This window comes from Phascolarctos cinereus, unplaced genomic scaffold (genome assembly GCF_003287225.1).
Source record: "Phascolarctos cinereus isolate Bilbo 61053 unplaced genomic scaffold, phaCin_HiC Scaffold_4;HRSCAF=312, whole genome shotgun sequence".
NCBI classification, from domain to species: Eukaryota; Metazoa; Chordata; class Mammalia; order Diprotodontia; family Phascolarctidae; genus Phascolarctos; species Phascolarctos cinereus.
In genome coordinates, this window is record NW_027555847.1 from 311,922,435 (window position 1) to 312,066,613 (window position 144,179).

Consider the following 144,179-nt stretch of genomic DNA (forward strand, 5'->3'; position numbering starts at 1 on the left):
ATTTTTGCATGATTGCACATGTATAACTTATCAGACTGCTTACTGTCTCATGGAGTAGGGAGAAGAGGTAGGGAGAAAGAGAATTTGGAACTCAAAATGTTTTTAAATGAATGTTAAAAATTTTTACATGCAATTGGGAAAATATTATTTTAAAATTTTCTTTTAAAAAATTTAAATGTTTTTAATATTTCAATATTTCCTTTACATCCTTGCCACCTCTATGCTCCAGAGAAAATCAGGAAGGAACCTTCAACATAAAAGCAATGGCTCACTTTGGACCACACTCTCCTGGATGGTCTCTCCTTATTGGGTTTTCATGACACTGTTCTCTGTCATCTAGCTATCTTTCTGGCCAGTTTTAATCTCAGCAAGTAGCACAGTATAAGAGAAAGAGTATTGCCTCTGGACTGAGGGAATCCAGGGTCAAATCCTCCTCTCATGCTTGTTACCCACTTCCATGTGTTTGGGCAAGTTGCTTCATATTCGACGACCACAGGTTCTATATCTGTAAAATGGGCTGGACTCAATGGACAAACTCTTTCTATCTATTCTTATATATCTGTGTTTCTAGGACCCTTTGCTGGATCATTATCCAGTTTAAGCTTCCCACTGTGAGTGTACCAAAGTTCTCTGGTGGACCTTCTTCTCTTTCTGTGTCCTCTCCCAGGGTTCTTATCAGTTGCCATGGGTTCAGAGGTCAACTTTCTGCAGACAGCTGCCAGACCTATTCATTCAGCTTGTCTCTCTCCTGAACTTCAATCTCACATCACCAACTGCTTATTCAATATCTCCCACTGACAGACATTTCAAACTCCAAGTGTAAAAACAAAAACAGATTATATTCCCCCCCCCAAAGCACCCCATCCCTCTTCTTAACTTCCTTAGTTTTGTTGAATGTACCATCATCTTTCCAGTCTCCCAGGTTTGCAACTTTGGAGTCGTAATCTGTTCTTCTCTCTCCCTTACTCTCTATCTACAATCAAGCCTCATCAATTCTACCTCTCCATCCCTTCTCTCAACTCATACGCAACCACCTTAGTTCAGATCATCATCTTTTGTTTATTTATTTGTCCTTCTTTCTTTTTTTTTTTTGGTTGGGCAATGAGGTTAAGTGACTTGCCCAGGGTCACACAGCTAGTAAGTGTTATGTGTCTGAGGCCGGATTTGAACTCAGGTGCTCCTGACTCCAGGGCCAGAGTTCTATCCACTGTGCCACCTACCTGCCCCCTTCATCTTTTGTTTAAATTATAGTAATAACCTCCTGGTTGGTCTCCCTTCCTCAAATCTCTTTCCTTTCCTCAACAAAGCTGGCACAAGTCCAGCCCTAAAGCAGAGGTATAAGTGTTACTCCACCATTGAAAAAGCTCTTGGGTTCCCTCTTGTCTCTAAAATAAAACAAAAACCTCACTTTGGGCATTTAAAGCCATTTACACTATGGATCCAGCTTACCATTCCAGGCTAATTATACATTACTCCTTTTTGCTAGGTTTACCTTCTAGCCAAAGTGACCCACTGGCTGTTTTTCATCTAGAAAGAACAATTGACTTGCTTTTATTACACGTCTCCTTCATGGTTGGCACTGTGCCAGGCACTAGGGTGACAAATTTTAAAAATGACAGTCCCTGCCCTCAGGGTGCTAACATTCTATCAGGGGAAACAACATATACTGGGCAGTGATGGCAAGGAGAGGGAGCTTTGGTCCAAACAGTGGATCTCACTGCTCTAAGAGAGAAATAGAATCACACCCTTTCCAGCAACAACAGTAATGCTGATTTGAATTTATTTGATTATTTTTCCTTGAGTAAGAGGTGGAAATTGGGGGAGGAGGAATGAGGGAGTAGGGGATGGGAATTTTGTGCAGGAAGGCAAAATGCCTGTGCTGGTTAGGTCCTGGTGCATAGCTAAACTGGAAGGCCCCCATCCCTTGTCTCAAGCCCTTTACACAAGCTTTCTTCTGTGGCTGCCTTGAATGGACACCACTCTTCACCTCCTAGCCTTAGAATTCCTTGTTTTGAACTCTGAGGTACCACATCACACCTATCATATTGGCCAACATGACAAAACAGGAAAATGATAAATGTTGGGGAAGATGTGGGAAAATTGGAACACTAATACATTGTTGGTAGAGTTGTGAAATGATCCAACTTTTTTGGAGAACAATTTGGAACTATGCCCAAAGGGCTACAAAAATGTGCATACTTTTGACCCAGCAATAGCACTTCTAGGGCTATATCCCAAAGAGATCAAACAAATGGGAAAAGGACCCACATGTACAAAAATATTCATAGCAGCTCTTTTTGTGGCGGCAAAGAATTGGAAATTGAGAGGATGCCCATCAACTGGGGAATGGCTGAGCAAGTTGTGGTATATGAATGTAATGGCATACTATAGTGCTATAAGAAATGATGAACAGGCTGGCTTCAGAAACACCTGGAAAGACTTATATGGTCTGATGCTAAGTGAAGTGAGCAGAACCAAGAAGACTTTGTACACAATTACAGCCAAATCATGCAATGACTAAGATTGTTAAACTGAACCCTTCTCAGCATTACAAGGATCTAAGACATCTCCAAAGGCCACAGGATGGAAAATGCTGTCCACATCCAAAGAAAGAACTATGGTAGTCAAATCACTGTCACTTATTTTTACCTTCTGTTGAGTTTTGTTTCATCTTTCTGATGGTTCCTCCTATTGGTTTTAATTTTTACTTACAACTTCACTAATGTGAAAATATGTTTCATGGGTATGTAAATGTAAAGTCTATATCAGATTGCGTGCTGTCTTGGGGAGGGTGGGGGGAGGAAGGGGGAGAAAAATTTTCAACTCAAAAGCATATGGAAGTGATTGTTGATAAATCAAAATAAATTAATAAAATTTTTTTAAAAAAAGAATTCCTTGTTTTGTTCAAGACTCAGCCCAAACACCACCTTCCTGAAACCCTCAGCTGTTGGTGCTTTCTTTCCTGTGACAAATTCTGTTCTATCTACCTCGAATATATTTTGTATTTAATAATATGTGTACATTTAGTATCTCCCAACAGAATATAAGCTCCCTGAAAGTAGGGGTTCGCGTGGATGTGTTTGTATCCCAGGCATCTAACACACATCATAGGCATTTAATAAAAGCTTGTTGATTAATTGATCAGTCATTCTAATGTCAGGCTATAGCAGAATATTTTAAAATAGTGCTTTACAGGTAGGACTCCATAGAGCAGGGGTGGGGAACCTTGGGCCTCAAGGCCACATGTGGCCCTCTAGGGTCCTTTCACTGAATCCCAACTTCACTGAATAAATCCTCTTCATAAAAAGATTTGTTCATAAAAGGATTAAGTAGTCAAAAGGCCACACCCAAGGACCTAGAAGCCTACATGTGGCCTCCAGGCCACAGGTTCCACACTCCTGCCATTAAAAAATCAAAGGTTTCTCTTCTTTCTGGCAGAGCTTTTGCTTGCAGTGGGACCTGGTTTAATTAGGGGACCCCTCCCATTCCCCCATGCAAGATTTAGTGGGATGAGACTCTAGAGGTGGCTTCTGACCTCAGCACCTCTGCAGTCAGCCTATTAAGACATGGTCCAGAAACATATGACTGAATTACTAGCCAGCAGCAAGATGGCATTGAGCTGATTTCCTCCTTTCCCCACTGCAGTACTGGACAGTAATTTTCTAAAATGGCATCCTCATGGGTCTGGGGAACATTGGGTGAGAAAGAGGGGGTGCTGACTTGGCTTGTAACATCTCAGTGTTGCTTGAGAGTTTAAAAATTGGCATTGTTCCTTTCATTTTCACTTTAGTATGAGCTTGAGCCAGCTGAGATGGCAGATTCTGTCTAGGAGTATACCTAATGCTCTGGACTTCTAGAGTCTGCTTTAGTAATATAGTATGTTTAGAAGTATCCTCATTGATATTCCCTTTTTCCTTTCATTTTGTTTTATTTTGGCTAGGCAATGGGGTTAAGTGACTTGCCCAGGGTCACACAGCTAGTAAGTGTTATGTGTCTGAGGCTGGATTTGCACTCGGGTCCTCCCGAATCCAGGGCCGGTTGCTCTATCCACTGCACCACCATCTAGCTGCCCCGGATATTCTCTTTTTTTAAAAAAAAATTAATTTTCTTTTCAGATGCGCATTCTCTAGCTCCTACTTCCCCACCCCCCTCCATTGAGAAAGCAAGAAAAACAAAACCTCTTACAGACAGGTATAGTTAAACAAAACAAATTGCCATACTGGTCTCTCTCTCTCTCTCTCTCTATATATATATATGACTCAATCTGCATTGTGATTCCCTCACCTCCCTAACTAAAGGTGGGTAGCATGCTTCATCCTAAGTCCAGCGGAACTGTGGCCAGTCATTGTGTTAGTCAGTGTTCCCAAGTCTTCAAAGTTGTTAGTCTTTACTATATTGTTGTTATCAGAAAAATTGTTCCCCTAGTTCTGCTCACTTCACTCTGCATCAGTTCCTACAAGTCTTTCCAGGTTTCTCTGAAACTGTCCCTTTCGTCATTTCTGATAGCACAATCTTATTACTATGTACACATATCATAACTTGTTCAGCTATTCTCCAACTGATGGGCACTTCTCAGTTTCTAGTTCTTTGCCACAAAAAGAGTATCTATACATATTTTTGTAAAAATGGGTCCTTTTCCTCTTTCTTTGCGGTACAGACCTAGCAGTAACATCAAGGGTCAAAGAGTATGAATAGTTTAATGACTTTTTAAGCGTATTTCTTTTGGATACTTCCTTATAAGTGCCAATTTGGGAAAAGATTAGAATCTAATGTTGTTGTTCACTCCTGTCTGACTCTTTGTGACTCCATTTGTAGTTTTCTTGGCACAGATACTAGCTTGCCATTTCTTTCTCCAATGTGTGCTCATTTTACGGATGAATAAACTGAGGCAAATAAGGTTAAATGACTTGCCCAGGGCCACATAGAGAATATGTCTAAGGCCAGATTTGAACTCAGGATGATGAGTCTTCCTGACTTAAGGCCCAGCACTCTATCCACTAGCTACTTCAGAATCTCAATGAGTTGGGTACAAACATGAGCCATAAAAAGTAAGGCTTGTTGTCAGAAATGTATTTATATCCTTAGAGTAGACTGTATCCCAGTCTGAGACATTGGGAGTCATAGTATTGAGGTTCAGGGCACCCCAAAATGTTGGGGTACAAGGTCATCTTGAAAGAATTGGCCCAGGCTGTCTCCACATCAAGTAAAGGCATTTATTGCCCATAACACAGCTCACCAAGCAGGCTCCTCCACTCTATAAGGAAGAAACAGCTGAAGGGAAATCTCAGCTTAAGGGGAGGTGGCAATCCCCTAAGGTAGGCAACCCCCCCAAGAAAGAGGAGCCCCCCCAACGGAGACAGACCCTTAAAAGGAAGACACCCACTAGCCAGAGGAGGCTAGGGATTCCTCTAGAAGAAAACCTGCCATGGGCAGGGAGATGAGGTAATCAGGAACAGAAAAATGGACAGGAAGGTGAGGTAATCAGGGACACACAGGCAAGGGGGCAAGGCTAATTTACAGTTTTTCAAATATCTAGGCAAAACATTATTCCATGGTTCAGCCCATCTGCCTGGGATAGGGGCTCCTGTCAGTTTTAGTATTTTACTGACCAGACTACTAATCTCATTGTCTCCTAAAGTGCCTTTCAGTGGTACTTGAGAAAATGGGCTTCTTATAGATCAGTTCATTTGAATTTCATCAACAAGACTCAGATAAATCCTAGCTATTATCTGTACAGAGAACCTGAAAGGGGACTTGGGGCTTAGAGAGGTTATTTTTTGCAGCTGGATGGCTCAGTGATAGAACATTGGGCCTGGAATCAGGAAGACCTGAGTTCAAATGTGACCTCGCTTACGTAAAGCTGAGTGATCCTGGGCAAGTCACTTAACCTCTGCTTGCTTTCATCCAATGAAAAAGGAAATAGCAAACCATTCCGGTATCTTTGCCAAGAAAATCCCATGCACAGTATTGGCATGCTATGATCCATGGGGTCACAAAGAAACAGACACAACTAGACAACACACAGAGAAAGGTAGCTGGAGGAGCTCAAGCTTGTGGGACTATTACGTCAAGATCACTTGACTGGTGCTCACTGAAATAAAGGAAATCAAAGAAGGAAGTGTGTGTGTGTGTGTGTGTGTGTGTGTGTGTGTGTGTGTGTGTGTGTGTGTGTGTGTGTGTGTGTGGTTTTTTTCCCCCCATCAGGTAGAGGCTCAAAAGCTAAGTTTTAAACAGGTAGGTCCACACATTCACACATCCTTTAACAATGAGTTCGCACCTGGATAGATAGAGCACTGGCCCTGGAGTCAGGAGGACCTGAGTTCAAATATGGCCTCAGACACTTGACATTAGCTGTGTGACCTTGGGCAAATCACTTAACTCCATTGCCTACCCCCAAAAAAAAGGAAAAGAAAAGAAAAAAAAAATAAGTTGGCACCATCTGCTAGAGAGAGGTGAGGTGCTGAAGGTGGCTGTCTCAGAATCATTGAAAGCATGGCATTTAGTACTTCTGATTTAGTGGGCACATGCAAACCTCCAGGGTGGATTTGGGATTAGTGTAACTCCTGAGGCAAATACTTGATAGTCAAACCCACTCAGTGAGATTCATGAATACACAAGAGATTAGCCTAACAACAAATGAAAGAAAAATGTAGTTTGTTTGGTTTACGACTGGGCAGTTGGAAGGCCATTAAATTAGCATATCAATACAAATCTCAAGGGAAGAGCATTCAGGGTTTGGGGGACAACTCAATAAAATGCCTAGAAGCCAGAGATGGAATGACTTTCCAGGAAGCCAGAGTCATAGCTTGGAGAGTGAGGTGAGGAATAAGGTACAGGAAGACTAGAAAGGTGGGGGTGAAAAACTTTGAAAGCTAAGCAGAACATTTTGTATTTGATACTAGAGGCAATAGGGAGCCCCTGGAGCTTACTGAGTAGGGGGAGTGACTTGATCAGACCTATGCTTTAGGAAAATCACTTTACTGGCTAAAGTAAGGAAAGATCTTTGTGGGAGGGATTTGAGGCAGGTAGACCAGGTTAGCAGGTTATTACAATAGTGAGGTAATAAGGGTCTGAACTAAATTAATGGTAGTTTCAGAGCAAAGAATGGAGTATATTAAAAAGATGGTGCAGGGCAGCTAGGTGGCTCAGTGGATAGAGCACTAGCCCTGGAGTCAGGAGGACTTGAGTTCAAATTTGAACTCAGACACTTAATACTTTCTAGCTATGTGACTCTGGGCAAGTCATTTAACCCCAATTGCCTCAAAAAAAATGGCGCAATGATAAAATGGTATTGTCTTCCATAGTAACACTTAAGTCTAAACAATCAAGCCCTAATTTAGTTTTGTTGTTGTTTAGGCATGTCCTCTTTGTGACTCCATTTGGCATTTTCTTGGCAAAGACACTGGAGTGATTTGTCATATGAGGAAACTGAGGTAAACAGGGTGAAGTGCCTAGGGTCACACAGCTGGTAAGTATCTGAGGTAGGTTTTCAACTCAGAAAGATGAGTCTTCCTGATTCCAAGCCCAATTCCCAAGGTAAAAATGCTCATACTTAATATTTAACAATCGCCTCTCACAAACTGCCATGAGCTAGCCATAGCAGTACAAACCTGCAGGCCCTGGTCTCAGGGTAAGTTGCCTGTTTTACAGGAAATTTTTGTAAGGTGGAATAGAAATCAAACTACTTAACCAGGTTCTGGAGACCATAATCATACTTTTAATCCTCATCTCATTCCCTAAACTCAAAAGGCATAGTATTATTGATGGAAAATAACTTAGTGATCAACTTTTAAACTGCTAGCTGGCAACTTCCTGGTTGCTCTAGGTCCAGCTGAACTAAATGCCTATTGAATACCCCCATTCTACTTTTACCCAGTACAGGTAAACATTCCAAGTCCTTATCCTACGAACACCTCAAGCTCAAAGAATCACCTTTTTTTTCCCTCTAATTTTTCTTTTTATTTCCAGTTCCAAATTCTTTCCCTCTCTCCAGTCCCTCTCCCACCCGTGGAGAAGACAAGAAATACAATACCCATTACACAAGTGAAGAGGTCTAGGGGTTTTGGGGTGCTGGGACCCCAAGATCACGGTACCGGGCCCTGTCTGAAAGAATTCAACTCAAATCTTCTTCAGCCAGAGGAAAAGTTTATTGGTGGTAAAACATATAGGCCGGGTGACGCCCGTAAAGACGAGCGGGCATGAGAGGTTCTCAGCCTTTTGAGCGTGAGATTCTCAGCATCTGAATGAGGGTCAAGGTGGATCCTAAATACTAAAGTAACTTTGGGTGGCCAGAGAAGGGGGTTGGGTAAAGGGTGTAGGTAACAATTCTAATTGGGGAGATCGGCGAGATTGAATAGACAATGGGAATAGATAATGGAGGAACAGGAAGGCAGAAGTTTGAAAGGCATCTGCACAAAATCAAGGTGGGCTAGGACTTTCAAAAGGAGATAAAGGAAGGCCTTTCTGGGGCCTATAGACCAGAGGGAGCCTAAGGCTTTTAGGGCGCATCTGAATAAATATTAAAAGGTAAAGCTAAGGCTTTCAAAGGGAGATGAGGGTCTGGGGCCTGAGAGTCAGATTCCCTTTGAGGCAAAGGGTGAAGATCTTGGCTTGGGCCCCGCCCTCATCACAAGTGGTGTCATGCCAAATTTATTTCCACATTAGCCATTGCAAAAAGAAAAAGCAAGAAAAATAAAGAAAGTGAAAAAAAATACAGTCCAATCTACACTCAGTTCATCACTTTTCTCTCTGGAGGTAGATAGCAGAATCTCAGCTTTTTTTTTGACTGATAAGAGGAATTACTGGTAGCACTTCAGATGACTCTGCCCAGTTGTGCTGAAAGGAATAAATATTTATAGTATTCCTCTCCATTATATTTGGTAAAGTAGTTTCCTGTTATTTTTTCCTCCATTTTTACAGAGAGGGAAGTTAAGGAAATGTTCTAAGTTAACTTACTATCATAAGCAACATGTTTAAAGGATATGTTTATAGTAATAGGGAAAAAGTTATGTTGCAGAGGAACTGCAATTAAGAATAGTCGTTCTGCTCTGAATGCTGAGGAACCCTGTAGGAATTTGTAGATGCACAGTATTTAATGCTATAGGCAAACTATATTATTCTGCCCCTTCTTGTTGTGCTGGCCAAGGATAAGAGTAAGGGACTATCTCAGGATGAAATCCATAGAATGCACATTTGGAGCTCAGAAAGTAAATATTTCTCCTTACAGTATGAAATTTTTGGAATGTAGACCTTGGCACAGAATGCCCCTCTCTTAGGGTCGTTCCCAAGGAGACTTGATGGCTCAGAACTGTTGGACAGTTCTGACTGGTGGTCAGGCATTATCCTGAGTCCTCAAGTTACCAAGGCTTTTGACCTTAAAGGAACTTCTGTAGTGAAGTGTCTTCCTGAGTTCCAAATATGCTCTCTATGGATTTCATCCGGAGACAGCCCCTTATTCATGTCCTCAGCCATCATAACAAGAAGGAGCAGATCAATTTAATTTACTCACAAAATTAAATGCTGTGCTTCTACAAATTCCTGAAGGCTAGCTTGGCACTCAGACAGAACAAATATTCCAAAATGCCCCAAAAGCCTAGGTGGCAGACAGACTGATGAAAGAAATGGAGGGCTGTTTGGAAAGTCCCTAGGTTGGGATCCATGGTGGATCAGATCTTCCCTGTTTGCCTGTATGCACAAGGAGATAGGAACACAGAAGAGTGGGGGAAGGGAGCAGGCCAAGACTAGACCAGAGGTCGTGACCAGGTGAGAGCAAGACTTGATCAGAGCCAAGGCAACAATCTGATGGGAGTGTGGGGAAAAGCAGACAGAATTACCCAAGAATGGAGTCAGCGAGTGTCCAAACTCAGTCCTCGGTATCTTTCTTCTCCACACTTTCCTCAGAGAGGAAGTTGCTTTCCATTCACCCAATGGGAGTAAGAGAAAGGGTGTGTGATGGATGGGAAAAGTTATACTCCGCTGCTCCTTGTCCCTCCCCCTATTCAGCTACAACCAAAGCTGCTGCAGGGCAAGACAAGTGTTTACTGAGTGCCAGGTACTACACCAAGTACTGGGAATACAAACAGAAACAGAAGGAAAGTTCCTGCCTTCAAGGAAATTACATTCTAATGGGGGAAAACAATATATTAAAGGAAGCATGGGGTGTGGGTGGAGAGAAAGAAGGTACCCACTGGGGGCGTGATGATATAGTTTGGTGAATGGAATGCTGAAATAGTGAAGCCCCCTCAGTGTAGCTGACCCCTCCCTTCATTTCTCAGAAGCTGCCTCACTGACAAAGCGGAGTGTCACAGTAAGATCAGGTGACAAAGCCACATCCTGTTCACCTGGATTCTATCCCTCCTCAATCTCCCTCCCTAGTTATTGAAGCAAACCATTCCCTGTTTCTCTCCCTTTTTGCCCTTGGTCATGGAGAGAAGTTTCCACACTTAGACTGTGAGCTCCGAAGCCCAGCCAATGGGAAGAAGAGCCAATGGGAAGAAGAGCCAGTGGGTGGGTGGGTGGGGGATTGTGGTTAGGATCTATATAATCTGCTAAACTGAACACACTTTCACACTCTTTGGTCTGCACCATCATTTGGGTCCTCTGAGGGAGCCCTTTCTTGAGAAAGCCAATAAACGAACTATTCTTCTTTGCTAATATCTCTGAGTCTCCGATTTTTTGGTAAGGGTCTTCGTACCCCACACACTGGAGAGTTAAAAGCATGACTTGAGCACAATGACACAGAGCCAACAAGGGCCTGCTCTCAAAATGGAGGTCCCCTGAAAAGAACTCACCAATAGGAGAAGGGAGCCAGCATACTGGGGGGATAATCTGGGGTGAGAAGGCCCTAGGTGTTGAGGGAGTTCTACCTAATATTTGGAAGTTGTGTTCATTTAATTTCTCATTCTTATTTATCTGTAATTTTTTTAAAGGTCTACATGGCCATCTAGCATAAGTAAGTATGACTGAACACAGAGTAGGATACAGAAAAGGAAACAAAAACCATTGAAGAGAGATTTTTTCCAGAGTGTGCTGCTGGAGGGGAAGGGGAAGGAGGATGGAGGAAAGGGCAAAGAAAGCATTTGTCATTTTTTCCGTAATTTTTGAATTAACAATATGCAGAATGGTCAAGCAAAAACAAATGTACACGTTGACCATGTTTGAAAACCTATGTCCCATTCTGTATCTTGAGTCTATTACCTCTCTGTCAAGAAGTAAGTAGGATGCTTCATCACGGGTCCTCTGGAATTGTGGTTGGGAATTGCATTGATCAGAGTTTTTATTTGACATTCTTAATAACAATCCAGAATGCTTATATAAATCAGATCACACCCCTGTTATTGTAGTTGTTGTTTTTCCTTTTTGAACCTGGAGAGATAAAGAGACATAAAGAAACAAACCAAATGTTTTGTGGTGAGAAGGGTTGGTGTGGTTTTGCTTGAGAAAATCTTGACAATAAAGTGCCTGAGGGCTGCTGCTAGAATCACTCGGCACTAAACACCACTGGCACAAAAACCCAAAGGATATTTCTATCTCCCTCACCCCACTTGGAACATTTCCTCTCCCTGCCCTGCCCCCATCTCCCAGGCACTGACCAAGGAATGGTATTTTGATTTGTAGCTAGGGATATTTACCATTGGAGTTTGAGACAAACAGTTTCAATTGGAAGGTTACAAAGTTTGAGACATTCAGTAAGAAAGACAGCTTGATTAGCAGACGGACTTCAGAAAAACGTGGAAAGACTTGTATGGACTGATGCTGAGTGAAGTGAGCAGAACCAGAAGAATATTGTACACAGTAACAGCCACATTGTGTGATGACTGACTTTGATAGACTTAGTCCTTCTCAGCAATGCAAGGATCTAAGATATCTCCAAAAGTCTCATGATAGAAAATGCTATCCACATCTAAAGAAAAAACTAGGAAGTTTGAATGCAGATTGAAACATACTATTTGCTCTTTTTTTTCCTTGTTTTGTTTTGTTTTCTCTTTCTTGTGGTTCCTCCTATTGGTTCTAATTCTTCCTTACAACATCACTAATGTGAAAATTTGTTTAATAGGAATGTATATGTATAGCCTATGTCAGATTGTGTACCATCTTGGGGAGGAAGGTGGGAAGGGAGGGGGAGAAAAATTTAAAACTCAAAAGCTTATGGAAATGATTGTTGATAACTCAAAATAAATTAATAAAAAAACCCCAAATTTTAAAAAAAGACAGCATAGAATTTGTCTAAGAGAATTTAGCCACAGAGCTATCAGAATTGGGGGAAGGCCACCCCTTGAGCTGGCTCATTTCTTGCCTCCCCAAAAAAGTTCTGCCTTCACTCTTCTTCTTCAGAGTTAGGGGACCACAGCCCTTTTAGTTCTTGAGTTGGAGTATAATGGTTATTTCTGTCCTAACCAACGAGTATCCATCTCCAATGTCTACTCCAACTGTTGGTTTTATTTTTTTGTTGTTGTTTTAGGCAATGGGGTTAAGTGACTTGCCCAGGGTTACACAGCTAGCTAGTAAGTGTTATGTGTCTGAGGCCGGATTTGAACTCAGGTCCTCCTGAATCCAGGGCTGGTGCTCTATCCACTGCGCCACCTAGCTGCCCCTACTCCAACTCCTTAAAAAAAAAAAGTGGGCATTTTGTTACTCTGTTCTCTATACCCACTACATTAGGTTCAAACCTCTTGCTTCTGCCACTTTCTTTGAACTCTTATACCCATCCAATTTGTTCCTATCCCATACTTCTCTCTTCCCTAATTCCCTTGCTCCTACCTTCTCCTATGTCACATTGAACCCATATTTTGTGGATAATTTCCACTTTGTTTTTTCTCTAAATCCCATTCCTGACAGACAAGGAATACTAGCATATCTAGCGCTGCCCTTTGCTAGTGTGACTTCATCTTTTTTCTCTTCCCTTAACCTAGCAGACAAGGAGGAGGGACTGATTTGCTCCTTGTTTCCCAGTGCAACTTCAAGACTACTAATCTACTCATTCCATTAGAAGGACATGGCATTCACTGCTACCCCAATGCCACGTCTTTCCTGCTATAAACTACCACTCTCTGGGGCCCATTCCCATCTTCCTCAATGACTTCAGCATCTGATTGACTTTTCCTCTCCAACCCATCTCCACTCTGAGAACCCACTTGCCTCTCCTTGGACATTACCTTTACCTTATTTACACCATTAACATGGTCATTATAGAGCATGAAAAAAGGCTAGATTTGGAGTCAAATCAATCTAGGTTTCAATCTTGACTCTTCTTCTTACTTTCCATGTAACCTTGGAAAAGTCATTTCCCATCTCTGGGCTTCAATTGTCTCATCTTTAAAATGAGGGGGTTAAACCAAGTGACCTCACAGGGTTGTTATGAGCATTGAATGAGATGACATATGAAAAGAGCTTTGCAAACCTCTAAGGGTTATGTAAATGACAGTTGTTAAATTCCATATGGCAGACAAAAGATAGAACTGAACTCTCTGGCTAAAGATAAAGACTTGTGCCAAACAGACATAAAAGTGATCATTGAAGCCATGGGAACAAGGAGGATCAAAAAATTAGAAATAGGGGGAAATAAGGGGAAATAATTAAATTTGCCTATGGATTCATAGACCCTAGCAGCTCATTCAGAGAATGTAGAGAAAGAAGAAAAATAATATACAGAATCTTTAGAGATGTGATTTTGGAAAAAAAAGAGAAGAAATTGAAGGAGACAGAGAAATAATAGTTAAATAGGAAGAGAACCTGAAAAGCACAATGTCTATGTGTGGAGGAGAAGGTAATAGATAAATAACAAGGCCAAGTGTTGTAGAGAAGTGGAGGTGAGGCCTGAGAAAAGACCAACAGGCTTGGTAAGTAGGTGAACTGCTAATTCATTTATGGAATTATGAAATAGGGGCAGGTACACCTGGTTCTTTGGGTACTCCTTGGGAAAGACCAAGATGGCATTGGGAAGTGAGGCTGCAATTATACTCTAATAAGGTACAAAGGGTGCAGGGGCAAGTAGCAGAGAAAGTCTAGAGGCAAGCGGCAAAAAAGGGGGAGCTACAGTGGGAGAAGGCATGGGGGCATGGATAGGGTGGTGGAAGAAGGCAAGCAGTGTAGGGAAGAGGATGGGAGGGGGAAAGTCACAGAAAGTCACTCACATAACCATGGGCTGGGAGCACTCAGCTGCAGGCCTGGTGGAGATGAAAGAGGGCTGGCTGGTAGGGCAGGAGTTTGAGGACTCATTTATAGGGTCTTGATGGGGACAGACTAACTCTTATCTGTGCTACCATGGGGTTAGTTAATTAACATATCCAAATCATTTCAAAGTTGTCAGTAAATCTTTAAAGTGAATATATCCATATCATATTAAAATCATCAGCAACATTTGATGTTCTGCTGGTCTTACTACAGATATCTAGAGCTCATCTGAGGTCTACAGATCATCGGACCAAAAGGTTCTGACAACATGACCTAGAAGGCTTCCCTTGATTTAGGACATGTTCTCAGGATGTGAATTTTGGTTAAAACATGATACAATTTGCAAATTATACTTCTTTGAACTTTGTATGTGACTTCTGGGTTTCCTTTTGCAATTTTACTTCCTTCTATTGTTATTTAATACTGGCTAATTATAAACTTACTATGCTGATTTGAAGGGGAGAGGGCATTCAGGGGAACCAGAGTAAGACACAATTTTAACACATTAGGCCATTGACAACTTTATAAAAAACAGCTTTAGTACAATGGTAGGCATGGAAGGCAGAATGCAAGGGGCCACAACCAGGGGCCAGAGTCCATGGGTCATGGATGATGGAAGAGTCAACAAAGTGGAGATAAATAAAGGAAAACAAATGTTTAGGGAAGCTCATCATAGATTACCGATTATTAACATAGTTTTAAAAAAAATGTCTTTAGTTCAGTATCCTACCTCTCCAATTTAATTGTCAGCTCCTTAAAGGGAGTCACAAATATTCTCTATATCTTTTTTTTTCTTTTTTGAGACAAATGGAGTTAAGTGACTTGCCCAGGGTCACACAGCTAATAAGTATCTGAGGCCAGATTTGAACTCAGGTGTTCCTGACTCTAGGGCTAGTATTTTATCCACTGTGCTACCTAGCTGCCCCTTATATTCTCTATATCTTCTATAGCCTTAGCCCAGTACCACCCACTTAGTAGATGCTCAATAAATTCTTGTGGATTAATCAATTCAATTCAAAAAGCACTTATTAAGCATCTACTATGTGGCATGCACTGTGCTAGATACTAGGGATAAAAGGAGAAAAATGAAAACAGTCCTTTCCCTTAAAGAGCTTATAGACTACCGAAAGTATAAAACATTCCAACATTTAAATAAATGCACGATAATGTGAGAGTGAGAGAGCAGTAATCAAAAGGAATGTGGAGAGACCTATCACAGGAGTTCAGCTTGGAAGGAAGCAAAGGGATTCTAAGAGGCGTAGTAGTGAGTATTTAAGGCATACAAGATGGCCTATGCATGTTGGGAGGAAATCTAATGCTGGGAGACAAAAGTCACCAATATTCTACAGAGATTAAAAACATGACTATTTCTACATAGAATGGAAAGACTAGACAATGAAGATCCTTAAATGATGCTATGATTTGCCCTTTCTGGTGGGTTACGCAGGGCATGCAGCTTTCCTGTCTGGTTTCCATCTAACAAGAAGGCTTGGTGAGGCTTCTTCCAATCATAATGATTTAAGGGACTAGTACCATGCAGTGACAAAAAGTTTTCTGGTTGGCTGAAGAGCCTGAAGAACTGATAAGGTATATTCATCCACTCCTTCCATCCCACCAATATATCTGAGAAAGCAAGTTGCCTATTTCTTTTGTTTTTATTCTTTCCTGATCAACAATGAATGAATGTGGAGGATGGAATTGACCAGGCTATGAACTAATGAGCTTGGCCAGGTTGGAGGAGCTAGAGCTCCCTTAAGCAAGAAGAGTCAATAGCACAGATCACAATAGCCATCATAGCAGGTGAGGGACCTGCTTGATCACAGCACATCCTAGAAAGAGTCACCTCAGCTAAGCAAGGGAGCAACTCATCTAATGTACTGCCATACCCCAAAATGAACTTGGTGGAGACTCTGTGGAGGAAGAACAGGGCTTCCAGAACCAAGAGGTTTTTTGTTTTTGAGGCAATCAGGGTTAAGTGACTTGCCCAGGGTCACACAGCTAGTGTCTGAAGCAGGATTTGATCTCAGGTCCTCCTGACTCCAAGGCTCATGCTCTATCCATCTAGCAGCTCCTCCGGGCCAAGAGTTCTGAGCTGCCCGCCCCCTTATTCCCCACTCCTGTTCCCTATTTTCTCTACACACATGCTTCACTACATTTGTATTACCTGTTTTAAGCTTGTGCCCACTCTCCCCAAAGACTATGTATATACAAGGGGAGAAGGTGCCCTCGGTTTGGGGAACTTTTCGTAATATCTGGCCTTGCCATCCCTTCTCAGTAAATATCTTTTTGTAAAAACTAATTAATGTCAACTGGTTGATTAATATTGGGGGAAACAGACCAGATGGGGCAAATGTGTGATAGCATTAGAAGATATAGCCCCTCAGGATTAGCACTAGAATCTTGATGAAAAAAACAGTTACTCTCTGAGGACCCAAGCTGCCAGTGTGGGTTGTGGGTGGGGGGTGGGGGGAGTTAGGAGAGTGAGCTAAAGGTGACAGGGAATTTCTAATATCAAAGCAGGAATTAGAATACTACCTTTTCTTTTTTCTTCCCCTGTTACTTCTCCCCTACTTCCCCCAACAGATGGCTAGTAAAGTAGCTCTTTCTAGTTCATATCCTATAGGGATAAATAGGGGGTAATTTGCACTTCTCAGGCTCTTATCTGTTCGGTTTCAGGTGACCCCTGTTCCAGTTCTTCAGGTTGCCTTTTTTTTTTAATCTGAGTCTATTTTAAAATAAATGCTAGTTGTTGCAAAATAGTCCAAAGGAACAGAGGACCTCTACATGTGACAAAACCATAGAAATCTACAATCTTCAACAAACTCTGCAGTATAAAATTATATATATATATTTTACTACCCTCTTTTTCATCCTAAACCTTCTTCAGCTAGTCAGTCACGATTTAATTGCCCTGCAACAAAGCCTAAAACTTTCCAAATAGGTCACTTACTGAGTGCACATATTAATAAATAAAACAATTAAGGCTGTACAATGTGTTTACCTCTGTATGCACAGTTGAACAATCTGAAAATAAAATATACTTACAAGTTCATTTTGTGTATTTGTAACTAATATGAAGGAAATTTACCTTCCAAAAAACTGAAAATAGAGATGCTTTTACAATATGCTTAAAGTGTATCAGTTTCAGCCAACCCAGCTCAAATGCATTGATGGCATCGGGATTCTCAATGATAAGGGATAAGAGACTTTAGTCCTTTTTCAGTGTGGGGCTATGGGGTAAACTATCAGAGTTAAAATTAGATCAGACAATAAATGATGTTGACATTTTGGTCAGCTTTGCTTTTTCCCTTCTCATCATAATAGCTACCATTTATATATTACTTTAATGTTCACAAAGCATTTTATGTTACCTCGTCAATCAATGAACAAGTATTTTTGTGCTAAGTGCTGTGCTAAGCATTGAGTATATAAAGAAAAAGCAAAAGCAGTCCCTGCCCTCAAGGAGCTTATGGGAGAGACAACATAAATATAAATTAGTACATACAACGTAAATACAGAGTGGATGGAAGGTAACCTTGTGGGGAAGGCACTAGTGTCTAGGAAAGAAAGGGGCCTGGGAAAAGATCCCTGACGAAGGTATTGCTTGAGTTTAGGCTTGAAGGAATCCAAGGATTCTAAGAGGCAGAAGTTAGGAGGAAGAATTCCACACATGAGGGGCAACCAGTGAAAAAGCAAAGATGGGAGACGGAGCATCATGGGTAAAGAACCGCAAACAGGTCTGTATGGCTGGATCAAAGAGTGTGTGGAAGGGAAAAACATGTCAAGAGACTAGAAAAATAAGAACGGGTCAAGTTATGAAGTGCTTTAAATGACAAACAGCAGTATTTATATTTGATCCTCAAGTTAAAAGGAAGCCACTGGAGTGTATTTAGAGTGTGGAGGGGAGTGGCAGTGGAGTCAGGGGTGAAACAGTCAGCCCTACACTTTTGGGTGATCATTTCAGTAGCATAGTGGAGGATGGATGAGCATGGGGAGAAAGTCTTCCCTTTCTCCACCTGAGGAGTATTCAAGAAGGTCCAGAGCTGTAGCTAGGAATTTTTGCATGCAGGGAAAGTACCATAAACTTTATCTGGGGCAAGCAATAGGAAATGTGTCTTCAGCTGACAAGGCATATGGGGAACCACCCTATTTTGATAGAAAAGGTAGAGACAGAAATCCTAGCATAGTGGTGCAAGGTTGTTGCTGAGGAGGCTGTTGCATGTAGACAGGGAGGAAATCATTTCAGTGGGCTAGATGATAGTTTTTTATTAATTATTCTTGCTATTTAGGTGCTCTTTGTATTCTGCAGGTGCTTTCAGCACACTTTAAATTTTAGCTCACTAAGCCATAGCTCTAGATATCTCACCTTAGTTACTCTTCCACAGTCAGCTATCTAATACTAAAGTAAAATGGATAATTGAGTCAAATAACTAGATAATTCAAGCAAATATCCTTTTCATGTAGATTAACGCCCTAAGTAAGAAAAATGTGGGGGGGGTTTCCTATAATAGAATTTTCCAAATAACTGTCTCCATCTTTTGCTTTTGCAGTGTAGATGTGAGGTGGCTCAGTGGATAGAGTGCTGGGCCAGGAGTCAGAAAGACCTGAATTCAAAACTGATCTCAGACATTTACTAGCTATGTGACCCTGGGCAAGTCACTTTACTCTGTTTCACTCAGTTTCCTCATCTGGAAAATGACCTGGAGAAAGAAATGGCAAACCACTCTAGTATCTTTGCCAAGAAAACACCAAATGGGGTCATGAAGGGTCAGACATGTCTGAAATGACTGAACAACAAAAAGTGGAGATTATCTACCTGTATTTAGGAAGGCACCAAAATACTTAAACATAAGGTCTCCAATCATCTTGTTAATTGTTAGTCTCTTAAGACCCACTTCTTATTTTCAAATGACTATGATCTAAAGGTTGCTGATGTCTAAGCCTGATATATTCTAATAGTTTTTCTATTAGTACAGTAGCAGGTATAGCTGAGGTGGGGAACAGACTGTGTTTTCCAGAATACCTGGGCCCTAAGAGAAGTTCCTTCCTCATCAGAGAAATAGTCAAAGTACATGAACAGCCATTTTTCAAAAGAATGCTATAAATTACTGACAATAAGAGAAATTCAAATGAAAAGATTCTGAGGATTCACCTCACTCCCAAAAAACTGGCACTGATGACAAGATAAAAATAGTCTATCTAGGAAGAGCTGTGGAAAGACTGAGACATTAATGTATTGTTGGGGGAACTGTGAATTGGTACTATCATTCTGGGAAGCATTTTGGGATTATGCAAATTAAGTGTCCATAATGTTTGACCCAGATATTCCACAGCTAGATATATATCACCAGGCGGCCATTCACAAAAAAGAATGGCTTCATATAAGCCAAAATATTTACGGCAGCACTTTACATAGTAGCAAACAACTGGAAACAAAGTAGATGCCCATCATTGGGGAATGGCTAGACAAACTGTGGTACATGAATATAATATTACTGTGTTCTAAGAAATGTCAAACAGTGAATATAGAGTCATGCAATGACTTACATGGCCCGATACAAAGTAGAGTCAGGAAAATAATACATACAATGACTACATCATTGTAAATGGAAAGAATAACTATCACAAAACAACTGAAACTGAACATTGTGAAATTATAAAGAACAGACTTGATCAAAAGAAGAGATATGCAAAGCTAACTCCTCACACCAGTTTGCAGAGATCAAGAACCATTCATTGTGTGGAACACTGCAAATAAAGTCAGATTTTTTTTAATGTATTGGTTGGTTTCAGTGAACTTTTTTAAAAAAAATTTGTCGGCGCAGCTAGGTGGCACAGTGGGTAGAGCACTGGCCCTGAAGTCAGGAGGACCTCAGTTCAAATCTGGCCTCAGACCAAGCACTTGACACTTACTAGCTGTGTGATCCTGGACAAGTCACTTAACCCCAATTGCCTAAAGATAAAAAAGTTTTGTTATAAAGAAAGGCTCTCTAAGAGGAGGGAGGAAAAGATATATAAAAAAAATCTGGGTGATACAAAATCAAAAGATATTAATAAAAATTTATTTAAAAAAAAAGATAAAAATCCCAAGGACTCCTTTTCCCATTAAACTGTGTGCCTGAAGTATTGAGTGATTGTCATAGGATGAGAAAGTGAAGGACTCATAGAACAGAAAAACTAGTGCACAGGACCTGTGTGAGGAGGTTTCTTAAACTGCAATGCCAAAATCCTAGAATCAGGAGGCCTGGGCATGTTCCTGAGATCACAGGGATCAAGGAAAACCAGCTATTGGGACCAGAGTATTAAGTAAGAGTATGATCCAGGCACATGCACTCTTCAAAGTCTCATGTCTCAACTCCCATTGTAAACCATTCCAAGAAGCATTTCCTTTTATGAAGGGGAATTTATTTCATTACATGTGTCTTCTGTGGCTCTATTTGTTTAACTTTCTTGTATTTCTTTTGTCTGGGGAGTTTGCAAAGCAAATAATTTGCTCAGGTATGATTTTCTTTGGAGGAATTCTTCAAATGCCTTTTTTTAATTAACCATCAATTTTCTTTTTCATTGAGGCTCAAGTTCACAAGGTTATGTCACTCTTGAGCTCCTTTGGAACACATTATTCCATTCCTTCCTTTGGTTTCTAGTGGGTGTAACACAGTCTTGTGCTATGTGGATATCCTTTTCTTTATATTTTAATGTCTTTCTCCCGGCCATCCGGCAGAACTTGTCAATGGAACTATTATGGTTTTTTTTAGAGTTGCTTCTCTTCTTCCATATTGTCCTTCACTTCTGTGTATTTTGTATTCCCACTCAGTTGTTTCTCTTTTGTTTCTTTGGTGAGGTTTAACAACATGGATTCAATTTTTTCTAATCTGCGGATTATTTCTGCTTGCTCAACACATAAATTCTGAGTTCACTATCCTTGTTTAATGAACCATTCAGCAACTTCCTGCTGTGGTATCATGCTCTTTTGGGAATCCACAGGGGCCTCTGCCTCCTCAGGGGTCAATTCATTTTTTTCCCTCCCGACAACTGGAGTTAATTGACTTGCCCTGGGTCACACAGCTAATAAGTGTCAAAGGTCTGAGTATGAATTTGAACTCAAGTCCTCCTGACTCTAGGGCCAGTGCTCTATCTACTGCACCACCTAGCTGCCCCCAATTCATTTTCTTTTGTCTTGCAATATTTATTCACAGATGTCTGGATTCATTGAAATGATCTGGAGGTCATATTCCCTTCTGTTACTAATATCTTCTCTGTTCATCTTTTTACCCTGTAAGGTTTTTTTTTTTAAAGTATGCTTCATTCTGTAGTCAGACCCTATCAGTTCTTTCTCTGGTAATAGATAGCATTTTTCATCATAAGTCCTTCAGAGTTGTCTTGGATTATTGTATTGCTGAGAACATCTAAGTCATCCATAGCTGATCATTTTACAATATTGCTGTTACTGTGTACAATGTTCTCTTGGTTCTACTCATTTTACTTTGCCTCAGTTCACGTAAGTCTTTCCAGGTTTTTCTAAGGCATCCTGCTCATTTCTTTCTTTCTTTTTTTTTTTTGGTTGGAAAGTTGGAAATGTATTTATTTTTAAATAATATTTTATTCTTTCCCAATTACACATAAAGACAATTTGTTAAGTTTTCAACATTCACTTCTTTTTTCTCCCTCCCTCCTTCCCCCTTCTACCTCCCCACACCAAGCCAGCAAGCAATGTGATATAGATTATATGTGTATGATCATATTTCCACATTAGTCATGTTGTGAAAAAAAGAATCAGAACAAAAGGGGATACCACAAGAAAGAAAAAAAAACCCAAAAGTGAAAATAGTATGCTTTAATCTGCATTCAGACTCCACAGTTCTTTCTCTGGATGTGGATAGTATTCTCTATCATGAATCTTTTGGAATTGTCTTGGATCATTGTATTGCTGAGGAGAGCTAAGTCTATCATGGCTGATCATCACACAGTATTGCTGTTACTGTGTACAATGTTCTCCTGGTTCCGCTCACTTCACTCAATATCAATTCATGTAAGTCTTTCCAGGTTTTTCTGAAATCTGCCTGCTCATCATTTCTTATAGCACAATAGTATTCCATTACATGCATATACCACAACTTGTTCAACCATTCCCCAACTGATGAGCACCCCCCTCAATTTCTAATTCTTTGCCACCAGAAAAGAGCTGCTATAAATATGCATGGTTTTATAGGACTTTGGGCATAGTTCCAAATTGTTCTCCAAAATGGTTGAATTAGTTCACAACTCCATCAATGGTGCATTAGTGTCTCAATTTTCCCTCATCCCCTCCAACATTTATCGTTTTCCTTTTCTGTCCTATAAGTCTTAAACTAAGTTTTCTTTCTTCTTAGAATTTTTGGTAACTTTGTCTTTTTCCTTATATTTACCTACTGTTCAATTTCTGACTCCTCCCTTTGACGGTAGACCTCCAGAGACAAGACCTCAAAGCTACCACAGCCTCCTCCCACAGTGGATAATTCACTTTTCATCAGTCTCAGTCTCTTCCACAAGTGACTTTGGGGGGGGGGGCGGGGAGGAGCAGAACTAGTCTCAATTGGATGCCAGAACCATTTGTTTAGGTTGATGGAGCCTCCCACATATGCTGGTACCTGCCCCTACTCCCTCTGTTTCTTAGTTCTCTACCTCAGCACTTTTTTTTTGACCGCCTACCTTCTTATCTCCTCTGAAAATGGGAACTTTTGATCCTCCCCACTCTCCCTAATTTTTGGTCTTCCTTAGCTATATACCGGCTCCATCTCCATTGCCTAAAAAACACATCTAGATTGCTCCCATCTGTACAAGCCCTAAAACTGGTCCTTCCATTTTACACTGTTGGCTTTTCCCTCAGTCTGGATATTCTCTCCTCCCTGGGTTTTCATCATACTCCTCTCTTGTGATTCTTCTCCTACCTTTCTGGCCAATCCTTTTCAGTTTCCTTTGCAAGACAGTTAGGTGACACAGTGGGCAGTGTTGGGCCTGGAGTCAAAAAAGACCTGAGTTCCAATCTGTCCTCAGATACTTACTAGCTCTGTGACCTTAGGCAAGACATATAACTCCTGTTTGTCTCAGTTTCCTTTACTGTAAAAATGGGGAAAATAATAGTACCTACCTCTCAGGATAGTTGTGAGATCAAATCTCAAATGAGATCATATTTGTGAAATGCTTGGCACATAGTAGGTGCTATATAAATGCTAGCTATATTACCATCTGTGGCTGTCCGCATGAGTGGATGTACCGCAGGGCTCTGTCCTAAATTTGCTGCTCCTCCTCTCTACTTTGCCCTTTGCCTCTCTGGAAAAGGACTATTGCATTTCTATCTTTGTATCCCCTGCACCTAGCATAGATTCTGGCCCACAGTAGGTGCTTAATAAATGCTTGTTGATTAATATTTAGCTCTCATACCTTAGATGACTCCTAATTCTATACCTCCAGCCTTCATCTTTCTGCTAAGCTCTAGTCTCACATCACCACGAACCTGCTAGCCTGGCATCTGCATCTGGACATCTTGTGGGAAGCTCAGACTCAATATGTCCAAAGCAGAACTCATCCTCTTTCCCTTTAAACTCACTCACCCTGATATCTGCCTTCCTTATTTCTGCCAAAGGCACAACCATTCTGTCAGTCATCCAAGTTCACAACTAATGTAAGAGCGATCACCCACTTTTCATTCTCATTCTTCTTCCTTCTGTCCCCTCAATCAGTTGCCAAGTCTTGTTGATTCTACCTCTGCAAAAGCTACTTGATGAGGTCTAGAGGTTTAGGGGTTCTGGGACCCCAAAATCACAACACGTGGGTCCTGTCCAAAACAATGAGACCCAAGCCTTCTTTCAGCCACAGACAAGTTTTATTTTTTTTCAGAGACAAGGTTTATTAAAGATCTGTCACGTTAGCCAAACTGTTAAGGAAACTGAGCATCTGTGAGCTATTGGCTAGATTGTAAGAATCTGAGCGGTGGCTAGATTTTATGAATCTGTGCTGCCTCAGCACTCTTGCAGCAAATGTGCTGCTCTGTTGACATCACAGGTGGATAAAGCATCTGGCCTTTGGCTTTCCATGTTACAGGGAGGGAAAACAGAATTGGGTTTTGTTGCAAAGAGGTGATTTGGCTTGTACAGCCCTTCCAGAGCTAGCTGGTTCTCAGCAATCAGTATTAAGAGAGTACTTTAGGAATTAAGGGTCATTAACTCCTTATGTTTTTTTTTTTAGGCAATTAGGGTTAAGTGACTCACTTGCCCAGGGTCACACAGCTAGTGCATTTGAACTCAGGTCCTCCTGATTTCAGGGCTGGTGCTCTATCCACTGCACCACCTACCTGCCCCAACTCCTTATGTTTTTGGTTGTCTTAGACTGTGTGGACAGGTGTAATTCCTTTATTTCTTGTGCATAACTCCTATTTTGGAGAGGTTTGAGAGGTCATAAGGATCAGAAAAAATATATAGTTCTCCATGTTGTTGGTCACATAACTCAGAAGCTGAATAAGCTTTTATTAAAAACCTACATGTAGGGGATAAGAGGGAGGAGAGAGATAGAAAGGAGGGCAGATTAGAAGAAGGGGTATTCAGAATGCATGCCATCTTGGGGTAGGGGGAGAGATGAGAAGGGGAGAAAATTTGGAACTCAATATCTTTTAGAAGTGAATGTTTAAAACTAAAGATAAATAAATTATTTAAAAAAAATAAAAACTTACATGTAAAGCACTTGTGCTGGGAGCTTGGTATACAAAGATGACATGAACACTTGGGAGAAAACATTAAAAAGTAAAGGAATCAGTAGAAGTTTTCTACAGGAGGTACCACATGAAGTAGAGACCTGAAGGAAGGTAAGAATTCTAAGAGGCAGAAGTGAAGAGCCTGTGCATTCCAAGAATAGGGAAAATATGTACAAAAGTACCAGGGTAGGGTATAGAAAGCTGAGTTTGAGAAACAATAAATAGGTCAGTCTGGTTAGAGTGTAAAGTTCTACTAGTAATATTGAGCAATGAGTCCAGGAAAGAAGCCTGGGGCCAGACTTGTGAAGGACTTTAAGTGAAAAGTTGAGGAATTTTTATCTTCAGGGAGCCAGGGAGTGATATGGTCAGGCATGCTTTAGAGTGATTATTTTGGTAGCCATATGTGAATGGCAGATGGAAGAGATAAGAAACTTGGGGTCCAGTTAGGTTTGTCAAATTGGAACTAGGTGAGAGATGATGAGCTAGAAATATGAGCAGAGAGAAACAGATGGATGGAAAAGGCATCACAGAAGTAGAACAGATCAAATGTGGCAACTGCTTGGATATGTGGGAGGGGGAGCACTGAAGAGGAAAAAGAGAGGGATGACTCCTAGGTTGTAAAGCCTGGGAGGTTGGTGTTATATTTGGTAGAAAATAGGGAAATTCTTAGAAGCAGTTTATACCACCACCTTAATATTAACAATAACAGCTGACATTTAAAGGGTGAGCTGAGATTTTCAAAGCAATTTACTAGCATGATTTCATTTAGTTCTTGTAATAATTCTATAAGATATTATTATCCTCTCTTTGCAGATAAGGAAATAGATTCTCAGAGAAGTTCAGGTTGAACAGCACAATTTTATAAGCTCAGGCTTCTCATTATTTTGAGTCCAACACTCTTTCCACTTTCCATGATGCCTCAAGTCCACGTAGTTCAGGCATTACTAACCTGGAGTTCATGGTACTTCAAGAGGTCTGTGAATACATTTTTAAGGGGACTATGAACTTGGATAAGGGAAAAATTATATCTTTACTTTCACTGACCTCTAACTAAAATTTATACCATTTCCTTCAATTACTTAAAAACATCATTCTGAGAAAGGGTCTACTGTCTATATCTATGTCTACATTGTCAAAGGAGTCCATCACACACACACACACACACACACACACACACACACACACACACACACACACACACTCATTCACTCACTCCCACACAGAATTAAGATCCCTTTATCTAATCTAATCTGTCTCTGAAAAAGAATATTTAGCATCCCCAGGAAGCATTCATTCAGCCTTCTTTTGAAGACCTCAAAGCAAAGCTCACTGCCTCCCAAGGCAGGCCACTGCAATTTACTTTTAACAATATTTAATTAAAATGTTTTATTGCTGTCTTTCATCCACACATCACAGTTATTTCTGGAGTAATAAAAAAAATACCAATAGAAGAACCTTATTCCACAACAAAGAAAAACAATGAAACAGGCATTTGATGTAGTTAACCAAGTTTAACAATGTATATAACACTCCAACCAAGTAGTCTCTCCTTGACTAAGTCATAAGAAAGGAGGCAGTTCTTGAAGATGTTGAGGAAGAAACAGGAGGCAGAGTGGCTAGATGAGTCCAACCATTGCCTGCATCTGCACCTGCCCTTAGACCCTGAAGAAAACAGTCCTGGACCCTGAGCCCAAGAAACCTAGAAAGGGTAGTACCCACATCACCAGCCCTGCTTCCAGCCCCAATAACCGTGATGGAGGGGAAGATGCGATGCGACACCTGGTATCTGCTTTTGCTATAGCCCCTGCCTCCTCAGCAGTCACAGCTACTAAAGACCTGGAAAAGAATTTTCTCTAGACAAAAGTCCTTGGCACTGCCAAATGGCCCATCATCAGAAACAGATAGAGTTTTATCATTGGAAATGAAATTAAAGAATATGCTTTGCTGCTGCCTGTTACAGATCTTGAGGACTTTCCCTTGGACTTGAAACTGAAAATCGATTCGTGTATTGTCTCCCCCTATTAAAATGATGTGACTCCTTAAGAGCTCTTTATTGTATTGTCTCATTTTCTATTTGTATTCCTAGCACTTTGCATAGTGTATTTCCCATAGTGTTTTCCTCTAATAAATGCTTTAATCATTCATTCACTCGCTCAGTAATGTTTTTTCATTTGCTTAGAGCTCCACTTCCTTTTCATGATCTTTTTTCATTTATATTGTAGTCACTCTATACAATTTCTTTTGATTCTGCTTATTTTACTTTGCATCAATTTACATACATCTTACTGTGTTTCTACGAATTCTTCATGCTAGTCATTTTTCAGTACATGACATATCCGGATGATCTCATCCTATCTGAAAAGATGTTGGAAGGATATGAGAAGAGATTACTGAAGGAATCTGAAAGGCTAGGAGACACTGACCCCAGATTGCCTATTGAAAGTACCAATTTGAGGGGATGCCCATCAATTGGGGAATAGCTGAACAAGTTGTGGTATATGAATGTAATGGATTACTATTGTGCTATATGAAATGATGAGCAGGTGGACTTCAGAAAAACCTGAAAAGACTTATATGAACTGATGCTGAGTGAAGTGAGCAGAACCAGGAGAACATTGTACATAGTAACAGCCACACTGTGTGATGACTGACTTTGACAGACTTAGATCTTCTCAGAAATGCAAGGATCTAAGACCATTCCAAAAGATTCATGATGGAAAATGCTGCCCACATCCAGAGAAAGAACTATGAAATCTGAATACAGATGGAAGCACACAATTTGCTCTCCTTTTCTTTTTTTTTTATTTCTTCTTTCTCATGGTTCTTCCCATCAGTTCTAATTCTTCTATACATCATGACTAATGTGGAAAAAAAGTAGTACAATTCTATAGCAACTCGGTAAAGTATATGGGTGAGAATGGACCCTGAAGAAGCAGGGTCACTCACTCCCTGGCCATAATCACTGAGAACTAGAAGTATTTCTAGGGCACATTACTACTCCTGGAAATTTGTGAAGAACTGTGAAGCCACCCTTTAAAAGGCTCTCGAAAATCCTACCTGTAGGCATGTGCTTGAGAACCAAAAGCAGACAGGAGTTATAAGACTGAACTGTCTGGTACTTTTTGGGGATTGCTTTGCACAAGAAATGTGAGCAGGCCTTCACAGACTCTTACTAATGGAGATTATACAATGGTTAGTTTGTATAAAATCCCAACATGTGATGTTATATACTACATAATAGCATATGACCTTAATTTGGTCTATCGCTTTGTGATGCTACGTACAAAATACTTACACATGACGTATAAGTTTACAACATTATATGCACATTAATTAATGTTTTAAGATGTGTGCCTCAAGTTGTACAAGTATATCCAGTGTAATTTGCTGGGACAGCAAATTTTCTTTTAGACAGAGGAGGACATTTAACAAGTTTGCCCACGGTGACAAATAGACTTAATTCCCAAACTACCTAGACTTAAAGAGTGATTTGAGAAAAGTCCCTACGGCCCTGTTTCACATGAGTGTGCCCATGGTGCCAGGTAACTATATCATAGGAAGAAACTGAAAGAAAGGCTCTGGAAAGAAGAAAAGCCAATTCTCAGGATCTGAAATGAGGGAGCTTCCAAGACTGAAATGGTGAGGTCCAAGAACCTGGGAGTCCTAACATATTCCTGGGACCCCCATGATAGGAGAAATGAGCCAGAAAAGTATAATAACTGGCAAATGCAGTTTTCAAGAAGTAATATCAAAGACACCTATATTCAAGTGTGCTACCTGCCTTACTCTAGTTCCTAAGAAAGACAGAGAGAAGAAACAGAAAAAGAGACAGAAAGAGCAAGAGAAGGAAAAAGAGGAGGATCAGAAGGAGGAGGGGAAGAGAGGAGGAAGGAAAAGGAGGAGAAGAAATGAGAGGGAAAGGCAAAGAAAGATGGATATAGAAAGAGACAGAGGCACCTCTCCCTATTGCATTTCAAAGCTGTGAGTCTCAGAAAGGTCCTTTTCCCAGGCTACTCTTCCCAGGTGGGAACTGGTGAAGAAATTGCACTCACACAGGAAGGAGTGATTTTTTTTCAGTTGCTTTACAAGTCAGTCCTAATCAAATAAAAATTTTTTAAAATTTCAATGTATGGTTCATTTCTGATCTTTTAATAAAAGGTAACCTGAATTTATATGACCTCTAAATGTTTTCAGGAAATCAGGTAAAAATTTATAATTATCTAAAACCAAATGATATAATTACTGTCTTGAACTGAACCCTAATCTATGTGAATCCAGAGTTGAATGGGAAACAGGCTATACTTGCATCCTAATCCTTATACATTTACTGTATGTCATGAACTTCTGGTTACTCCCAGGAATAAGAATAACTAAGTTTATTCATCACATTTCATCACCTTTTCTTAGAAATTATTTCCTCCTGGCTTCCTCATATATAGGTACACAAAATTGTGACAATTTCAGGAAGACTCCCTACTAATTATTATATGTGACTTCCAAAGATATGCATGAACTGAGATGCAATTACCAGTCATTCTATTCACAATGGGAGATGGGATAGTGGGGAGCTGTTCCTCTTTCTCATCTCCCTGACTTTACACCATAACAGTGTGGAGGAAAATACTACTTATTAACACATTTCTATTTTCCCCTGAGAATCTTCTGCTTTCCTCAATTAAAAAGTTACAAAGAGATTCACTGACAGAAAAGCCTTAAAATTTTTAAAATTATTTTTGTTAATGTCTTTTGATTTTTCTATTTATTACACATCCTTAGATCCTCTCTTGTAAGCCACTGCATGCATCAAAGAATTTAAAAAAGAAAAAAAGAGGCTAATTCACCAAAACCAAAAAACAGCAAACATCTTGATGTATATACACAGTATTCCACATGAAGTATCTCTCACCTGTACAAAGAAGGGAAGATATATATTTTTTTCCACTCTTCTCTAGGGCCAAGCTTGGTCATTACAATTATAGAATATTCAGTTGACATTTTCATTCATTTCATTTACACTGTTTTAGTCATTGTATATATAGTTTTTCTGGTTCTTCTTACTTCATTGAGATCATAAGATACAGATCGCACAGTGTAAGGAATATTTAATTTGGAGTCCGAGAACTTGGGTTCAGATCCTGGCTTGGTCACTTACTACACTGGAAAAGTCACTTCATCTCTCTGTGACTCAATTTCCTTAACTGTAAAAGGAAGGGTGACCTGGATGACCCCAAGGGCTCTTCCAGCTCTAAATCTATTATCCTACATGTTTTCTTTGGATTCATATGTCTTACAGTGCCATACTAAATATTCCACCACATTCATGTAACATGAGTTGTTTAGCCATTTCCAATTGATGGGCATCTACTTTATTTCCACATCTATATTACCACAAAAGTGCAACTATGAGTATTTTGGTACATTTGAAAGCTGGTTGCACTTCACTGTACATGCTATTCCTTGTTAAAATACTTCTTAAAATATGGTACCCAGAATTGAACACAACACTCCAAAAATACTGAAGCAACTATTACCTCTATGGCTCAGATAACAGTGCTTTTTAAATGTAACCTAGATCTAATTAATATTTTTGGCTGCTGGCACATAGCTGATTGCATTTAAGTTTCAAATCTGCTAATCTCTCCATGCCCATTTTTTTTTCATATGAAGTATTTTTCCTTTTCTTTTTCTTTCTTTTTTTTTTTAAGGTAATTGGGGTTAAGTGACTTGCCCAGGGTCACACAGCTAGTAAGTGTGAAGTGTTTGGTCTGAGTCGGATTTGAACTCAGGTCCTCCTGATTTCAAGGCCGGTGCTCTATCCACTGCACCACCTAACTGCCCCCCATATGAAGTATTTTTAACTACAGCTTCTTTATGAGGTTGATTTTTTGAACCCAAACAAGACCTTATATTTAACTCTATTAAATTTTATCTTATTAGATTCAGTTTCTCATTCTTAGCCTAACATATTTTTGTATCGTAATTCTATTTTCCAACATCCTTCCAAGTTTGATAAGGATGTCATCTAATACCTATACTTCTAAGTCACTTATAAAAAATTTTAAAACAACAGGAACAATGACAGGTGTGTGGGTGTGTGTGTGGGTATCTTTCTAGAGATCTCTCTCTAAGCTGACATAATTCAATTCAGTTTTGGCTGTTTAATTATTATATTATTAGAACATGTTAGCAGAAGAGCTAAATTAATTAACAAACTATTAACAAACTATTCTTTTGTTCCTAAAATGATATAAAGTTTATAAAAACCAATTTAGTTCCTCAAGTTCTTCTCTATGCAGCATATGTATTTACAATATTAAAGTTCAAGATTTTTAAAAGACAGGCGATAAATCTGAGACAGTTGCTTAATTATACAAGCTGAGTGGAATGTTGGGAGATGATTAAGGTAATCTTAAGGCTACCATTTAAAGGATTAATTTGATAGTTTCCAGCTTTATAATAACAATTAAACCTGCATTATCTGGAAAAATGCATACCTGCATTAAAAATATAATTGCAGTAATGACTTTAATGCAAAAGATTTCCAATGAAATTAATTACTCAGTAACACTGTCATCATTAAAGTTCCTCATACATATCTTATATAATGTGGTACTTCCTGAAAGATCACAACATGCCATAAAGATTTACAGCAGAAGAGAGCTTCCTCTCTAAGCCCTGAAGTGTGGATACTTCTGGATGGTATTAGGATGAGACAATAATTGGCAATACAAGCCTTAAAGTTTGAAGCATGAAGTGAAGCCCAATTTATGAAATTTAAGTTCCAGACTCAATGTAAGCAGGCAAAACACCAAGAATTATAATGAACTAAGTTTTGTTGGCTTTTTTTTCCCCCACAGAAAGGGCTACTGAACATGCTAAGTCATATAGGATAAGAAATAGGATCTCAGGGGCAGCTAGGTGGCTCAGTGGCTAGAGTGCTGTCCCTGAAGTCAGAAGGATCTGAGTTCAAATTCAGCCTCAGACTAAACACTTGACACTGGCTAGCTGTGTGACCCGGGGCAAGTCACTTAACCCCAATTACCTAGCAAAAAAACCAAACCAAACCAAACCAAAACGAAACAAGACTCAGACCTTTCAGTTACATCAGTGAATACTGGTAATGCAAACAAAATGCATCAAATCTTTTTTTGAAGGGAGGTGGGCTTAAAGTAATTCACTGCAATTCCACTGCCTTTATTAAATCCAACAAACATTTATTAAGTGACATTTTCTCTTAGACTGTTTCAGATGCATGAACCAGTGAGCCCATCACAGTAAGAGGTCTGATACAAAGATGCAAAAAACAACCTAGTCCTTGTTGTTTAGAAGTGTATAATCTAGTAGGAGTGATATGATTATGTACAGGGAGAAGAATAACATAAGCTACACTATAATAGGAGCAAAGGGCAGATAGACAAATCACTTTCATTTGGGGAGAGGTTTGAGCAAAGAAGGTGGTACCTTAGTTGAGCCCTGATCAAAGCAACTTCAGGTAGTCCAATCCCCTTATTTTACAGATGAGTACCCTGAGCTCCAGAGAAGTTAAGTGACTTCCAAGGTCACATACATAGTAAGTTGCAGTGTGAGGATTTAAATTCTGGGCCTATGACTTGAAGTTTTTCCACTCCATATTTCAACAAGCACATGGCAAGTCAGAGTGAATTGGGGCCAGGTGGGGCAAGGAAAAATTTAAAGAAAAAATTGATGTGAAAGACTGCAGGAAAGAGTCAAGAGTGTATGAATAGGGAGTAAGTGAAATAATGTTGGAAGAGTAGGTTGCAGCCAGACTGAAAAGTGCCTTCAAAGCCAGACAGAGGGATGGGTAATAGGGAAGCTACTGAAGAATTTTGAGCCAAGGGAATATCAAAAGCAGACCTCTAATCAGAAGATAAATTTGATAGCAGAGTGAAGGATTTGGTGGAGGAATGAGGAAGGAAAGCAGCATCCAAAACTGGAAAGAAAAATACAGCAAAAAGTTCCCTGGATTTAGGGTCGAATTCTGGCTCCCTTTCTATACTACCTGTGTGGGATGGGGCAGGTCACTCTGGGACTGTTTCTTCATGTATATAAAATGAGCTGGTTGGTCAGTAGATGATTTCTAAGGTCTCTTCCGGTTCTAAATCCTAGGAGTTCAGGAGGCTATCAGAAAGTCTAGAAGCAGTAAAGAGAGGCCTGAGGCATCGTGGAAGCTGAGTGCGAAAGAGAGGACAGATGGGAAGGACATCGTGGAAGTAGAAATCTACAACACTTGACTAGTCACTGCATGGGGAAGGAACAATCAATTACTAGGTTTCCAGCCTAGGAAGAAATATGTTGTCATCAACAAAAACTGGGGAGATAGGAGGAAGGACTTAGTTCACTTTTGTATTAGCAATAGCCTACGATCGTACCTTTTTTTTTCTAGTCCTTAAAACAACTGTATCACTTGACAAATTAAATCGTTTTTATTTTGAGTACCCACAACCCTCCACCTCCAATTCAGTAGAAGGTAATATCAAACGCTACAAGGTTTCAGACTTAAAAAAGAGACCCTGAGAATATTTGGTTCAAGCTTAGAGATTATTAAACCGAGTCACAAATAGATGAAGTGACTTGCCTAAAGTCGTACAGTAAATGGCAGAAAAGGGGAACGTCACCACGACGATCACGTCTTTATTTTTAAGAATAATAATCTCCCTTCAAAATTCTTCTACCATTTGGTGCGTCACTTTCACACAGTTGGCCTCCAGTTCAATAGTTCTCTTTTTGCCAACAATTCTCTGACCATACTTCGGGGAAGTTTTGGGAGAGCAGCCCTTTTCCCACCAAAGCGCATACCAAGCTTGACCCAGGAGAGTTCTGGCGGGTCACACCCTTCCAGGAAAACTAGGGTTGTGGGCGATCACACCTACAACTCTCCAAGCCTCCGACCAGAGCCCGACAAAACTTCACCTTAGGTAAGGCGCTTCCTCAACCTACCCAGTCTCACCTAAATGCGCAAAGCCAGAAGGTATTCACCACTCCTCCTGGTGAAACTGAATCCTGTCTCTTTAAGCTTTCTGAACTGATGTGTAGAGAGAGCAACCTGTTTGTCCCCGCCCGCCTCCTCCTTCTCCTCCTTTTCCCCCCTCCCCCGAGTTTCAGGTGAATGGGTCACGGGAGGCGGCAGCGCCACACCTGCTCTTTCTCGCCCCCTCCCCTTCCCTTCCCTTCCTTCTTCCTTTTGCAGTATTAGCAAGCGAAGGTCCCCGCAGCCTCGCGCGCTTCTGGAGAAGACTGGGTTGCAGGTGAGAATTACGCTGTGGATGAAAGGGGCTGACTGGGCTACAGCCCGGGGGAACCCCAGTTTAGGAACTGGTGCTGCGCATGCCCGGGGGCAGGGTGAGGGGAGTAGGAGGCTGAGGCTGCAGCAAAGCCCATTCTCCCGCCGCCTGCTCGCGTGAAGAGGATCCAGGACGAGCCAGAGTCAGGTGCGCAGGAGGCTAGTGAGCTCGCTCTCCGGCTCGGGGACAGTAAGTAGGGGATGGGAAGGGATCTTCCATGCGCTTCTCCCTCTCGGGGGCTGGAAGGACTGAACCTGCTTCCCTGGGGGAGCTCTGTCGGAGGATAAAAGGAGGGGGTGGCCTTCGGCGCCCAGGTTTCAGTCCTGAACTAAGACTCCACGGAGGAGAAGATCCGGGTCGGGGATTGGAGTTGCTGAAGAGGCTGGGGGCTTGAAAAGGAGAGGGGCGGGGAAGGCGGGAGAGTCTCTGGGAGGAGGAGGAGGGCGGGGGAGCGGGAACCCCCCCTTCCACCGGGAGCTAACTTGGCCCCCTGCAGTGGAGAGAGAGAGCGAGAGAGAGAGAGAGAGAGAGAGAGAGAGAGAGAGAGAGAGAGAGAGAGAGAGAGAGAGAGAGAGAGAGAGAGAGAGAGAGAGAGAGAGAGAGAGAGTGTGTGTGTGTGTGTGTGTGTGTGTGTGTGTGTGTGTGTGTATGTAACCTACTGCCTGCTCTCTTAGGCTGAAGTATTTAAAGCCACTCCCAGTTTTTCAGCGAAAACTTTTCACTTTTTCTGGGTTATTGTGCTTTTCTTGCAACAATAAATCTCGTTTGGGAGCCCTCGCAGGAAGAGGAAACCCGAGCTGCGCTCTTTCGGGGCGGCAGTGCCAAGGGTCTGCTATTCAACGGGGTGCGGTGTAGAACTTTTGAGGAACAGGGGTAAGTTGCGGGGGGGAGGCGTCCAGTTCTCTCTCTCCAGCCCTTATTGGGACTCAGACGAAACCTGAGGAAAGGAGACCGGGAGGGTTTGCAGAACTTGAATAAGGTCCTGGACGCTTGGTCTGGTTTTTGTTTTAGGGAAGCGCAGTCCCTGGGCTCTCAGCTGTAGTAAGTGGAGGTGGTGGCGCGCTCGAGTACAACTACACCCAGAATAGCTTCGCCCCCAGTTCAATATCAGGAAAACATTGAATTAGGATATTGATTAGTAATTGAATGTTTGGGATCGTTGCAGTTCCTAGCTACTGAAGCCCAGCGTGGTTATAGTTTGGTTTTAATTTGTGTGAAAGGAGATTTACTGCATGTTTTCATACAGTTAGTTGATCACTTGGGTGTAGATACTGTGTACTCAGTACCTGACTCATAATAAACGCTTAATAAATGTCTGATTGCTTGGGGAGAATAGAGGGAACATGTGGATGTGACTTGGGAATCTTTAGTCTGCCACTTATTACCGAGATGGTTTTATATTAGACACCTTTTCTTTTATCTTATTTGTACAAACGGTTCAGATTACCGAGATAGAGCTTCTAAAACAGATAAAAGGATGACTAGTCTTAGAAACGTCCATATTTTGATCTTTGACCAACTTTCACAAATAGGTTGGTTAGATTAGCTAAGAAGAGCTTTTTATGCGACTTCCTAGGTCAGGGCCTTAAACCAACCGTCAGACATGTTGTCTTTCAGAGGAAGTTTGGAGAAAAGGATTGAGGGGCTAAGTACTACCCAAAATGGCCTATTCATTCCTCTTCGTTCACATAGTAATCCTTCTATTCTCAGTTAAATGGTCTTCTCTAGGTAAATGTCCTTGCATAAAATGATCTGTGAGGACAGAAAAGAAATTTTCTTTGCTAATGTGGGCTCACTCACTCATTAAGGCATAATGACCGAAATTCTTGGGAAACTAAAATATTTCTGCTTTAAGGTGATTGGAGAAGTTACCCCCTATCTTAAGACAGTCTTCAAGCATTTATTGTTTACTGTGTGTTCAGCACGGAGCAAAGTTCTGGGGATACAAAGAAAACCATTGAGACACTGTACCTACTCTCTTAGAAGCTCACATTTTAATGAAGACTATGCAAACTAGTGTACTTACAAGATAGATAGATAGATAGATAGATAGATAGAAATGAGTGTTAGTATCAGAGGATCTGCATTAGGAGTGGAGGAATCAGGAAAGACTTCTTGCCTAACACTTTGGGGCTTTTAAATCTCTCAAAATTGAGCTCTACCAGAAATCTGTAAATCTGAGATACTCATAAGCATGTTACTGAGATGATTCGTCTAAACTGAAATCTACATAGAAATATCTGTATTAGTAGAAACTTAGGCCTTAAATGTAGCTTGTGTAAAACTTGAGTGTTAATAACTTGACTTATGCTCTGTGTTAATTATTTCAGCATATTCACATGTATTTTTTTTTCAATTTGGAGATGTAGCCAATAATCAGTAGTGATTTATATGCATACATAGACCTCTGTGGTATATGGTGTTTCACTGTAATTTTCGCAGATTTGAATCACCATTTAAAAACACTAGACAAAAGAAAACAAAAAATAAACAAGTCCAAACCCTAAGCACTTAAAGACAGTTTATGGCAGAATCCACTCACTGATTGCTCAACAAGCATTTATTGAGCACCTACTGTGTGTCAGGAACCTGGGGATACAAAGGGAAAAAACAGTCACTCCTCTCTAGGAGCTCACAATTCTAATGGGGGAGACAAATGCAAATGACTACGTACTTGTAAGAGATAGTTAGGTTAAATCAGTATGGTATAAAAGACAATCTTGTAGGGGAAGGCACCAGTTGCTAAGGGCAAAGGAAAAGGTCTTCTGCAAAAGGTGACAGTTTTACTAAGTCTGGAAAACCAAGAGATAGAAGTGAATAGGGAGAACATTCCAGGCCTGGGAGACATTCTGTGCAAAGGTTGAAATGGGAGATAGGTGTGTTCTGTTCCTTGAACAGCTAGTCAGCCACTGTGACTGGATTGTTAGAGTATGTGGAGGGGACAGAAGTCTAAGAAGTTTGGAAAGTTAGAGAAGGGGCTAAGTAGTGAAGAGCTTTAATATAAAGCACTTTATATTTGATTCTAGAAGTAGTAGGGAGGTACTGGAGTTTACTGAGTGCCAGGGACCTACACTTTATGGAAGTCATTTTGACAACTGAGTGAAAAATGAATTGGAGTGGAGAGAGATGGGAAGCAGGAATAGCAATGGCAAGGCAATTACTGTAGTCTAGGTGGGAGGTGATGAGGGCTTGAACTAGGAGGAGTGTGGAAACTATAGGTGTGAAGGTTGAAACAAGATTGGGCAGTCAATTGGTTATGTAGGATGAGTGAGAAGTAGAAGCTGAGAATAACAAGGCTTTGAGCTGGAAGGGGATGATCAGGGAAGGCAGAAGAACTAAAGTGATCCCATAGGTTAAAACAGTTGGAAAAGTACTCATTTCAAGCAGGAATCCTTTTCCTTAAATAAACAAACAAAACAGATTTGAATAAATAAATCCTTAAATAACTTTGTACTATGTTAAATATCTTCTTAAATTCTAGCCTGACTCCATCATCTAGGGTTTTAGCTATCCCTCTTAGCTTTGTATCATCTATAAATTTGGTAAGTTTATTTATCAAATTGCCTTCAAATCATTGATAAAAATATTAGCTATCACAGAGCTGAGCAGATACTTGACAGTCCACTGGAGATGTAACATCAGACCATTCATTTACCACTCCTTGAATCCAGCTCTTCAGCCTGTTCCATCTAATTGTACTCCTGTTTTGCCTGTATCTCTCCATTTTTCTGTAAGAATAGTGTGACATGGTTTGTCAGATGCTGCAATGTAGGTAAATTCTATCAAAAGCATGCCCAGATCTACCAGTTTAGCAACTGTGTCAAAAAATGTTGGTTTAGCCCGTTCTGGACAAAGCAACACAGGCCTTTAATGAACATTGCTTCCTTTTCTAGATGGTGACTAATCAATTCTCTATTAATATGTTGTGCAATTTTCCCAGGAATTAAAATCAAACTCATTATTAACCTTTAGTTTAGAGATTCCATTCTTCCTCTCTTGTTTTGTTTTAATTGGGATCACAGTTGTGCTTCTCTGTGGTGCCTCTCCTTTTCTCTGAGTTTTCAAATATCGCTGGCAGTGATTCAGCTATTCCATAGGCCGGTTGTTTCAGAACCGAGAATGTAGTTCATCTGGACCAGATGACTTGAAATCATAAAGGGCAGCCAGATACTTTTTCTTATCTCTTTAGATCAGCTATCAAAGAGATCTTCCTAAAGCCCAGGTCTGACCATGTTAATCTTCCTCCCTATTTAGTAGACTCCTGTGGTTCTCTGTTACTTCCAGAATCAAACAAAGCAAAAAACCTGAAACCTTCCATTTCACTTCTAAAATCCTTTCACCACCTGGCCCCTTCTTACCCTTCAGGCTTCTTCCATTTTACTCTCTTCCCGCGTACTATTTGATCCAGTGACACTGGCCTCCTTGTTCAAGATTACATCTCTAAACTCCACCTGTTTTCTTTCTTTTTTTTAGATTTTTATTCTTCAGGACAAGAATAGCATCTCTACTTGTCTACCATACTGATAAAGTACAATATTCTTGACTTCTCTCCATCTGTACACATTCAGGCATTCAGAATACCCAGATTTGCGCAGTAGCTCAAATGTTAAACTGCCATTTTACTAAGCCTTGTGTACAGATTTGAGTTTTTTCATTTTAAAAAAGCTGTGTGAAATGCTCTGTCTTCTGGTGCATTTAGTCAGCTTCCTCAGTGGTGGATCCAGGAGGTGGAGCAGCTCTCTCTATATAGACTGCTCTTCCAAACCTGAGTGATAGGGGCAGCTAGATTGTGCCATAGTGCATAGAGAACTAGATCTGGAGCTAGGAAGACCTGAGTTCAAATTCAGCCTTAGACACTAGCTGTGTGACCCTGAGCAACCCTGTTTGCCTTAGTTTCTTCATCTAGAAAATGAGTTGGAGAAGGAAATGGCAAACCACTCCAATATCTTTGCCAAGAAAACCCCAAATGGGCTCATGAAGAGTCAGCCTCCTCCTCGTGGCATGCTCTCTGAACTCTAGTATAGCTTTGTTATGATAGGATTGCAGACATTGTCAAATTCTGTCTTGCTGATGCTCAAATTCTTCCTTCTCAGCATTCAGGTTCTTATTGAGCCAGTTGATTATTTCATTACAGTTGTCGCCGTTCTTCTCTTTGTCTTCATCACTAGTCATGCCTTGGAGTTTCTCACCCTCCACCATAGTCTTCATGTTGAAAGCATAAGCAATCCACTCCCTATTCAAAAAACTCCAGTGGCTCCTTATTACCTCCAGGATCAAAACCCAAAAACCCCTGAGTTTTTCTTTTTATGCTATCGGGCATGTTTCACTACTTCTCATCTTCACCCTTGTATTTCTCAGCTTTCTTGACCATATATGCTCACTGTCTTCTTTGCTCATGTGATCTTTATCATCGATGATAATGCTCATCCTTAGCAGATATATGATCTTTTTTTTTTGGGCTAGGCAATGGAGTTAAGTGACTTGCCCAGGGTCACACGGCTAGTAAGTGTTATGTGTCTGAGGCCGGATTTGAACTCAGGTCCTCCTGACTCCAGTGCCGGTGCTCTATCCGCTGCTCCATCTAGCTGCCCCCCTTAGCAGATGTATGGAGGATGCCATTTGCATGAATGTCAAAATTATTTCCATCGGAGAAATACCCTTAGGGGCAGGGAAATTCCTGTGAGCTCAGACTCACCTAGTGAGTTGGAGGATCCTTTGTCATTGCTCTCTCTGAATTAGCACACCAGGTTAGTGTAAAAGTTCATGACTGCTTAGGATTGGTTGCACAGACATACTGCAGTTATTAAAGCGGTAAATGCTACAGATTGGGGCTTGACTCATTGTTTTTGTTCGTTGCCTGGACTTAAGAGTCATCAAGGAAATGTTAATATGTAGATCAAACTTAAAAATATGTTGTGAGCGTGTTCTTTTTTTTTTTCCATGAAGAGCTAGTTGTTAATCATTTACCAGCACACCCTTGGATGGTAGTATTCTGTTTCTGCTAGCAGTTTCCAAACCAAGGAGAAGAATTACATCCAGCTACAACCAGTCCTGGACAGCTGCCCTGTAAACAACAGCCTTATCAGAATGGACATTCTCATGTAGCTCTTTGCCCTTGACGATGTTGTATAGAAGTTTCTGAATCTTGGAAGTGTGCGTGGAACCACCCAGTAACATGATGTCATAGATCTGTGACTTAGCTGCCTTGGCATCCCTTAACAGCTTTTTCCAGTGTGCCATTGAAGGATTCAGTATCTGAAAATGGGCACAGGTGATAGAAGCATAGAAGTAGATACCTTCATAGAGGGAGTCAGTCTCAATATTGGCCTTGGTAAGGGGGGAAGAGATACACTTTGCAAGTGTACAGTGTCCTCTTGTTCTCATTGATTTCGTTTTCACACTGGCACTTGGACTCAGTAATGAAGTGGTCGACCATATGGTTGTCAAAGGCCTCTCTATGCAAGTGGGTGTTCCTAACTGGGAACTTGACTTCAAAGATTTTATTTATTTATTTTTTAATTTATTTTTTAATTTTTATTTATTTTTTTTCAAAGATTTTATTTTTAATGGTAGTAATTGAGGCACTGAAAGACCTTCATAAGGCAAAGATCAACATATTTCTCTCGGCTCCAGTCTTTTTGCTCTAGATATAAGCTATAGCAGCAGCAGTTAGCTCCTGATGAATGATTCAGAAAATTTGGAGACCAGTGATAGTTCCATGTCTTTGGTGACCTGACATTGAGATCCTTGAAGTAGGCTCTGAGGCCGGAGCTCTATTTGATGCGCCACTTAGCTGCCCCCAGTTCTCATTCTTATAACTACATTGGCTCTTTCCTGTTCTTCTGCCTCCTATATTGGCTCTTCTTTCTCTAGTCCCCCAGGTTTGTTCTTTTTACACTTTTTCCATAGAAGAGCTTTATTTTCATGTTTATCCCTTATCCCTATTGCTACTCAAATCTTCCTACCTTAAGTTCATATACTCATCTGTCTTTTGGACATTTCTACTTGAATGCTTTGCTGTCACCTTAAGTTGAATGTCCAAAATTAAACTCATTTCCTCCAACCAAGCAATTTTTTCCCCCCTTCTGTTTACTTGGGTTCTGTCAATGACACTATTATTCTCCCAGTCACTTGTTGAAAGCTTCATTGTCATCTTGATTTAAACTTTTCATCCTTTGTGCCCAACTAGGCACAGAATCCTACGTTTTTTTTTCCCAAAGAGTTTTTTGTAGCTATCCCTTCCCATTGCTAGCACTTTGTTCTGCATGCACCTTGGACCTTTTAGCGCTTCAGCCTGAGTGCAGCAGCCTCTTGTCCCTGAATCGGTGCTTTCATATCAGGCTGATCTTCCTTAATCACTACTTTCCTTATGCCCTTCCCTTGCTCAAATAGCATTCATGTCTCTTTATTTCCTGTTGCATCGTATTTGACTTCCTTTTCCTGACTGTTTGGCTCTCCCTCCCCATCCAGCTTTACTCTCTATATTCCCAATATGCAGCCTTGCCACTTTCAGGTTAGTCTCTCGTTGCCCCACAAACAAATCATGCTTCCAGTTTCTCCTTCCAGGAATATTTTCGCTCCCTGAGGTCTCACTAAATCTTCCCCAATTTTTTAGGCTGAGCCACAGCTTTATTTCTTTCATTAAGCCTTCCCTAGTGACTCTAAACTTCATTTACCAGGTCTTGTTGTGATTTCCCAGAATCTTTAGAGTCTGTATCATGCCGTTCAAATATTTAATTATTTACTTAATGCTTTCTGGTTTTTCTAACAGTTCTTACTGAATCTAAGTCATCCACTCAGTGGTTTGGGTTGTTGGGTTTATTGAACATTGACTAGTCTATGGTTCAGATTCTTGCTTATCTAGACTTAGAATTCTTCAAGAAGAGACTACTCTTCTGGGCTGTTGTAGAAAGGATTCGTTGCTCTTTTTTTTTTTTAATCAGGCCATTTCATTTGCTTAGAAAAAAATTCCTCTCACTGTGGAGTATGCTGTAGAGATTTTAGGATTAAGTTAAGCAATTTTTAAAGGAGTATGTATTTTTGAAAAGAAGTGATTTTGCAGAAAAATAACATGCATAAAACTACATTTTATCTGTTGGAAGTTTTCAAAGTTTTATTGAATTTTCTTGCTCATTTTTCTTCCATTTTCTTTCACTAACAGCAGAACATAAAACAATGCTCACATTTTTAAATACAATGTGAGTTATTTGAGAGTAAGAGACCTTGGGATTTTTTGTTTCCACAGTGCCTGGCTTATTGTCACTTAATGTTTGTTGTTGGATTGAAGGTCCCACCCCTGTCCCAATCTATGGCAAAATGGAGAAGAAGAATAATACAGGGTTGTTGTGGGGAAAGTACTTTAAAATATGGTATAAATGTGTGCAGCTTTTATTATTAGTATTAGTGTGAAATCATTAACAAGTCAAGAAGTAAAACAGTTCACTTAGAATTTGCCATTTGAATCTTTAATATTAGTTGAGGAAAGGAAATGATAAATTATATTTTCAAGAAACTTAGACCTAGAATAGTTGGTTACTTGGCTCTTAATTAAGCTTCTGGCATTAACAATAGGATGAACCAATGAATTTAATACAGTTGCTTAAAAGTTGTTTATTTATTTACTTCTTTCGTTCTTTATTTTTCTTCCCAGGTTGTTAGTCTTATTTTGGAGGAGGCTAAGAAGAATTCTTCATTTTGAAATTTCCTAGACCGCTGATATCAACAATGTCATCCAGACCATTTGAGAGTCCTCCTCCATACAGACCAGATGAATTGTAAATATCCTTCTGACATTTTTCTTAATAATTTAGCTCTCCATAGGTAGTGAGGATACGTAGTTGTTTATGTAATTAACAATAGCTGGTCAACAGAGTATGGCTCTTGCACTTAGATTTTTGGCAGTTGGTACAATATAATACCTTTAATAACTTTTCTATTTAAAGGTTGATACAAATTTCCTTAATTACATTTTTGTAATTACAAATTTGTGATTTTAACTGTGGCATTATTCATTGGACGGGGTTGGATTACTATACTGTTTTCATAATGGAAACTGGAGCAATAACAGGACTGATAATGCCCTAAATTATTTCAGAAAATATATAGTTAGTGATTTGTGCTGACTGTTTAACACGTGGAATTTTCTAAGATTTCCTTGTTTCTATTAGTTTTGTTTTTCTTTTGGGTTGATTGATAAAAAGATCATAGCATCGTAGGTTTAAAGTTGGAAGAGGCATCTCAGATCATCTAGACCAACTCTCATTTTACAGATGAAGAAACTGAGGCCCAGAGATGTTAGGTGACTTCCCCTACATATTTTTCTCCTGGTTCTCTTTAATTATTTAACTATTGGCACTTGTTTGTGATAGGGATAGCTGTAGACTTAAAAGTCCAGACTTTAGATAGGCTGCTTAAACTCACTGGTTTGTGTGAAAATTAAACCTGAGAGACTATAGTAATGGGTTCTGGACTAGTCTTGAGACTTAAGTTCTAATCCTAGCTTTGCCATTTAATAGCTCTGGACCTTAGTAAGTGAGCCTTAGTTTCCTTATTTTAAAAATGGAAGTTTGAAAAAAAATTTTAATTAATGAAAATCCATTTCCTCTCTTCCTTTTTCATTGGAAAAAGAAAAATAAACTTTTTTTTTAAACAAACCCCTTTTATCATAGTCAAGTAAAACAGATTTCCTCACTGGTCACATCTAAAATTATATGTGTCAGTCTACACCCCAAATCTGTCACCTCTCTTTCAGGAGATGCATATTGTGTTACCTCATGGGTTATCCTCATGGTTGCTAATTGCACTGATCAGTTCTTAAATCTTTCAAGGTTATTTGGCTTTATAATGTTGCTATAAATTGTTCTACTGGTTCTGTTCATTTCATTCTGAATCACTTCCCACAAGTCTTCCCAGGTTTCTCTAAAACCATTCCCTTAATCATTTCTTTAAAAGATAATAGTATTCCACCACATTTGTATACCATAATTTGCTTAGCCATTCCTCCATTGATTGATACCCGCTTAGTTCTCAGTTCTTTGCCACAACAAAAAGAGTTGCAAAAAATATTTTTGTACATCTTTTGTATATATTTTTGTATTTCTTTTGTATGAAAGAAGTCCTTTTCTTCTTTCTTTAGGGTAATCTCTTTGGGGTAATATGGAACTTCTAATGCATGACCTACTTCACAGATAGGGCTATTGGGAGGACCAAATAACATAATTAACTATACAGACTGATTTATGAAGACGAAATGGTATAAAAATTTGAGTTATGATAATAGATAGGCCTCCATAGGACCATGAGCTAGTTAATCAACTGGGTTATACAGGTATAAAAATGCCCATTTATTTCTGAACACTAGAAATATTTTTTATTCTTTTGATATTTTGTATACTGCAAGCTCTTTCTGGGCAGGTTTTGTGTTCTTCAGGAGCACGATAAAAAATCTGCCTTTGATAGCTTTTTTTGTCCTGTATGATTTAACTGGGATTTTGCCATAAATATTTTAGCTAAAAAAACATTTTTTTTTCAAATGATATTTCAGCAAACCATCTCATTATGCACCAAGCAATGATTTATACCATGGAGAGATGCATGTTCGACCAATGCTTTCTCAGCCAGCCTACTCTTATTATCCAGAGGATGAACTACTTCATTTCTACAAGTGGACTTCCCCTCCAGGGGTGATTAGGATTTTGTCAGTGATCATTATTGTGATGTGTATTGGCATCTTTGCCTGTGTGGCTTCCACGCTTGCCTGGGACAGGGGCTATGGAAGCACCTATCTGGGAACTGCTCTAGGCAGCTACTACCCTTATGGAGGAAGCTATACCTATGGCTATGGAGGAGTTTATACTGACCCAAGGGCTGCAAAAGGCTTCTTACTGGCCATGGCGGCATTTTGTTTTATTGCTTCATTGGCGATATTTGTGACCAGTGTTATCAGATCGGGAATATCCAGATCAAGAACATATTTCTTAGTGGTGATCATCGTAAGCGCTATCCTAGGCATCATGGTATTCATTGCCACCATTGTCTACATCATGGGAGTCAATCCAACAGCACAAGCTTCTGGATCGATATACTCAACTCAGATATATGCTCTCTGCAACCAATATTATACACCTCTGGCAACTGGACTCTATGTGGATCAATATCTTTATCACTTCTGTGTTGTAGATCCCCAAGAGGTATGAGTACAGATGACTGTATGGTGTTTTTTTTTCCTGCATGAGTCATTAATTATTAGCTAACACAATTAACATGCATGTTTTTGGAGTGATATGTAGTGTTTCTATTTTTTTTTCCAATTAGAAATATCCCACCTTTCCTTTCACCTAAATAATTCACTCTTTTATTATTTGGGATTTTGAGGAAGGGGAGAAGTGCAAGGAAGGGACTATGAATATGTAAATTTTTGTATAGAATCAACCTGTTGTTTTCAAAAACAGAATGTGCAATATAGATTTTATTTCTGCTTATGAGACAAGAATAGCTCTGCTATAGCAGAGCAGCTGATGTCCTAGAAACATCTCAATACCGCTTCCTTCTGCCTAGGAGTTCTCATGCTTGAGCCCTCCACTTAGGTGTATCGCTCTCTGTTTGACAGATATATGGTAAAATAGAAAAGGATAGGGTCTGGACCTTTGATTTCACTGATGAGATGAATTCTCAGACCAGGAAAACTCTTCCAGTGCGGATCAACAGACCCTTTCTGTAACTTAAGGTCTAGAGAGTTGCCTAGAGTACTGACTATTTAAATAACATGTCCAGGGTGACACAGCCAGTGTGTGTCATAGATGGGACTTGAACCTAAGTTTTCGTGGCTTTTGGCCAGTTCTCTCTCCCCAATGCAACTCTGACTCTCTTTGAATCCTGGTTCTGATGCTTAACAACCTCTGTGACCTTGGGCAAGTTATTTAGCCTCTCTAGTCTTCAGTTTTCTTAATTGCAAAAAGAGGTTATTCAATTAGATAACTTCTGAGTTCCCTTCCATCTCTAAATCTTTGACCTTAATACAAATCAGACATATTATAGAAAGGCTGACTATAGCCACCCTCTTCATTCACTCATTTTTCATTCTTGTCCAACTCTTTGTGACTGCATTTGGGGTTTTCTTGGCAAAGATACTGGAGTGGTTTGCCATTTCCTTCTCCAGCTCATTTTCCAGATGAGGGAACTGAGGCAAGCAGATTTAAGTGACTTGCTCAGGGTCACACAGCTAGTAAATGCCTGGGGCCAGATTTGAACTCATGAAGTTGAGACTTCTTGACTCCAGGTCTGGCACTCTATCCACTGTGCCACCTACCTGCCCATGTCACTGAAAAACATATTTAGTGGAAACAGTGGGGCCATGACGGTGGAGTGAACTAGTGCTCTACCCAGTAAGAGGCTACCTTTTTGTGATGCTGAGTTTTGAGCTGGGAACCTAACACCCTTAACCAGTTGCTTAAATCTAAGCTGTATTCTCCATGTCTGTTGAAAAGTGAGGTGAATTTCTTTATTTTGGGAAGTAAATAGCTTATTTTAAATCTCCCAAACAACCAAACAGTTAATGTTTGATTTTCTTTTAACCCTTTTTAGGCCATTGCTATTGTGCTGGGGTTTTTGGTTATTATAGCTTTTGCTTTAATAATATTCTTTGCTGTGAGAACCCGAAATAAGATGGACAGATACGACAAATCCAACATTCTATGGGACAAGAAAAGTGTCTATGAAGAGCAGCCTCCTAATGTAGAGGAGTGGGTGAGTGTAAAAGAAAATTAACGTGTTTTTATTCTGATGACCCTATTGACTTTGGTATTCTATTTGACCCATAGTGTGGCTTTATTTTCCTTTGTTCTCAAAATTGAGATCAGTTTATCTTGCAAACATAAATTAATTTTTATCATTTGAAAAGGAAATGGTTGGTATCAGTGACAACTGCCTCATTATGATATGAAAATCCAGATTCTCATTTTCCTTTTATAAAGGAATAGATTTATAAAGTGATTAGAAAAATGCTTTCAAATGAAACAAAAATATTTATCCAGAAAATTTATCTGGACATAGTCTGGAAAACTTCATTTTTCTCTTTCCCCTTTTATTTACAAAAATGTTTGCCTACTTATAAAACATTTAATTTTGCATATTTCACACCAAACCACAACAGTGTAAAAAGTAGTGCTATAGTGCATTTGTAGTGCACGTAGTTCCTGCATGCATTTGGTTGTGATTTTGGAAGGGGGCGTTGGGGAGGATGAGTTTTGAGGGTAGGGCTTCATTATTTTCCTCTAGGGAAGGACAGCAATGCTAGTCTTACCATTTGTAGCTACCTTGTGGTATATGTGTTGACAGTGTTCCTTTCCTCCCAACCCCCATACCTTTTGATGCCTGAAATTTTACCTTTAGACAGTATTTCTTGGGACTTCAAATTTATGATTGTATTGCTCCATGCTAAGTATCAAGATGTTTGCTTTTCTGCCTGTGGAGTTTTCCTAAACCTCATTGTCTACAAAGAAGCCTGTAATCGTTTTTTTTTTTTTTTTGCTTTTAGGTAGTTGGGGTTAAGTGACTTGCCCAGGGTCACACAGCTAGTAAGTGTCAAGTGTTTGGTCTGAGGCCGGATTTGAAGTCAGGTCCTCCTGACTTCAGGGCCAGTGCTCTATCCACTGCGCCACCTAGCTGCCCCTGAAGACTGTAATCCTAAAAGAAGGAGGTGTAATTAAAAAGTTAGTGGATTGTTTTAAGAGACCGATGGCTCTACAGATTGGCAGCTGGTCTGCTTGGTTTGTGAAACATCATGGAATTTATAGTGAAAAATGTCCCGATTGCTTTGTCATATTTTGGAGATGAGGACACAAATGCACTCACAGTCTTATTGTCATCAGTTTTACATGAAGAACTAGCACCGGATTATAGTTTTGACAGAGACGTAAGAGACTGTCACAGACTTTATTGGGAAACAGAATTCAAGCCTGTGGGGCACAGCAACTTCTTTTTTTTATTTTTTAATTTTTGGTGACGCAGTTGAGGTTAAGTGACTTACTCAGGGTCACACAGCTAGTGAGTGTCAAGTGTCTGAGGCTGGATTTGAACTCAGGTCCTCCTGACTCCAAGGCCAGAGCTCTATCAACTGGGCCACCTAGCTGCCCTGGCACAGCAACTTCTTTTTTTATTTTTAATTGATTTATTTATTTTTAGTTTTCAACGTTCACTTCCACAAGATTTTGAGTTCCGAATTTTCTCCCCATCTTATCCCTCCCCCCACCCCAAAATGGCATGCATTCTGAATACCCCTAATCTGCCCTCCCTTCTATCTCTCCCTCCGTTCTCTTATCCCCTTCCCCTTCAATTTTCCTGTAGAGCAGGATAGATTACTATACCCCATTTCATGTATATTTTATTTCCCAGTTGCATGTGAAAACAAAATTTTTTTTTAACTTTTGTTTTTAAAATTTTGGGTTCCAAATTTTCTGCCTTCCTTCAGGCTACCCACCCTCATTGAGAAGGCAAGCAACTCAATACGGGTTATTCATGTGTAGTCATGCAAAACACTTCCATAGTAGTCATGTTGTGAAAAACTAAGTATATTTCCCTTCATCCTATCCCACCCCCCATTTATTCCATTCTCTCTTTTGACCCTGTCCCTCCTTAGAAGTGCTTGCTTCTGATTGTCCCCTCCCTCAGTCTGTCCTCCCCTCTATCATCCTCCTGCTCTCTTGTCCCCTTCCCCCCCTATTTTCTGTAGGGTAAGATAGATTTCCATACCTAATTTGAGTATGTTTGTTATTCTCTCCTTAAGCCAAATCCAATGAGAATAAGATTCATTCCTTCCCTCTCACCTTCCCCCTGTTTTTCTTCCACTGTAAAAGCCTTTCCTTGTCTGTTTTAGCACAGCAACTTCTTAAACATACTCAGAGCCATCACATCTTCCTTGAACCTCTGTCTGTTCCTTTGTTTTAATATGGTAAAAGTCTGTTAGATGATTAATAGTACAAAGATGAATTCAGGTCGGGTCTTTTCATAAAAAGTAATAAATTCAGACACTTTCATTATTAAAAATATAGATGTCATGAGATTAGTATGTGGAAGTGTTTTTCTCATAACTGGTTAAGACTAAGATCTTCAGGTATTCAGGATAGGTCAGTTTTGGTAGGGGTACGAAGAGGGGAAGGAAAGTTTGAAGGATGAGATACTCCCAAAGAGGATAGACCTTGGTGGAACTTTAGCACAGTGAGAAAACTGGGCATCTTGGAGAGTGCCGAGAGTTGGAAGAGTGATGATGAAAGGCAGAGTAGCAGAGGACTGTCCCAAACACTGAACGCAGGAAGGTGGCATGGAAGGAAGTTTTGAAAGTCAAGAGATTCAAGATCTTGTCCAGCCCTGCTAGTAACTCTTTTTATGACCTTGAAGAAGTTACTTTACCTCTCTGGGACTCATTTCCTCCTTTACTTAATGAGAGAGTTGGGCTTAAGTAAATATCTAGCTCGAAAAAGGTTCGATTCTTTAGATTTTTTTTTCCTAAAGGGGCACTGAATCCTAAGTGGAGACTTTGCCAGTTTGTGGTACAACATGAATGAGGAGTCTTCCTAAGGCCTATGTGTGGCCTTTCCCTTACTCTCTCCCCTGCGGCCCTTACCCCCCCCTTTTAAAAAAAAATTGTGTATCTTTTATTACAGCATTCTTCTTAGAGCACTGTGGTTTCATACCTCTGCTCAGCACTTGAAAATGGTTTTTTTCCCCCACGTTTTGATTCTTGCATTTGCTATGAAAGTTATCATGTTTTATAGAGAAACTCGTATAAGGCTACCAGGGAGTGTTTTCTTTCGACCTTTAGCTCTAGGCAAGGCCACCTGTAAGTGCAGTAGGACCAGCTCCTGTGAACAGCAGCTAGTGAGTATATGAAGTAAATGTTTCGGTGAGAGTTTCTGGGTGTGTCTTGTGTTTGTTTACTGGTGGTTGGTTTCAGGAGGTATGGGAGACCAGTTCCAGCTGATGAGCATGGAAGTCCCAGTGAACTTTGTGTTGTCATCTGGTTTTGCTGTCATGAGAGTTTAGTCATCTGTAAGTGCTTAAGGTAATGGAGTGAAAGATGGCTGTAATAAGATATAAGGTTGTGTGTGTAGTTGGATTGCTTTTAACAAATTGGTAGGCTGTTCGGTTTCCAGTGATGTTACAGAGAATGCGTTTTAAGGTATGGCTGGCTATCAGGAAATAAATCGATGTATATACGTTAAAATTCAGTTTTACAAAGCAGTATCTTCACAATGACTCTGAGACTGTTGGTGCAGACACTGATGATTCTCATTTCAAACACAAGAAATGAAGATCAGTGGCTGTCATTTTAATCCATCTTTTATACACAAGGAGAGTCATTTCTATTACTTGTTTTCTCTAGTGGGAAGTGACTATTAGGTTCACTCACAGAAGTTGCTTTGAAATAAACATTTTAGGGGGCAGATAGTTGGCATGGTGGATAAAGCACCAGCCCTGGAGCCAGGAAGACCTGAGTTCAAACCCAGCCTCACACACTTACTGGCTAGCTGTGTGACTGTGGGCAAGTCACTTAATCCCTAGTCTCCAAAAATTAAAAAAAAAAAAGAAAAAGAAAAAACAATTTAATTTCTTCTCAATTTTTGTCGGGTATCTTGACTTGCCTGAGAGGTTTACATTTTGAGAAGTTAATTTCCTCAAACTCAAGACTTTTCTTTGTTGGATTATTTTACTTATATGTAAGTTTGTTTGTCAATTTCAGATTAGTGATTGCTCCTTTTCCCTGTTAATGTGGCCTAGCTTTCATTCAGGCAACTAAGGGGCAGAGTAGGTAGAGTGCTGGGCCTCTAGTCAGGAAGACCTGAGTTTATATCTGGCCTTGGACACTTACTGACTGTGACCTTGGGCAAGTCACTTAACCCTGTTTGCCTCACTTTCCTCATCTGTAAAACAAGCTGCAGAAGGAAGTGGTAAACCACTCCAGTATTTTTGTCAAGGAAATCCCAAATGGGGTCACAAAGAGTCAGATAAGACTTCATTTAGTCCTGGTACTGCAATAGATACAGGCAACTTGTTGGTTTCTGAAGTGAAAATGATACTACATTCAGCAAATATTTACCATGTACACTATGTGCAAGGTACTCTGCTAGGCACTGGGAATATGAAAATGAATGAGACAAGGAGACCTGATAACTTCATTATTGGGAATGTAATCTGAAGATGTATCGAAAGGATAGCTATAAAATTTTTGTTGCAGCATCATTTGCAATAACAAAACAAGTAGAAGCAAACTAAATGTCCAGCGATGAGAGGAATGATTGAAGTGTGGTATTTTGGGGTAATAAAACACTATGATGCAGTTAAGATTAGCAAGTATAAGAATATAAGAAATAAGGAAAAGTTTATGAAAAGACCTTAATGAAATAAGAATATACTTTAGGATCACGCAAGAAGAAAAGTGAATGAGAATAAATGGATAAATCACACTGTTGGAAATTTAGAAAATTATTGAAAAGTTAGGAAAATTTACACGTTTAAATTTATTCATTTAAATGAAAATCATTGTATTGGTATTGAAAAGTATTTGTAATTACTAAAACAAAAATAAAGGTGGAATCCCCATGTTCACAGAGAGACAGCGTGCTATTTAGTTTAGTCAATAGTGTCCTGAACTTGGAGTCAGGATGACTTAGTTTCATATCCATCTCGGATATTTACTAGCTGTGTAACCTTGAGCCAGTCATTTCATCTTTCTGAGTCTGTTTTCTTATGTGTAAAATGGAGGCGATAATTGCACTTATCTAAAAGGGTTGTTGTGAGCATCAAATAAAGAGTTTAAATATGGTCTGGTAGAAGAGAGAACTATATGTATGTGTGTATGCATATACATACACATACACACACACACACACACACACACACACACATATATGATTTTAATACCAGAGTGTGATGATGCAATGCAAAAGTTTTAAGATGCTGTGAGAGTTTAGGGGATACTGTTTAAAGAAAGCCAGAGGGAGGAGATAGCATGAACTAAGCATTGGTTACAACAGACTGATGAATAGTTAAAGTGGGGGAAATATTCTAGACTGAAGGAACAGAGTAAGCAAAATATGGAAATGGAAAACCCTGTGGTTAGGAGACTTGGAGTAGATATGTTTTGTTTGGTCATATTACATGTGAAAGGGAGATAAAGGTGAATTGGTAAGTGGGTGTAGAATTATAAAGGATTTTGGATTTAAACGTCATTTATTGAGCATGGGGGACCCATTTTTAAAATGGGTGTTTTTTTTTGGTTGGGGGGGGATGTGAAGAAGTGTCCAATGTGACTTAAGACCTATACTTTAAAAAGAGTAATCTGTCAGTAGTATATAGATCATATTGGAAAGGAAAAAAGACTGGGGACACTGTTGAAACAATATAGTAATAGCTGACATTTAAATAGTGTTTTTAGATTTGTAAAATGTTTTGCATAAATTTTCTCACTGGAGCCTCACAGCAGTCCTGTGAGTTAATTATTACTAGTGATTTACCCATTTCACAAATGAGGGCACTGAGCCTAGAGAGAAGTGGTGAGTTATTTAAGGTTACACTATCAGGTGAGATGTGACCTTTGATTTTCCCTGCTCCAAATATAGCACTCTCTTAAATAGTTCATGCAGGTGGTAATGACTGACTGCCTTAGGGGAAGTCGAGGGAATGGAGAACAAACAACAGGTGGGAAAGGTATTAGGGAGACTAAGCTAACTCAAATTATAACTAGTTGGCTGTAGAAGTTAGGGTAAGAAGAATGAAAAGTGACTCCAGTGTTCTGAGCATGGGGTGGTAAGATAGCATCATGATTAATTTAAAAAAAATAGGTAAAATTGAAGACAACTGGTTTTGAGTAGAACCAGTCAATCAGCAAACATTTATTAAGCACTTCCTGTGTGCCAGGTACTGTGTGCTAAGTGTTAGGGATACAAAGTTAAAACAGAAACGTCTCTGCCCTCAAGGAGCTTACGTTCTATCAGGGAAGTCAACATGTACATGTTGTATAGCTGTAGGTAATATTAAGATGAATACAAAGTAGATACAAAGTAACTTTAGAGGGAATGTCACTAGCAACCGGGAGGACTACCTGCAGAAAGTGTTTCTTTCACTGATTCTTGAAGGAAGCCAGGAATCCTGAGAGGGAGACGTAAGGAGAAAGAATATTATTAGGCCAGTATGACTGGACTATAAATTTCATAAAAGAGATTAATGTACAAGAAAACTAGAAGGATTGGAAGGGTTTAGTTTGTGAACTGGTTTAAATGCCAGGGGGATTTATAAGCAATCCCCAGACATAATAGACAGTCACTGGAGTTTTTGAGGGTAGGGGTAACATGATCAGACCAACACATTAGGTCTCTTTAGTGTCTGTGTGGAGAATGGATTGGAGTAAAAAAATATTTAAGACAGGATGATAATTAAGAGGCATTTGGGGGGCAGCTAGGTGGAACAGTGGGTAGAGCGCTGGCTCTGGAGTTGAGGACTTGAGTTCAAATACAACTTCAGACATTTACTAGCTATATGACCTTGGATAAGTCACAACCTCAGTTGCCTCCAAAAAACAAAAAGGGGGGGTGCTAGGTGGTGCAGTGGATAGAACACCGGCCCTGGAATTGGGAGGACCTGAGTTTAAATTCAGCCTCAGACACTTACTAGCTGTGTGACCCTGGGCAAGTCACTTAACTTGGGTTACCTTAAAAAAAATAAATAAATAAGAAGCTATTGGTTCAGACAAGAAGTGGTGAGGACCTGATCCAGGTTGATGGCTATGTTTGCAGAGAGAAGAGAATGTCCATGAGAGTTATTGTGGAGAAAGAAAGGACAGTATTGTAACTTGGAAGGCTAGTGGTGCCCTACTGCTTTTGTTTTTGGGACATCCAAGTGGAGTTGTCAATCAAGTGGTAAGAAAAGTAAAACTGGAATCTGAGAGGGAGAGTAGGGAAAGGGAAAGAGTGGTGAAGATAATAGACTTGTATCTAAAACTGGAAGGGACCTTAGAGGTCATCTGGTCCATTTCCTGTTTTACAAAGGAAGGGACTAAGGCCCAGAGAGGGTGCACAATGACCTGTAACTGACTCCCAATTTGACATCTGTCTGGTGGATGGATCAAAGAGAAGAGGGACCAGAAGCAGGGAAATAGTTTATAGAGGTGAACACAGATTCAGTCTATAGTAAGAGTGGAAATGAGTGGACTTATGTCGGAACAATTTCCACTTCACTCCAAATGTAACGGTTTAAAAACTTAGAACCTTTTTTTTTTGGATCAGAACCCCCATCCCCCCACTCCCAAGAACATCAAATGAGCTGGCCTTCTCCAGCTCTGGGCTTCAAACATTTTTGTATGTTTTCTTTATTAGAGAGAAAATATTTCCCTCACCTTGCTAGCTCTAATTACCGAACCAGGGAACTATCAAGCACATCAGACTATCTGCTCCCTCTTTGCTAGAGATTTCTGCCCTAGCAGGTGGAAAGGGAGGGAGGAAACATAGAGTTCTCTCTTCCTGTTGCCAAACAAGGAAAGCTTCTTAGAGATCCTGGCTTTGCAGGTACCACCTGAGGGAGTTCTCTCAAATTCCTGATCATTACAGATGGCAAAAATAGCATACTGTTATTTATTGTGTATGAAATAGCTAATTTACATATCCCAGCTGGTTTTTGGCTTTGCCTCAAATCTCCTGTTAAATCCACTATACTTCCTCACCCCTCCAGAAAAACCTCATTTTGAGCAAGAGGTTTTTTTTTGCTCTGAAACAAACTTCCCAGTACATGCCGGATAAACTCTTGACAAAATATTTGATTTATCCGTGTCATTATTATGGTGGGAGGTCGGAGTGGGGGATGGGAGGGGAGATGGCTGTGTCCTTTAACTTTGGCAACATGAGCACGGTACTTTTGTTACTGACGGGTTTTGTTGTCTCTTGCTGTTGATTTATTCACATTGTTGTACTCGTTGAGTGTAGTGTGTAACACACAGTTTCTTGTTAGATTTATTCAGTAGTCTTTTTATTAGAGTTGCAAAATCTTGTTTCTTTTTTTGACCACATATCTCACATTCATAGCCACTACCCTAGTTGATCATTTCCAGCCTTTATGATTTCTGAAAATCGATCTCCCTGTCTCAAGTCTCCATTCCCCACAGAGCCAGTTAATCAGCAAGTGTTTATTAAGTGCTAACTGTGTGGTAGTCACTGCTAAAAGCTGGAGATAGAAAAATTTAAAAACATAGTCCCGGCCCCCAGGGAATTTCCAATGGGAGAGATAACATATAGAAAATTATGTACAAAGGAGATATGTAAACTGAAAATGAGAGTTGATCTTAGTAGAAAGATAATAATAGCCTGTGTGTTTTGTGGGATAAAGGATGAGGTGGTGGTACCCAATGGCTTCTTGGCAGAAGGTGGATTGGATCTGAGGCTTGAAAGAAGCGAGGAGGGCAGCTAGGTGGCAAAGTGAATAGAGCTCTGGCTTTGGAGTCAGGAGGACCGGAGTTCAAATGTGTCCTCAGACACTTGACACCTAACTGTGTGACCTTGGGCACCAAAAAAAAAAAAAGAAAAAGAAAGAAAGAAGCCAGGAGATGGAGGTGAGAAAGAAGAACATTGTAGGAAGTGGGAAGGACCATTGAAAAGCCATGGAAGTTGAATGATGAGTGTCCTTTGCAAGGAATGAAAATAAGGCCAATGTCGCCAGATTGTAGAATGTAAGAAGTGTAACCTGGTGTAAGAAGAGTAAAGAAGACTGGGAAAGTAAGAAGGAACGAGGTGATGAGGAGCTGGAAAGACCAGAGAGAATCTTATATCTGATGTGGGAGTGAATAAGGAGCTGTTGAAGTTTAATGAGTAGCTGATGACATGAACAGACTGTCAGTGTTTTTCTGCGCATGGCTCCTTTTCCTTTTTGTGTGATCACTTTGGGGCCCAAGTTGAGCAGTGGTATGCCTGGGTCAAATGGATGTGCTCAGTTTGGTGACTTTGTGGTTGTACTTCAGATTACTTTCTGGAATGGCTGGACCAGCTTAAAGCTCTGCCAAAAGTGCATCCATGTGCCTCTTTTCTCACAGCCCTTCCAGCATTTGTCATTTCCTTTCTTGTCATCTTTGCTAATACAGTGAGCTTGAGGTAGGGTCTGAGTTGTTTTAATTTGCATTTCTCTTATTTGTGACTTGCAAATTGCTAATAATAACTTTTTTTCATTTACTTGTTGATAGCTTGGCTTCTTCCCTCGAGAATTCCCTTTTCAGGATTAAGGGGTCATATCTGGAGAATAAAATTAAGGGATGAGAGAGGATTATACTCGGAGAAGAAGAAAGGGAGAGGTAGAATGGGGTAAATTATCTCACAAAAAAACCCCAGAAAAGTCTCTTACAGTGGAAGGGGAAACAGGGGAAGGTGAGAGGGAATGAGGGAATCTTATTCTCATAGGATTTGGCTTAAGGAGGGAATAACATACACATTCAATTGGGTATGGAAATCTGTCTTACCCTACAGGAAAATAGGGGGGAAAGGGGACAAGAGAGCAGGGGGATGATAGAGAGGAGGGCAGATTGGGAAAGGGGGTAATCAGAAGTAAATACTTCTGAGGAGAGACAGGGTCAAGAGAAAGAATAGAATAAATGGGAGGGCAGGATAGGATTAAGGGAAATAGAGTTTTCACAACATGTCTACTATGGACGTGTTTTGCATAACTGCACACGTACAACTTATATTGAGTTGTTTGCCTTTTCAATGAGGGTGGGTGGGGAGGGAGGAAGAGAAAATTTGAAACCTAAAGTTTTAAAAACATGTTTAAAAAAAAGTTTTCACATGCTACTGGGAAATAAATATAGGAAAGGGGGTACAGAAGTCTATCCTGCCCTACTGGAAAATAGAAGGGGAAGGGGATAAGAGAAGGGGAGAGAGATAGAAAAAAGGACAGAGTAGGGGAAGGGATATTCAGAATGCATGCCATCTTGGGGTGGGGGGAGGGGTGAGATGGGGTGAAAATTTGGAATTCAAAAACTTGTGGGAGTGAATGTTGAAAACTAAAAAATAAATTTATAAGAACAACCATAGAACAATTGAAAAAAAAAGAATTCCCTTTTCAGATCTGACGACTTATCTATTGGGGGATAGTTTTCTGTTTTATTTATTTGTATTCATTCCCTGTATATCTTGGATATCAGACTTTTATCAGAAGTATTTGTTGCTAAGGTTTTTCTCCTACTTAACTGTTCCCCTTCTACTTCTTAAATGCGTTGCTCTTGATTGTACAGTATCATGTATTTTCAAAGCAATTTTCAGTGACTTTTCTAAGACCATGCAGCTGGTAGCAGAGCCAGGGCCTTTTAAATTGATAAGTAGTATCCTGTCACCTTTCAGAAACTGCTTGCCTACTATTTCTGCCTTAGAAGAGAAAGGGACAAGTAACCAAAACTTTTTACAAAACAGTTTTCTGGAGCAGCTGGGTGGTGCAGTGGATAGAACACCGGCCCTGAAGTCAGGAAGACCTGAGTTCAAATTTTAACTCTAGCTGTGTGACCCTGGGCAAGTCGCTTAACCCCAATTGCCTTTAAAAAAAAAAACCACCCCAGTTGTCTTCTGATATTTAGTGACTCTTGCGAAAGATATGTTGGGTAATAAAGGTTGAAATTAATGAGTCATAGGCAGTGTGATCATATATGCACTATTGTGTGTGATAAGAAAATGATTGCATTGTGATTGATTAGATATATACTTTGATACTTATGCATTAACATCCATCAGAAGAGAACTGAATTTTTTCTCCATTTTGTAGTTTCTAATTTTACAAATGAAGAAATGAAAGGCCACAGAAGTGAAAAGCTTAGAAAGCACAAGTTAAAGCAGTTTGAGGAAAATTGTGAAAGGGTAAATTTAAAAATGGTAAGTTAGTTGAAATTGCTTTGAAGAATTGGAGGATGTCTGTTGATGAAATGAAATTATGTAGCTAACACTGCTGTTTATCTACTTAAGAAAAACACCATTGGGGGTGCATAAAATTCAGCTAACCTCTGGTACAGTGGAAAGAGCATTGGTTTCCAAATCAGAGAGTAACTTTGAATCTCGCTTCCATCATTTTTTTTTAGCTGTGTAACCTTTTTTTTTTTAAAGGCAATTGGGGTTAAATGACTTACCCAGGGTCACACAGCTAGTAAATATCAAGTGTTTGGTCTGAGGCTGGATTTGAACTGAGGTCCTCCTGATTTCAGGGCCCTCTATCCACTGCTCCACCTAGTTTCCCCTAGCTGTGTAACCTTGAACAAGTCACTTAAACTCAGTTTTCTCTTTGGTAAAATGAAAGGACTGAATTAGATCTAAATCTATAATCCCATGATTATTCTTGTTCACATTTTTAAAATAGTTATCTGAAGGCTTATGGAAATTCAAGCTTGTCTTCAGTACTCATGAAATCCACCTTTGGTAGAACCATTTTGAAGATGGGACACATTCATTTAAGAAGAGAAGAAAAGTTTCAGATTACATTATCCTTGAATTATGAAAACTGTATGCTGCGGATGTCTTTTTAAGAAAGGCGATATAACTAATGCCATGTTGGAGTTGTGGATGATCCAACCATTCTGGAACTTAATTTGGAACGATGCCCGAAGGTCTTTAAGACTGTGTACCCTTTGATCCAGCAATACCACTACTAAGGCGGTATCCCAAAGAAGTCGAAGAAAGGGGGAAATGACCTGTATGTTCTAGAATATTGATAGCAGCTTTCTTTTTGGTGGCAAAGAATTGGAGATGGAGGGGATGTCTATCAGTGGGGGAATGGCTGAATAAGTTGTGGTATGTGATTGTGATGAAATACTATCATGCTATAAGAAATGACAAGCAGGAAGGTTTCAGAAAAACCTGGACTTACATGAACTGATAACTGAGTGAATTGAGCAGAACCAGGAGAACACTGTGCACAGTAACAGCAATATTGTACAATGATCAGCTGTGAAAGACTTGGCTACACTAATCAATACAGTAATCCAAGTCAGTTCAAAAGGACTCATGGTGAAAAATGCTATCCACCGCCAGAGTGAGCATTGATGGACTTAGAATGCAAATTAAAGCATACCTTTTTTCATTTATTTATTCTTCCTGCTTTTTTTTCCCTTTTTTTCCAACATGGCTAATATGGAAATGTTTTGTATGCTTTCGAATATATAATTAATATCTTGTTGCCTGCCTTCTCAATGGATGGGGAAGAGATGGAAGAGAGAGGATTTGGAATTAAAAATTAAAAAAAGTTAATGTTAAGTTATATATATTTTTTAAAAGGATAGTGTGGTGGTATAATTGAAAGAGCACTGGTTTAGGTGTTAAAAGACAGATTGTAGTTCATAATGTTATGCTAGCCATGAAGCTAACCATGTGACTAGAGCAGCCATGGGTAATCATTTCCTTTTTTGCTATGTAGAATGGGAATAATTAATTGTGTCTGCTCTGCCTCCCTCCTGGCCTGTGGTTGTTGTGTTGACCAAATAAGATGATGAAGTGAATGGAAGGACTCCATTAAATTTTAATCCTCTATACATATGTTAGATACGCTCAGCAATACTATATACGTTCTGGGGAGTAGTCTGGAAAATGTGTAAACTCGGGGCAGCTAGGTGGCGCAGTGGATAGAGCACGGCCCTGGATTCAGGAGGACCTGAGTTCAGATCCAACCTCAGACCAAACACTTGACACTTACTGGCTGTGTGACCCTGGGCAAGCCACTTAACCCCATTGCCTAGCAAAAACAAAAAACAAACAAAGAAACAAAAAGAAAACGTGTAAACTCCAGTTGCAAATTTTTTTTTGATTTTGATTTTGTTTTGTTTTTCGAAACCCATCTCCATAGTATAAAGGAATCCCAGAATACCAGCATAGAAGGGAACTTAGCTGGTCTAACTCTCATTTGACAAAGGAAAAAAGCAGATTTATTGGGGCAGCAAGGTGGTACAGTGAATAGAACTCTGGCCTTGGAGTCAGGAGGACCTGAGTTCAAATGCGGTCTCAGACACTTAACACTTACCAGCTGTGTGACCCTGGGCAAGTCACTTAACCCCATTGCTAGCCAAAAAGAAAAAAAAAGCCCAGATCTAGAGAGGTCACAGATAATTTGTGATGTAGCAAAAACTAGAACAGGCTCTTTCTAGCCTCTTGATTCCAACTCCGGGACTCATTGTTCAGTCTCCTGTTTTCCCTTTCTTCTCCCTTCTTTCTTGTTACTCTTTATAGTTTATTTATTTATTTGTTTTTGGTTTTTTGGCTAGGCAGTGGCATTAAGTGACTTGCCCAGGGTCACACAGCTAGTAAGTGTTATGTCTGAGGCTGGATTTGAACTCAGGTCCTTCTGAATTTAGGGCCAGTGCTCTATCCACTGTGCCACCTAGCCGCCCCTCTTCATAGTTTATTTTAAAAAATAAAAACAAATAGCTGGCTCGGGGTGGGGAGCATGTGGCCCTCTAGGTCCTCAAAAAAGGGCTGCACTTGAGGACCTAGAGGGCCACATGTGGCCTCAAGGCCCCTGGTTCCCCACACCTGAGCTAGAGAAAGAAATAAAGAATAGCGTTTGGAGAAAAGAGCAATGACCTAACGTGGACTTCCTTGACCCGTGGATTATAAACCACATGAACAAAAGTTGTGAAACATGTTCCTCTTGTTTGCTTTTTTTTTTTAAAGTAAGTGGCAGGTGGCCAACCTGATTGCTTCTCCAGCTAAGTAATTTAATTCTAGAAAATTCAAAATCTTTTGTTATTAGGATGAAACAACATTAACGCGGTTGTTGCTTTTAGGGCTTAAAGGCCTTGGTCATGAAACTACAGGAACTCTGACCTTTGCCAAAAAAAGATATTGGTGGAAAGCAAAGCTCTGTGTGGAGCCCTGACTGTGCTTGATGTTTGAGCACAGAAAGTCTTTTAACTTCATCTGATTGTTCTCCAAGTGGCCTTGCTCTATTTTGCAACTATTTACATAATGTTTTACCTATATTATCTCATTGGAGATAATGTTTTATAACTTTGAAACTAGATGCAATTTAGATATTAGCACTGAGTGTGAATGGAGGGATGAGTGGAGCAAAATTAAAATGAGGGTATTTTTAACAACCTCTGTCTCACAAGCCTCTCTTCATCTCCCCCCTTCCCCCTCTTTGCTAGACTGATACAAACAACAGTAAAAATTGAAATCTGAGACTCTTCTCATCCCCGTACATTATCTCATCTTGAAAAGTATGCAGGAACTTAGGTTCAGCAAATTCTAGTCTAAACCCTAAAGTGGGGTAGGGTGGGCTGGGCCAGCAGCAGGGGAGGGGTGGGGTAGGTTGCTGGGTAGAGTGGAGAATGGAGACTATCTTTGAGAGACATCAGCTGGAAGTGGGGCTGGCTTTTTGTTTTGTAACCAGCACAACCCTTCCCCAGTGTGTGTTCTTTTAAAAAGTCTCCTGGGGCATGGGCTGCCACTGTATTAGCATATCACTTCTTTTAAAGAAAAAAAAAGATAGCTGGCATCTGTGTTTAGGTCCCAAATGGAAGAGATTTGTTGATCTTATTTAGTTTGTTTTGTCAGATAGCCAGTTAAAGTACATAAGACCATGTCAACTCAAACAACATTGGACTTTGAGAAAAGGGAGAGAACAGGCTGGAAGGAGCCATTGTCAGGCATTTCAGTTGTGTAAGACTCTAAGTGACCCCATTTGGGGTTTTCTTGGCAAAGGTTTCAAGAGTGGTTTACCATTTCCTTCTCCAACTCATTTTACAGAAGAGGAAACTAAGGCAAACAGGGTTAAGGGACTTGCCCAGAGTCACTAATAAGTGTCTGAGACCAGATTTGAACTTAGGGTTTTCCTGACTCCAAGCTGGGCCCTCTATCCCCACTGTACCACCAAGCTGCCAAGCATTAAAAGCCCTGGGTTCCTATCCTACCTCAGACTTGCTTTATAACCATGACTAAGTTACTTGAATTACTTGGGTACTTATTTACTTAGCTAATTACTAGTTACTTAGCCTCAGTTTACTTAGCCATAAAGTGATGATGATGTTAACCCTTTCACAAAACTGTTGTGAGGAAAGTGTTTTATAAACCTATAAGGCCTAAACAAGGAAGGGCATTAACTGTGTGCCATAGAGCTCTCTGCTATAAACAGATCAAAAGCTTGAACTCTGCCACGTTGGCTTCCTTCTTTTTAAATTACCAAACAGCTACCATGCAAATGCATGTCAAACCGGTATGTGGGATCAGGTGGCATTACAGTGATTGTCATTTTTTGCCTGATGCTCTTGATATTATCTCCTGCTGTAGGGAGGTTTCTAGACCTATGATGAGTCTTGAAGAGAAAGGTAAAATACTTAAGTAAATGGTTGTTGAATAAATGGATAAAATTCCAAGGTTTCTTATACTTAGATGTGTGATATCACTAATATAGATCTTACCTCTGTAGCTTCCCATCCTGTATTGATTCTTGCCTTTGTTTTTCTGTCATTCTCCATATACACATATTCGTATTCATTCTGATGGACTTAATGGAATCACTTCCAGACTCCCTGCTTATTACAGTCTGGACAATGTATGTTTTTCCTTTGACTGAATATGTTTTTTTGAGGAAGCCTTTGAAGAGCATTCAGACACCTTGTTACAGGAAAGCCTTGGAAGGCTGGATTTTGTTCTGCTGAGCTAAATGCTTTTTTAAAAAAAATCGAAATACATAGAACAGTATCTTGTGTTCACCACCCTTCTCAGATTCCTGGCTATGATGATGTGTTCTCCTCTAGAAAATAACTTCCAGTTTTGAAAATTGATCCTTGAGATCTTTAGTGAATATCTGTAAGAGTGAAGTGGTCACCAAAACCTAATTAAAAACAGATCATACTAGATGGTCTCGTTTTACTGTTGACAGGTTTCCTAGACTGACAAACTAGGGGAGTATTATAATTGGTGGTCCCTGGTCTAGAATTCAGTCTCCACCTCCAGCATCATGCTTATTAGTAGCTGTGCAACCATGGACAATTCACTTAACCTTTCTAACACTCAGTTTTCTAATCTGCCAAATTAGAATAATGATACCTGTAATAACCAAACAAGGTTATATAAGGATCAGATACACTATTGTATGTTTAAGAAAGAAAATCATCGATCCCTAAGTGCCATTAAAACTCTACCACTTCTAGAATGGATTTCTTCTGTATATATTTAGTCAGATCCAACCAGTCTTCCCACTTTTCGTTCTTAAGCATCGTTATGTTTTATGTGTTTTCTTGCTTTCTATATTGTGTTCATAAGCAGTTAGAGGTTAAATATGGTAGCATCATTATTATCACTGATGAGACTAGATCACTATAAAAACATTGACAGAGCAGTTTCATTTTGCCTATTTGTTATTCACCTTCCGGGTTTATCTACAAATTGATTTAGTGGATCTTTGTTAGTTGGATGTTACACAGAACTCTCTTCAGATTAATTTTTTCTCTCATTTACTCTTCATTGTTTCATAAAGCACCTTTTTTTTTTTTAAAGAAAGCATCTTGGTTGCCTAGCACAGGATTGTGGGAAGGCCCTGCTCTGGCATCTTTATCTGTTCTCATAACATCAGCACAAATGCTGCTACTTAAAGGTGTTCTAGTCTCTAGAAAAAAAATAAAGCAATACTGTGTATCTGTTATTATTCTCCTTAATGTTTTGCAAATTAGCTCGTCCTCTAACCATCATTGCCTTTGGCTGCCATGTCCTTCTGTTTGCCAGAGAGATCAGGTGTGTTTAGCTCTTTTGCCTATTCATTGTGGCTTCTATTTTGCATAGTTAAATTTCTCTAAGATATTGATAGACTCATTGTCTTTGCTTTTGCTGGTTGGCCATTTTTTCAGAGTAAAATGTTTAAATAGATTGGGTTGGATCTTACTGTGGTGGTTCCTTTGTTTTTTCAGTTGTGTCCAACTCCTCCTAACCCCATTTGGGGTTTTCTTGGCCAAGAAACTCAAGTGGTTCAACATTTCCTTCTCCAGCTCATTTTACAGATGAGGAAACTGAGGCAAACAGATTTAAGTGACTTGCCTAGGGTCACACAGCTAGGAAGTGTGTGGGACCAGATGTGAACTTAGGAACATGAGTCTTCCTGACTGCAGGCCAGCTCCTCTATCCACTTCTGTCACCTAGCTGCCTGGGTTGGAGGAGCTATAAATCAATGCAGTATCTTTCGATTTTCATCCAGATTTGGCATTGATTCTTAACTCTAGCCAATCTTCCTGCCGTTCTCCCCATAGTTTATTAATTGAAGGACTTTTTCTTAGTTCCAACCTGACTTTGATTAATTAGCAGTAACTTTGAGATGTCATGGATAGAGAGCCAGCCTCAGAGGCAGGGCAGCCTGAGTCAAGTTCTTCTTCTAACACCTCCTCTCTTTGACTCTGGATAAATCAGTTAACCTATCAATGCCCCCTAGCAATTTTCTAAGAATATTTCAAGAGAAAGTGCAGATCTTCCTTGGTGGTGAAGTTCCCTATGCCAGTGAAATTACACATCCACTCAAAAACAAACTGTTCTCTATGGAACAGCATGCAGTTAATTCTCTTACTCATACCTGCTCAGAAAGTTGGTAGTTAAACAGGTATTAGCAGACCCTAGAAGACAGCTACCTTTACAAAATAAGTAATATTAGTAATAGCTGGCGTTCGCATATTTCTTCCTTAATGTTTAAAAACCATTTTGTTATTTGACCAAAGATGGTCCTATGAAGAGAAAAATCTGAAGGAAACATTGAACAGATTTGGACTCAAGGCATCTACTGGTTGAGCATCTGTAGGTATAAAGTATCAGAAAAACTGGAAAAACTAGCTAAACGACTTACTGGTGGAGAACTTGTGCTACAGCTAGGAGGACCTGGAAGGCAGTTGGGGCGTTTAGGTCATAAAATAAGAGATGGTACTTTGAGATTAAAGTGCTCCGCCCTCTGGCGCCCCATAAGTTCAACTATTTTAATTGCCAAGCTGAGAAGCTCATCCTAGTTTCCTTTTGGCCTGCCCAGGAGATTAAACAAAGGCACATGATGTTTGAAGTAGATGTAAGTAGTAATTTTGTATGGAGAAAACTTTCCATTCAGGTGGTAGACTTGTAGGCAATAATACTTTGCTAGATGTTTCAACCTCAGCGAGAGTTTCATAGCTTGGGTGTGGTAGGGATTCATGAATACCTGTGAGCACTGGTACAGTGGCAAAGGCTGTTTGTTGAGTTTGAAAGATGAGAACCTACATTCAAATGCTACTCTTCCACTTATTACCTGTGGGACATTGGACAAATTACCCTCTCTGGGCCTCAGTTCCTCATCTGTAAAATCAGAATCTTGCACTAGATGACCTCCAATTTATTAATCTATGATCCTATGACCCAAAGCTAAGTCAATGAGAGATTACTTTTGAAAAAAGGCTGCATAGGATACCTAACAAAAAAGGTTTGCTTTGGTGTGTGTTGTTTGTTTTTCTGTTTCAGTCGTGTCTCGACTCTTAAGTGACCCCATTTAGGAGTTTTTGGCAAAGATACTCAAGTGGTTTGCCATTTCCTTCTCCACCTTATTTTACAGATGAGGAAACTGAGGCAAACAGGGTTAAGTGTCTTGCCCAGGCTCACACAGCTAGTAAGTGTTTCAGGCCATATTGAACTCAAGTGTTCCTGACTCCAGGCCTGGCACTCTTATCTACTGCACCACCTGGTTGTCCCTAGGAGGTTATTACAGCAGCATTTCAAATACATGGTGGTAATGAGGTCCTCTGTTGCGTTGGTAAAAATCAGAATAAAAAGAGGGGAATCAGGCGCAGGTAACTGATTGGACATGAGAAGTAAAAAATCAAAGATAACCCTTAGGTTCTGAAGAAGAGAAACTAACAAATAGTAGTACCATAGCCTGAAAAAAGGGAAGTTAAAAGGAGGAGCTAGTTGAGAAAGAAATCTAAATCTATTTTAGACATGTTGAGTTTGAGGCACCTGCAAGCTATCCAGGAGGAGGGAGATGTGGGTCTGGAACTTCCAACGACTGGCTAGGGATGGAGTTAGTTTGGGGAGGTGTCTGCCCAGGTGTTAAGCTGAGCTGTGGTAGTGAGTGAGACTGCCCAAGGACAGAAATCAGAGAAAGAGAAAGGCTAAGGTAGAAACCTAGGGTAATAGCTGCCTCAAAGAGGCAGGGAGAAAATTAGGAGGCAAAGAGGGAGCACATTTAGGAAAAACAGGGGTAAACCCAGGGGAATACATTATGTTTGAAGCCCAGGGAGGAAGGAATATTCAGAAAGAGACTTCAGCCTCAGGATAAAACTATGACCACAAAGACCGTATTGTTGGAACATTAATAATTCGTCGTAGTACCGAGGAATGTCTTTGTTTTTGTTTAGTCCTTTCAGTCGTGTCTGACTCTTCATGACCCTATTTGGGTTTTTTTTTTGACAAATATACTAGAGTGGTTTGCCATTTCCTTCTCTAGCTCATTTGACAGATGAGGAAACTGAAGGCAAACAGGGTTAAGTGACTTGACCAGGGTCACGAAGCTAGTAAGTGTACCTGAATTCAGATTTGAACTCAGATCTTCCTGACTCCAAGCCTCTATCCCTTCTGTACCACCTAGCTGTCCAGGAATGTCTTTACTGTGATTGAAATCAAAGATGTGGAGAAGCTGGATGTTTCTAAAATTTGCTAATATGAAAAAAAATCCAAGTAGTTGAAGACTGGTCACAGTTTGATAACAGGGGTATGGAAAGTGGATTTTGTTTATAAAAATTGTGTGTTTTCATTGAATTCTCATTTGTAGATTATCCTGTAAAAATACAACTGAAGCACCTCTGAAGATTTAGGTGAACATTTGTAAACCTCTAGAATCCTATAATGAAAACATGACATGAAACCGATATATCAGCAAACAGCCACTCATGTTAAAATGCTCCCCTAAAGTAAAATAAATGTACAGGCTCTGCGCAAGCAAAGACATCACCTGTTTTCCTCCTTAGTCTGCAAACAATCCCAATATTATAGTTATTACTTGAGTCTCCATTCACACTCCTGAACTAATCCAAAAAGTTCCTTAGAAATATACCGAAAAAGGTGACCTTGTGTAACTCACTCGTCCTCGTTGGTCTTCCATTTCCTCCTTGGTAAAAATGAAGGGTTTGTGGATAATGACTACAACAACAACGTAAATGGATGGAATGAATGACAGCAGCAAGAAAAAAAAAACCACAAGGAATGCTGAGCAATTACAGTGAGCGAGAAGCTTAGCCCTGGAAAGGAGATGAAAAAAGAGTCCTTCCTCCTTTTGGGGGGCTTGGTGGGGGTACTGGGGTATGGATTATTACATAGAATGACAGATTTCTTTTCCAGTGTGTTTATTTTACTAGACTTTTATTTTCTTTCTTTTTTAAAAAAATATTCATTACAAGAGATGGCTCTCTTGGAGGGAGGGATACATTGAGAAATAAAGTTGATATAAAAAAGATAAAACTGGGGCAGCTAGGTGGTGCAGTGGATAGAGAAGTCAGGAGGACCTGAGTTTAAATCTGGCGTCAGACCAAACACTTGACACTAGCTGTGTGACCCTGGGCAAGTCACTTAACCCCAATTGCCTTAAAAAAGAAAATTAAAAAAGATAAAATTTACTTTTTCAAAAAATCAAGGAGTTGAGGAAAACAGTATAGAAAATGACTATAATATACATGATAAAAGCAAAATACTTGAAAACTACATAAGTAGTCTGGAAGAAAAATTGAGAAAATGAGTGACTGTGTTGTTGAATGTCATAGCTACTATCAGATATCTTTGCTATATTGTTTTTTTTTTTAAGGCAGTGGGGTTAAGTGACTTGCCCAGGGTCACACAGCTAGTAAGTGTTATGTGCCTGAGGCCGGATTTGAACTCAGGTCCTCCTGAATCCAGGGCCAGTGCTTTATCCACCACACCACCTAGCTGCCCCCAATTGTTTGGTTTTTTAAATAATACAGACTTTTGCCTCTTTGGTTTTTTAAAAATTCTTTGTCTCAAGGGATGTCTTCCTGGGATATAGTAAGGGATATAATCAGAAATTAATATAATAGAAAAATATATTAATTTTTTCAACAAAGGGGCAAGACAAGAATGTTTCAGGTTCCTTTAACCATGCTTTTAAAAAACAAAAACAAAAGCCCTGTCTCTCCCTGAAACAATGCTGAGGACTACAAGGGAACATATTCTTTTTCTTAAGAAAATATGCCTGGCTTTTAGTGTGAATTTCCATTCCTTTCCCTCAAACTTTGCCTGTGATTTCTTTAGAAAGGGGAAACTCTCAGTGTGAAAACTTCCTGAGGATAGATATGTTCTAAGATTTTGTCGCAGAGAATTGCCTGGGCCCTGGGAGATGAATGGACTTTCCCAGGATCCCACAGCTACTGTGTATCCACTACAGCACTTTCCTATCTGTACTGATTATTAATAAAAGAGGAAATTTTACAGTGATAGCCAGATCCAAATTCTCTTTTGGTTTTCTCCTTCCCATCTTACCCCCCCCCGCACCCCTCACTCTTCCTTCCCATTTCCTCATAGGAACAATATATTTATTAACTTAGAGGTAATTATAAGTTATCTAGCAAGGGGCAAAAATTATTCTTTTAAAAGGCAAATGCTGAATCCAAAATGACTTGGGAATGCTTTCTCTTACCACCTGCCTAGGATGGCTGGATGGTGCAGTGCCTGGAGTGCCCAGCCAGGAGTTAGGAAGACTCGAGTTCAAATATGGCCTGAACTCTTGCTGTGTGAGCCTGGGCAAGTCACTTAACCTTGTTTGCCTCAGTTTTCTCATCTGTAAAATCATCTGGAGAATAAAATGGCAAACCACTCCAGTACCTTTGCCAAGAAAACCCTAAATGGGGTCAGGAAGAATTAGACTTGACTGAAAAACAGTGGGCAACAATGCCCTAAGCCCTGAAGGTAAAGGCAAAAGACCATCCCTGCTCTTAAGGAGCTCACTTCATTCAAGATAAGACTGGAAAGATAGGTTGGTAGAGGAATTTGATTGTGATGTACTTGTGAAGTGACAAGATTTAATCTCCAGTTTAGCTGGAGAGTTGAGATTAGAGCTCTATTCTTCTACCTTCTTGCCTGAAACTCAAAAGCTAGAATGCTTCCTTTCTTTCCAAGCATAACTCAAATGCAGTCTCCCATGATGTCTTTTCTCAGTCTCCCCAGTTTTTAGTGTTCTTCCTACTACCCAATTGCTTTGTATTTACCTTGAATACATTTTGTATTTACTTAATTGTGTGTACTTTGGGCCAATAGAATTGAAGCTCTTTGGGGGCAGGCATGTCTATGTACTCCACTGTGCTTGGCCTATAATTAGGAGCTCAATAATTGTGTTTTGGATTGAATAATATTTCATCTTTCTTATGGGAAGACTGAATCAAAGCTTGTGTTAATGCTGGAGAAGGACCGTAGTGGTCAGGAAAGCATTTAATTGTACAGACTGGCCTCCAGAAGATAAAATTCTGATTGGCAAAGAGCCAAAGTACTCCAAGCGGCATAAAGGACATTTTGCTTTCTGTCTGTGCGTTTTGACATTTGAACCATTGATTTTTAAAATTATAGGCCTACCAAAAATTCATCTGTGATAAACTTGTAAAAATGTAGCTCTGGGGGAAGTAAAAACATTTGGAGAAATATGCTTTGTGTTGTTTAACAAAGTGAGAGATCCGCCTGATCCCTGATTAGGCCTTCAGAGAAAGAGCCTTGATCCTTATCCCTGAGGAAGGAACACGTGGTCTGGGGTGTACTGAGAAATTCACTAGGAGCCAAGAATATCCCCCATTCCTCCTCCCCTGTAGCAGGGTCTAAGAACACTCCCTGGTAACCCCCACCCACTGGTTTCCCAAATACTGCCAAAAATCCACCTTCCCAGTAGAAATATTTTTCATTCCTTTCTGACTCACAAGAACAGTAGACAATCAAGGATTTCCCCTTCCCCTCTACTCCAGTGCCAAATTCAGCATTAATATCCCATGGCATATCTGTACATAATTATACATGGTATAGTGTGAATGTTGCTTTTTCACATCATGGAATGGAAAATTTAGTACTAAAATAGACACGAACTGGTACCTCTGGGTCCCAAGGAGTAATAGATTGGATAAGTGCTGGACCCAATAGCTTAGACTTAGAATAATGAAGGAAAAACTCATGAAAATTCCTTCATCCCATATGCTAATTGTCCTTTTGGAGGACCCAATTCTCCGTCCTTTTGACATGTAAATATTCTTCTTCCACTGTTTCCTGAGGTCTAAGCCAGTTTCCATAATAATGAAGAATTCTGGTCTGTGAAGGACATCTCTATTGGAGGAATTCACTCCCAGACTGTGGAGAGAGAGGAAAGAAAATTAAACAAACTGTGACCTTTTTCATATGATCGCTATAGGTAGAAACAAAGCCATTTAGAATCTGTGGTAAAGGAGAAGCCGAGCTTTTCATTTTTTCTCCAGATTCTCATTTTGTTAAATCTTTAAGAAAATATTCTTGAATTTAATTTCATATGAGTAATTAAACTGAATTATTTAACAAGGCCGATCATCCAAATAGTTCTTTAAGGTTTTCAAAAGGAGGCAGCCAGAGGGGGCAGTAGATAGAGCTCTGGATCGGGAATCAGGAAGACTCAAGTTCAGATGTGGCCTCAGACACTAGCTGTATGGCCCTGAGCAAGTCACTTAACCTGCATTTGCCTCAGTTTCTTCATCTATAAAATGGGGATAATAATAGCACCTTCCCAGAGTTGTTGTGATGATCAAGTGAGATAATAATTCTAAAGCACTTAGCACATAGGAAGTACTTTATTATTATTATTATTATTATTATTATTATTATTATTATTATTTTGTTCACAGCAGTCTAGAGGTCACTAATACAAATACATTTTACAGCTGAAGAAACTTAAACCTCTTAGGAGTTGAATGACTTACCCAAGGTGGAAATGGCTAGTGTGGTGCTGGGATGCAGAAGAGAATCATAGATTGGAAGGGACTTCTGAAGAGAGCTGCTTGAACTCCTTCATGTTATAGATGGGGAAGCTGAGGCTTTAAGTTAAGGTCCAGAAGCTTACACAATGGAGCCAGGTAGGTGGTGTAGTGAATCAAGCTCCAGCCTTGGAGTCAGGAGGACTGACACTTACTAGCTGTGGGACCCTAGGCAAGTCACTTAACCCTGATTGCCTCACCAAAAAAAAAAAAAAAGAAAGAAAAAGAAACTTACACAAGCTCACAAGGGTCAGCCGCTTTTAGAACTTGGTTTCCCTGAGTTTGACCCTAGCTCTTTAGCCTTCCCAGTCCTATATGATGTTGACAACTGAAAGAGTGGCTGTTGGTTAACAGTCACTTATTATAGCAGTGTGTATCATTTTATATATATGGGCTTACTACCATTTTCCTTGAGTATTCAAGGGTATCTTGTTAGGGAGAAAACCTTATATTACAGCATTTTCACATCTGTGGTGACTCAGTTAACGTTCTTATTTCTTGATGGGGCTATCCCCTTAGGTGAAGAATGTGTCCATAAATACACAAGAAGTCCCCCCAGCTCCATCTGACTATGTGGATAAAGTTGACGGTTCCATGGTATATTCCTCTTATGGCAGAATGAATGAAAAACGATCATATCCGGACTCTTCATACAAATCAACACCGTAAGTAACCAGCATCCCCGTCACCCAACTTTGGTTCAGTAACTTTTGTGCCATATAAATCAACATGATGTTTTGGTTAGAAATTAATTGTGGTGTGTATAATTGCTACGAAGTCTTTGTACAACTATATGGCACCCATGTTGGCTTTCATGAATGTTGATGTATTTTCAGTTGCATGGCACTGTGGAACAGAGAAAAGAGCTCTTGGATAGAGAAGACATGGATTCAAGTCCCTCACTTGCTGGTCGTGTGACTTCAGAGAAGTCATAGGACCCCATAATGAAAGAGCTAGAAGGGACTTTAGAGATCCTCTCTCTCTCATTTTACTAATGAGGGCATTGAAGTCCAGAGAGGTCAGACAGGTAGGAAGTAGCAGAGATAGCATTAGAACCCGGGTGCTTTGACACCAAGTCGGCTGTACCATGCTAGGTCCCTCTTTAAGCCCCAGTTCTTTCCTTTGTAAAACAAATATGATAATGCTTATGTTGTTCCTCACCTCATGAAGTTTTTGTGATGATTAGATCAGGTAGTTTCTGTGAAGTCCTTTATAACCATAAAGCACTAGTTAGCACCATGCTGAGTTATGAATTATTGTTGTTGGTAGTATTTCTCACTTGTTAGGTTACTTGTAATTGATAAGCTTATTGATTTATATCTTTTACAAGATTTTGAGAAGAAAAGGACTTCAGAGATCACCTATCACACTTTCATTGTACAGATGAAGAAAATGAGATTCAGAAATTTGCACATTGACTACCCTTCAGAAATATTTTTGAACATAAAATTGACTTAGGGATCATTTGTATCATATATATTGTATATATGTAAGTAGTTTCCTTTCCATTCTTCCTTTTCTTTGGAACTTTACAGGATTGATAGGATTTAGAGAAGAAGGGACCTCTTAATTTTGTGGATAAGAAAATTCAAAATATTGAGTTCTGCTTTAGCCCTGTTTATTGCATAGCATTGACACCAAATTTTATGGAATAGAGACCACTTCCCTGGCAGTCAGGAAAACTGGGTTCGAGTTCTGTCTCTGAACTGTATGTGTGAACCTTGAGCAAGTCACTTGATTTCTTGGGACTCACCTGTAAAAATAGAGGTCTCGGTTAGACAATCTTTCATCTCTATTCCAGATCTAAATCCGATGATTCTATGTTACTCCTACCCGTCTGGTCCAAGAGCTGTATTTTACCTTGGTCCTTTTTTTTTTTAAACCCATTTCTCATGTAGCACCATACTAAAGTATAAAAAGATGCTTGAGGAACTTATTACCATGTCCATAGGGATGGCAAGATGGTTGATTGCATTTGATTCTTTAGTATTACGGTCCGTAGCCACATTTCCTCCTTTTACTTTGGAAAAATCGTGTTTGACATCTTAGTTTGAATTTTCTAGCAGAACTGTTGATGAATAGATTTAGAACTGGATAAAGCCTTAGGGTTTGCCTAGTCTAGCACCATCATTTTGCAAAGAAAAAGAAGCTGGTGTTTGAAAAAGTAAAATTGGCTTTTCCAATGTCACAAGTAAATAGCGGAGGGGGGGGGACTTTGGACGTGGTACTGCCTACCCCACATTTAGCATAGAGAGGAGTCATATAAAGGACTATTCTCAGAGCACAGGAGGTGCTGAAACCATTAATCCTACACTGGCAAGCTGTTTTTAATTATGGTATCCAATTGGAGGTAATGAACTTTAATATAATGAATGGAATGGAATTTGGAAACCAGATAGACCTGCAATTGACCTTACTTAATAATTTTCTCTTTGGGTGCTCAGTAGCTACCTCTATATTGATTAAAACTAGGTATATTTTGAAAAAAGGTTTTCCTAGCAAACCACTTTTTGGCCTCACTTTCTAATACCAGGGCACTGGGGTAATTGGTCCTGTTTTTAAAGTTACAAGTTGCTATTTACATGACTTTCAAGCTTGTAAAACTTAATTTATTTTGCATCATGTGACTATTGTTGCCTCTCAGCTCTCCTGTTCAGCTTCATGGGCATTCACTATGCCATTACATTCCAAGATTTTAAGGGTAACAAGCATTTATTAAGTGCTACTGTGTTCCAGGCACTGTGCTAAGTACTGGAGATTCAAAGACAAACTATGCCCCTAAAGTGATTCTATCAAGCAAGGCAATATAGAGCTAAATAATTATATTCAATACGCATGCACGCAAACACATGCACCCAATACATATTATATATACATGCATATGTATGTGTGTGTGTGTTAGCATGCAATATTATCAACATATGAGCACTTAGTATAATGTTATATACTTATGTAGACATGCTGTGTGTGTGTGTGTGTATTATGTATAATATGGGTATATTATTAAGAGCTTATCTGCTAGGCATACAAAAAGAGGCAAAAGACAGTCCCTGCCCTCAAGGAGCTCACATGTAACATCTACTTCACAGATAGTACCTCTTTCAGTCCACAGAACAACTTTGTGAGGTAGGTACTGTTAAATTCATTTTACAGTTGGAGAAACTGAGGCAAACGGTTAAGTGACTTTGGCTAGGGTCACATTGCTCGTGATGATCTGAGGCTGGATTTGAACTCAGGTCTTCCTGACTCCAGGCCCAGCGCTCTATCCATTGTGTCACCTAGCTGCCTCTTGGGAAGGTTACCAGGTAAGGTTTTGTGTAGAAAGTGGGTATCTAGTATGTGTAAAGTATTGTGCTAATTTTTGAGGGGAATACAGAGGTGAAGAACACATTACCTCTTCCCTCAGGGATCTTCTAGTCTAGTAGCGGAGTTGTTTATGAAGAGCTAATAAGAAGTAATATGTGATAAGGACCCTAACAGAGGCACAAAGTGCTAGGAGGATTCAGAGGAGGAAGTGATATCAGATTGGGGGAATTCTGGATCTTTGTGAAATAATAGGATCAAAGATTGAGATCTGGAAGGAGCCTTAAAGGAAACTGAGACCCATGGAGGTTAAATGAAACTCCTGTGGGAACAGGTAGCTAGCATTAGGGGCAAGATTTGCATCCAGGTCCCCTGACTACAGAACCAGTGTCCTTTTAGCTGTTCACTGCTGCCCGTTTCATTTCTTCTGGTATTAGGTAGCAATAACACTTCTAGTCTTGCATATCCAGGTGCATAGAATCAGAGAAATTTAGAACTGGAAGGCTATGTGGGATTCATCTGGCGTAGTCTTCCCATTTTACAAATGGGGAAACTGAGTTCCCAAGAAGACAAGCGACCAGTCCATGATTATTTGTTGTTGTTTAGTCATTTCAGTTATGTCAGTTTCTTTGTGATCCCATTTAGAGTTTTCTTGGCAAATATACTGGAGTGGTTTGCTACTCATTTTACAGGTGAAGAAACTAAGGCAACTGTTGCCAAGTGACTTGCCCAGGGTCACACAGTCCACAGTCATAACTCTTGTTAATGTTAGAAGGAAGCAGCACTGGGAGTCAGGCACATAAGGACTCAGTGTAGTAAATAAATACCCTGTTCATGCTCTGCCAGGATTAGTAGGCAGGAAGATAGTTAGCTGAAGATGACTCCTCCACCTTTGCAAAGTGGGTCTAGGAGTATCTTAAATAGGTCTCACTCCCAGTTGTTTCCTCCACACCCAGTTTTGGATAAAGCAGGACAGGAAAATGTAAATGGTGCTGGGTTGCTTTGTAAAGTTTCCATGGTAGCAGACTGCTGGTAGTGCCTGGTCTCTTTCTCCTAGATGTTTATGAGAGATGAGATATGAACGATGGTATTGCCTTGCAGTTTTGGAAAGCTGATGTGGCAAATGTGAAATTCTATAGTGAGGGGCCATCTGACTGATCTTCCTGAATCCAGTCTTGTCCTTTTCCAGTCTGTCTTTCCTAATAAATGTACTGCTGTCATCATGGCTCTCACTGCTTTTGTCATGTCTCTGAAAAACCTTTATTGAATTTCCAGTACTTACCAAATAAAGTCAAACTTCCTTATCCTGGCATTCAAGGCTCTCCGTAGATTGGCTTCAGCTTACCTTTTCAGCCTTCTCTTATTTCCCTTCTTCATATATTCTCTTCTACCAAACTAGATCTGTAAAATGGGGACAATATTACTTATAATATCTACTTCACAAGGCTTCTGTCATATTAAATTAATGTTGCAAAGATTTCATATATATTATAACCAGACTGTGGAGGGCTTTTAGTATCATAAGTGTAATGGTTCCACTTCCCTTTTAATCAGCATCTGTCCCTTTGTATCTGTCTTTAAAAAGGCAGTGAGGAGTTCTCTTTATCAAACCCCTTCTGGAAAATATGAGTGTTTATGACAGAAGATCTACTAAAATATACCAAGAAAGTGAGAAAATATGGTAGTTTGTAAGATTGGGTACACTGAAAGAAAATTAACTTCAGTTCATTTATTTTTTTATTAAATTGATAGTGGTGGTGATATCTAGCAAATTAAGAAAGTTTTTTTTTAGTCGGTCAGCAATCCATTTGAGTAGTATGACATCTATGGTCTTGGTCAGGAACACCTAGATTCAAATCCTACTCACAAACTCTTAACTAGCTGTGTGACACTGGGCAAGTCATCTAACCTCTCTGAGCCTCAGTTTCACCATCTATAAAATGGGCACAATTCCTCCCAGAATTGTAAGGCTCAAGTATGATAATACAAATAAAGTGCATTATAAGTGCCAGCTATTGCTTTTTGCCCTGAGCCTCAGCTATTCAATGAAATAGCTTTAACTCAAATGTGATGGTACTGATAATCTTTGTACAAGGAAAAATGGGTATGAACCCAACACTTATTCTAGGTATAAGTGTCCTGGAGGGGCAAAAAAAACAAGTGTGGTGGTATTTAAAAGATGTAGGGAAGAATTCAGATGGAAAGAGTCCAAGCTGAAGTTGAATGTTAAGGTTGCTGCTGCTGTTTGTCTTTTGTTCTTGAAGAAGACCATGACATCAGGGAGGTGATGCCATGGCATGCAAGTAAATTGGACTGAAGTGAGGCCGGGCTGGGCAAAGTCACCAGCCTCCCGGTCTAGTTGCAAGATATAGATCGAGATGACTGGAAACGGCCAGCTTTCACCTCAACTTAAGCTATAATAGCAGGAATTTTTTATTTCATAAACTTTCCACGAAACTTGTAAATAGAATTCTAGCAGAATTGGGTGATTGATTCTGTTCCTTTTCTGTTGCTTTCCCCTGAAAACCAAAGCCTGTTTTGGAGGTTTTATGTTGTCATTCTTGCTGTGTCCAAAGCAGGAGCCTAGGGGTATCACATGTTACCCTAACAAAGTTTTGGACAGAGCATCTGGAAAGTTTGTTTTCTAATGACTCATGAGACAAAATCTGGCTTCTCCATCTTCCTGCAGCCAGTGATTAAAATGTGCAGGAATTCAGTTGTGGAGCAAGCTTAGGAGGTTTTCAAGCTAGGTGACAAACTAGAATGGAGGGGAACTGCCAAATCATGTCCATTCCCAACCCAAACACACCCAGAAACCCATCCTTTTTAAAAGCCTAGTTCAAAACTTCTTTTGCCTATTAAATAAGATCTTGAAGTGGAGTGGGGAGTGGTAGAGTACCGGGTAGTTTTCTTTTGTTGATCACAGTAGGAACATTCATCCAAATGCATTTATAAAAGTCTATGTAGAACTCTGGGGAGAGAGATGAAACAAGTAATGGTTATAGATCATCTGCTTCAATTCCGTCTTTATTTTTTTATTTTGCGTTTTATTTATTAAAAAAAGTTTAATTGAAGCTTTTTAGGTTTTTTAATTTCACTTTTACTGAATAATGGCGTTTCTGATGTCCCCTGTATAAATCATTTTATTAAGTAAATTTGATTATCCATATAGTCTCAACAGGCAGCTAGGTGGCAAAATGGATAAATTATCTGGCTTGGAGTCAGGAAGACTCATCTTCCTGAGTTCAAATATGGACTCAGACACTTACTAGCTGTGTGACCCTGGGGGAGTTCCTTAACTTTGTTTACTTCAATTTCCTCCTGTGAAAATTAGCTGGAAGAGGAAATGGCAAACCAAGAAAACCCCAAAAGAGTCAGGCACGACTGAGAAACAGCTCACTGAATAGTTTCAACAAACTTTAAAAAAAAGACATAATAAAAATATAAAATGTATATTCATTCTCTTTGACTTTTTTATGGAAGAACATCCATACTCTGAAGAATTTGTGATTTGATAGGTGAGGATAGCTTTCCACTGAGGCTGGTCATAACTCCTGGAAGGTCTCCATGAGTTTCTTTGGTTGGAAAAAAAATTGATGTCCTGGTGGCTGACCTCCTGGGGGATGAGCCTTTCTGAATTTCCTTGGGCTGGTCTTCCTTCCTGACAGAATAGCCCCTGGAAAGCTGAGGCCTCTTCAACCCTATGATGATGTGCTTGAAAGAGGAACTTCTTTGGTGGAAGCCAAATAATTCTGTGTGGAAAAATATAAAACCTTTTTCAAAATTACACAAAACTAAAATGAGAACTTTTTTGGTTATTGAGAGTGCTTTAGAAGTATTTTGTTTGTTAGAGGTTTTTTGATGGAGTTTTTTTTGTTTGTTTTGGTTTGGTTTTTTTTTTTTGGTAAACAGTATTTTATTTTTTCCAATTACATGTAATGATAGTTTTCAACATTTGTGTTGCTGTTACTGTGTACAGTGTTTTCCTAGTTATGCTCACTTCATTCGGTATCAGTTCATATAAGTTTTTCCAGGGTATTTCTGATATCTGCCTGCTCATCATTCTTAGAGAACAATAGTTATTCTATTACATTCGTATACCACAGCTTATTCAGCCATTCCCCAATTGATGGGCATTCCCTCAATCTCCAATTCTTTGCTACCACAAAAAAAACTGCTATAAATTATTTTTTTACGTGTAAGTCCTTTTCCCTTTTTTTATGATCTCTGGGATATAGACCTAGTAGTGGTATTGCTAGATCAAAGGGTATGTACAATTTCATTGTCCTTTGGCCATAGTTCCAAATTGCTCTCCAGAACTGTTGGATAAGTTCACAAATTTACCAACGGTGCATCAATGTTCCCAATTTTACCAGTCTTCTGCAACATTTATCATTTTCCTGTTTTGCCATGTTACCCAATCTGATAGGTGTGATGTGGTACCTCAGAGCTGTTTTGATTTACATTTCTCTAATCAGTAGTGATTTAGAACATTTCTTTCATATGATATAGATAGCTTTACTTTCTTCCTCTGAAAACTGCCTGTTCATATCCTCTGGCCGTTTATAAATTGGGGAATGACTTGTATTCTTATAAATTTGACTCATTTCTCTATTATTCAAGAAATTGGGCCTTTATCAGAAATACTTTCTGTAAAAATTGTTTCCCATCGTTCTACTTTCCTTCTAATCTTGACTGCATATCATAATATGGTGAAAATTATGCATTTTGCATTTTATGATGTTCTCAATCTCGTTTGGTCATAAATTCTTCCCTTCTCCATAGATCTGACAAGGTAAACTGTTCCTTGCTCTCTTAATTTGCTTATGGTATCACCCTTCAATGTACCCATTTTGACTTTATCTTAATATATGGTGTGAGATGTTGGTTTATGCCTAATTTCTGCTGTACTGTTTTCCAGTCTTCCTAGCAGTTTTTGTCAAATAGTGAGTTCTTTTCCCAGAAGCTGGGGTCTTTGGGTTTATCCAAGAGTAAATTAAAATAATCATTGTTAAAGTATAAATGAAATAGTTATAAAGTTAAATAAAGTTATATGAGTTAAATAATCACTTGTTAAAGTAATGAGATTAAAGGAAGCTTTGATTAAAATGTAGATTTGCCCCTGAGCAATGTTTTGTTTCCTTTGACCACATCCTGAGCTTTCTGTGAATTGAAAAAGCCACCTGTTAACTTGCCCTTTGTTGGCCCTTTTAAAATTTCCCTTTCCCTCTTTGTGCATTCTTAAACCTTCCTCTCCCATTGGCTATTCTCTGTTACCTTTTCCCAGCTCAACTCCAGACTTGCGTTTATATTTAGGAGCTTCCTTTTAGTATTTTCTCATAAGTCTCCATTTTGAAGTAATTTTACTTCCTCAGTTGGGGGTCATGGTGGTGGTCAGTTGGTGTTGGTGGTGGGGAATCAAATACTTTTGTAATAGTAAGCAGTGCCATTGGAAAAAATATATATTGTTCTCCTTTCATTCTTTCTGATACATGACCAGAAGTTTGAAAGGATCTTTAGTAATTATGTTTAGTTATGCTCTAAAGCTTAATCACTTCCAGATTTAAAAAGATTATACCTTGAGTTGTGAATTATTATATACAATTATATTATATATAATAAATATAATTATATAATATATAATTTCTATATAAATATATGTATAAATATAATTAATATATTGTCATATATTATATTGTGTAATATACATTATATGTTATACTTTTCCATTTAATCCAAAGAAATTTTATGTGAATTTTTAAACATCCAGTGGTGGATATATGTACATATTCCCCTTCCCTACTTTTTGTTTTGTTTCTAATAATTCCACGGAGCTTTAAAAACTGTAGAATAGAAAAGTCTAAGAATTCCCCCAACTGGACTGCTATAGTGTAAATTACTGACATATATCCTTTCATGTGAAACTAAATTTTTCTAAGATTAAATGCCTTTATTTTATTTAGAAAGGCTGAAGAGAGGCTCCTTTTAAATCAGGACCTAAAAACTATTACATGCATCAGAAAATCCTGAGGGTTACAAAATTGGGCATACCAAACTCCAGGGATCTGTTCAGTGGAGTGTGCATAAGTTTCTTGACTGAGTGAGCACACAAGATTTTGGAGCTCTCTTGGCAATTAATTCTTGGCTGCTGTTTGGATTGTGGAGGAGGGTGGGGGTTGAATCATATTGCATTTGTTGAGAAGACCATTCATTCTGTATAATGTTGCTGGTTTTGGCTTATAAATTGACCACTGATGTATGATGATGCTGTTTTCCTCTAGGATACCAGAAGTGGTTAAGGTTCTTCCAGTGACTTCACCTGTGGATAATTTCAGGCAACCTCGGTACAGTAGCAATGGTAACTTAGTATCTACAGAGAAACCTCATGGGAAAGGAAGGACGTCAAAAAGAGCTGACCAGGACCACTATGAAACCGACTATACCACTGGAGGGGAATCCTGTGAAGAACTGGATGAAGACTGGGACAGGTACAGAGATAGCATTTGTAGAACACAGACCGTTACGGGTGTCCAAAACAATGCTGGAACTTCTTGCTGTTAGCTAAATACCACCCTGGGTTCTTTCACTTTCAGACAATGTGTTGGGAGAAATTTAATAATTAATTGCCTGCTATGAGGTTTTCCAGGGTAACCTTCCTAATGTTGATTACGGCAGTACTTAAATGATTTCTGAAAATCTTCCCACATGCAAATGGGAAGTGCCACTGAGCTGAGAGCACTGATGTTTTCCTGTGTACTTGGAAACTTTGGGAGAAGCTTTTGGAGAACCTGTTTAGCTGATGCCATTCAGACCCTGGACAAATCACTTAACCTCACAGTGCCACAAGGAACTTCTTAAGACCAATGAGGTTTGTGGTATAGAGAGTTTCCTCACTAGAAGTTTGCTACAGCAAGGAAATCACAGGTCTTGGGGGTCCCCCCCAAAAAAACAAACAACAAACATTCATTAAGCATAGACAAACGGGAAGCAAATTCTAAGAGCTCTTGTGTGAAAAGATCCCTGGATGTAGTTCTTAATACCTAGGTTATCTTAGGAAAGTTGTTTCATCTCATTGTGGCACAGCTTCCTCATTTTTAAAATGATGGGTTTGGGGAAAAAAATAAAATGATAGGTTTGGACTAGGTAATCTCTTCCCCCCCCCCAAAAAAAAAGCATCTTATATTTTGCATGACTACACATGTATGACCTATATCAAATTGCTTGCCTTCTCAATGAGGTAGGGCTGAGGGAGAGAATAAAGAAAATTTGGAACTCAGAAATTTAAAAACAAATGTTAAAAAAATTTTTACATATAATTGGGAGAAAATAAAATACTAAGCGAAAAATTTTGAGTTTCAAATTTTCTCTTCTTCCTCTCTAAGTTGGTAAGCATTTTCATATAAGTTATATATGTTCAATTATGTGAAATATATTTCCATGTTGGACTAGATAATCTCTTAAGAACTCTCTATCTGCAATCCTATAATGCTCTTTTTAACCACTCAGTTATCAAGTTTAATTTGAAGTCTTGGATGTTTTAAGTATTTTAAATATCTAAAACTATATAGGTATATGTTTAATATCTGAGCGTGTAAGCATCAACCAAATAATTTGCAAGTGAGGTTATCCTTGAATACTTTTCTCTGAACAAAGGAAAGCAAAAGCAACCTTTCCCCCAAAGAATTCATGAATCCCATGGCAAGAGAATTGTACTTCTCCAGCCTTCTTCTCTTTCTCCTAAGGTGTGGGGCAGCTAGGTGGCACAGTGGATAGAGCACTGGCTCTGGAGACAAGAGGACCTGAGTTCAAATGTGGCCTCAGATACTTAATAGCCTTGGGCAACTCATTTAACCCCGATTACTTAAAAAAAAGATCAAGCCTCGGAGTGGCATACACAGATGTACATACCACATAATACACACATACATGTGGCTGGTCTAACAAAGACATTTCTTTCTTTCCTAATGCGTAATTCCAGGTCTTCAGCTGACTTCTTGATCTTTCTCCTTCAAGAACATTAACTTGCTGGTTGTCACATAAGCATCTTAAACTCAACATGTCCTAAGTAGAATTTGCTGTCTTTCTCCCTAAATCCACACCCCCCTCCTCACGTCCGTATTTTTTCTTTCTTTTTAAAAATATTTTATTTTTACCCAGTTACATGTAAAAACAATTTTAAATATTTTTTTTAGTTCTAAATTCTATCCCTTTCTCCTTCTCCCCACTCCCTGACATGCTAAACAGAATGAATAGATTATACATGTGCAGTCATTCAAAACATTTCCATATTAGTCATTTTGTGGAAGAAAATGAAAGAAAGGAAAGAAGTATCATTCTTCTAGTCACCTAGTTTTGAAAGGTGGGAATCATCCTTGCCTTCATTTACCTACCCCCAACATCTGGTCAATCAAGAGATCATCTCATCTCTTTAACTTCTTTCTCTTTTGTTCTCTTCTAAGAAGTCTCCCTCAATACAACTTCTCTCCTCATCAATCCATCCTCCACATAGTTGCCAAATTGATATTCCTTAAGCTGAGCTATGTGACCTTGTTATTCTTTCTAAGGAAGCTTCAGACATCCTTCATTTGGCCTTGAGGTTAAATTCCTGGGTTTTCAGAGTCCTTCACATTCTGGCTCCAGTCTTCTCTCTTTCTGTAGTGATTACCGATGGCGATTATTCTGCTTGACATATTTAAGTTTTAAGCAAAAACAATCTACTTTTTGTTCTTCATGTTCTCCATAGAAGATATTTCATCTCCCACTTCATGCTGCTGCCTTTTGAAATCTCTAACTCCCTTCAAGGCTAAGCTCAAATGCTAACACCTTCATGCAGTCTTCCCTGATTTAGTACATATTCCCTCCCCTATATTTTTTTTCCTCTAGTAGAATGTAAGTTCCTTGAGGGCAAGCAGTCTCACTTTTTTATTTGTAGTCCCAGTGCTGCCTAGCGCACAGTTAGTGGCACATAATAGGTTTTTAATGCTTAAATTAAGTACACTGTTATGTACTTAGGTGCTTTTTGTTTGATTGTCCTTTATTAAGTTTAAATATTCCACCAGAGTCTAGGATGTGATGCTTTCTTTGTGGTAAGGTGGTAATCCTGGGTTCTCAAAGGCTTTGCCAGCATAGCACAGCATAGCCTTTAGAAACTGAAAGGCTTCTAGTACAGAGTTGATGACAGCTTCTATGTCTGTCATCACAAGAATATAAGAGCTTACAAGCAGAAATTGATGACCCTAAGTTTGGAGAAGCCCGTAACTAGTCTGGCTACAGAGAGGTAAATTTTGGGTCCAAAAACATCATTAGAAATAACATCTTGAAGATTAGACACTAGGTCATAGAGGAATTATGGTATATACCTGTTGATGAAATCACAGCTCTTGAAGCCTTGAAGTAAGCATTTAAGTAAGAAAAGACATACGTGTAAGGCCTTCCCAGCTGCCTGCCACTAAGTAGAGCAGATGCTACTAGACTGAAATATCTTTGAGTTGACCCATGGCTGTTAGCCCAGTTCAGAATGGCTCATCACCAGGCTGACCACAAGGTGAAAAATTATTCAGCTACAAACTCTTGAAGATCATCTGTTAAGCTATAGGGAATGAGGGAAGGAATAAGCTTCTATATCATGCCTGCTATGTGCCAGGCACTGTGCTAAGTGCTTTTTACAAATGTGACTTCATTTGATACTGTGACAGCAGCTCTACAAGGACTGTTATTATCCCCATTTTGTTGAGAAAACTGAGGCAAGCTGAGGTTAAGTGACTTGCCCAGGGTCACACAGCTAGTAGGTGTTTAAGGCCAGATTTAAACTCAAGTCTTCCCAACTCCAGACCCAAAGTTCTATCCATTGCTTCACCAGTTGCATCTAGACAAGTTATGGAGAGGTTGCAGTAGGTGGAAGAGGAAACTTACGCTGGTCCTTCTTATAGTGAAGAAAGGTTACATAGTCTTGAGGGTCCAGCAAATTCTTTTAATTTAACTTAGGGGTAGCTATAGATGGAAGAACCAATAAGGAACCCATTCTTCATAACTGAACCTCATCTTAATGTTCTTTGGGCAGCTAGGTGGTCAAGTGGGTAGATCACTGGGCTTGGAATCAGGAAGACTTATCTTCCTGACTTCAAATCCTGCCTCAGACGCTTACTAGCTGTGTGACACTGGGCAAGTCACTTAACTCTATTTGCCTCAATTTCCTTATCTGTAAAATGTTCTGGAGAAGGAAATGGCAAGCCACTCCTGTATCTTTGCCAAGAAAATCCCTAATGGGATCACAAAGAATTGGACACAACTGAAAAATGATTGAACAGCAACAAAGATAGATAACAGGTTTTCTCACCTTCATATTTAGGGAGTACCCACCGATAACTTCAGACCAGCAGAGACAGCTTTATAAGAAAAACTTTGACACTGGCCTACAGGAATACAAGAGCCTACAAGCAGAAATTGATGAAATCAACAAAGAGCTGTCCCACCTGGATAAAGAACTAGATGATTATCAAGAAGAAAGTGAGGAATACATGGTAAGTTTCCAGAGAATAAAAACCCCTTCACAACAACCAGGGGAAATAAAGACTAGTTTGATAACGAACAGAATAAATTCTGAATGAGTTGTATGGTATCAGTAACATTTATCTTCATGTCCTAGAAAAACCACTATTGATCTTGTATTCATCCAGTCTAAAACTTTGGGAACCTTTATTTTACCTTGACAAACAGTCTGAGCCTTGGATTTGGAAAAACTCATGATTCCATTTAAAAATAGAATTATGCTGTAGACTTTAATGTAGACACCATTCCCTAGCCTCGTATGAAGTCTTTCTAAAACGTAAAAGGGGCTGTTGGAATTAATAAAGGGAGCAGAAATTTGTCTATTGTATCATTTTAGCTTCTCTTTGCCTATATGGATGACATCTATGAAATGTCATTAAATAACATGGTACTGTCTTTTTTTTTCTTTCAAACATAATTCAAGGTTTTAAGCCTCAGAGTAAATTAGAGGGCTTGAGGATAATTATAATTATGCTTAAGATAAATGCCACAATAAACATGCATTTGCTGTATTTCTCCTTAATAGGCTGCTGCTGATGAATATAATCGACTAAAGGAAGTGAAAGCAGTAAGTTTTATCAGTTCCAAAACTCCTTAATTTCTCTATGATCTGTTCTTTTCAAAAATTTAATGAAGTGAACATTTATGAAGTGTCTATTATGTACAAAGCACTGTCAGATCTTGAGGATGATACACAAGATAAATTGTATAGCATCCCAGTCCTCAAGCAGTTTGTAGTTTAGTGGGGATGATTTTTTTTTAAATGTGCATATTAGCAATAGCATATGGTAAACCCTTTTCCTGATGACTGTGCAGTGGAATGTAAGATTTGGAAGCTTCTTCAGAACTGGGGCAGAAGCTTCAAGTAGAGGGTGAGCGTCAGTCTTTTCAGCACTAGTCTATGTCATTTTGGAAGAGCTTATAATAATATTAATCGTACGGTATTGCTGTTACTGTATACAGTATTTTTCTGGTTCTATTCATTTTGTCTTGCATCAGTTCATCTAAGTTTTTCCAGGTTTTTCTGAGAACTAAATGTTGTTTTACCATTTTCTCCACTATCTTGGATTTCTGTCCCCTCTTTCCCATTTATATTCTGCCCTTTCCAGCTCAAAGACCATTCACTGTGGAAGCAAAAACATAGGCAAAAGTTAATTGAGAGTTGAGCTTTCTTTTTTTTAAATTTAATTAATTTTTTTTAAATTTTATTTTGGAGACAGTGGAGGTTTAAGTGACTGGCCCAGGGTCACACAGCTAGCTAGTAAGTGTCTGAGGTTGGATTTGAGCTTAGGGCCAGTGCTGTATCCACTGCATCACCTAGCTGCCCAAAGGTTGAGCTTTCATTTATTCCTGTCCTGCTAGAATAACCCAATCCCAATTATTTTCCTCTTTTCCTGAGCAGAGCCTTAAAAATACAATTTTTGTTGTTCTTGAGAGGAAATTATGTGATAGAGAGTTGGCCTAATAGCTAAGAAGAAATGGCTTTAAGTCCCATTTGTGACATATACTGACCATGTGATCCTAGGTACTTAGCCTGTCAGGGCTCTAGCACATTGATGTCAAACTCAAATAGAAATGGAGACAATTATACATCAAGATCCCTGAGGGCTACATATTGACTTAGGAAACCATATATTAACATCACATCCTATTGTATTTTTATTTTTGTTAAATCTTCCCTGATTGCATTTTAAATTGGTTTGGGCAGCACTAGGAAATTGTGTATTATCTGACACCTCCACTCTAGCATACATACTGTCTGAAACTATTACATTGTAGAGAAGGTGCCAACTTGTATTATTTAGAAGCAGTTTGCTCGTGTGGGGGTTGCCTGTATGAAAGGAATCCTTCCTATTCCATTGTTGTTCCTAGTATTTATTGCCTTCAATATCAACTGATGAAATTCTTAGAAGACTATGTGTGACATTTTTTTTTATTCATCCTCACTTATTTACCCCTTTTTGATTCTTGATATATTTTTGAACCCATTTGGATGAGATACAACATGGCATAGTAGATAGATCTCTGGACTTGGAGTTAAGAGGTCTTGGGGTTGAATCTAGTATCGCACATTTACCAGTTGTGTGCTCCTTGAGAAGTCATTGCCTTTTCTGAAACTCAGTTTCCTCATCTGTAAAATGGTGATAATATCTTTAGCATTTACATCATAGAGTGGATGTGAAGTCCAGTGAGTTGTCGTATAAGACATCAAGTTCTTTGAGCAATTTTTTTCCCTTTCTCTCTTTTGATTATATTTGTCAGAGTCTAGGCACATATGGCATATTGACCCCTGTTAAATATGTTCCATCCCTTTTAAGAATCCACTATTCCTAAACTGTGGTGCAGAAATCCAAATCCTGTGGCTCCAAATCTCAGGCACCATCTTTTCACTCAACAGTTGACTTCTGAAATCTGCTCATCTTTGAATTCCTTACCTTCAGCGAACAGTAGTGATGAAATTTTACCTACCTTATCCCCTTTTCAAGGATGTTCATTTTTCTTTCCCATGACTTTCAAATCTTTAGAAACATATTCTAGGTTCTTTCGGCTGGTTTCATTTGTTCTCACATGAATCATCAGACGTGGTTGTCACCATTAACAATTTTTGGCAGTGTAGATGACCAAGAAAGACAACAGACATCTTATTCCTGACTGTCAATTATAACTCCAGATATTCATTGTATTCATTGTTTCCTCTTCCCTTCTTTTCCTGTCTTTTTTTTTCTTTTTCTTTTTTTTCTTTTTGGTGAGGCAGTTGGGGTTAAGTGACTTGCCCAGGGTCACACAGCTAGTGTCAAGTGTCTGAGGTCAGATTTGAACTCAGGTCCTCCTGACTCCAAGGCTGGAGCTCTATCCACTTAGCTGGCCCACTGTCTCATTTTTCTAATGTCCACCCTTTTAAGAAAATGAGACTCACCCTCTTTATGTATAAATCTTTTTTTTCCCTTTTGTTTTCTACCTAAAACACTTCTGGCTTTTGTTTTTTTTTTCTCCAAGCATCACTTTGTTGTCTCTGATAGCCTGGAGAGTGAAACCGTATCCCTCCAGCCCTTTTTCCTTTCAGGCAGAGACCCACTTGAACTTCGTTTTCTTTTGTTTTGTTTTGTTTTGCTTTTAGGCAGTTGGGGTTAAGTGACTTGCCCAGAGTCATTAGTTGATAGATTTAAGCAGCCCTACCCTGATAATATAGCACCCATAGTCTCTATAGTCAACTATAAAGTTGAAAGGTGAAGGAAGAGTTTCTTATTTCTCTAGAATGGAGATAATTAACACTTATCTTTAGTTAAAATTTCCATGTTAGAATTGACAGATTCTTACTAGAACATTTAAGGTGTTTTTGTCTCTTTTTTAAAAAAGTTTTTCAGTGTTTAAAATAAAAGAGAAAATGTATAACCTTATTTGCCCATTAGAGCTATTTATCTTATAATGTGGGATCTGTAAAAAGAGAACTGACAGAAAATATTGGGATAATTTTTCTCTAATTCTTTCTTTCTCTTTTTTTTTAGTCTGCAGATTACAAGAATAAGAAGAGATATTGTAAGCAGCTGAAAAGCAAATTGTCTCATATCAAAAAGATGGTTGCAGATTATGATAGACAAAAAACATAAAGTCAGTGACCAGAAGGTTTGAGAGACTATGAAGTATATCCTTGCCTTCTCTGCAAATGACTTAACCAATGTTATCTGAAGACAAAATATCTCTGGAGTGTAATCAATGAGAAGATACCTTTGTGACCTTTATAAAGTTTTGGTAGCTAAAACTAATTTTCAATAGCATCAGTGTTGATACTTTCTATAATGCTTTTTGGTAACTTACCACATTTTGACCTTAACGGTTTTAGTCTTTTAAATTTGGGTACTAGTCTTAAGGACCAAATGTGTGTTGAAGATTTAAGCCTTAATGAGTGCTTCATATGTCACCAGTGCTATGACTTACACTCCAGTGTCCTTTGTCTTCTCAACTGAATGTGTAACCTCATTAGAAAGCTCTCTCCTCAATAGAGTTGCTACTGTTCTAGCTCACACTTGAGGTGAACTCGGTATAGAAACTCTGAATATATTAAAAATGCCTTAAATATATTCCTGTCTACTATGTATGCTGCATTCTAAACCACAGCCCCATTGATTTCTTCTTAATGGCTTCAAAATTGTTTGTAGTGGGAGTGAACTATTTTCCTCAGCTGATGCAATGTAACCAAAATTATGCAAAAATACCATGTTTATGAAATTTTAAAAGTGTATATATTTTACTTTTTTAATCAGGGCATTTAGACTAATGATGACGTAGGTTAGAATTTCTGTCATATATTTTTGAATGACTGACTTTCACCTGTTATGGTTTACACTCTTTTTTTTAACCAAGTAAATATTCTGTATAATAAAACATAAATTACTTTTGTAATACGGTTATAACTTGAACTATATCTTACTGGAACTTCCCAGCCCTTTATGTAGTTTTATTGATGAATCAACCTGGTTAATTAACAACACCACACCCTTTTTTGATATTATGTGAGTGCTGATGCCATGTGGAAAAACCTTACATATTCAATGGTAGTAATTCTGGCAGTAGCAGTGTGAAGAGGTCTATTCACACTATGTTGGTTGTTGATTATGCTGATTGTTAGGTTGCTGAGTTTTTGGATATAGACCACAGATTTATGTGAAAACTGGAGATAACATGGCAGTTCATGTAATAGAGATTTCCAGTGGTATCATTAAGTCTAAGTGTGTTCCATTTGTTAAGTTATGAGTAGTCAAATAAATTTAGCTTAACTAGGGCTGACTGCTGTTCATCTTAACCATTGTTTAGAAATGCTTTTATAGAGAAAAAAAAGCCTATAGTGTGCTTTTATAAAATTATCCTACGACTGTTAAATATTCAGCTTTAGTCTTTAGTGCATTCAAGACACTTACCAAATATGACATACTAACGATAATGATGAAGTATCATTTCCAAAGACATGAGTCATTGGTTAAAGGATGAGTGTATCCTGTTATATTGGTTATTGAATTAATTTCTTCAAATTGAAGAAATTTATATTTTTGTGAGTGCTATATACATGAAAAAGCATAGTCCATTAACCTCAAAGAACAGTATATTCATACCTTTAACTTTCACTAATTAAAAGGTATTACTGTATTGGATATGGGATTGAGTTTTACTTCTTGAATTCATTTTTACTTTTTCTTTATGGGTTTTTCAAAAATACACTTGTTTGACATCATGTGGTATAATACATACTGAGTTTTAAAAGTGGATTTTCTTAGTCCTATAATTAGTTTTATTTTCGTTGTTTAGTCTTTTTCTACTTATGTCTGACTCTTTGTGCCCCTCACCCCCCCTTTTTTTTTTGTTTGAGGTGGGCTTGGCAAAAATAGTGGAGTGGTTTGCCATTTCCTTCTTCAGCTCGTTTACAGATGAGGAAACTTCAGTAAACAAGATTAAGTGATTTGCTCAGAGTCACACAGCTAGTAAGTGTCTGAGGCCAGATTTAAACCCAGGGAAATGAGTTTTCCTGATTCTAGGCCAGGTACTTCATCCACCATGCCACCTAGCTGCCCCTACATAGGAATTATAAAGATAAAACAACACTGAAATGAAGATATGAGAAGGCACCCCCAACCTACCCCTTTGTGAAAGGGGGGGGTCTACAGGTTTCATATTTTGCATACATTTTCAGAGTTTTCAACATACTGATTAGTTGTGCTGACTTTTTCCGCCTCTGAAAAATTTGTCAGATGGCTCTCTTGGGAGGGAGAGGGGGAAGAGAAACATGAGATAAATATGGTGATGTAAAAAAAAAATCAAAAAACCCTTTTTTTTCCCCCATTAAGTGGAGTCCCTAGACTGTATATAAGGATCCTTGCTCCCTGCATATTGACTTAGAAAACCACATATTAACATTATGTTTTATTGTTAGGTGGTTTTTTTTTTAATTAAATATTTCCCAATTATTTTTAAATCTGGTTCAGGATCACTCTTAGTGTGTTGCAGCCCCATATTTGCAATTTTACACTATTGTAGTCATTGTGTATATGTATAGAGCGCATTTTAATCTCAAATGAATCTTCATACCCCCCTGGCCTTGTTCATGACCTTCCTTTCATAGAAGTCTTCCCATGACTCTGAATTCTTTACATTTGCCATTTCTGATAGTACACCCATGTAGCATTACATTCCTATACCAGAGTTTGTTCTGCTATTAACTAGAGTGCTGGACCTGTAGTTTATCCACTGTTCCACTTAGCTACCCCCTCAACAAACCTAGTTAACATATGAATGGTTTGATGGTATGTGGAAGGCTCATTCTCCTCAGTTCAAATCCAGCCTCAGATACTAGCTGTGTCATGTTTGCCTCAGTTTCCTCCCCTATAAAATGAGCTGGAGAAGAAAAGGGCAAACCACTCCCAGTATCTTTGCTAAGAAAACCCCTAATGTTGTCAAGAAAAGTGGATACACCTGAACAAAAGTTTCCCTGAGCTGCCCTTTTCTGTTCGTTACAAGAAATGGCTTGCTGTTCAGGTGGGGAAAGCAGTTTTTGGAAATTTTTTGGTAAAACAAAAAGATAATCAAGAGTGTTTTTTTAAAAGAACTATTCTTTTCCTTTGATTATTTAGGGGAATAATTTAACTATTGGGGAATAGTTCTTGGTATTTTATTATTGTCATTTCCCTAAATATCTTGGATATCACATTCATTAAAAATATTTTATATGAAGACTTTCCTCCCAATTCATCAATTTCTTGTTATATTTATTTTATTTGTATAAAAACTTTTAGTTTTATGGAGTCAAAATTGCCTTTTTTTCTTCTATACTCTCAGGTAACAGTTTTACTCATTAGCCATAGTTGTGCAAGCTACTTCCTTTCAAAAACCTACAACCCAAGTTAGAATTACTTCTGCAAATGACTGTAGCATCAGTGTGCTAACCCTCATCATTTCAAACTAGGAGTTCTGTTTAGAATATAAATTAATTGCACAAAATGGTATTTTAGAATATTGTATGTTTTGGTTTATTTGACTTTTTGTTAACTAAGCTAGTCCAACATAACAAGGATAGGGCCAGCGTAAACAGTGAACTCTTGTTTATTTGAATTTATGATCAGACTAATCCATAATCCAGAATTACAGATGATGATCTTTTCACTTGGGGATGAACTTTTTACATTTCTATTTAAATAAACTTATAGCCAACACTTAAGAGAAAACAGTGCAGCCACACTTGAAATAAAGAGTAAGTTCCTTATAAAGAAAAGATTTCTTATGGAAGCTTCCTGCTGAATTCTTTCCTGAATACTTCTCTGTTCTTGGGGAGAGGTGTCTTTCATCCTTGACCCATGCAAAGCGTTAATGGATCTAAACTTTCATCTAGAAGGCTTCTGTTCAGTTAAGTCATAGCATCTCAGTACTGGACTGACCCTGGGATCTAGCATTCCTAGAATGGACAATGTTCATTTCCCACTTGGGAGTCACGAGACTAATGTTGCTAATCTTAGTACCTGGTACTTCCACTAAAAGTAGCACATTTTAATCTCAAATGAATCTTCATACCCCCCTGGCCTTGTTCCTGACTTTATGGACTTCAAAACCTTGCCTCTACTGCTGTCTCATCCTTGAAATTCATTCCATCAATACCTGGGGCCTCCTTATCCTGAAACATCCTACCATCCCTGTGGTCTTCTCATCCTGGAAGCTACCTCTGCCAGGCTTCCACTTCCTCCCAGTGGCAAGTTCCTCCTAGAGCTCCATTTTGTGAAGAGGCTCAGACCAGACACCCCATTTCCCTTCTGGCCCTGACTGACGTGATGGGTTTCAAAACCTAATGTCTACTGTTGTCTTATCTTGAACTTTCTTCGGCACCTGGGGCCTCCTGGCCCACACACATCAAACCACTTTTACAGAGTATTTACCCTGGAATAACCCTCTGCAAAGCTCACCCCCATTCTACCATGTGTGAATTCCTCCTGTAGCTTGTGGCCCGCTGACCTTTTACTTCCTAGTTCTGTTCCTCATTTCATTTCTGCCCCCTTTTGTATGTTGTCTTTTTCCATTAGAATGCAGACTCATTGAGGGCAGGAGTCTTTTTTTGCTTGTATTTGTATTCTCAGCCCTTAGCGCTGTGTTAACCCTAAATTTATAGTAAGCACTATACTGTTTCCTTTCTTTTCTTCCTCACAATAGCCATGTAGAACTGTCTCAATTTTACAGATGAGGAAACCAGCCCAGAGCATCTTTGGCTGTTCTGAGAGAGTTCGGGACCAGAATAAGAAACTTGATAGTTCTATAGTGCTCTTCCCCATTGATTACCTCTGGAGAACAATTATAAGCACCTCATTTTGGGAGGGACATGGAGCCCCAAGAGAGCAACTACAATGGTGAGGGTATCAGAGACCATGTCTTATGAGAACTGTGTGAGAAATTAATATTTCTCTCATATTTAATAGCTAATTATTGTATTAGGACCTAGGTTTTTCCCCATTGCTACTTCCTCATCCAGAAATCACCCTGTTCAGGGAGATTTACCCTGACCAAGATCTAGTCAGAGAATAAAAGAAATTCTGAATATGGGCTAATGCATGTGTTCCTGCTCATTGTGTTGCTCAGGTCCCTGGAAAATATTGATTCTCTCTGTTATCAAGAGAGGTGATTCAGAAATTGATGACCACAATTTGAGTGACTTGAGTCACGGATCCCAGGATAGCCCACCTCTCATTTTATTAACCAATATGAGTTAAGTAGGCACCCCTCAGGAACACTTCCTCTTGGAAGGTCATATAAACTGTGACCCCACTGCCATTAGTGATCTTTGGTCTGAGAAAGACAGCCAAATAACCATCCTTTTATTAATAATCTGCTGGCAGGGACAGAGCATCAGCCCTGGAGTCAGGAGGACCTGAGTTCAAATGTGTCTCAGACCAGACACTTGACACTTACTAGCAAGTCACTTAACCCCAATAGCCTTGCAAAAAAACAAAGAAAAACAAACAAAAATAATCTGGGGCTTTATTAATTAAATGATTAAATATCCCAGAAATTATGTCTCTTGAACCTTTTTAAACATCACAACTAGTTGAAGGAGTAAAGATGAAAAAGACAAAAGTACAGTGAGGCTCTAATAATTGTCTTCATAGGTGAAGGGCTCTCATGTAGAAAGGGATTATACTTGCTCTTTTTGGCATTGGGAGGCAGAATAAAGAATAGCCTGTGGAAGTTTCAGAAAGGCTTAGGTTTGATGGATTTCAGGATCAGGAGGAAAGAAAACTGCATCAGAAATCATCTAGCAAATGCCAAGCGTTTTACTAATAAAATGAAATTCCAGAGAGGTTGAATCTCTTGCCAAAGGTCATTCAAGTTCTACGTGGAAGAGACAGGAATCCTAACCCAGGTCTTTTACTTAAAATCCAGTAATTTATTATTATTGCTCCATCCTTAGTAACATGGAATGTACAAAGGTACGATTCCCCTTCATTGGAAGTCTTCAGGCAGAGACTGGATGACTGTCACTTGTTGACCATATTGTAGAAGTGTTTTTTCGTCAAGTACAGGTTGGACTTAGATGGTTTTTTGAGGTTAGTTCTTACTCTGAAATCCCCTAACCTCAGAGGCTATCTAATTCAACTGATCTCCAAGAAACAATCCTCAATATATACCATCATGAGTGTTCTTTTTCAGCTAGTTTCCCTACAACCTATCAACATGGAAGAATTTCTTAAGTTATTTTTGTTAATTTGGTTGTATATATGATATTTTGCATATGATAATTTCAACAGATTTTTATTAAGCACTGATTATGTGCAGGGTTTTGGGGAACAGTACTTCCCTACTTCAAGAGACAATGTAATAGAGGGGATATGAGATTTGCACAAATGAAACATGGTACAGGTACTTTGTTGAGGGCAAAGTCCAGGGACTGGAACATTTCACCAGAATGCCAAAAGGGTCCATGACACCAAAAAGTCCCAGTTGTGAATTACAAATTCTTATCAGAATAGGGTTTTTAAATATATAAAATACATGGGATTACAAAGGAAATCAATCATGTTGAAATACAGATATCAAACTATTTAAAAAACCAATATTACCCACCCGAAGTTTACAATCCCTGGTCTATATAGTCTTAATAAGAAGTAGAGGTAGGACATGGTTTTTCTCTTTTGTTCTGATTCTTCTTTCACAACATAACTAATGTGGAAATATTTGTAATATAATTGTATACGTATGCCTATGTCAGATTACAGGTCATCTTGGAGACGGGAGGAAAAGGAGGAGAAAAAATTTAGAACTCAAAATTATATAAAAGTGAATGTTGAAAGCTAAAAATAATTCAAAAAAGAAGTAGAGGTAAGAAAGACTGCTTTCAATTGGGGCTATCATGGAAGATTTCATGGAGGAAGTGGCATCTGAGCTGTGTCATGAAGGAAGAGAGATTTCAATCGATCCTATTGGCATCCTGCTTCCAATCTCTACCCTCTTAGATCTGTCTTATCAAAATAATCACAGATTGCACCATGTCATTCCCATGTTATAGGAAGCTTTCCTTTTGTATATGGGTTGGACTTTCAAGATCCCTTCTAACTTAAATTCTATGATTGTATGATTGTATTTTTTTTTCTCTTTGTATCCAGTCCAAGGCAAGATGCCTTACATATAATGAGGGCTTAATAAATATGTGTTGAATTGTGCTTTTTTGTTTTTGTTCTTTGGTTTTAGGCAATGGGGTTAAGTGACTTGCCCAGGGTCACACAGCTAGTAAGTGTTATGTGTCTGAGGCTGGATTTGAACTCAGGTCCTCCTGAATCCAGGGCCAGTGCTCCCTCCACTGCACCACCTAGCTGCCCCAATATGTGTTGAATTGAATTGTTGAACAGGCAGAGATGATGGAGAATTCATTTTGGGTATTGGAGATGGTGAGCAAATAAGCATGCCTATGCACAGAACTGGTGGACTGTGATGATGTGGTTGGTGTCTGATTGTAAAGAGCCTTCAAATGACAGATGACAAAGTTCCTGTCTTCATTTTATAGGTGATAGGGAGTATGCCTATGAAGATTTTATAATAACATGGAGATAGACATGGAGATTATTTTGAGAGTGACTAGATGTTGGGAATGAGGAAGAAGGAAAAGTCAAAGGTGACTGAGTGTTCAAGCCATATAACTAGGAAGATGGTGAAGCCATTAACCAGTCAACAAGCCTTCATTAAGCATTTACAATGTACCAGGCACAGTACCAAGTGCTGAGCCTACAAAAAAAAAACCCAACAAAAATAGTCCTTGATCTTAAGGAGACTGTATTACAACAAAGAGAGATGTGTCTAGGTATGTAATATGCAGGATGTGTATAGAAGGGACACATGGTGACCTTGGATAGGAAGGCACTAGCAGTTGTGGGGAACCAGGGATTCCAAGAGGTGGTGCTAGGAAGGGGGATAGCCAGTGCAAAGGCATGGAGGGAAGAGATGATGTCATTTGGGGGAAGCAGCGAGTAGGCCAATATGGCAAGAAGAGAAAGCAGAGGGCAAGTTAATGAAAGGCAGTAATGTCTAGGAAGAATAAAGAGGTAGCAAGGTGACACTGTGGATGGAAAGGAATCAAAAACACCTGAGTTAAAATCTAGCTTCAGACATTTAGCGGTGTGACTCTGGGCAAGTCACTTCACTCTGTCTCAGTTTCCTCATCCATAAAATGAACTGGAAAGGAAATGGCCAACCACTCCAGTATCTTTGCCAAGAAGACCCCAAATGGGGTCACAAAGAGTTGGACGTGATTGAAATGAACGATTACACAAGGGGTAAGGTCATGAAAGACTGTAAAAGCCAAATGGCTTTATATTTGTTCTGGAGAAAATACGGAATCAGTGGAATTTCTTGAATAGGGGGATGATATGGTCAGATCTGCATTTTAGGAAAAATACTTCGGTGGCTGTATGATAGATTAGTTGGGAGAGGCTTGAGGCAGGGAAACCACAGAGGAGGCTATTGCAAATTGTCCAGTGTCATGAAGGACTGAACTCGGGTGGTGGCTAGGTGACAATGTACCTGAAGTGTCTCAACTCCATGGGCTGGGTCTCTTGGACAAAGTACTTATATATATTTTTTCAAACTTACTTTGAATCATTTCACAAGTTGAAAGTCCTTTGACTGAATCATTTTTCATTACTTGATCCTGCCCATTTTAGGCACAATTATTTAAGAGTGGCAGGTGTGAAACTGTGTTAGGAAGGACTTCCTACTAGGTGGGGCTTGCTCTGGATCTAGTGCTGATGATCAGGAGGGAAGGGGTGGAGAGAAGCATCTGACTTTCCCAGGGAGGTAAACTTTGGGCATACAGCTAGTCTCTAACTTACCAAGTTCATTTATCACTTGGTTTGTTTGGATACTCAGTCAACAAGCATTGATTAAGTGCCTACTATGTGGCAAGCCAGGAAAGCCCCAAATGGCATCACAGAGTGTAGGACACTGGCTGAGGTCACTCAACAGCAGCAACAATAAACTGTGCCGGGCACCGTGTTAAGCACTGGCAATAGAAAGAAAGGCAAAAAACCCACCAAGCAAAACCTTGTCACTGCTGTCATGGAGCTCAGAGGAGGCACGTGGAAACAACCCAGTACAAATGAGGTACTGACAAGATGAAGCAGAGAGAGTCTCAGAGGGAAAGTGCCAAGATCAAGGAGGCCTGGAGAAGGCATCGTTGGACTTTGAGAACTATTCCCCTTGAAAGAAGGCTTTCCGTGGGAATTAGGTTCCCACAGGAGCTCACAAAAATCTTCTGAAACCACAGTGAAGAACCAACACAAAAATAAATGTTTAGTGATTGACCCTTTGTCTTTGCACAGGTTGCATGGGTCCAGAAAGCTTTCCATCCTCACATTGGTCTCTTAAAACTCCCAGCTCTCCCAAGGAATAGATTTATGTCAGATTTATGGAGAACGGAAGAATTTATGACCAAATGAGAGAAAATAATTTTGATTACATTAAATTGAAAAGTTTTTGCACAAAGTCAGTGCAACCAAGGTTAGGAGGGAAGCAAAAACCTGGGAAAGAATTTTTACAACTAGTATCTCTGATAAAGGCCTCATTTCTAAAATATATAGAGAACTAAGTAAAATTTATAAGAATACAACTCATTCCCCAACTGATAAATGGTCAAAGGATGTGAACAGGCAGTTTTCAGATGAAGAAATTAAAGCTATCTGTGGTCATATAAAAAAAATGCTCTAAGGGGCAGCTAGGTGACGCAGTGGATAGAGCACTGGCCCTGGAGTCAGGAGGACCTGAGTTCAAATCCGACCTCAGACCAGACACTTGACACTTAGTAGCTGTGTGACCTTGGGCAAGTCAACTACCTAAAGTTAAAAAAAAAAGCTCTAAATCACTATTGATTAGAGAAATGTAAATTAAAACAGCTCTGAGGTACCACATCACACCTATCAGATTGGCTAACATGACAAAACAGGAAAATAATAAATGCTGGAGAAAATGTGGAAAAATTGGAACACTAATGCATTGTTGGTGGAGTTGTGAACTGATCCAGCCATTCTGGAGAACGATTTGGAACTATGCCCAAAGGGCTATAAAGATGTGCATACCCTTTGACTCAGCACTCCCAGGGCCGAATCCCAAAGGGATCATGCAAATGGGAAAAGGAACCACATGTACAAAAATATTTATAGCAGCTCTTTTGGTGGTGGCAAAGAATTGGAAATTGAGGGGATGCCCATCAGTTGGGGAATGGCTGAATAAGCTGTGGTATATGAATGTAGTGGAATACTGTTGGGATATAAGAAATGAGCAGGCAGACTTCAGAAAAACCTGGAAGGACTTGAATGGTCTGATGCGGAGTGAGTAAGCAGAACCAGGAGAACATTATACACAGTAGCAGCCACAATGTGGGATGACTAACTTTGCTACACTCATCTCTTCTTAGCAATGCAAGGATCTGAGACAACTCCAAAGGACTCATGCCAGAAAATGCTCTCCACATCCAGAAAAAGAACTATAGAGTCTGAATACAGATTGAAGTGTATTATTTGCCCTTTTCTTGGGTTGTTTCTTCTTTCTTGTGTTTTCTCCCTTTGGTTCTAATTCTTTACAACATGACTAATGTGAAAATAGGTTCAGTATGAATGTATATGTAGACCCTATATCAAATTGCATGCCGTCTTGGAGTGGGGGGAGGGGAGAGATAGGGAAAAATTTGGGACTGCAAATCTTATGGAAGTGAATGTTGAAAACTAAAAATAAATTAACTAAAAAACAAACCAACCAACCAACCTGCTAGCTCTCCGGGCAGCTAGGTGGCTCAGTAGATAAAGCACTGGCCCTGGAGTCACGGGGATCTAAATTCAAATTTGATCTCAGATACTTATTAGCTGTGTTACCCTGAGCAAGTTACTTAACCCTGATTGCCTAAAAACAAAACAAAACAGAACAAAAACCCTATTTGCTCTCTTCAAGGCTCAGCTAAAGCTGCACTTCCTTATTCTCTCTATTGTTCCCCACCCTAACTCCCATCACTTCATGTTTAGTTTATATATGCAGTATCTTATATTTACTTAACTGAGCATGTAGCTCCCTGTTGTTCAGTTGTGTCTGCTTTTTGTGACCCCATTTGGGGTTTTCTTGGCAATGATACTCAACGTGGTTTGTCATTTCCTTCTCCAGTTCATTTTACAGATGAGGGACTGAGGCATACAAGGTTAAGTGACTTGCTCAGGGTTACACAGCTAATACGTGTCTGAGACTAGATTTGAACTCAGGTCTTCCTGATTCCAGGCCTGGCAATCTATCCACTTCATCACCTAGCTCCTTAGTATCATATAAATTTCTTGAGAGCTGGTTATTTCAATTTTGTATTTGATTCCCCACAGTGAAGCAGAGTGCCTGACACCTAATAAGCAATTCTTGATTCTTTTTTTTCTTTTTTTTTGAGCCAGTTGGGGTTAAGTGCCTTGCCCAGAGTCACACAGCTCGTGAGCATTATGTGTCTGAGGTCACATTGGAACTCAGGTCCTCCTGACTCCAGGGTCAGCGCTCTATCCATTGCACCACTTAGCTGCCCCTGCATTTCCTGATTCTTGATGCTTTTTGATTCACTAGTATCCAGGGTACTGTGCTAGACACTATTATTTATAATACTGCTTTTGTGGGAAAAGCTCTCATGAATATATTTATTCTAATCCTGGCAGCAGGAGCCAGGGTCCTCTCAGGGGAGAGCATTCATTCCCTCAATAGCTTCCACTCTAGTAAAAGGCTTCAACTGAAAGAGGTTATAGAGGGTATAAGTATTCATAAATGAGGAAACCATAAATGCGCAAGGTCATGTTATGTTAAAAATAGCAACTTATATGAGACAGAATTGACACACTTAAGATAGAACTGATCCAGGCCTCTGCACGAAGGGATATAGAAAAGGAAAAGAAATTAAAAGCAAGAAGAGAATACATAACAGATTAGAGGAAATGGGATGAGGTGGACAGAGCAGTGCCCCTTGCAGAGATGCTTAAGATCCTCAAGCCCAGGGCCTTCAGGGATCTATCTCCTTTTCTGCTCTGTCTTCCATCTCTCCCCAAATCTGGGCATGCCTTAGGCTGTTCTAGTATTCTTTATTTCTGTCTTTATCTCCATAACATCCAGGCAGGTCCCAACTCTCCTCTGCCACATTTATGGCTATCTTGGGGGTAGTGGGGGTAGAGAAAGACTGATAACCCCTATGGATCAGCTCCTTTAATGTTTACAAATTGCATACCTCACATCAACCCTGGGAGACAGGTAGAGGGGGAGAAGACAATAAGCATTGATGCACTTCCTAGTATGAACCTGGCACTGTGCTAAGCACTTTACAGATTATTATCTCATTTGATCCTCACGACAACCCTGGAAGGCAGGTGTTATATAATGATTCCCATTTTACAGTTGAGGAAACTGAGGCAGACAGAAGCTAAGTGACTTGCCCAGGGACACACAGCCAGTAAGTAAGAGGCTGCTTTTGAGCTTAGGTCCTGAGCCTCTTGGTAGTTTAATTATCCCCTTTTTGAACATAAACCCAGAATCAGAATGGTTAAGTGACTTGCCTACTGTCACACAGTAGCAGAGCCAGGTTTCAGTATTCCAGATGTCCACTCTCCCTCCCACTGTCTTTTCCCAGTGGGGCTCAAGCCTGCATTATGTCAATCACGTCGCCGTTGGATTGCCTGTTGGCGTCCTCCTAGACTAGTTCCTTCTCACCCCACCTGCAACTGCGAGTCAAGGACAAGGCTGGGACAAAGTCTTCGGCCAAGCAGCTGCACCTCCTATACTCTTAATTTTTTTTCCTTTGGGGCTAGGGGAGTGAGTTAGCTCTGCTCCTCCTGAAACAACCAGCAATTTAAAAGATAATGAAAATAGCTGCTAAAGTCCAGGGCTGCCACACTGGAAAATCCTAGATCTTCTTGACCTTTGGGGTAGGCTGCACAGTGCAGAAAGCAATGGGCTTAGAGTTCAGAACCATGAGTTCAAATCCAGCCTCAGACACTTATCAGGTACCTGTTTCCTTACCAGTAAAGTGGAGATAGCAATGCAATATAGGCACTTTCTAGCTTTGTGACCCTGTGTAATCCTGTTTGCCTCAGTTTCCTCATCTGTAAAATGAAAGAGAAAGAAACAGCAAACTACTCCAGTACCTTTGCCAAGAAAACACAAAATGGGGTCACGAAGGGTTAGGACACGACTGAACAATAATGAACTATGACAGGATGAAACATGAAAGAGGAGCTGTAAAGCGCTTTGTAAACCTTAGCACGCTCTATAAATGCTGGCCATAGTTAACTGAATGGCATTCGCAAGCAAAGCCGGGGCAGCCCTTCGCTCTTTCTGCACTCGAGGTTCGCGCACCCTCTCCCAGCTGAGCCACCTCCACGCGCCCCGCCGTGCTCAGCATCCAGCGCCACCTGGCGGGGAGCAGACGCTTCGCGTTCCGGAATCTCTGCGCGCCGCCGGAACGTTTCTTCGCCGGAGCGGCGTGCCTGGCGTGGCGGGGAAGGTTTTGGGCGGAGCACCGTAGCCATGCGCACTCGGGGAATCCCGAGTTGTCCCGGGTGGTCGTATCACTCCGTGCTGTTCTGGGGCCCGCCGCCTTCCCCGGCGCCGCGGTGAGTATTCTGGCCGGGGTCTGGGGAGCTCGCCGAAGGAGGGGAGCAGGAGCACGAGGAAAAGGAGGAGGAGGAAAGCGGGCAGGGGTTCTGAGAGGAGGCCGCCCCGGGCGCCGGGAGAGGGGAGGGGCCTGACCCGAGGTGGGGGGCAGGGAGGACTGTTGGAACCTGGGGGAAGGAGGAGGGAGGGCGCGCCGCTACCGGAACCGGAAAGGATTTGTCTGTAGGATTTAGGGGAAGAGAGGAAGGAGGGTGGGTCATTTAAATCTGGGCGATGAGAGTGATTGGAGGTGGGAAGGGAAGCAACTTCCTGGAGAGAGGAGGAATGGTTTGGGGTAGAACCCACAAATAAGGGAGATGAGAAGCGCTGGAGTCTAGTGCTCAGCCCAGTGCCTGGCACTGAGGATGTTTTTTATTTTTTATTTATTTTTAGGCAGTTGGGGTTAAGTGACCCACCCAGGGTCACACAGCTAGTAAGGGTCAAGTGTTTGGTATGAGGCCGAATTTGAACTCAGGTCCTCCTGACTTTAGGGCCGGTGCTCTATCCACTGCGCCACCTAGCTGCCCCAACTGAGGCTCTTAATAGGTGTTTATTGTAGCATTGAATGAATGGACTTGGGAATCAGGACATCTCACCTCAGACATTTTACTAGCAGTGTGACCCTAAGCAAGTCACTTACCCCCTCATTCTCAATTTCCTCATTTGTAAACTGGTCACATACTCCTTCACAAGGTTTTTGTGAGGATCAAACGAGCTAGTATGTGTACAGCACTTTGCAGTGTTAAATCGTTATGTAAATGCGAATTAGTATTATTGTAAGCTGACCTAGAATTTCCTTTTCCACCTATCTATGTCAACCAGCTGTTGCCGAAAACTCTTTGGCAAGGGTGTTCCCCCTGGTGTTGGGACCCCAAGAAGGTGAACCTTTGATCATTTGATGGATAAGATTTTCCTGGTGTAGTGTATGGGAGAGACTTCGATATGAGAAGGTTTCGTCTCTAGACCCTGAAACTTGTGTGTTTAGGCAAGTCATTTAACCTCCCTGACCCTCAGCTTACTTATCTTGCAAAATGAGGGGGTTTGGAAGATGGTCCCCACCTTGAGGTAGTGAGTGCCGTGTTTGAGTTGGGAAGATTTTAGTTCAGATTGTGCCATTCACTATGTGATTGGTAGCAAGTCACTTAACTTTTCTTAGTCATAGTTTCCTAATCTGTCAACTAAGATCCCTTCCAGTTTTAAAACTGTGAGCCATGATCTTTTCTGGCCCTAAACCTTATGATTCTTGGAAAATCCCAAATAGTTGTTTGTTTGTTAAAGGAAAACTATCCTAGGCATTGATTTGATATTAGCAGCTTTCTGGAGAATTTTGAATTATGGATATTGCTAAAAATATCATATAAGGTGTTGTTTTCAGAAGAACTTCGTTTAGGAAAACTATTCTGTTGTTCAGTCATTTCTGACTCTTCACGACCCCATTGGCAAAGATACTGGAATGGTTTGCTATTTCCTTCTCCAGCTCACTTCACAGATGACAAAATTAAGGGCAGCAGGATGAAGTAACTTGTCTGGCGTCATGAAGCTAAAGTATCTGAGTGCAGATTTAAACTCAGGAAGATGAGTCTTTCTGACTCCAGGCCTTGGTACTCTATCCAATGTGCCACCTAGTTGCTTCCATTCTCATTATAAAACTTCTGTGGTATAAATCACAACCTGTCCATCCACATTTCTTCTCAGTATGTGTGATTATTTGTCTGTCCCTTCCCTTAAATCCTACATAGAGAATTGGCCTAATTCACTAGAGGCTGTTTTCTAAATAGGTTAGTGGTTCCCAAACTGTTGACCAGGAATACTCTGCCAGTCTCCCTTCCCTCTACCCATCCCCATGTGATAAGATAGTTGGTAGTGTTCCTCGGTTTTCTGATATTTAAAGCTTGTTTGAAGCAATGAAAATTTCAGCCTTGACTCTGGTCCCACATTCAGCTTGTTTCAGTATCTTTCATTTTGATTTTAGTACAGCAAATGTAGAAAACTAGCTTTCACCCATTATCTTCCCTGCACATATTATTGGAGCTAAATATAAATAAAATGTCAGTGTTTGGCATCTGTGTGGATTCAGGTGTCCTTTGCAAGTGACTTATGGGGAAGGGCTATCTGTGTAGTACCAGTGCACAATTTGCACTTCAGCACTTAATTCATAACTCAGATGATTATGTGGATTTATGGTTTTGTGATCTGGGTGTCTTTCCAGTGATATAGGTTGAATATTTGCTTGCCCATTCTGGGCATCTCTTATTCATGTCCTAACATAAATTCCACACTGAGGGTCCTACCCGGTGAGCTAGAAACGTTCATTTCTTCTGACGTTTCAAAGGTACCAGTAGAGTACTCCTGCTTCCACTTGTCATCCTTCATCCTCACCACAAGACCCCCCTGTCTTCTCTACCTATTAAAAATTTACTGATGATATCTATTAGTCCTGCTGTTTGAAGTGTCTTATTGATTCTATGTCCAACCTACTGGGACCCACCATTTTTCTTCCTATTGGTCTCTATATTATATTCATTTTGAAGTTTCATTTGAATTGGATTGATCCTGACTTTTAAGGTTAATTGGTTGCATAGGAGATAACTTATTAAAAGGAAAGCCTTTTAAATAAAGCTGCATTTTTTTCTCTAGTGACTATGTTGGTTTTTTTTTTAATAAAGTGAGAGTTCACATTCCGTATACTTTTCAGTCAGTTTCTGTAACAGTGGAGATGTAGAAAATCATTGCAAAGACCTGTCAGTTTTTTTCTCATGTTTTTGTTAAGTATACTCTCATGTTTATTTAGATGATTTTCCTAAAATCCTGTGAAGAAAGAGGCAATGATTAGTGATGTCCTCTTGATTATCTTTCTGTGGTGATATTGGCCTTTTTTAAAAGCTGTTCACATATCTTGATCCCTCAGTGCTTTTAAAATTGTATGACCTCCAGCATGGGTTTCCTTTATGACATAAATATATTGATTGATCCAGCTTTAATCTTAAGAGCTATTTGCACTTATTTTGTGATTTATTCCAAATATTATGGTTCTATCAGTAATGAAAATAATTTTATGCAAGAATGCTGGCAAGTGTGTTGCATAATTTTCGTCTGTTGTCCTTCCTGTTTGATCTGTAAACGCTTCTGAGATAACCGGACTTGTTTGGGTCTTGCACCAAGCTTTCCACAGATTTGTTTTCTCCTCCACTGCTCTTTGCTATCTTTTAAGGTTATGTTACTTATAACATTTTGCATCTTTTATAGTTGTATAATGAGGTTTATATTACAAACCAGTGCAGACCATGGTTGCTGTGTGGGAAGTCATTGAATGTTTTAGAGAATACCTGTACATTGGGAAGATTGCTCTGACAGTGATGTGTAGGATGTATTAGAAGAGGAGGAGATGTTAGTTAGAAGAGAATTTTAATTATCAGAGAGCAACTGAAGAGGCAAAATTAACAGGACTTTGGTAATTGATTCTGTATAGGGATGGTAGGAGAGAGAAGAGGCAAAGATCATGCTTAGATTTTGAGTCAGGCAAGTAGGAGAGGGGAAGTTTTTTTTTTTAACTTTTAAAAATTCTGAACTTAAAACAGCAGATAAAAATGAGCTCCATATATATCATAGAACAGAAGGAAAGGATTGAATATGAAACTTAGAGTCTCTGTTATGTAAAGTTTTCTTTCTTTTGTAAGTATATAATAAATTCAACACGTGATTTTAAAAACTGCCTTGCTTATGGTTCTTTCTGGCCTTCCTTCTCATCTGTGTCTCTGTCTCTCTGTCTTTCTCTCTTTCTTAGAGGGGCAGACATGGAACAAAGATTAAATTCTGTTTTGAACATACTGAGTTTTATAGTTGAACTGGTTGAGTTGAGGAAGATGTTTAATGGGCATTTGGAAATGCTGATCTAATATTGGGGTCTGAAGATAGAGATCTGGGAGTTGTCAACATAGGGGTGGTAATTGAAACCTGTGCAGTAGATTAGATCACTAAAAGAGAGAGGTTGTAGAGAGAGATCAAGGACGAAGCTTTAAAGCATGCCTGTGTTTTTCCAGGATAGGGAAAAGAACAATCAAAGATTTAAGAGGAAGAGATTGAGAAGTTGTTTATGGTCAACAGTATAAAATATACAGAGACATCAAGGAATAAGGCAGCCTGAAAAAAAGTAGTGGAAAGAAGACAGTTTTCCTAATGATAGAACAAAAGCCACTTGTCAAGTGAGTGAAAAATAATGAGCAAGCGAAAGCATTGTATATATATTCTATTTTATTAGCATCATTTAGAAAGCATTTGGCACTTGGAGTCAGAAGGCCTGTGTTCCAGTCATGGCTCTGTAACTTATAATTTGTGTAAACCTGGGCAAGTCTTTAAACTGTTAGGACCACATTTTTCTCGTCTGTGACATGAAATTGGCATAGATAAGGAATTTTATCCTTTTTTGTGCCATGGAGTCCTCAAATAATATTTCTAAATGCCTAAAAGAAAATCCATAGGATTACAGAGGAAACCATTTATATTGAAATAAAGATGTCATTTTTCCGCCATTCACATTATCCCTGAATCTGTCTCCTTGAAATCTAACCCCACATGGATTCCCAGCTTAAGAACCCTTCGTCTAGATGGCCTCTAGATCTATGATCTAGAAGTTTGGCTTGAAGGAGGAGAAGAAGAGGATGATAGCATGAGAAGGTAGAAGAGTTAAAGGCAGGTTTTTGTTGTTTCCAGCAGGATACCTAAGCAGGTTTGTAGCTAGAAGGAAAGAAGCCTAGAGAGAGAAAGAAATTTAATATGCTTGAGAGAAAGTTGATGATTGACATAGCATCTCATTGGAGGTGGGATCAAGTACACAAGAGAAGGGCCGCTATGGAAAGCAGACAGAAAGAGGAGGAAATGAAAATAGAAGAGCTTTTGAGTTGTAAAGGAAGAAAGGTGACCTTATGTCAAAAGGCATCAGTTTTCTTAGTTAAATATGACTTACTAGATTTTTCTCCTTGTTAATATCTTTTTTCCGTTTGGTTGGCAAATACTGTTCCAGACATAGAAAATCTACTAATAAAAATTGAATGTTTTTGTCTTACAGGGTATTTACTTTTTAATAATTGAAACTCACAAAAGGAAAAATGGATGAAGAACCTGAAAAAACGAAACGCTGGGAAGGGGGCTATGAAAGAACATGGTAAATATTACATCATCTAGTTTTGTTCTGCTTTTTTTGTATAAATAGTATTTTATTTTTTCCAATTACAACAATTTTCAACATTCATTTTTTATAAGATTTTGAGTTCCAAATTTTTTCTTTCTCCCTCCTTCCCTCCCATCCCCATTCCTGAAGACAGCAAGCAGTCTTGTTGTTTTTGGTTTTTTTTTTTTGTTAAAGAATCATTGTTCCTTTCAGCTTTTTTCTTTCTTTCTTCCTTCATTTCTTTTTTCTTCCAAATAATTATTGCTTTTAGGGAAATTCTTAAAGAAGATGAGTCTGGATCACTTAAAGCTACCATAGAAGACATTCTCTTCAAGGCCAAGAGAAAAAGGTAAGCCAAGGGTTTACTTAAAAAAGTTTTTTTTTGTTTGTTTGTTTTTTGTTTTGCTTTTTGATGAGACAGTCGGGGTTAAGTGACTTGCCCAGGGTCACACAGCTAATAAGTGTCCAGTGTCTAAGGCCAGACTCAGGTCCTCCTGATTTCAAGGCTGGAGCTCTATCCACTGTACCACCTAGCAGCCCCCACTTAAAAAGTTTTCAACTAGAATCTAGTTACTAGATCATCCTCTTATTGATAGATAAGAAAACAAGAGTCTTATTGTCCCTTACAACACTTTGCAGTCCGTATTTTCCCTTTAAAGTGACCTTGCATAAAGCAGAATTGCATGACATATCTGTAATGAAGTTTGCTACTTACTTAGATTTATTTTTTGACACAGAGGGTAAATTTTGAAGTCCCTTTCTATGAGGAGTTAAAGGGATATTCAGTACTACGGAAGGCTTTTTTCTGGGCTCTAAGATTTTCTTTATAAAACCGCTGTCCCATTTGTGCTTTTCCTTTTCCTCCAGAATTGTTTTTCGTTATTTTCAGCCTTTTGCTATAACTCCTAGAATCTAGAGAAACAGTCTCCAAAGAGCTCCCTGGATGAGCTAACTAAGGCTAGTTCATGTGTTTTATTGAAGGTGACCCATCAGCTGTTAAATATAGTACAATGCTGAAATAAATGTAAGGTTATGAAAAGGGTTATATTCCAAGTGGTAAATTTTTTCAGAGGATATTAAGAAATTGTTCTTAATGTTTTCTTTTTTATTCATTCTTTTAAAGCCATAACTGAACTATTCTGGTTTGTTAACTTAAAAATATAGGAATTAGACCATCTAGAGAATAAAATTCATTTAACTCAGATTTTCTTCCTCTTTATTCTTTTGAGTTCAAGGTAAGGTGCTAAAGTAAGTTCCTCTTCTTTCTGCTAACTTTTTTTTTTTAACCTCTGTTATGTTTCAAAGAAGCTACCCCAGGGCCTATTGAGTAGGAGGGAAGACCTTTGAGACTAGAATGGGGATGTGGTCCTAACATGACAAGGACATAATAGGAATGATAGTTCAAATTGAAATAGTGCTTTTTGATCATAAAATAACTTTATGTACATTATTTCTTTTGATTCTCCTAAGAACTTTAGGTAGTACAATAGTAGATGGATGGGTAGGTAGGTTGGTTGTACAATATTATCCGTATTTCACAGATAAGTGAACTGAAGCTCAAAGAGTCTGTGCCTTAGTTACTTGGCTAAGGTCATATAGGTTTTCTTCTGACATCAAATACAGTATTTCTTCCTATTATGATATTCTGTCTTCCTTTAGCGTGAGAGGTCATAAAAGTGTTAACTATACGTTATTTCATTTTTAAAATGTGGCATATTTCTTGTGGTTTCATAGTATTGTGGTATTAATATTATGGTAGTACATTGTATTCTACTGAAATACTTACCTATTTTGACAGAGTATTTGAGCACCATGGACAAGTTCGACTTGGAATGGTATGTTTTTATTTGTTTTGCCCACTATTATAGGTATTTTGCCTATGATATACAGATGGTTTTGAAGGGCCCTGTAGAATTAGCAACATGGCCACAAACTTTTTAGGTTATGTTTTTGTAAAAATACAGTTCTTATATTGTCTGTGAGTGGGTTAATGTGAGTTTCAAATGCCAACTTTTTTTGAAGCTAAGAATTTATTCTTAAAGTTTTCCCATTTTTATTTTGCAGATGAGACACCTTTATGTAGTTGTAGATGGATCAAGAACTATGGAAGACCAAGACTTAAAGCCTAATAGACTGACATGCACTTTAAAGGTAAAACATCTGTAATTTAAACTGATTAAAAGACAGAGTTTTAATTGCTCACTCTTTTTTGATAAATGTAATTTTGTTGATTTATGTGAATTTCATGAACTGAGTTTATGGTTAGCAGTGTTGTTAAGTAAAGGTCAACCTGATTCTTTTAATCAAAAGATAAATTTACTTTTAATTTAATTAGAAGATTCAGTATTAGTTTAGAAATGTGTAGTCTTAACCTGATTGAAAGTTTATTATCTTAAGGAAGCCAAGCATTTTCCTGGTGTTACACTTTAATTGTTTGGTTAGTAAATATTGTAATGTAATAGTTTGGTATCAAATAGTAATATTTGGTAAATGTAATATTTGGTAACAAATAGTACATATTTGGTAATCCAAAGGTAAAGTTAGGTAAGTCCCTTATGTAACTTTTCCAGAATTCCAAATTAGTAGAGCCTCAATTAATAAGACTTTATTCATCTAAGGAAATAACCTTTGAAGAAGTTTAAACGCTAGAGGGCTGTATTGTGTGCTGAGAAAGAAGTCAGAGGAAGTTTACCAACTTTTGAATTCACAGTTTTGATTTAAACTTACAGTTATAACTGAAGAAGAGTTGATGTTACTAGCTCCAAAGTGAAGAATTTTATTAAATGTCTTGGTGTGGTAGCCTGACAGTACAAAACATTAAAAACTCTTGAGTTGATTCACAGGTTCTAATAATGATAAAACACATGTAGAGCTTTATCGAGTTTACAAAATGCTTTCCTCAAAATAATTCAGGGAGTGAAATAGTGTAAGCATCATCACTACCATTTTACAGATGAGGAAACTGAGGCCTGAAAAGGTGAGGTGACTTTCGTATGGTCACATATGTAAGTATATCTAGTGTTCTTTTTATTACCATACCTCCTGTCAGCAAATATTATTATGTATCCTACTTTTTAAAACATTCATGAATAAAATATAATGCATTTCTACTTCAAATAATCAAACAGAAACATGTCTTGTGTCAAACTTTGCCATTAAATACATAATCTATGAAGCATACTATTTGCTCTCTTTTTGTTGTTGTTTTGTTTCTTCTTTCTCATGGTTCCTCCATTGGTCCTAATTCTTCTTTACAACATGACTAATGTGAAAATGTGTTTAATATAAATGTATATGTAGAGTCTATATCAAATTGCACACTTGTATTGGAAGAGGAAGGGGGAGAAAATTTAAAACTCAAAAGCTTATGGAGGGGGCAGCTGGGTGGGGCAGTGGATGGGGCACCAGCCCTTAAGTCAGGAGGACTTGAGTTCAAATCTGACCTCAGACCAAACATTTGACACTTACTAGCTGTGTGACCCTGGGCGAGTCACTTAATCCCAATTGCCTTAAAAAAAAAGCTTATGGAAGTGAATGTTGAAAACTAAGAAGAAATAAATAAATTTTAAAAATAAAAAAAATACATAATCTAGTTTTCTTTAAAAATGAGGATCCATGTAATTAATCTTTAGCAATTAATAGTAGACCACACAGAATCACAGAATGGTAGAGTCTTTCATTTTCGTGAGGAGAAATGATAAATTACTCTCTGAAAACAAAGACAAATGAGTCATATACTTCCAGTAATTAAGAAATGCTTAGCTATGTGTTTTGAGTAGTTGGGTTTTCTTCCTCCAATAAAATTAATTCTTATCTATACATCAGAAGATGAATTACTTTGATTAGATGCTGCTCTGAATTCATAACATTATGCAGAGTCCAGAAGTGGAGAACTCTGGATGTGGAGCATTACATTTGTTGTCAAGCTCAATTGATAGGCTGGTTAGTTTTCTTTTTTTCTTTCTCTTATTCTTTGTTTCAGAGGGCAGCTCTTTAAGGAGGGACATATTAATAAGGTTTTATTTATATATTTTGTTTATATATCACCAACATTTCCTAATGAATTGCTCCCCTCACCCCTATTAGAAAGCCGTCCTATGTAATAAAGAATTTTAAAAGAAGAAAGGGGGAAAAAGTTCTACAAAACTAACTGAATTAATCAAGCGTGTCTGACTTCAGTTTTCCATATCCTTGATCCCCAGCCACTGTAGAGAAACTGGGCCAGGCTTTATTATTATATTTTTTGCAACATTTAATTTTGGTTAAAAAAAATAATTAAGGGCCAACAATAGATTTTACAGTATAGCTAGTAGTTATGACTTTTTTTGCATTTAGTTCTGAATATTTCAGTATTTCAAACCAACTAGAAATCTTAGAAATTGTTAATGTGTGTGATTATATGGTAGGAAATGAAATAAAGAATTGAAAGAATCTGAAGAACCCTATAGTGGCGTGTAATTCAGAACACTAGTAGAGAACTTTATCAAGTTCTGTATAAGGTCTTTTGATGGGATATATTTGTATTGTTTAATATGTAAATTTTGTGGTTTTTTTTGATTTTTACAGTTATTAGAATACTTTGTAGAGGAATATTTTGATCAGAATCCTATTAGTCAGGTATGTACCTCTGTGATAGAAAGTAAAACTAGATTGCTATTAATATAACCAAATGTAATTGACAAATGAAATCAATTCCATATTTATCAGGTGTTTTTAGTGTCTTTTTTAAAGAATCTGATAGGGTTAAAAAAATCAGTTATGAATTAGGTCATATTTTCCTGGATTATTAAATGTCCCAAGTGTTTGCCTTGAGCTGAGCAATACAAGAAAAAAATGCATATCAGGAATTAAGCAGTAAATCGAGTGGAATCTCATAACTGAATTAATTTTGATAAACATTTTTTAAAGTGTTATAAGCAAATGCCCACTTTGAATCATAATCTCTTGGTAATTAATTGCTTGTTTTATTTGAGTTCTTATGACAATAACAAATTTTAATATGTAAGAATAATAGAAGGTTTTGATTTATTTTTGAGATTGGGATAATCGTAACTAAGAGTAAGAGAGCTGAAAAGCTGACAGAACTCTCAGGTATGTCCTGCTTGTTATACATTTGTATTGATCACTGCTGTTTAGATCAGGTTGTGGGCTTTGAAACATCAGGAACCATACGCATTAATCATCATTCCCTTGCAAGATACTGTAGAAAGACCATTGGTCTAAGAGGCAAGAGGTTGGGATTCAAATAATAACTCTGCTTTGTGCTGGTTGTATGACCTGAGACAACACCATTTGCCTCGGCTTTTCTGTACTCATCTGGAGAATGAGGAGATTAGACTATGGGACTTGTAGTATTCCTTCCAGCTTTGAAGTTCTTTGATTCTTTATTTACCTGATCTTGGATGTTGTCATTTGCTACGTTCGTGCCCTCGATGCACCCTCTGAAACTACTTTATAACAAAATACTTAAGTGAACCTTACTTAGACTAAGTTCTGCTCGTTGGTCACTGTGATAGTGTAGTGACTTTAAATGCATTTTTTCAAGTTCTCTAAAACCTTGCATATATTAAAGAACTTTTAAACTGCTACTATTAATGATGTTGACCAATCAGGGAAACTGCCTAACCTTGAAATTGATTAAATTTTTTTGTTTCTTTTTATAATTTTGCATCAGCATCTCGTTTTTATATTACCTAAATTTCCCCTTGTATACTTTCTCTCTTGTATAACAAAGAATTTTTTTTTTTGGCTAGGCAGTGGGGTTACATGAATATTTGTGCAGTACACAAGTTACATAAAACCAAGTTGCCTGCTGGGTACCTTGAATGTTTGAGTGGATGAAATTATGCATCATATGCAGACTCCTTTCATTGCAGTTACCAGCATTTATCAGTAGTGAGCTACTTTATTTGGATTAAATTCACTATTCCCTTAAATAGTAAATTTCTCTGACATAGCTGTTGTTTATTTCCTGACAAAACTTCTGTAGGACCAGTTTGGGATAGTAACTTTAGTGGCGTACACTGGTTTGTGATTGAGGAGACTTAAGTTCTAGAACTCATCTCTGGCCTCTTCACTTAACTCCTCCTGTCTTCATTTTTTAATCTATAAAACAGGTGCATAGGACTAGATACAAAGATCCTCAATCTGGCATCCATTAATTTAAAAAAAACTATTTTGGTAACTGTGTTTCAATATAATTGATTTCATTTGTAATTTTATATATTTTGTTTTATGCGTTTAAAAACATTGTTCTGAGAAAATGTCCACAGGCTGCACCAGACTGCCAGAAAGGCCCATGACACAAAAAAGGTTAAGAATTCCTGGTCTAGATGATTTCTAAATTTTCTTCTAGTGTGATTCTAAGAACTCTGTTATGTTAACACCTTTCATTTACATTTTTCTGAGGGATGAAGTATTGCAAAAACTAGAAATGATAAAGTGACAGAATTTAATTGTTACAATAATATTTATTGGATGACTTTAATACAAAGCACTATTGTAGGTACTGTGGGAGATAGAAAGGCAAATCATTAATTAATGTTAGCTAGGTTGTTTTTTGTAATACTTGATTACCAAGGAGCCATACTACACACTGAATTAACCTGGCCAAATGAGGCTTCCTTCATCCTGAGCATCCTTAGTACCTTTATTACACCTCCTTAGCATCATTTTAGGCGTCAGCTAAACAGCATCAAAGTGTTAAGTATTTGTTAACACCTTGCATAGATAAGCAGAGAATCAGCTGTTCAAATAGAGAATCTCTGTCCTGAACTAGTTTCAGAGTAAAAGAAAAATTTCTGCTTTCTGAGAGAGGTGTTACTTGCAAGACTTTACTATGTTAGCAACATATGTACCAACATGGATATTTAGGGGGAAATCTTAATAGGATTTCATTGTATAACTAATGCACATGGATGTGTGGATATGTATGTATGTATGTGTATATATGTATATATAATTTCATTTACATTTTAGGAAATCCAAGGAAGCATATAGCCTCTCTCAAGAAAGCGGTAGATATGACCTGCCATGGAGAGCCATCTCTCTACAATTCCTTAAACTTGGCCATGCAGACACTAAAGTCAGTGTTTTTACATGTTCTATTATTTAATTTAAATTGTTAGGCAGGTTATTAAAGGATTTAAAGTGCTAGACTGGGTCTGTAAAATTATAGTTGTAACAATATTGTTAATTGCTAGGGGAACTATAAGTGTATTTATGTTATGTAGTACTATTTGGAGGTGATATTAGAAAATTTTTTTATTTCCCTCACTTTAGGTTTCAGGATTCAAGTACCTTGTTCACTACAAATTTTAGAGATGTTTGGATAATTATTAGCTATTTTAACTGTATTTCAAAATAAATGTGTTTACTCTAATGAATATTTAAAAACAATTGGTGTAAGAAATTCAGTGTAAGAATTGGTGATTTGATTTCACTTTCATTGAATATAGGACAGGACTTTTCCCCTAGTGTCCTTGCCTAGAACTCATATATACCTGGCTTATCTGGCAACCTCACCTGTCCATAATAGTCCAATCTTCCATTTATCAGGAAATAAGAAATATCCCTCAATGGCCAAAATAGGCTTCACAAAACCCATCTCCTAAAGCTAAGTCCTGTATCCAGGGCATTGTGCTCTGCAGACAGCAGGCAAGTGAGAAGGGTTTATTAAGGCTTTGATGATGGGGGAAAGAACAGAACCTGGATTCAGGATCAGGCTGTCACCACCAGCTATGTGACCGTTGTTAGTTCACTTAAGTTCTTTGGGCCTGAGTTTTCTCATTCATCAGTTGGGGATGGCAGTACCTAAAAACATACTATGCCAGGTTGTTGTAACTATCAAATAATTTCTGCAAATTGCTTTCTAAATATTAACATGCTCTAGAAATATCAGTTATTATCATTGTTACTCTCGAATTGGAGTTACTAATGTATATCATCTGGCTTTACTACAGAGGCATCACAGTATAGCCTATAGAGTACTGGATTGAGTTAGAAAGACCTGGATTTAATCTTGCTTCTAGCACTTAATTTACTAGCTATGTGACCACTCAGAGCTTCCTTTTTCTCATTTGTAAAATGAGAATAATAACACCTTAGTACCTCAGTGGGTTGTTGTGAGGAAATTGCTTTGTAAGCAAAATTCTGTATGAATGTTATTACATATTGTTTGGAACATTCTTCTCATTTTACAAACATTTCTCACAAGTGTGGTTATTTAATTTCTCAGTGTACAGCAAATTAGAAATGGCCTAGTCGAATCATCTAATAGATATATGTAGGCCCATTGATCACAAAAATGACAGCTGAATTCAAAGTATTAGAAAGAAAACCTGTAAGAAACAGACATTAATTTGGAACCATTTGGTGCTGGGGTAAAACAGCTGAAATCACCTCAGTGTCTCCCTAAGATATCACCATATAATGAATGCCTCATTCCTTAATGTTCCTGTAATTTTAAACTGTCTGTACTCTTTTAGCTGGGTATAGATTATGTAAATATAATTTCCTATTCCCAATCATGGTGTATTTTCTCTTATCTTTAGACATATGCCAGGGCACACAAGTAGAGAAGTCCTGATCATCTTTAGCAGTCTTACCACCTGTGATCCATCTAACATCTATGATCTAATCAAGGTGATGCTCATTTGCTTTCAAAGTAGAACAAAATCACAACTTGGAAGATAAACTTAGTGTCTTTATGTATTTTGTATATTTAACATACCTGTTAAGTGATCATCGAAATAACTGTACCACTCCCTCTTTCTTGTTTCTTATGAAGAGTTTAAAGGCAGCTAAAATTAGAGTGTCTGTTATCGGCTTGTCTGCAGAAGTTCGAGTTTGCACTGTACTTGCTCGTGAAACTGGTGGTAAGTATGTAGAATACTCACCACCTCCTCCTATTTAAGAAGTATAACTTCTTGAATTGTGTTATTTAAGTCATTGAATACTTTATGGCTTTTCAACTTAAGATAGCACTGTATATCTTATAGCCAAAAATACTGACAGCCAGCTTATTTTTATCATTGTTTATATAAGGGGTTATCATCCGTTTGCAAAACCAAGGAACTTTTATGATAAATTGCGTTTTTCAGAGAGACTGAAATAAAAAGGAGAAAGGAAAAATTTCCATGTTAAGTTCTTGAAAAAGATTCTTTATAACTTTGATCTTTCTAAATTATAATTATAGCTATATTATAGCTAGCTGATATCAATATGGGAAAGTTATCTAAATAAAGTCTTTTTAATAATAATTTACCCTAAAGTTTTTTTATTTCAAATTTTGTATTTTATGTTTTTATGGCTAAAATGACTAATGAAATTTTATAGGAACAATGTTTTGATTGTATGGTTAAACCTTAAATTTTTTGTATTTCCTCCCAATTTTTAGGAACATACCATGTTATTTTAGATGAAAGTCATTATAAAGAACTCCTAACACATCATGTTAGTCCTCCACCTGCCAGTTCAAGTTCTGAATGCTCTCTTATTCGTATGGGTAAGTTTTATTCTCAACTTATTTTTATTTTTAAAAATAAATTTTTATCTTTTGTTTTTATATTGCCCAAATTTCTCAGTATCCCTACTCTTTCTCACAGAGCCATCCCATATAATAAATATTATTTTTTAAAGAAAAAAAGGAAGAAGAGGGAAAAAAATCAAAGCCAATAAATACATGAGAAAATTCTGAAAATATATTCAGTTTCCAAACCAGTAGACCTCCCACTTCTGTAAAGGATTTCAGTAGCGATGTCTCTTTGTAATTTTGCAGCATTCATTTTAGATTATTTTATTGTGGTTACTCTTTTAATTTACATTGTTGTAATTATTGTGCATTGTTTTCTTGACTGCTTATTTCTCTCTCTTTTAGTTCATGTAAGTTTCTCCATGCTTCTCTGTGTTCATTATATTTATCGTCTTTTATAGTACAGTAAAAATTCCATCATATTAATTTACCACAATTTGTTTATCTATTCCCAAGTCAGTGGATGTCTACTTTGTTTCCAGTTCTTTGCTACTGCAAAAATGTTGCTATAAATATTTTGATGCATATGAGGGTTTTATACTTCCTTGAGATATGTTCCTAATTAGTGGAATTTCTAGATCAAATCCTTACAGCAGAATCTCTGGATCAAAGAGTGTAGCTGTTTTATTCACTTTATTGTGTAATTCCAAATTGCTTTACAAAGTGGTAAATTCCAAAGTGGTGGATTCCTAGCTCCACCAACAATGCATTAGTGTGCCTACTTTCCCACAATCCCTCTAATACTGACTCTTCAAAATGAGTAATTTTTAAAATATCAGGTTTTTTTTTGTTTTAACAAAAGGAATTAGTTTTAACTCAAAAAAAATTCTTCCTTTTGATTTATTTTATTTTTATATCACCTTCATTTCCAGATTTGTTCCTCTGTCCTCTCTTACCAGCAAGCCATCCCTGTAACAGATTAAAAAAGAATTATAAAAAAATAGTTCAGCAAAGCTAAGGAAAATATCAGCTAAGTCTGACAGTACTTGCAGTGTACGCCACTCATAGTTTCAACGAAGAAGCAAGTTCTGCTCTCAACTCTTCCAGGGCCAAGTTTGGTCATTATAAATACAATGTTCAGTTTTGTGTATTTGTTCTTTCCATTTACATTGTTGTAGTTGTGTATATTTTCCTGATTTTGATCACTTCACTCTGTATGAGTTATTATAAGTTTTCTTATTTTTCTGTATTCTTCATATTTATTATTTCTGACAGCACAGTAATATAGCATTACATTGATGAAATAGATTTATAATGTAAAGGGAACACATTAATAGAATATTCAGTTGTGACATGCCTTTCCCAATGTATTCCTGGCCAAATTAGCCATTTAGTTCTTCACTTGCACAAAGTGATATTATATTATATCTGTCAAGTAATTAATTCTTAAAATTTAAATTTCCTGATTGTTAGTCTTATTTGCTAAAATATTTCATTAAGAGCTTTAGTATTTTCAGTTTCCTTTATTTAAAAAATGTTAAGCATGAAAGTAGCATATTGATTTTTAAGTACAAATTACAACTAAAATCTTAATTTGTTGTACTATACATGAGGTTTAAAGTTTACTTTATAGAAGTACGCCTTCAAATGAAGACAGTGAAATATAATGAGGGAATTTTGACAGAATTTTCTAATTTCTGAGAAAATAACTTAAGTAATAATCATTTTTGATTCATCACCATTTACATTCACTCAGCTCAAGTGAAGTGAACTTGTACATTTATTCTGTGAATTCCTGATTGTCTTATTAGTCAAATCAGATGATTCTTTTTTTTTTTTGTATTAACATTTTAATTTGAAGTTCTGAATTCCAAATTCTGTCCCCTCTCCCTCTCCTCCCCCTTCCCTGAAATGGTAAGCAATCAGATATAGGTTATACATGTGCAATTATGTAAAACATTTCCATAGTAGTCATTTTGTAGAAGAAGACTCAAGTAAAAGATAAAATGAAAGAAAAAGTGAAAAATGGCATGCTTCAATCCGTATTCAAACAATATCATTTCTTTTTCTGGAGGTGGATAGTGGACTTCATCATCATTCCTTTGGGATTGTCTTAGATCATTGTATTGCTGAGAATAGCTAAGTCATTAATAGTTACTTGTTCATCTTTTTTTTTTTTTTGATGAGGCAGTTGGGGTTAAGTGACTTGCCCAGCGTCACACAGCTAGTAAATGTTAAGTGTCTGAGGTCGGTACAGTTGTTCATCTTACAGTATTGCTGTTACTGTATACCACATTCTCTTGGTTCTATTCACTTCACCTATGTATCAGTTAATGTAAGTCCAGGTTTTTCTGAAATTATCTTGCTTTTCATTTCTTATTGCACAGTAATCATCTTCTTTTACAATCATATACCACAACTTGTTTAGCCATTCCCCAATTGAAAGGCATCCCTTTGATTTCTAATTCTTAGCCACCACAAAAAGACCTACTATAAATATTTTTGTAGAAATAGGTCCTTTTCCCTTTTTTTGGATGTCTTTGGGATACAGACCTTGCAGTGGTATTGTTGGATCTAAGGGTATACACAGTTTTATAGTTCTTTGGGCATAGTTCCAAATTGCTCTCCAGAATGGTTGGATCATTTTACAGCTCCATCAATGGTGCATTAGTGTCCCACAAACTAAATAATTCAAAGAAAGGCAAACAGTTTTTTGCTTGAATTACTTGTTATCAGTAAAGTCATGTAATGATTGTACGGGTCACTGATTGTCTTTGGACATGTGGAATAAATCCCTTATATCCTTAGAGAATACATGTCACAGAATTCACATTCCAGTTCCTACTAAGCAGTAGTTGTCTTCTCCTGGCTGGGTGCTTGTAGGCACACACCATCCATTTCCATCTCCATATCTTCCAGAGCTATCCCAGAGCCCATCTCCATTTTGACCCTTGGACCCACTGTCTTCTTGGTCTGGGGATCATCTGCTGGGCCATTGCTTCTTAAAATACTTGCAGCCTTTCCATTTTTCTTGCTCCTTAGGTCAGAACCTAAGTACCCCTTGGCTTTTTTGTCTGCCTGAAATGAGCCCTCTTTTATGTGTTGTCTCCCTCATTTAGAGTCATTTTGTCTGACTCTGTTTCTATTCTCAGAACTTAGCTTAGTGCTTGACACATAGTAAGTGCTTAATAAATACCTCTCCATTCCATTCTTTTTCATCATTGGACAACTATTTTGCCCAATTCCTTTGTTCCCACCACCCCATGGAATCCTGGGAGCTAGAGTTCCCCTCTTTGTGTGCAGAATTACACCTATCACCCTACTTATTTTATTTTGCCTTAAATTTTTATTTGCAACTTTGTTAGAAATTGGAAATGTAGACCCTTTTCTCATGTTTAGTTACCTAGGAGATGATCTCTAGGAGGCGTCTAGGAGGCAGAGAAATGAAGTTTGCTAAAATTGTCTTTGTACGGCTGTATGAAAAAATTCAGGAGCTAAATCATAGAATTGTTGCTTGATTCAGTGAAAGAAATTAAAACATTTTCTTTTTTGAAGGTTTTCCCCAGCACACCATTGCCTCTTTGTCTGATCAGGATGCTAAACCTTCTTTCAGCATGGCGTAAGTAAAGATTTAAAATGTTTGTCATTGACAGAAATGCACATTATTTAATCCTTTATAATGTACTACAAGCAAAAGACAGTGAAATTTAATGAAAAGATTAATTTAAAAGTTTCTTGGCCAAATTGTTGATTTTGCTACTAAATACTTGGCTGTTATTGATGATGTGAATAAATTCCAGAATAGTTGAACGTTAAGGAAGTCAACATTTTAAAATTCCTCATCATATCAAAATAAACAGCATCATCAATTGGTCAGTGGCCAAACAAATTATAATACATCAACATAATGGGATATTATAGGGCTCTAAAACGTGATGATTACAGAGGAGCATGGGAAGACATATGAATTGATACAGATGAAGTAAGCAGAGCCAGGAAAGAAAAATATACCATGACTAAAACAACATGAATGGAAAAAACAATAATAATAAGAAACAATCAAAACTGAATTCAGTGAAATGTGGTAGCCAAGTTTGAACCGCAAGAACAATCATTTACTCCCACTTTGTTGCAGAAGTGGGGGACTGTGGGCATGGAATGCTATGTATAATGTCAGAGTTTTTTGATATGTTGATTAGTTTGGCTGAACTTTTTTCCACCTCTTTTTTATTCTTTATTATTCAGGATAGTCCTCTGGGAGAGGTGAGGGGAAAGATGCATTGGGAAATATAGGTGATATAAAAACAAGCTATCAATAAAATTTTATTTAAAAAAACAGTATATCATTGAGACACACATTCACATTCATTAATTTAATAATTATTGGGGCAGCTAGGTGGCACAGTGGATAGAGCACTGGCCCTGAAGTCAGGAGGACCAGAGTTCAAATCCTGCTTCAGACACATAACTCTTCTAGTTGTGTGACTCTGGGCAAGTCACTTAACCCCAATTGCCTCACCAAAGAAAAAAAATTGTTATTATTCAAAAATTTCTTTGTTACTCAAAAAAGTGATCATTTCAACTTTTTCCCTCAAGGCATTTGGATAGCAGTACTGAGCCGGGCCTTACTTTAGGAGGGTACTTCTGTCCGCAGTGCCGGGCAAAGTACTCTGAACTTCCAGTTGAATGCAAAATCTGTGGTAAGTCATCATTACTCATAATTTCACTTTATTTACTTTGATGATCTGAGTGATCGCCTTCAGTCATAGGTCTGCTCTTTACTACTTGCATGACCTTGGATGAGCAAAGTAAGCTTTGCGGGCCTTGGTTCTCTTATATTTTAAATGAAGAAACTGAACTAAGGCCGCCATGTGATTTTGGTGTAAGTAAATCTAAAAGTTCAATCTTTCCTGTATCTCTTGAGTTTTCTCTTACACAGTAGAAAGGATTCCTCTCTACCCTACTTATATAATACTCACTTGGCTCCTGACATCTGCTTTTATATGTGAAGTCAAGCATTTTCCAGAAGATTAGCTCAGGGAAGAACCACTGTTGCCTAAAGATTTGCTTCAGTAATTCTTTTGTGCGTTGATTAGGAAGTTATGGGAAAATATGCAAAGTAAATATACCAGATGTGAGAGGTAACTCTCCTGGAGCTCAAGTGTAATTTAGGTTTTGAAATGAGAGTTCCTTTCTTCTGTACCTAAGGAACTGATAGCCCTGAAAGATGGTCAAATAGAGTCCTTAATTTAAAAAAAAATCTTCAGTTTTTTCATTCAAAAAGGAACGTTATTATAAAGAATAGTGAGTGTTTGGCTATTGCAGATTTATTTATTATGCACAGTTGAATGATTTTGTTTAAGCCATTATTATATGTGCCCATCAGTTTAAACAATGATGTATGAAATTGATGTTCCCAGGAACTGATAGGGAGGATCTTAGTGGAGGTTTGCCAGTTTGGTTTTTGGTCATTGTTCTTCATTTTCAGCAATTTAACTGGTTGTTTGTATTTTAAATGTTAGGTTTAACATTGGTATCTGCTCCCCATCTGGCACGGTCTTATCATCATCTGTTTCCTTTGGAGGCTTTTCAAGAAGTTTCCTTGGAAGAATATAATGGAGAGGGGTAAAATAGATTTATAGCTATAACATTTTGCACATTATAATAATTTAGAAACATTTGGATAGATTGTTTTTTCCTAAATTTAACAACACAGCGAGGGTAGCCTTGGCAGGATCCCTTGTTTTGGCCTCCTGGAGGTGAATGTTGTCTGAATGTTCATGAAAGGAAAATAAGATGCTGCGGGAACAGGATGTAGTCCAGTGGAAAGAATGCTGGATTTGATCAGAAGGATAGGAATTCAAGTCCTGGTTGACCTTGGGCATATTATTTAACCTCTTTGGGTTTCATTTTCCTCATCTGTACAAAGAGAGAATTGGACCAGATGTTCTCAGGAGCCTTTCTGTGTCCCAGTTCTGATGTGATGACCAAGTAGTGTGGTGAAATGAAGACTTGTCTTTTAGTGAGGAAACCTTTGAGCTGTTACACGTGTGTGTGTGTGTGTGTGTGTGTGTGTGTGTGTGTGAGAGAGAGAGAGAGAGAGAGAGACAGAGACACAGACAGAGACAGAGACACTGTGACTCTGGGCAAGTCACCTTCTTTCTCCAAGCTTCTACTTTTACTAAATAAAGATAACAGTTGCACTAATTATCTAACCAGGTTGCATGGGGCAGGGCTTTGTGTACCATAAAATTCTGAATAAATGTATACTATCCCTTTTGGAATACTGCTGTAATACGAGTCTTGTAGAATTCGAATATAGCAATTGCCAAGTCTGGTCTTCCAGGATATATCAAAGTCATGACAATGTCGCTGTTGTGTCTTTCCATACTACATTTTATGACTTTGTGGTTAAAAACCCAATATTTTGACTAACTATGTGGAATGTCAGTCTGAACTTGAGAGTTGTTTTTTTTTTTAGCTAGGCAGTGGGGTTAAGTGACTTGCCCAGGGTCACACAGCTAGTGTCAGATGTCTGAGGCTGGATTTGAAGTCAGGTCTTCCTGACTCTAGGGCCAGTATTCTATCTACTGCGCCACCTCACTGCCCCAATTTGAGAGTATCTTAAAAGAAACTTAGCTTTATTATTTTCAGAAATGTCTATAGAATGAACTAAAAGAATTCAAGTGCTGGTTAGTAGAGGTTCTGCTTTAAAGAATAGGTAAGATTTCAGTTAAACAATTAAATATTTGTTAAGCACCTGCTGTGTACAGGATACTATGCAATGTTCTGGGAAAGTACAAAGTTTAGATAAGAACCATTTGTAGCTAGTACAGGAAATTCTTAGCCTAGTAAGAGTCAAGTTGTTCTAATCCTTCCAAATCCAGGCCCAGACATGGTGGCTCTCTCTACTTTCTATGTACTGCCCATAGGGCATGTTAGTGGAAAAAGAACTGGTGCCTTTCTTAGGCTGATTTTCAGCATCGCCTGCCTTTCTTCCTTTCCCTACACTGTTACTGCTGTACTTCTTTTCTTGTGGTAACACTGGTACTCCTGGAGACTTTTTTGATTGAATGAGTGAATCAAAGAATTTCAGTCACACCCTCTTACCTCTAGAATCAAATATAAGTTCCTGCTGCTTGGCATGTAAGACTTTCCTTTACAACTCAGCCCTAGCATAACTTTGTAGCCTTGATTACATGTGAAATGCACTCTACAGCCTAGTCAGATTGGCCTTTTTTCTGTGCCTCACCACTACTGCACCGTCTCTCTTTTCTGTGTCTTTGTACTGACTGTCACCTGTGCCTGGAACACACTCCTTCCTCCCTCCATCTCTTAGAATTCCTGGCCTCCCCTCAAGGCCCAGCTCGGACTCCAGCTCCTTTATGTGTGCATGCCCTCCCTCTGTTTACTATTTCTTTTCACTAGACACCTTGCTTCTTCTCTTTTGTTTGTCTTTTGTATATATATTCTTGATTCCTGTGTCAGAATGTGAGCTTCTTAAGGGCAGAAGCTATTTTTCTTTTGTCTTTGTACTCCTAGGTCCTTGCATAGTACCTGGCATACAGTGCATACTAAATAATTCTTATGGCTTGATTGACTGGGTGAATTGATTATAGAGACCATTAGGGGGTTTACTAGATAGCATTGGACCTGGAGTCAAAGACTGGAGTTCAAATCTCACCACAAACATTTAATAGCTGGGTGACCCTGGGCAAATCACTTATCTTGTCTCGGTTTTCTCATTCGGAAAATGGGGATAATAATAGCATTCAACTGTTGTTGCAAGAATAAAATGATATATTTATGAAGCATTTTGCAAACCTTAAAGAACAATATAAATGCCTTTGTTTTCCTTTGTTGACTGACCCTAATGTGTGAGTTATGTCTTTATTCTAAAAGTGAAGTGCAACAAAATCTGGTTAATTGAGGATCTCAGTTTATTATAATTTATTGTATTTTTCTGGCACTATTTTCAGTGTTTAGAATTTTTCTTTAATGGAACTTAGTAGAAAATGTCTTTTTAGAGGTAATTCTATTTTTAAAAAGTAGTTAAGAATATTTCTTTTTTTTTCTCCCCCAGATTTTGTCAGGGATGCCTAGGGGAATTAAAAGACCAACATGTAAGTTTACTTGGTTTGTAATTACCAAGAAATCTTTAATGCTTCTTTTAGGAAGAGTACTAGGAAAACTTTCAAAGGATAAAGAAGTGCTTAAGGGCCAGACTGCAATCCAGCTAGCTCCCATAGCTAATCATTCATTCCTCAGCATATGTCAGGTCATAATTAGGAGACAGAGAGTTCAGAGGTTAAACTCTCACTGAAGGCTCTCTAGCTATTTCTCCACATTTCTCCTGAAGTAATGCCTGATCATTTTTATAAGAGTAGACTCATATCTGGGCTTTCTATTTATTATGTCAGTTCAGAGTGGCACCAGGAAGAAGATGAAGAAAGTAAAAAGTTTATTACTTTTGAAAGTTCAGTGAGCTTTCCTTGCATGACATTTGGCTACTTAGTGTGGTAGAATTCTTTAGTTACTTTTTAACGATGACACTAAAATTTCATAAGTTGTCTCATAAATGTTTAATTGTCTTGAATTTACACTGCCAGTATTTTCTAATTATGCTATTAAGTAATTTGTATAATAAGTTTCCTTTGTATTTAATTTGTAAGATTTAAGTCTCTACTCTATATTACGTATTAGGACTCTATTATAAAATTATTTAAAGTTATAAATAGAGGAGTTTAATTAATAGTATTCCCCAGTGCTATTCAGACTATGTGCTTTAAAATTCTGAGGTTCTGTGAAGTAATCTAAGGGCCCCCAGAGAAAAATATACTAGTAGCAGATAAGAATGTCTAACCTAACCGTCCTTTTTGCTCTGTGTCAGCCAAGTACAGTGGATGAGGTTATCTGATATGGGCTGCCATCAGAGATTGGTAAAAATCAATCACATGACTGCAGAGTTGGTTTTCTTAGTGATATAGATTCATTCATTGAATGAATATACCTATTATTGTAGAAAGCATTATAGTTTGTCAGTCTGTCTTGGCAAAGTCCTTATGAAATAATAAGTGTATTTGTAGTCTTAGATTTTTTTTTGGCTATAACATTTTTTGTACTAATTTTCATTTTGGATAATTGGACAAAATTGGAGAGGGATATATATACACACGCACACACACACACATTATATAGTTAGCTTGAGGGGAACAGAAAAATGTTTTCACAATAAAAACTTTGGTGTTTAAACAAACATGTATGAATCTAATTATTTAAGAAACAAATATGACAGCAGTGATCACTAATTTAGGTTCACATGAGTGGTCTTGATTTTTAGTTTATACTGTTATCAAATCTGGAAAAATGGTTTCATGGTTTGGACAAAATTTCAAAGCCAATTTACTAAATAAACATAACTGCAGAAAACACACACTGAATTTATGTTTGTAAGCTTTATTATTTGTTATTCTTATTTGTACCTCACTCATTCTTATCCTTTCCCTTGTAACAGAAAAATATTTAAGCAAAAATAGTCAATACAGTAATTCAGTCTGACATTGTATGTAATGTTCTGCCCCTGTGGTCCCCTGCCTCTCTGCCAAAAAAGGGGTAAATATAATAAACACTGAATTTAGAAACAAGACACTCATTTTTTTAAAAATAATTTTTATTGATCTTTTTTTATATCTAAATTCCCACTGTATCCCCCTCCTAGAGAGCCATCCCTTATAATAAAGAATAAAAAAGAGATGAAGAAAGTTTAGCAAAATCAACATATAATGAAAATGCTAACATTCTATTCAGTGTTCCACATCCACATTAACCTACCTCTGCACAGAAGCAGGGGGAGAGAGAGAGAGAGAGAGAGAGAGACAAAATACTCATTTTTTTTTAATTTGGTGAGGCAATCAGAGTTAAGTAACTTGCCCAGGTCACACAGCTAGTAAGGTCACATTTGAACTCAGGTCCTTTTGACTCCAAGGCTGGAGCTTTATCCACTGTGCCACCTCGCTGCCCCAAGATACTCATTTTTAAAGTGAAAATGTGATTAGCTGAAACGGTCCTTTTCTGAACTCAAAACTAGCATCTAATTGCAAAATACTGGCTTGTAAGTAAAAGAGGAAATGAAAATTATTGTATAGTGCTTTCTGGATGAGTTATTGCAGTCAGTATTGCTCCCGATTATAAAACACTTATTGACAACAAACAATTCCCATCACTGAGTACATTTTGGTAATAGTTTTGGGATAAAATTGATTTGAAAGCATAAGGTTTATTTAAATTTTTTAAAAAATCAGCCTTATTTTATTTGTTACCATTTTAATAGGAAACATTTTTTAAAAATCGTTGTAAAATATTTTACGGCAAGAATTCTGAAAGTTTTGTTTCATCATTGCAAAACATGCAACTATCACTGTTATAAAATGAATGAGTTAAATAGGGGGAGGATTAATAAATAAAAAGAGTGAAATAACTAATGCCCTAAAGTCACTTCTAAAAGTGCCTCTTACTGATACCTGCATAATGTATCTCTTAAAATCTTGTGTTAAGACTTAACATTTGAAAATTAGTTTTAACTATTTTTCTCTCTCTGCCCCTCCTTCCACTCCCTATCACAGGTTTATATTTGCACTGTGTGCCAAAATGTATTCTGTGTGGACTGTGACTTGTTCATTCACGATTCTCTGCATTGCTGTCCTGGTTGTATTCATAAGAATCCAGCTCCTTCTGGTGTGTGACATCATCCTTTCCTACCTACATATTCTATTTCTGCATAAAAAGAAAACTACAACCTATTATAGGGTGACTTGAGAAGTAGCTCTGAGGTGGATTGTAGTAAAATGTGAAGAACAATTTGAAAATAAACGTAATAGTTTTTTTAATAAAATGTTTTGTGTTCAGAAATTTTGATATTTTTAATAAATTTTTACTTGTTATATAATTTCTGCATCTCAGTTTTGCTCTATTTAAATTAATTTCATTTGCTTTTGAGTCACAGAGAAGACCTTGATGTAAGTGGAGGAAACATTAGATTTTCCATCAAAGGAGCTGTGTTAAATGCTAGCTGTATGTTATGTATGTATACAGGCTAGTTAACTAGCCTATATGATGTTGATGCTCCATTAACCTTAGTCTAAGGGAAGAAGTTTTGAGGTGGCAAAGTTTAGGCTTTGATACAAGGAAAAGATTGCTAAAAGCAGCTGCCTCTAAGTAGAATGCATTGCCTTGGGCCTAAATTAGTATCCCTGTTACTGAGGAACCTGCAGCAAAGTCTGGATACGCACTTGTCAGGGAAGTTGTCCTAGGCATTCTTTCATGGATATGGGAAATTGTGCATATCCTTTGACCCAGCAATAGCACTCCTAGGGAAAAAAAATAAAAAGTAAAAAAATAGCACTCCTAGGGCTGTATCCCAGAGATCATAAAAGTAGGAAAGGGACCCACATGTACAAAAATATTTATAGCAGCTCTTTTTGTGGCAGCAAATTCTCCCAGTATTGAGATACATTTCAGTCATCTCACTGACAGATTATCTGGGGAGACAAAAGTCTAAAAAAGCCATTAAAGGTGGGCTATTTCTACAAATGGCTAATGGTGTCATTTAATGCCATTTTCTATTGGCTTCCATTCCTAACCTTGCCACCATTCATGCCATGACCACAAGCACAACTGAGTCTGTCTCACAGCATTCTCATACTTCCAAGTCCAGAGTATTTTGAGTGGATGGGGTGGGGAAGGGAGGCACTATTATCTGGGCAGAGGAGGGCAGAAGAAATAGAAAGCACACTAAGAGCAATATTACTTTTTTCCTTTTATAGCACAAACTTTAGTTTTTTAAAACAATCTAGAGGAACTCATCCTACCTTATAGGGAGGGAGTACACAATGAAGCAAAACGGATTGCTTAGCAGTCCTTGAAGCTTCCTCATTCCCGAGTCCTTCTTTTATGAAATCTGAATGATGATGGACTGATGGAAATTGTTTGCTTTAAAACAAAGCATCTACTCTGCTAGATCAAATGTGAGTTAGTGCTTCCAGTTTACACAGTGCAGAAATAAAATTCTACAGTTTATAAGAAAACCATTTCCCTCTCCAAACATTCAATCTTTTCTGATTTTTTCCAGTTATGTTGCTTTATAATCCAATGGAAATTGGCATGATCAATTTTGGAAATGAAGGATATTGTCACAATTTGAAGGAGATGTTCTAGAAATGAATAAAATAAAAAACGAGTTTTTGTCTTTACCACGAAATGCTTCTCAGACTGATACCTATCTTCCCACACCTTTCCAGCCCCTCCCACCAATTCTGATTACAGAGAGAAAGCAGCATTAGCTGATAATGCCCTGTTCACAGTGGCTCAGGTTCCCAGCAATTTATAGGCAATATGTGTGTATAGGGTAAGGGGACAAAATTTGTAGCAAAGAGCAGTGTATGCTTTATTCCCCAAATCCTGTCTCTCTAGATCACAATGTATTTCCATATTGTCTGTGGTGGTCAGTCTCCTACAATCATACAGATAAAATGAAAACGAGTTGAGTTTGGGACAGAAGGAGAATCACATTTTGGGGCAAATGGATTCCCTTCCCTAAAGTAATATTTCTAACCAGCCAGCTTGAGCCAGGGAGCAGGAAGGACTGGAGAGGAGCAAGCAGGACTTTATTCCTCTTTTCCATGCAAAAAGTGAGCCATTCCTTTAGCTGAGGAAAATGCTTTCAGAGAGAAGCCAGCCCCTTATCCTCAACGGTGCTGCCGTTGTGAAGATGAAAAGCTATTACTTATGACCTGTGGGTTTCTGCATAGTAAAGTTGTAGAGTTGGAAGGTATCTCTAATGACAAAGGTGGTAAGCTATAGACAAACTGTTCATACGTGAATATAAAAATACTTATTTCTCAGCACTTCATCTTTGTGAATGACCAAAACACATTGAGAAAGACTCTGGGGGAAAAAAACAACAAACTCATCTCATTTTAGTTTTTCCTGAGCCTCTTTAGCCCTGTAGATCACTGACTTTTGATAGCTCTCTCCCTGTTTGGTCTGGGTCATAAAAACATGTATTCAGTGAATCTGGACTTCTGCTTATGGTGAGAGTAGTGCAGCTGGCAGCCAATCTGTCCACAAGGAAAGAACCTGAAGGAAAAAAGCTTCAAAAACATTCCATGAAATTGCACATGGGCTGTTTCAATTTCAACCTTTCATGTTTTCAGCTATGACTCTAACACCACAGATTGCCATCATTTTTTATTAATTGCTATTTCACAAATAGATGGAAGAAAGCTTTGGGAGCTCCTTATTGCCTCCAAGACAAAACATAATCTGTTTGGCATGAAAACCATTTCAGTCTACCTTTGGCACATTTCCCATTGGCTATCCCTTAGCAACTGGCCCTCTTGCTGTTCCTTCTACACAACACTGCCTCTATCTCCATACCTGACATATTCCCTAACCCTATTTCCCCTCAAACATCATCTCAAGTGCTACCTCTTACATAAAGCCTTTCCTGATCCTGCCAGGGTACCAGTACCTACTACAGTACACAGAACCGTCAGTGGGAAAAGTCCCCTGAGGCTATCTAGTCCAAACCCCTTCATTACCCATAGTCCCAAGGAGGGCGAGTTGGCTGTGGTCACACAGGTAACAGGCAGTGGCAGGTCCTCTGACTCCTGTCAGCGTTGTTTTCCCTGCACTATATTTCCTCATGCATATGTTATTTCTTCCAACAGAATGTGTTTGTATCCCATCCCCAGGATCTTGATTTTTTTTTCCTTACCCAACATTCCAATCAATGGAGGTTTCCAAAAATTTGAAAATATTTTTTTCATCGAATCACAAGGTTACAGAAGATGGAGAAATTTTCAAACATCAGACAAAATGCCAAACTTAACTTTGTTGAACATCAACAAATTCCTCACACATTCTATTAAAACTCATGCAACAACTGTCAAGCCTTTAAATCAGTGTCAATGGTACTTGTACTTGCGGATCTTGTCATATATTGATGGTTCATTGATGATAAGGATGTCGAAGTGCTCAATGCTATGAAAGAAAAACTTCAATCTTAACACTTGATGATTCCTGCAGATGAACACTGCCACATTCTTCAGTTATAAAGAAAAATATAATGAAAATTCATTTTATTTAATTCAAGCAGGTTCATAGTTTTTGAGTATTTCTTCCATTATTTAATAACTTTTATTATGGAGAACATATATTTTGAATCACTTGTGTTCTGTCCCACTCTCCTCACCAAAGCTTTGCTCTTAAAATGGCATGCTTTTTTGTCTTGAGATAGATTTTAGTATGTTTCTAAGGAAAACAATATAGCCATGAGAACCAGCTAAGGAACTAATAAGACTTTATAGTTTCTTTTTTTGGTATCCCAGCAAATTACAATGTTAATATAGGTTTCAGAGGAATCTTTCTAATGCATTGCTGCAGGTAACAAGTGGGCTAAGCTATTTCTTGTACCAGACTTAATAACCTTTAAACTGTTTCTATTGAATTCATTTACATAAAAAGCTTCTTCCCTTTACCTAGTACCTAGATCAAAAGGGATATACTAGTGAAACGTGCAGGACATTACTTGATACTGCTTTTCATGCTAAAGGCTTTTAGTTTGACATTTAATGGAAAAGCAAGATTTATACACTAAGATTTAAGGATGGCTGGTATTTTACTATAATGCCCTTCCAAAATCTCTTGAGTTGTCATAGCCTCAGCATTTAATCTACTTAGACTTAATTTATGAAACCTTGAAATTTCCTCATCCAATAAAAAAAGAATACATTACTCAGAAGCAAGGACTGAGCCTAACTTGCTCTACATGCCTCCTCTCCAGATGTCATATCTATTCTGCTTCTGCATTTAATGATGCAAATTATTTTTATCCTTATCTCAATTAAAAGATAACTGTCCAATGAAAAGATGAATTTTTATTTATTTCATTGGCCAACAGGATCTTCTTGATCCCTAAAACATATTTGCAGGGGCAGCTAGGTGGTGCAGCGTATAGAGCACCAGCCCCGAAGTCAGGAGGAACCGAGTTTAAATCCAGCCTTAGACCAAACACTTGACACTTACTTACTAGCTGTGTGACCTTGGGCAAGTCACTTAATCCCAATTGCCTTAAAAAAACATATTTGCCATGCCATTGTTAAACACCACTATTTTACTGACTTCATCCCATATAAATTTTTTCTAGTATTTTTGACTTTTGTGTTTCTCCTGTGCCCAGAATTTCACTCATCAGTGAGCTGGCTGTAAATTTCTTGGATGACCCAGTGATGGAATTAAATTTGTGGTATCGGGTGGGAATAAGTAGAAATAATTAAATCCATCACGGTTTTTTGAAAAAAAAGTATCATAAGTGAAATTACTTTTCCTTGGCAACAACAGTATGTTTAAATTTTTGTGAGCAAACTGTACTTCACTTCAGGTGAAGGTTAACCATATTAGCAGACCCTTTTTACTTCATCTTAAAACCCAGTTAAGGTGACAACTCTTGCTTAATGTCTTCTCTGATTATCCAGAAGAACTTCTTGCTGTTCCTGCTTTAATGTTTCAAAGCACTTTGCAGTCTGCCTATCCTGTCGGTGTTCCTGTCCTGCTCATCTTTGTATTCTCAACACCTAGGACAGTTCCTTGCATATGCCAAGTCCTTAATGAATGTTTACAGAATCCTTTCTTCTAAGCCCAATTCAGTCCATTTGTACTAACACAGAGACTGGTTTTGGGATGAATCTTTATGGAGTCAAATCACTTTCAAATTGTAAAATAAGCAGAATTATAAAAATCTAAAATATTTTAGAAAGTATTCAGAAGTTAAATTATTTCAACAGAATGTTGGGACAGAAAACACTATTTAGACTTCAACTTTCATATCTAAATACAAATTATACTCAAAATGTGGATTTTAGATTGAAGCATATATAGTGATAGATTTTTTAAAAAATCAAAATCTGAAAAGTAAACTTTATTGACATCAATAATAAAGTTGACTAAGTTTTCAACATTTAGGACTTTCACATTCTCGCTGTTTATTCAATTATTCAAACATCCTTTTTTCTAAATATACTTTGCTGATTAAGAAATTAAAAACCTTGTGTACATTAGAACATATTCAACAATTATACAACAGATTGCGCTCTCCAGTCAAGTCTTCTTAGAGGGGGAAAAAAACCAACTTTGTTCATCACAACCAGGACAGGATAAAATACCACTCTCCTTGGGAGAGATTTGTACCTGAATATAATAGAGAAAGAAAAGATAACACGCAATCAGTTATTCTGTTCATAAAAGCCCATTTTCTTATCAAATTGTAATGGGACAAATAAAAGACATGGATAAGTTAACAGATATACCTCGCTAGGTTGCCAGCTGGAAAGTCCACATAAAATTTGTAATGCTCTTTATATTAACATTAATTTAAACATTTATGTTTTCTAGAATTCTATATATGGATAGAGAAATACATCTCAAAGAAACAGGCAATGATATTGAAAGGTTTTTTTATTTTTAAGGATAAAAATGGTTAGAATCATCTTACCAGATTAAAAACTATTACAAAGCAACAACTATCAAAATCATCAGTTATTAAAGAGACTGTTCCATGAACTAAGAGATTTTAACAAAAAGAAATATCAGCAATTTTCATTTCTGTCATCTTGTTCCTCTCATCTCTTTCAAAGGGTTTATTAAAATACAAAGAGTCTTGGGACAAGCTGTCAATTTGCTCTCATTCTTTTATATTTAATGTTTTATGAACAACTGCACAGGTGGATAAAATAACTCCCTTATATAGCTGAGTAAGTTTATTTTATTTTTTTATTTTCAATTAATAGCCATTTATTTCTTCTCCTTTGCCTGCTTTCCTCTGTTCTGGGTAGGGGGTGGGGGGCAGAGAATCCTTGTAACAAACATGCCTAGTGAAGCAAAACAAGTTCCCGCACTGACATGTCCAAAATGTGTCTGTTTCTGAGCCTTGAGTCCGCCTCTTCTCATTCAGGTGGGTGGAATCATGGTGGCTCACTTCATTGATCAGAGTTGTCTTTCAGTTGCTTTTCTTTACAATGTTGTTGTTAATAGTACAAACTCTTCTAATTTTGCTTACTTTACTCTGCATCAACTGATGCAAGTATTCCCAAGTTTCTCCGAAACTCTTCATTTCTTATAGAACAATAGTATTCAATTAAATTCATACCGTATAATTTATTAAGCCATTCCTCAATTGATATACACCCATTCCTTTGGTCTCCAGTTCTTTGCCACTACAAGAACAATGGCTAAAAATATTTTTGTACAAGAATCCTCTTTCTTTGATCATCTTGGAGTACAAGCCTTGTTGTGGTGGTTTTTTTTGGTCAGGCAATGGGGTTAAGTGACTTGCCCAGGGTCACACAGCTAGTAAGTGTTGTGTCTGGAGCAGGATTTGAACTCAGGTCCTCCTGAGCTACTGCTCTATCCACTGTGCCACCTAGCTGCCCCATAGTTGTGGCATTTCTAAGTAAATGCACCTATAGAGTTTAGTAGCTTTGGGGGCATAGTAACAAACTGCTTTCTAGAAAGGCTGGAACAGTGCACAGATCCACTAGCAGTGCCTCGATGTGCTTGTTTTCCTGCAGCCCCTCTTTTATTTCCTTTTTAAGGTCAATTTTGCCAATCTGATGATGGAGTGAGATGAACTTCATAGTTGCTATGATTTCTTCTAATCACTGATGATTTAGAGAATTTTTCATATGCTGTGGAAAGCTTGGATTTCTTCCCTTGAGAACTGCCTGTTCATTATCATTTGTCCATTTATCAGTTGAAGAATGCCTCTTAACTTTATAAATTTGATCAGTTCTTATATATGTTGGAAACAAAACCTCAATTAGGGAAACTAGCTGCAAATAGCTGTCCCAAGTTAACTATTTCTCTTTTAATCTTAGCTATATTTGTTTTGCTTGCGTAAAAACTTTCTAATTTTATATAATCAAAATTGTCCATTTTATCTTCTCCAAATCTCTATCCCTTGCTTGGATATGTGTGTATGTGTGAGACAGAAAGAAATAGATTATCCATTTGGAAATACAGTGTAAGGAGTTGGTCTAAACCCAATTTCTGACAGACTACTTTCCAATTTTCTCAGCAGTTTTTGTTACCATTTAAGTCCTTACTCTAGTAGTTGAAGAAACCCCATTAGAATGAATTCCATGAAACATGTTTTGTGTGGGTAGTATATTTTAATGAAAACATCATTAGAAATCTCTTTCCTAATCTTTATGAACTGAAGACCAAACAAAGCTGATGCCAAAGCCTCTCTGCAATGAAAAAAGGTCTGCGGGGGAGCAAGCAACCTAAAGCACCAAGGTCGCTGACCAACAAGTCCATTTATTGGTGGCCACTCCCCAAAAAACTCAATTTTCCTTCTCTTCCATTTACTACTTTCTCTCACCCTACCACGGCTTTCAATTCTTCCTTTCCTCTGCCACAGGCCTAGCTTAGTTTTTCTGGTGACACCCAGAGCTTCATCTATCCTTAAAGTTTCTAAAATTTTTGGTGTCTGGAAAATGGTTTGGGAATTATCTGTTGGAGATAACTTTGAATGTTTTAGGTGGGGATTTTGATTTCTGTCTGTATAAGTCATTCTAAAGAAAGTAAGAGATTATGGAGTATTTGTCCCACAGCGGATGGGAGGTTATACGGTGGAATGAGCATTAGATTTGGTACTATTTTGTACTTCAAGAAATTTAAAGTTCACAGGATATTACACAGGAAGGGATCATCTTAGGCCTTCCAAACCAACCTCCGCATTTTATGAAAGAAGTTTTAAGTGACTTGCCCAAAGTCACACGGTATGTAACAAGTAAAAACTTGAAACCAGTTCTTGATTCCAAATCCAATGCTCTTTCTACCATAACACTCCACCCCCTATTGTGCAAATATCATATAATTGTGTACTTTTTATAAATTGATTCCACAGATGGAAATTAAAGAAATCATTTATCATATTCAGCTATTCACTGTAGAGAAACAGTATGTAAACTGACCAACTAAACATTTATCATCGATTACCCACTAGTATAAAGTAGCTAAAACCATTTTTTAAAATAGAAGGATGGGAATTTTTATCTCAGAAACAACATCTGGAGAAAGAAACACGAACTTCGATAAGCCCATTCTGTACTCTCCTCATCCATGATGAATTAAAAATTGATCTGTGTGCTTCTCCAATGCAAGAAAACCATTAGTATTTAAAGAATCACACAGTCTACAGTATGTGCTTTTTCTCTCCCACTGTGACTTTTTATTTTTTCAATATATTTTTATTTATTTTCTTTGTGCATTTCTGCTTTAGTTGGATACACATCCAGTAAACAAGACATCGAGAGAGGCCTTGTCCCATCCTTAATGGTTGTGGTTGTCATCTAGTGTTAGGTCCATCATATTTTCCTCTAAGAAAAAGAGCATTTTAAATGTTTTAAAAATGTTTAAAATGTTCAAAATCTCCCATTTTGATAAGGCATAGGAAAATTGCAGATTTTTCAAAATTTGTTTCAGTATAACTTAACAAAAATAGGTATATTTAAGAAAAGTGAGATGACAGCTACTGTAGCAGTGGCAGACTTACTCCTTAATTGAAGTGCTGGTGCCTTCCTTCTTTCTGATGTTGTTTTAAGCCCTGCAGAAAAGGGACAAAAATATTAAAAAGGGAATATACACTGTCTTCACAAAACTGTTAACTTGATAATCATTTCAAAATGTTTATCTGTACTTCTCCAATGCATTCAGATACTGTTTTTGTTTTATGGTCATTTCCCAACTATGCTGTCAGTCACTGAAAGACCTGTGCCTTATTTGTTCTTGTGTTCTCAGTGCTCTACACCTAGAACACTTTGAACACAGGAAGCACCTAATAAATGTCAAATGAATTAATTTATCCTAGTGCCATGGGAAAGGCAGATATGAAGAAAAGGATGAGAGAAAAGTCCATTGATCTGGCAATGCAGCACCAGAAAGTGCTAACGCACAGCCCAGACCTATTTGCTTTTGGTTTCTCTGGAGAACTCACTAGCCAAAAGTTACAAATACATGGTCAATGGCTATTGTTTTGGACAACCCTACTGACGGGTCAGGCAGCAAAGCAGAGGTTCTGCTGTATCCTGATTTAGTAGTGTAGCAGCTGAGAAAAGAACCAGAAGTACATAAGAAACTGTTGGGTTTTCCCTCTTTAATTATGAAACAGAATTGAGAAGATTCAATGAGTGCCTTGATCCAAACCAAAATAACCCACTGTCAGTACAGCTCAGTAACTGTATTTGACTTGACCCGTGAATCTTGCACTTTGTAATGAGAGACAGTGTAGAAAAGGTGAGAGAAAGCTGGCCTCAAGGTGGGAAGACCTGGGTACAAGTTGCATTCCAGACAACTCTTTGTGGTTTGACCTCAAGAAAGTCACTTAACTTCTCTGCCCGAGATAAGACTCTCAAAGTTGCAGGATTGTTGCTGATTTGCAAGGACAGATGACTGACCACACTCTCAATCCCCAAAACAATGCTCATACCTTTCTAATTTTCAAAATACTTTCATAACATATTATCTCAATTTTGTCTTTAAAAACTCTGTGAGCCAGAAAAATAGCAAAGCTGACAAAAGAAATGCTGAAGGGACTGCAAGAAGACAAGCACACTAATATACTGCTAGTGGAGCAGAGAACTGGTCCACCTATTCTGCATGTTAATATGGAATTATGCAAGCAAAAGATTAAAATAACAAAACCCTCTGATCCAATGATCCCATTGGTGGATATAAAGCCCAAGGAAGTCAAAGAGAGAAAGAAAGGTAGCATATATATCAAACTATTCATAATAGTACCTTTTGTGGTAGTAAAAAAAATTGAAATAAAAGTTGGTGTAAGTTAGTTGGGAAATGTCTAAACAAACTGTCACAGAAAAATGTAGTGGCAAATTAATGAAATTTACAAAATGATGAATGAGTAGTTCAGAGAAACATGGAAAGATATATAAAATGTAGGCAGACTAATGTAGGCAGAAGTGGAATACTGATATGATTTAGTTCCTTACAATAAGTCCATTCCTTGATCCTTGGACAAAAATCTGATATTTAGAGTGCTAAGAGTCAAATTAAAGTTTATTTACAGCCTAAAAACTGCATGATTCTTAGCACCCTCTGCCAATTTTCCTGCTGCTCTCTATCTCAGTCACTGAAGAAACACAAGGAGGCCATGAAGACTGAGGGCCATTTTAAATATTTCTTTGTTTCATGGGTTGTAAAGGCTAAAACACAAACAACAATGCTGTATTGGGGGTCACCAAACTACACTGTGAGGGCCAAATCAGGCTGTCTGAGCTAAAAATGTTTTTTAATTAGAAACCTGTTTTTATGCAGCCCATGAGCTAAAAAAATGGAATTATTCTTAGCTTGTGGGCTCTACAAAAACAGGTTGGCAGACCAGATTTGGGCCTCCAGTCATATATAGTTTGCCAATCCCTGTACTATCTGGCAACAAGATAAGGAACATAACAATCCACAAAGAATTAGAAGTGGTTCTTCAAAGGGCAATGGCAAGTCACATGATAGGTCTAACCAGGCTAAAACATCACCAAAGAGGGACTCTGAAAAAGAACATGGGTAAAAGATGTCATCAAAGAATTATAAGATGGAAAGATAAGACAAGCTGGTCATGTGACAATGGCAAGAGGACAGTCAATATCCCCCTTAATACCCGTAAGATGTCAGAAGGATAGAAACCCTGTGACAAATGTATGGAAGTACTACATGGCATGGTACATACTCATTGGAGTATATGTAAGATTTGCTAATGTTTTTTGCTGTTCCCTCACAGTTGTTTCTCTCTCCCACCCGACTACAGGCCCTCTCTGGTAAGAATGAAAAACATTCACAGTCCTCCACATCTCCCAGAAAGGAGGGGCGCCTTCTTCGTTTTTCTTTAGGGTTGAAATTGGTTATTACAATTACTCAGCAGTCAGCTTCATTTTAGCACTCTCCTCATTTACATTATCATAGCAGTAACCTTTTTCCTTCTACGTCATCAATATCTGAATGCTCCTTTCACAACATTCCAATAGCTCCACAGGAGCCCATCGCTGCTCTTTGAGGACTTTATATGCTATACTTGACTTAAAAAAACAAAAACCATACTATAAACAATTTTAAATATTAAGAAAATTGACTAATCTTACATTTAAAACTATTTGTGTTTTTAAAATGAGCCATAACATACAGGTATCTATAACATTGATTTTGTTTTTAATAAGCAAAACCATTTATGAGATAAAATAACCTGAAAGTATTTAAATTTGAAAACATAACTAGGAAGAGGAACTTTTTAAAAAGGATACCATAACAGGGAATAACTAAAATTTCTTTGCAGCTACAGAAAAGAGAGAAGTCACATGACTACAGAAGAAGTATTCAAGTAAAGAAGCAGATTTATCACCTACCAGGTAGTAACCAGTATGATAGCCACTCATGTACCAGGCTATTAACATACTTCCCAAAGCATCAGCATCTTCAGGAGAATCCGGAGACATGGGAGGTGGTGGAGGAATCAACTGCAAATGGTAAAATACTTATTATTAGGGACAATAAACAAAAAAGGGATAGATGATTAACTATCCAGAACAGAAGCTTGAATAGTTTTCCCTATTTAAAAAATTATCTTATGAGCACAGACAGATACAGCGCTGGCCTTGGGAGAAGAGGGTTACAGAGAGAGACAGAGAGACAGACAGACAGACAGAGACAGAGACAGAGACACAGACACACAGACAGACACACACACACACACACACACACAGAGCATAATATGAGAAATATGTTATTCCCTGTCCCCAAACTTCTTTTGGTCTATTTCTGACACTCCAGCATTTAGAAATTCATTCTTTTAGATTAAAGGACATTAAAATGCAAACCTATTTGAGATTACTGGGAAAGCATGAAGGATCTAAGGTAGGTGGGCGTGCCAAGCAGAAACATGGTTTTGAAGTCAAGCTGGCCCCAGAACAATTCAAACAGCTTTTTTTTTTTTACTAAATTCACTGAATAATATAACCCATGAAATCCCAATTTTTAGGAAAAGACTTCTGAATAGAGTTTAGATTAATTTGAAATCAGTACTTACTGGTGGTCCTGAAGGAAATGGTGGGGGCCAGCCTGTGAGGAAGGGTGGTGGGCCACTGAATTTCAGTCCAGGCTATAATGCAATATTTAAAAAAAGAAAAGTGATTGCCAATTACAAAATGAAAAAAGGGTTCATCTGTCCTAAAACAAAAAGAGCTGAAAATTCAGATGATATTCATATTAATATCATCTGAAATTTATTAAGTTTAACAACAACAATAATACATGGTATTCAGTTCTCTCAGGTTTGCAGAGCACTTTACAAACATTATCTCATTTTATCTTAAAAACAACTCTGGAAGGTAGATGTTATTATTATCCCCATTTTACAGATGAGGAAATCAAAGCAGACAGAGTGACTTGACCAGGGACACAAAGCTAGTAAGGCTGAACATGAACTCAGGTATTCCTGACTTCAGGCCCAGCGCCACACAGCGAGCAACCCAATTCTAAAATGACATTTATTCCTCTCAGTGTGTCTAGGTAGGTATTAGTAACTTGGGCTCAAGGCCCCTCCCTCATTTATCTAGCTTCCTGTCCATGCAGACACTTCAGAAGAGGCAGGTAACTCTTTTCTGCTTTCATTTTTAACTTTTGAAATAGTTTTTGTTTTCATTCAAAAATGAAGCAAAGTAAAAAGCAGATAAAAGGGCAGAAAAAAGACAGCCATAAACCACTTTGCTTTTTACAAATGGTCTATCTACCAAATATTTAAATATTCTTTTTATTTAACCATTTGATTATAATTTTCTAACTTTTTATTTAACTACTTGATTACAATTTTCATATGATCTCACCTCACTAATAAAATGGGTGTGATTACTGAGTAGAAATGATCAATTGATCACTCTCAGCCTTTATTCTGAGATTACTTTTGAAACTTTTGGATAACTAAAATAATTACAGACCCAAGGGTGTGCCTAATACCAGCACGTCTCCACTGAAAGCCTTAATTTAATAGTCAAATTATCATCCAGAGGAAATGACTATGTACATCCTTAAAGGATGAATTTCAAATGAACACAAGCCCAGATTTGCCCATCTAATTAAAAAAAGCACTTCCAAGCCGAGGATGGCTAACAATATTATTAGTTCATTTTATAACCACATTTCATATGAAATGAAAATAGTCATAACAAAAAGGTTTTTTTTGGTTTGTTTATTATGATCTTGCAATTTCAGTGATATAAGGAACTCCCAGTAAGGAAATCTGTCCAACTATCAACAAACATTTATTAAGCACTTACTATTTAAAGCCACTCCTAAAGCAATACTGGCTAGATCTAGATAACAGGGGTAAAAGAAAATCTTTTATAATGATCTAATAGCAGACAATTAAGAATAGTTAATTTTCTTTCCTCTAAATTCCTCAGATTGAGTGCTTGCATAATTGTAAAATCTTTTTTTTTTTTGTCTTTCATAAAAACGTCTGGCTACACTGTTGTTCAATCGTGTCCGACTCTTCATGACCCCATGGACTATACTGTCCATGGTGTTCTTTTCACAAAGATAACAGTGGTTTGCCCTTTTCTTTTCTTTTTTTAAAATTTTTTTGGGGGGCTAGGCAATGGGGTTAAGTGATGTGCCCAGGGTCACACAGCTAGTAACTATCAAGTATCTGAGGCCATATCTGAACTCAGGTCTTCCTGACTCCAAGCCCAATGCTCTAGCCACTGAGCCATATAGCTGCTTCTTTCTGACTAAATAGCCTTAGCTAAAATGACAAATATTAAGTTCCTTCTCATCTAAAGAACAAATCACTAGATCACATTGAACTCTGTCAAATAACTGTTAATGTACAGCTAAACTACACAGAGAGAGCCTGTTGCTTTAAAATAATAGCAGCAAGCTTTCACATAGTACTTTCACACTTTAAAAAATACTTTCCGTATTTGATCTTCACAATAACCCTCTGGAGGGGGTGGGGTGGGGTGTGCTATTTGTCTACAATCTTCAGAGAAGGATAAATGAAATTAGGCTCGATAATTCTTAAGTAGCCACTTCTTCATTAACTCATCTTAGTTGTCCTGGGATACAACCTTCTTCAATCTCTTTTTTGTTCTCTAAGCTTATTAACTTCACAGCAGGCCCACCTAGCAGGTGGAAGAGGCTCAACTCATATTCAAATATACAATTGTATCTCAAAGGAAAATTCCAGACAGATCTTCTAAGTCTAAGGTTTTGTTGTTTCACACACAGCCAAGTAACTTCCAGTCTGCAGCTTACCTTGCCTAGCCCTGGCACTGGAAGAGGAAGTGGTGGAGGAGGAGGGAAATAAGAATTCCAATGAGCAGCTTTGGATTTGATACGATTCTGTTTGCTTCCAGGTGATCTGGAGGATTTTTCACTTTCATCTGTTGAATACTGACTTTGACTTTCATTTTCATTCTTGGAAAGAATAGCCACCACAAAAAATGTTATTTTTACTAGGTATGGATAAATTGTTAGTTACATAACAGCCACAAGACCTTAATACCAACAACTTGTCTCAGACTGGCAACTTACTCAACTGTACTGCTATGTAAAGCATATTTTAAGATTAATTATAACTTTAAAAATATGCAATACAGATTTAAATAAGGTACTGACCTAAATACAGAATGGCTTATATCAAGGAATACAGATAATAACTGGTTTTATTTTTCAATATATACTTTTATCCCCCCCCCCCCCCGCAAATAGACTTCATTTTAGGAATGTTATCTATATTAATACCAAAATGCTACATCTTTGACATTTAAAAAATATTAACTTACATTGCTCTAATTATTCACAAAATTTTTGGTACAGCTCAATCAACTGAATTTACCAAAAGATGATTTCAAAAGACATAGAAACAAGTTTTATTCTCAATTCAATACTCTATCTATATATTTATACTCTTACTTCATGTATAGGTTCTTCATCACGAACTCCTTCGCTGTTTGGAAGAAGAAGATCTGACAAATTCTGTTCTTCTTTATTTCCATAGCCAGTATAAACCACAACACATGTCCCTCTCTTCAGGTCAGTTGATGCAATAGTAGCTGGATATATGTTACCATCTTCAGACCAAACTGCACAACAAGCATCACCAACTTTCCACTGCAACAAACCAACATACTTTACTAAAAACTTTTATGTATACATATTATATATCCATATCTACTCCATATTTGTCTAATATGATCAGGAAATACTTAAAACAATTAGCCCTCTATAATTTTAATTAGGAATAATGAGTATAATTCAGAAGTTCATTTCTGAGGGGGCAGCTAGGTGGCACAGTGGATAGAGCACCGGCCCTGAAGTCAGGAGGACCTGACTTCAAATCCAGCCTCAGACCAAACAGTGGACACTTACTAGCTGTGTGACCTTGGGCGAGTCATTTGACCCCCCAACTGACTCCCCCTCCCCCAAAAAAGTTCATTTCCTAAGGCTGTTTGAAAAATAAATCTCATGCAACACAGTTTTATGCACACATACTAAAAAAGCAAGGAGACAAAACTTAAGCACAAGTTGAAGGCATTTCATGATCTCAATTTAGAGTGCTACTTTGACAAATTCATTTTACTTAAAATTGTAACATTAAAAAAGCCAAGTTAAACTTTATGTTTTTAAATACCTGTTTCAATGGGGCTGGGTTACTTTTTTTCTTGTTTCTGTTCTTAATATTTTTTCTTTTTGGTCCAGCATTCTTTTGTTTGTCTGAAGTTTCAGAAATTTCACCATTCTTTAAAGCATTCTATCAAAGTAAACATACATATTATTTATTACAAACATATAGATCAATACTCACTTAGTTCTTACAAATGGTTATAGCCCAAAGCAGGAAGCTTCCACTTCTTCATCATCCCACTTACTCACAAACCCATTATAACCAGGCTCTTTACCCTATCACTCTACTGCCTTCAAACATGCCACAAAATGAATGAGTAACTCTGTTAACTTTTAAAGGCAAGGCAATGTGGTATAGTATGAAGAATATCACTTCAACAGCAGTGAAACAACCTTTTACTAGTCCTTGTATGATTGTAGACAATTCACTTTTCTCTATCTATGCCTCCATTACATGACTTATAAAATTGAGAGGGTCCAAAAAGAGGGACCCTTTTAAGGTCTTTTCCAGCTTCAAATCGATTACCTTGTTTACCATATCTAATGGCCTTTACTTAGATCCACTTCTGTTTGATAAATCTGATTAAATACTACAA

General features: G+C 38.4%; 3 protein-coding genes across 10 annotated transcripts in view; 2 read left to right on the forward strand and 1 right to left on the reverse strand.

Annotated features, from left to right (window-relative positions):
- The first annotated feature begins 34,031 nt into the window (after positions 1–34,031).
- OCLN (occludin) lies at positions 34,032–95,718 on the forward strand. Of its 5 annotated transcripts, none has more exons than XM_020998464.2 (10): positions 34,032–34,389; positions 34,875–35,073; positions 42,851–42,974; positions 44,744–45,389; positions 46,783–46,944; positions 71,702–71,847; positions 80,767–80,973; positions 84,834–85,005; positions 85,560–85,601; positions 88,540–95,718. In XM_020998464.2, the coding sequence occupies exons 3-10, from the start codon at positions 42,925–42,927 to the stop codon at positions 88,639–88,641; spliced, it is 1,527 nt and encodes a 508-aa protein (XP_020854123.1). In that variant the 5' UTR covers positions 34,032–34,389; positions 34,875–35,073; positions 42,851–42,924; the 3' UTR covers positions 88,642–95,718. The 5 variants fall into 5 exon arrangements, with proteins under 5 accessions (XP_020854123.1, XP_020854126.1, XP_020854125.1 ...); XM_020998467.2 differs by having other exon boundaries at positions 34,032–34,164; XM_020998466.2 differs by lacking the exon at positions 34,875–35,073.
- Positions 95,719–102,053: 6,335 nt separating this feature from the next.
- GTF2H2 (general transcription factor IIH subunit 2) lies at positions 102,054–127,786 on the forward strand. Of its 3 annotated transcripts, XM_020998368.2 has the most exons (16): positions 102,054–102,162; positions 107,268–107,363; positions 107,641–107,718; positions 109,168–109,204; positions 109,434–109,520; positions 111,936–111,986; positions 112,406–112,460; positions 114,348–114,453; positions 115,922–116,012; positions 116,158–116,245; positions 116,767–116,874; positions 120,397–120,460; positions 121,438–121,541; positions 122,364–122,466; positions 124,925–124,964; positions 127,464–127,786. In XM_020998368.2, the coding sequence occupies exons 2-16, from the start codon at positions 107,308–107,310 to the stop codon at positions 127,581–127,583; spliced, it is 1,188 nt and encodes a 395-aa protein (XP_020854027.1). In that variant the 5' UTR covers positions 102,054–102,162; positions 107,268–107,307; the 3' UTR covers positions 127,584–127,786. The 3 variants fall into 3 exon arrangements, with proteins under 3 accessions (XP_020854027.1, XP_020854028.1, XP_020854029.1); XM_020998369.2 differs by lacking the exon at positions 111,936–111,986; XM_020998370.2 differs by lacking the exons at positions 102,054–102,162; positions 107,268–107,363; positions 107,641–107,718; positions 109,168–109,204; positions 109,434–109,520 and adding an exon at positions 110,361–111,311.
- A 5,016-nt stretch (positions 127,787–132,802) lies between these two features.
- Positions 132,803–144,179, reverse strand: part of SMN1 (survival of motor neuron 1, telomeric) — a 23,700-nt gene continuing 12,323 nt past the window's right edge. Inside the window, exons 3-9 of one of the 2 annotated variants that reach the window (XM_020998372.2) lie at positions 143,591–143,710; positions 142,873–143,070; positions 142,213–142,374; positions 139,988–140,059; positions 139,308–139,418; positions 136,454–136,504; positions 132,803–133,086 (exon numbers count right to left, since the gene is read on the reverse strand). In XM_020998372.2, the coding sequence (XP_020854031.1) occupies positions 136,457–136,504; positions 139,308–139,418; positions 139,988–140,059; positions 142,213–142,374; positions 142,873–143,070; positions 143,591–143,710 (711 nt within the window). In that variant the 3' untranslated portion in view covers positions 132,803–133,086; positions 136,454–136,456. Of the gene's footprint in view, positions 133,087–133,335; positions 136,278–136,453; positions 136,505–139,307; positions 139,419–139,987; positions 140,060–142,212; positions 142,375–142,872; positions 143,071–143,590; positions 143,711–144,179 lie in introns of those variants that run through there. The other variant, XM_078153150.1, reaches the window with a different exon arrangement.

Excerpts from the sequence above, each read along its gene's own strand:
- OCLN (XM_020998464.2), top strand. The coding sequence starts at position 42,925 with ATGTCATCCAGACCATTTGAGAGTCCTCCTCCATACAGACCAGATGAA. Across the intron at positions 80,974-84,833 it reads CTGGATGAAGACTGGGACAG|GGAGTACCCACCGATAACTT; the intron begins GTACAGAGATAG and ends CTTCATATTTAG. Across the intron at positions 85,602-88,539 it reads GACTAAAGGAAGTGAAAGCA|TCTGCAGATTACAAGAATAA; the intron begins GTAAGTTTTATC and ends CTTTTTTTTTAG.
- GTF2H2 (XM_020998368.2), top strand. The coding sequence starts at position 107,308 with ATGGATGAAGAACCTGAAAAAACGAAACGCTGGGAAGGGGGCTATGAA. Across the intron at positions 116,246-116,766 it reads ACTTGCTCGTGAAACTGGTG|GAACATACCATGTTATTTTA; the intron begins GTAAGTATGTAG and ends CCCAATTTTTAG. Across the intron at positions 122,467-124,924 it reads GAAGAATATAATGGAGAGGG|ATTTTGTCAGGGATGCCTAG; the intron begins GTAAAATAGATT and ends TTTCTCCCCCAG.